The following is a 128,308-nucleotide window of genomic DNA, read 5'->3' on the forward strand; positions in this document are numbered from 1 at the left end:
AACCCTGACACCACAAAAACTAAACGTAATGATTTACCATTTGCTGAGTAAATAATGCAAAAATATTCAACTTCAGACTTTACTTTTACATCTCAAGTGATTTAAACTTATGTGATTGATATAATTGACTGAAATCAATTGACAAAACTGAGGTAATTTAGAAGTTTTAAACACTAAATAAAAGTAATTTTAGTTAAACATTGCCACCCAAGTATCAAAATCACAACAAAACGTTCCACTGTTGGAAAATTCAGGACGCAGTTGGCCCGTCCCTCCATGTCGCTCTGAAGCAGATGATTTGATGTTTGTGCACCTGTTCAGCAGATCACAAGTCACTAATGATCACACAGAAGTCACTTGATTTTAATACTGTTTGTTTTTGAAATGAGATCCAACAAGCTCATGGTAAGGTGTCCAAATAATTTTGGCCACATAGTGTATCATTATTATTGCTAAGGAGTTAATATGTGTGTCTACATCACCTCATGTATAACATACGTATCTATTCTATTAATATTCATTAGCATGCACACACACACACACACAATACACACATGCTTCCACATTCACATGTTTTGCTGTATGTGTTATGTAGATAATATTTAGGTGATTTGATGTATTTTTGACATTTTATTATTATTTAAGTGAAGCTTTTTACAAGTTTAAGGGTTTTTGTGTTTTGCTTCACTGTATGTATGGTGCATCATTAAACTGTTATACATTATTTATTCTATTTTGTATTAGATGAGATGGTTTGTCTCTGTATTGACCCGCGATTCATTTGTAAATGACAGCTAACGATAGTGATCCGACTCTTTTAAGTATTTTGTATAACATATAAAATGTTAAAAAAAGAATCGACTCCTTCAGCTTCCAACGGCTCATTGCTGAGTACTATCACTATTAGTGAATTGACTTTTTCTAATCTATTCCTGTCGTTTGATTTAAAGAACCGGGTTAAAGAATCGACTCATTTGAACGCGCAGACTCACTCGCTCTCCCGCTGTGAGCTTCCCAAACTGAACTACGTCTTTCTGCACATGAGGAAGAATCTATGTAGAGATCTCAAATAACATGAACCTGAAGGTATGAACTTACATTGTAGAAAAGAAAAACAAGCCAGTCCTACAAGCACAAATATCCACCTGATAAGTCACCTGAGACCGGTTAAAGTAATAGTAATAGTACTTTTACTTGAGTACAATATTTTAGTACTCTTTCCACCTCTGTATTTTAGCAATATAGAGACTTCTTGTTTAAATGTACCAACATACCTGAGTAAAATGTTAATGTTCCCAATACATCTGAATACAGAATATCAACAAACTATCAATGTCCAAAGTGTAATTAGCGATATATTATCAACATGGAGACTTTTTTAATGAATGTACCAACAGAACTGAGGAAAATGAGTCCAGTTCACCACCACCCGCCCACCACTTAGATTTGATACTTGATGGACTTGATACTTGATACATAAGCATATAACCATTACTTTTGGACAGTTACTGCAATCACACCACACACCCAACATTGCAATGAAAATAAACTATAGTACAAGAGGTATAGCCCATGGAAACTCATTCCACCTGAGAATTTTGTCAGAAATAAAAGTAAACTGAAGACATTCTTTGTAAAAAAAATAATAAAAACATTAAAATTGTAGGAATACAGGGAAAGGTGATGGTTACAATTGCAACACATACTGAATAGATGAACCTTGTAACCTTGACGACTGGTTAACAACACCGTCGGGTTAATTTTGGGCTAACTCAACGTCTTAATTTGACCTTTTCAATGTTATCGGCTCAACAGGCAAAAGGGGATTACCATTTGAACAACATATTTTACATCATTTTGATAAAATCTGATAAAAACCTCATGAACAGTTTGTAGCGTGTTTCTCAATAATGCACAAAAAACGCGATTTTTCGACTTGTTATGGCTACTGCGCCTGCGCACAACTACACAGCGAGGGGGGGGGGGCGTCACTACTAGCACGCTGACCCCCCTCCGCTCTCGGCACAAGCAGCAAGCTGATTGGCTCTTTTTGTTGAAGGGCGGGACTTTATCCTTGTACGGACGCCATGATTCGCGTTGTGAGAAATCCCATTCATACTGCAGTCCGCGGCGGGTCTCATCATTAATAAGGTCGCTGACTGAAGCGCGAGGCGGGGCGGGGTGGCTGGGTGAAAATGAAGCGCTCTGATTGGCCGAAAGCACTCCGCTTACGCGCAGATCTCTGTGGCTCAGCGGCGGAATCAACTTCAGTGACAACCTGGTGACAACTTGACTGAAACTGGCAAAATGCGAGATCAAACGATATGCGTACTTTAGAACATGGAATCGTACAAGCGTACTAGGAGGTCAAAATGCGTGCCCGTTACGCAAAATGCGTACATGTTGGCAGGTCTGGTTAAGGGCCTTGCTCAGGGACCCAACAGTGGCAACTTGGGCTTGAACCAGCAACCTTCTGTTTACTAGTCCAGTACCTAAATCACTCAGCTATCACTGGACTTGTATTATGATATCACTACTAGCTGAACCCAGAATTCCAGTACAACACAATGCTAAGTGTAGTTATTGTTATCTTAGCAAAAAATGGATGCTTTTTGTTAAAATGTAACAACATGCCTGAGGAAAATGTTGATATCCTCAATTTAGCTGAACACAGAACTGCACTTAGCAATCAGAGCTAAGTGTAATTAGTGATATAATATCTATATGGAGACTTTTTTAACCAATGAACCAACAAAACCTCGAAAAATGTTGATGTTCTTATTATACCAAACATCTTTTACCTCAGTGCCATACGTGAGCTGAACAATGTCAGTTTACTCACTCCTATGTGGACTTTGTGGTACTCAGACCACACCTCTGTTATGTTGATTCCAGCGTACAGACCGCTCACCAGTCGCTACAGACCAGAACTAAAACAGGTAAAGACCTGGCTAGCGGTAGCCTTCTTTGCTCTTCAGTACACTGACTGGGACATGTTTTAATTTATCTAAAAACAGGACAGAAGCTTTCAGGAATCAACAATGAGACCGAGGATTAAGGTTCAATATGTAGATATTTTATTAGCAAACAAGCAATAACAAGCAAAATACATAAATGACACATAAATGACCATAACAATACTAATTCTAGACTGGATAGGTGGCCATTTGCCCAGACTGTAGCAACTGCTCAAGTACAGTGGGGCCAAAAAGTATTTAGTCAGCCACTGATTGTGCAGGTTCTCCTACTTAGAAAGATGAGAGAGGTCTGTAATTTTCATCATAGGTACACTTCAACTATGAGAGACAAAATGAGAAAAAAAAATCCAGGAAATCACATTGTAGGATTTTTAAAGAATTTATTTGTAAATTATGGTGGAAAATAAGTATTTGGTCACCCACAAACAAGCAAGATTTCTGGCTCTCACAGACCTGTAACTTCTTCTTTAAGACACTCTTCTGTCCTCCACTCGTTACCTGTATTAATGGCACCTGTTTGACCTCATTATCTGTATAAAAGACACCTGTCCACAGCCTCAAACAGTCAGACTCCAAACTCAACTTTGGCCAAGACCAAAGAGCTGTCAAAGGACACCAGGAAGAAAATTGTAGACCTGCATTAGGCTGGGAAGAGTGAATCTACAATAGGCAAGCAGGTTGGTGTGAATAAATCAACTGTGAGAGCAATTGTAAGAAAATGGAATACATACAAGACCATTGAGGGTCAAGATCTCATCCCGTGGGGTCAAAATGATCATGAGAACGGTGAGCAAAAATCCCAGAACTACACGGAGGGACCTGATAAATGACCTGCAGAGAGCTGGGACCAAAGTAACAAAGGCTACCATCAGTAACACACTACGCAGAGAGGGACTCAAATCCTGCAGTGCCAGGCGTGTCCCCCTGCTTAAGCCAGTACATGTCCAGTCCCGTCTGAAGTTTGCCAGAGAGCATATGGATGATCCAGAAGAGGATTGGGAGAATATCATGTGGTCAGATGAAACCAAAATGGAACTTTTTGGTAAAAACTCATCGTGTTTGGAGGAGGAAGAATGCTGAGTTGCACACCATACCTACTGTGAAGCATGGGGGTGGAAACATCATGCTTTGGGGCTGTTTTTCTGCAAAGGGGACAGGACGACTGATCCGTGTTAAGGAAAGAATGAACGGGGCCATGTATCGTGAGATTTTAAGCCAAAACCTCCTTCCATCAGTGACAGCATTGAAGATGGAACGTGGCTGGGTCTTCCAGCATGACAATGATCTCAAACACACCGCTCGGGCAACGAAGGAGTGGCTCTGTAAAAAGCATTTCAATGTCCTGGAGTGGCCTAGCCAGTCTCCAGACCTCAACCCCATAGAAAATTTGTGGAGTCCGTGTTGCCCAGCGACAGCCCCAAAACATCACTGCTCTAGAGGAGATCTGCATGGAGGAATGGGCCAAAATACCAGCTACAGTGTGTGCAAACCTGGTGAAGACTTACAGGAAACGTTTCACCTCTGTCATTGCCAACAAAGGTTATGTTACAAAGTATTGAGTTGAACTTTTGTTATTGACCAAATACTTATTTTCCACCATAATTTACAAATAAATTCTTTAAAAATCCTACAATGTGATTTCCTGGATTTTTTTTCTCATTTTGTCTCTCAAAATTACAGACCTCTCTCATCTTTTTAAGTAGGAGAACTTGCACAATCAGTGGCTGACTAAATACTTTTTGGCCCCACTGTATATTAAAACTCTTTCCACACTGTGAGCACCCATATGGTTTCTCTCCAGTGTAAATGCGCTTGTGTGTTTTGACTCTGTTGATTAAAACTCTTTCCACACTGTAAACACTGATACAGTTTCTCCCCACTGTGAATGTGCTGGTGTATTTTAAGCTCACTCATTGTATTAAAACTCTTCCCACACAGTGAGCACTGATACGGTTTCTCTTCACTTTGAATGCGCTGGTGTATTTTAAGCTCACTCTTTATATTAAAACTCTTTCCACACTGTAAGCACTGAAACGGTTTATCTCCAGTGTGAATGCGCTGGTGAATTATGAAAGCACTCTGTTGATTAAAACTGTTACCCCTTTTCCACCGGTTCCGGTCCGTTCCGGTTCCTGAACTTGATTTGGAACCGGTTCAATTTTTTTTCAATCTGGCCCCACAGAATACTTGGTTTTTCAGCCTGAACCGTGACGTCACATGTGGGTGTGTCATGTTGTACAGAATAGCGACAGCAACAGTGGCGTCTGCTGGTGTCTCGTATGGAGCTTAATGCTGCATTTTTATCTTTTAAAATCCACCTGATTGGATTTTGTTGCTGATATTTTCAAAGCGCCTTTAAAAAGATGAAGTGTGTGATATGACGCGGTAAAAGTGACCCGGACAGAACGAACAACGCTTAACGTGAAAAATAAACCATAACGTGGCTTATTATACTAAAACACTAAGCGATGAATTTGGGCAGTACAGCGCACTTATAACGTGTAATCGTGTTTCTATGTCGTATTTTAGTACATTCAGCCACTTTACACTTAATTTTTTACGTGAAGCTTTTTTGACTCTCCCGAGAACCTCGAGCTGCATAAACACCACACATGAAGTAAATCCAGCTAAACACAGATATATGTGGAGCCTTTAGGCTGGATTTGATGGTTATTTGACACAGATGGATGTTCGTGTTGTGGAACTTTAGTGATGTTTTATAGCAGTGCTGATCAAATCGGCTATTTGCACTGAGAGTTGCGGTGAAAGCGAAGCGCAAAACGCTTCTCACGTCAATGAACTAAAGAAAACAACAAGTGAGACAAAAACAAACATCTGTAACAGCACAAATGCTCACAGATAATCTACAAGCTCCGCCATGATGGTACGACTCTTTAACTTTCGTTAAGTAACGCCCACTGATGATGACGTAAGCTTGGTTCTCAAAAACTGGTGGAAACGCATGTCGGTTCTCTACAGAACACCAAGGTTCTGAGAAACCTGAACAGAACCGGTTCAAGAACCATGGTGCTTTTGGTGGAAAAGTGGTAACTGTGAGCACTGATATGGTTTCTCTCCAGTGTGAATGCGATGGTGTAATTTGAGATTACTCTTTACATTAAAACTAGAGATGCATGAGTACCGATGCTGGTATCGGGTATTTGCCAGATACCGCGCTCATTAACTTGTACTCGTACTCGCAAACGAGGCTCTGATACTAAACATCCGATACCGTGTGCTTAAAACTCGGCTCTCGATCACCAAGTGTGAACTATTCAGCAACTCGAGCCGACCGGCTCGTCGAGCGCTCGGCTGGGAATGAGTGACATGTCGAACAGCCAATGAGAACGCAGGATACGGTGTGAGGGGAAACGCAGGAGAGAGGAGTGTAAACAGGTGGGACAGGGGGATAATATAGTTTATATCAGAATACACCAGCACACACACACATTTTACAGTATTTCTGACCTGATCGTTCTCTACAAAACATAACAACAAATCACCAACATTGCAAAAATATTTATTAACCTCTAACTCACTACAGAACAATCCATGCTATTCGTGTTGCCAAATCCACTCAGATTCATTTATTTTTCTTCCTTGATTTCATCGCATCAGCGCACAAACACTTTGATCACTCGCTATTTGTTGACGTGCATTTTTGGACGTGGTATCATTAAACTTCTCGTCACTTCTCACGTGTGTTTTTGTTTTTAAAAAACTGTTTTTGTGAGACTGTTGATTTCTGTTCAGTGCGTGTACTCAAAGGAACAAATAAACTTTTCCATTGCACTATTCCATAATGCTCCAGATTGCATCATTCTAAAAAGGTAACGGTATCGGCAAGTACAAAAATACATGTACTTGTACTCGGTTGGGAAAAAAATGGTATTGATGCATCCCTAATTCAAACTCTTTCCACACTGTGACCACTGGTATGGTTTCTCTCCAGTGTGAATGCGCTGGTGTCTTTTCAGACCACTCTGCCCATTAAAACAAAGATCCAAAGAGCCATGAGACACAATACCAGCCATGAGTTAAATTAAGAAACAAAAAATGTAATCTTTTTGACACTTTAATCCAATTAGCATAATAATTTGAAATGCAGTCTACTTTAAGTTTACATTATATCATATCGTATATCACTACTTCTCTAAAGCATATGAGCATATGAGTTTTTTTGCCATATCACCCAGCCCTACTGGAAGTGATGCTTAATTTAATGGACATTTAATAACATTTGTACCTTAAATTTCCTGAGTGTCTGCAAAACAAAAGTGTTCTTATGTATCGCGAGTGAATATCATTATCTCAAAGATATCGTGATATTTTTTAAAGGCCATATCGCCCACCCCTAGTGTTGTGTGCATACTGCACACTTCTGTACTGAAAGCGCCGCATACTTCCTCCAATGTAGTACAGACTCTGTTAGTATGCGATTCTGGATGCAGCTAATGTTTCTCTCCAGTGTGAATGCGTTGGTGTGTTTTGAGATTACAATGTTGATTAAAACCCTTCCCACACTGTGAGCACTGATACGGTTTCTCTCCAGTGTGAACGCGCTGGTGTATTTTGAGATTACTCTTAATATTAAAACTCTTTCCACACTGTAAGCACTGATACGGTTTCTCTCCAGTGTGAACGCGCTGGTGTATTTTAAAATGACTCTGTGTATTAAAACTCTTTCCACACTGTGAGCACTGATAAGGTTTCTCTCCAGTGTGAACGCGCTGGTGTATTTTAAAATGACTCTGTGTATTAAAACTCTTTCCACACTGTGAGCACTGATAAGGTTTCTCTCCAGTGTGAATGCACTGGTGTAATTTGAGATTACTCTTTATATTAAAACTCTTTCCACACTGTGAGCACTGATACGGTTTCTCTCCAGTGTGAATGCGCTGGTGTCTTTTCAACTCATTCTGTTGATTAAAACTCTTTCCACACTGTAAGCACTGATACGGTTTCTCTCCAGTGTGAATGCGCTTGTGTGTTTTGAGAGCACTCTGTTGATTAAAACTCTTCTCACACTGTGAGCACTGATAGGGTTTCTCTCCAGTGTGAATGCGCTGGTGTGTTTTCAAATCACTCTGTTGATTAAAACTCTTTCCACACTGTGAACACTGATACGGTTTCTCTCCAGTGTGAATGCGCTTGTGTGTTTTGAGAGCACTCTGTTGATTAAAACTCTTCTCACACTGTGAGCACTGATAGGGTTTCTCTCCAGTGTGAATGCGCTGGTGTCTTTTCAAATCACTCTGTTGATTAAAACTCTTTCCACACTGTGAACACTGATACGGTTTCTCTCCAGTGTGAATGTGCTGGTGTTTTTTGAGATTACCCTGTGTAATAAAACTCTTTTCACACTGTGCACACTGATACGGTTTCTCTCCAGTGTGAATGCGCTGGTGGATTTTGAGACTAGACTGTGTAAAAAAACTCTTCCCACACTGTGAGCACTGATACGGTTTCTCTCCAGTGTGAATGCGCTGGTGTTTTTTGAGATCACTCTGTGTATTAAAACTCTTTCCACACTGTGAGCATTGATATGGTTTCTCTCCTGTGTGAATGCGCTGGTGTATTTTGAGATGACTCAGGAACCTGAAGCTCTTCCCACACTGTGAGCAGACGTTTCCTTCTTCCTGTGTGGGACTGAGAGAGGTGTTAATGCTGACAGTACCAGAGGACGTTTGCTGATGACTGGAGCTTCTGGTGGGCGTCAGATCCTCATGTTCAGTCTTAATCTTCACCAGAGTCTCATATTTATCATGGTTGCAGCTCTTGATGTGATTGTGGAGCTGATTTTGGGTTGTAGAGGAACGTGGACACGAGGAGCAGCAGAAATCCTTGTTCAGTTCTGAAGCAGAAAATAATCAAATACATTTATAACATTATAAATAATCAAATACATTTATAACATTATAAATAATCAAAAACATTTATAACATTATAAATAATCAAATACATTTATAACATAAATAATCAAACACATTTACAACATTATAAATAATCAAATACATTTATAACATTATAAATAATCAAAAACATTTAGAACATTATAAATAATCAAATACATTTATAACATTATAAATAATCATATACATTTATAACATTATAAATAATCAAATACATTTATAACATTATAAATAATAAATACATTTATAACATTATAAATAATAAATACTGTTAGTAATTGTTAAACTGAGATCTGATGCTAAAGTCCTGTAACGTGATTCATCCTGCATTCATCATTTCCTGCTCACACTGATCTGCATGAGCACAATACAAGCTTTCACTGTATGATGCTTCATCCCAGGTTCCTCTGATTCTATTCAATCCAAATCTTATTTTAATCAAGATAAAAAATATCTTACTGAGTTCATCTTTATCTTCAGGTTCTTCCTTCTTCACAGGCTTCATCTGGAAACCTCCACACTGTTGGTCCTCTGGGGTGAGGTGTTCCTCAGAGGTGACGTGTTCCACAGGGATCGAGGTTCCTTCACCTGAAATCTCTTTGTTTTGTGAAAGAAAAAAAAAAAGTTTGTTATTGTTGGTAGTAACGACCAACTTCTTTATTAAGCACTTAAGTTAGAACTAACAGACACGTACTTCTATACTATCTGTCAAAAACACGACCTATAAACCTTTGTTCACACAGGGTTTCAGCAGATTTAATAATAATAATAATAATAATAATAATAATAACAATACAACCCCAAATCAGAAAAAGTTGGGACAGTATGGGAAAAGCAAATAATAATATAAACACAGACTTTGACTTTTATTTGATGTCAGACAGGATGAAGCTGAGATGTTTCATCTTTTATCTGCTCAACTTCATTTCATTTATTAATAAACATCCATTCCTGCATTTCAGGCCTGAAACACTTTCTAAAAAAAGGAGGAGAGTTAAGATCTGGATGGAAGGTGCAGACTCATCTCTCCAGGACCATCAGCACAAACAGTCACGTATATATTGAATATATCAGCTTATATACTCGACTTTATTTCTTCTCATTCATTACCCAATCATTCAGCCACTTGTATTCACCTGGCATTACTCTGTAATTATATACTAGTGTAAACACGGTACAGTCAGCATGATCTGTTTAATCTTCTTTATCTTCTGTCTCCTCATTTCAGTCACCTGCTCACTTCTGCACTAAAATACTAAAATATTACAAGAAATTCAGACACGACCAAATAAGGACAAATGATTTTGCTCAAGTCTTACTGAGTTCATCTTTATCTTCAGGTTCTTCTTTCTTCACAGGCTTCATCTGGAAACCTCCACACTGTTGGTCCTCTGAGAAGAGCAGTTCCACAGAAGCCACAAGTTCTGCAGGGATTAAAGTGACTTCACCTGAAATTCATCAATATGAGAAGAAGAAACTCAACAACTGGAGGAAACTGAAGGTTGTGGGTTTGGTTCCTAATAGGGATGTCCCGATCCGATCTCACAGATCGGGATCAGGGCCGATCAAGGCATTTTTAACTTTAAATTGGAAAGTAAAACGAGTCCAACAGCGGTGTAATGTCTGTAATGCGAGCGTTTCACGAGGCGGTGGGAGCAGAGCTGCGTTCATTACTGTAGAATTTTACTGTTTATATGGTGTGTGAGTCGAGGATCACTCCGGTTTACAAAACAATAACTTTTAATCCGAGTATGAAAACTTCAGGACCATAACATACAGCTTTTATGAGTTTACGTGTTACAAGACTGAACGACATCTCAGTATCAAGCACTCTGATTGGCTTAGTTATGTAACCGAGCGTCGTAGTGATGCACTCGTTTAATAAAGAAATAAAATACACGGTATATTCACTAATTGTCGGGAGCAAAACACTTTGTTAACTTATTCTGTTCCGAATAGCGGACAGCCAGAGCCGAGCATGCTATCCCATGCACTATGGAAGCCCCAAAGGGTCAAAACACACTCACTTTGCGTAGAAACGTCCATCAATCCATTGTCACAATACAAGCACTTTAAGAACTGGCTTTCCTTCATTAGAAAAGAGTGACTTTCCATTTTATTTTGGTATTCAGGTTTTACTGTAATGCTGTTAAGTAACTTATTTGTTTTTTATATTCAAGTTAAGCTGCTACACCACTTGTGAGTGGAGATTTTTGTTCATGTTTAGTGTATCACTGCATTAAACAGAATTATGTTCTTTGAATATAAAGTTCAAAGTGAAACTGTAATTATCTCACTTCATTTTTACTACAATGCTGCACTAGGTTTGTTTACTTTTATTTTGTAAAAGAACATTAAGCAATAGTTTGGATGCAGGCAATTTTTTTCCTACAGCACTGCAGAGCTATTCAGTTGTTAAACATATACACTGGATTAATTTGAATAACTGTAATGTACTTGAAGTGTGCACTGTGTAAACAGTGTTATCTAGTTCTTATCTAGACAATATCTAGAAAATACAAGTATCGGTTTGAGAATCGGTATCGGATCGGGATCAAAATTAAAGATCGGGATCGGGATCAAGAACAAAAAAACGTGATCGGGACATCCCTAGTTCCTAATCATAAATAAATCCTAGTTACATTAAAACTTAAATCCAGACTGGAGTGTAGCAGCTGTACTGTACTACTGTACTGTACTACACTAAACTGTACCATACTGTACTGTATAATACTGTACTGTACCACACTGTCTGGTGAAAAAGTGGCATCATGCTCTATATTTACTTACAGAAAAAATCATCATCATCATCATCATCCTCCTTTTGTATTATTTTATTCTGGAATTCTTCATGTTGTAGATCCACAGGAGTGACGTCTCCCTCTTCTGCTGACTGCATTATTAAAGATCTAATAGACAGACAGACAGACTATTCAACTATAAACAAAGTTCACCTGTAAACAAAGTTCAACTATAAACAAAGTTCACCTGTAAACAAAGTTCAACTATAAACAAAGTTCAACTATAAACAAAGTTCACCTGTAAACAAAGTTCAACTATAAACAAAGTTCAACTATAAACAAAGTTTAAAAATATCACGTGTTTATATAAAACTGTGAGATTTAATCATGAAGAAACTCAATCAGTTCCGCTCAATTGATTCATTTTGCTGGATCGGTTCAATAAATCGGTTCATCAGTACTGAATCATGTGTGATGCTAACAGTTAGCGGAGCAGCTAATAGTTTGTGTGTTTAAATAAAACTGAAGTTAAATCTCCTCAAATCCTCACAGTGATGTTTTATTATGAACTCTAGTTTTATTATTAATTAGAATGTGGTTATAATTAAATATAAGGGTTATAATTAAATACATATTTTACTTACAGATGAGGCTCTACAGTACAAACACAGCAGCTTCTTGTTCTTCTTATGATGTTTAATGGCGGTTGGCAGAACTTAAGACGCACCAGCGTCACCAACTGGACTGGAGTTGAACAGCAGCTTAGCAGTAAAACATCTCCATTAGCACATCTGTATTAGTGGTGTGCGATACTGCTAAATTTGATATCGATCCGATACCAAGTAAATACAGGGTCAGTATCGCCGATATCGAGCCGATACTGATACTTTGTACTTACTTTCATGTAGGGAAGAGCAGTGTATCATGATTTATGAGGTGAATGTATCATCAATTTGCTTTGACTAATAAATGATTTTGTGTTAATTAGTTCATCATGTGCAGTAAAAACCCACTACAGTTTGTAGGTGAATAAAAAGTAATTTTATTAATGTAATAAACTAATGAAGTCTGGGGTTTTTGTTAAGAAACAATTATATAATAAGAAACATAATTCCCCCTCTCATTGTACACTCTGGCTTTTTGTAAAATAAAGTACAGAAAAAGTTTCGGGAGTCTCCCGCATATACATAGCGGCTCCCTGATTCCTGCAAGTCAGATAAAATCTCCCGGAATCTACAACGAGCGGCCAAGAGCGCACACACACACATGAAGGAGACACAGACTTTTTTACTACGACTGCGTAAATCCGTTATCTGATATACAATCTAGGGCACTGTGTAGGGAACATAAATCAATTGTCTAATATCCTGTCTAGTGCAATAAGAAGGGAACATAAATCTATGATCAAAAATACAATCTAGTGCACTCTGTAGGGAACATAATTAATTATGTAATACAGTATCTAGTGCACTGTGTAGGGAAAATAAACCAATTGTCTAATTCACTATCTAGTGCACTACGTAGTCCACTATGTAAGGAACATAAATCCGTTATCTGATATACAATTTAGTGCACTATGTAGGGAACATAAATTCATATCTAAAATACTATCTACGTAGTGCACTATGTAGGGAAGCGACTCATTCAGCTTCCAACTGCTTGGATTGCTGAGTACTATCAACTTAGTGAATCGACTCTTTCGAGTCTATTCCTGTCCTTCGACTTAAAGAACCGAATTAAAGAATCGACTCAAAGAATCATTTGATTCATTTGAACGCGCAGACTCACTCGCTCTCCCGCTGTGAGCTTCTCAAACTAGAGGTGGGTGATACCGGGAATTTTGGTATCGATTCGATACCAAGTAAATGCAGGGCCAGTATCGCCGATATCGATACCGATACTTTTTTATATTTAAGCTTCATAGATCCAAAGGATCCAAAAGACCTAGGATAGAATTTCGCCAAACATTGTACGTGACAACAAAATACTTTATTATCACAATCAACATTTTTGTTTAGAAACAATGGAACAGTAACAAAACAAGGTTTGCCTTAACATTAGGAAAATAAATCTTTTTTGAGGTAGAAAAGGATAAACCACAATACAAAAATAAAATAAAAATTCTCCCCTCACTAGACATCTTTTCTAGTTCTTTCTTTCTTTGTTTCTTTTTTCAAATAGAATTGTTCTTAGGAAAAACAATAAAAAATAAGGAATTTTCTTCCTTTCAGTGCAATTCTGTTTTTTCTTAAATAAACAGAGTGTAAAAAAATATCACTCAACACAACTTAAAACAAAATCTCCTGAGGTAGAGGGCTGACAAACCACAATACAACAAAATTAACACACCACAACAAATACTGTAAACAGTTTCAAACTTATTCTGTTTTTCAAGTCGAACAATACAATAAAATAATAAAAAAAATAAGGAATTTCTTCCCTTCAGTGCACTTCTCTACGTTTTTTCTTTAATAAAGAGTGTAAAAAAATATAACTTAAAGCTAATTAAAACAATCTTCTGAGGTTAGAGAGCTGACAAACCTTAATACAGAAAAATTAACACACCACAACAAATACTGTAAACAGTTTCAAACTTGTTCTTTTTTTCAAGTCGAACAATACAAGAAAATAATACAAAGAATAAGGAATTTCTTCCCTTCAGTGCACTTCTGGCTTTAAACTAAATAAAAACAATAAGTGAAAATTAAATAAAGAAAGTATAAATAAAGAAAGAATACAGCTACACAGAATACAGCTACACTGTGGGCCCTCCCCCCCGTTGAGAACAAAGGATTAGAGGTTTTTATTTAAGAACAGTATCATGTCTCTCTCCGTACTGTGACGTGTGGACTCAAGGAGAGCGCTGAGTGGGCGGGCCAGGCTGAGCTTACCTGCATGGCTGTTTGGCTGGCGCCGCTGAGCCACGTGACGGTGCAACAACAAAAGACGAGAGGGGGGAGGGGGGAGGGGGCGCTGCTCCATGCTGTGTGACACAGCGCAGCGCTACTCTTACAGACAGAGAGACTGTGATGAATCGACTGCTTGAGTATCGATCTTTTTACACGAGTATTGCTCAATATCAATTCCAGCGTTGGTATCGATATTATCGATATTTGGATCGATCCGCCCACCTCTATCTCAAACTAAACTGCGTCTTTCTGTACATGAGGAAGAAATCTATGTAGAGATCTCAAATAACATGAACCTGAAGGTATGAACTTACATTGTAGAAAAGAAAAACAAGCCAGTAGCAGCACTGTGCATAATAAACCATTTACAGAAGGGTCATTAAGTTTGGCTAATTGAAATAATGGCATGTTTCTGACCTGAATGAGAGGGGCAGTAAAAAGATCTCACACTTGTCAGCGACAACGTTTGAAGCCCAGATCAATAGGACCTGCTAGTTAGAGAAGGATCACTTGTTTGTTAGATTATGTCCAAAAGCAGGTGTGGCCCGTACGGGGATCGAACCCGCGACCTTGGCGTTATTAGCACCACGCTCTAACCAACTGAGCTAACCAGCCAGCTCATCTGTATTTTCTTTAGATCTTTGTACATAATTCTACACTAACCCCATTCAAGCAGCTGAAGCGGACTTTAATAATACACATCTAAGAGGTTTTGTGGGTTCTTATATGTGTGAACTATCTAAATTATATATTTCTTAAAGTTCTTGACTGAGCTTAATGTCACCAACCAGTGACTGGAGCAGATACGACTCAGGTCCTGCACACAGTAAGTAGTGCTGATACACAGTACCAACCTGCACACCAGAGGGGCTCCAAACATCAAGTTTTCACCAGGGCCGGAGTTGGGCCCCTTTTTCAGCCCGGGAGTTTCATGACCAAACCCGGCCCACTTTTTCCACGGAGGAAAAATTTGAATAAATAAAACAGCAGCTAGCTCTTACAATGACTTTTTATTTGGTATAAGTTCAGGTATATGATGGTAAGTTAACAGAAAACACTTCACATAAACAAGTTTAATTCAAATTTAAATCAGATAAAGATTTAAAAGGTAAAAATGTGATAAAGATGAAACAAGTATTTACATTTGTACAGGAGCAATAAGTTGAAATAAAAATAAAAATTGCATTTGTCTTTTCAACAGAGAGGTGCTCTATTGTTAGGTTTACACTAAACTCTTAAGTAGCTTCACTATTTAGTAGGCTACCTACAGCATCAAAAGCCTCCTAAGCAGTGCACTTTATTAATAACGGTGTCATTGTCTATAGACATGAGACATGGCTTATCTGCTGCTCTGAGGCTAAAAAACATTTCATTAAGGGTTAGCCTGTTTTGCTGAATAACATAACATGCTTGAAGTTTTTTTTTTCTTTCTTTTTTTTTTTTTTTAACAATTTAGCCTATAATATGATGGTGTAAAATTGTAATTTAGATAGTGATTGTAAGATAGTGATTTAGGCTATTTGTCTTCATTTGTTAAAATAAATTAGGCTATCGTGCTGACATCTTTCTGAATGTCTGATTAATTTAACATATATCATGTATATTCTCTACGTTATATTTTACATTACAAATAACTATCTTAGTTTAAATAAATCTGTTAGACTGTCCTCTACCTGTCCCTTCAGTAGTCATGGCCTCCTCTGGATCATCAGTACAGTAGCGTCTGAACAAAAACATTCCATTAATGAGTTAGGCTGTTTAATATATTACACATCAAATTATGTTTATTATTTTCAGCTTGAAACTGGATATTTGTGATTAATGGTGTGTACTGGGTTCTACAAAATAAACTACGCTAAGTTGACTTGGCTATGTTGCGCAATACCGGCTGCATGGGGTCTGTCCTCTGGAAAAACATGTCTGTTAATTTGGCACATTTGGAAGCATCTTCTTCCATTGCTTTTCTTTTTTTTTAACCTGGTCTTTTCGGCTCCACTTGGCCTCTTCCTGCCCACCACCGACTGATGGTTTGCGCTATTCTGTTGCTATTGCTAAATATTTACTTTTACCGGCGCTCCAGAAAAGACGCCTCATGGGCCAAACCAACTAAAACATGTGGGAGGGCAGGATTCCCTCAGATGGTAGAACCCATCTAATCTACTGCGATGTGGGGGCTGCGTTGTCAGATGAATGAAGAATGAATGCAAGAAGATTAGATAAGTGACAGATAAATGTCAAAATTATTTTTCCCAACCGGCCCAAACTCGAGATTGACATGAGCCGGCCCATCGGGAATCCTCTCGAATCTCCCGATTAGCCACTCCGGGCTTGGATCAGACCATCAAAGAGATGTAGGTTTAATTCACTAACATCAGACCAGATTAAGAACTAATTCACAGTTTACACACAAACACAATTCAGAATAAGCAACAGAAACAGACACAGACTTAGGCTGCGTCCGAAATCGCACACTTACTGAGTACGTACTAGATTGGAGGAAGTATGTACTTTCAGTACAGAAGTGTGCAGTATGCACACAACACCCGTACGTACTATGTCCGCCATCTTACCAGCTTCAAGTGACCATAGTTACAGACCGCATGCCCATTTCAAGCTCCACTCGCCAACATTTTGGGTATTTATCGTCTTTATTTGCACCACTTACTGATTAATCTATAGTCATGTATCCCGACTCCACACTGAGACGGCAGAGAGTAGTAAATCACAGAAGAGAACTAAGAAAGTTATTGATTTTTTACCTCAGAAATAATGTAAGTACTGCTAACCTCTTTAGCAACAGTATACTACATTACCATGATTAATTAATACAATGAAAATAAATGACAAAATGATAGATCTGACACATATTAATAATTACAGTAGAATCATTTTTTAAAAATCGTCTGTGCACGACATTGTGCACAAAATGAGTAGGGCTGTCAGAGGGCTCGTCAGGAGGATCATCACCCTACCAACTGGTGATTAACTAGAGTGTGTAGGAGCTGGGTTTGCCCACTTGGCCGGATCGGAATGTTTTAGAGTGGCAGTTGGTGCTACTGATGGGTGCCACATTCAAATAAAACCCCCATCTGCCAACGCACAGTGCTACTTTTTGTACTGTGAGATATTTTTGTTGGTTACCCTGGGTCGGTTGATGATGCAAGGGTACTAAAGAACAGCCCTGTGTATAAAGAGGGATAATACCCACCTGCAGGACGATACATTCTTGGGGATGGGGGTTATCCCTGCATTAATACAACCATCCGGCTCCTGACCCCCTATCGAGAGCCTGTGCAGAACCCTGTACAGGCTCGTTTTAACAGCAAACTGTCCAAGGCCAGGAATGTGGTGGAAAGAGCTTTTGGAATGATGAAGACCAGATGGCGTTCCATTTTCTTTAAAGCCCTTGAGGTGAGCCCTGTCTTCGCCCCGGAGGTTGTTGCATGCGGTGCGGTGCTCCACAACCTCTGTATCACTCATGGAGACATCATTGAGCCAGAATTAACAGAGGTACATGTTGACCAACCAGAGCCTGTAATAAATGACATAACATCAGGTGAAGATGCAAAGCATCTGGCTGCAGCTGTCTCAGCACCACAGCACAGCATACCAGCTCTTTATGAGCATGATTATATTTAGAAAAATGTTTTGTTAATAGGTTCATGTTGTTTGTTTTTACGTTTTGTAAAATTAAGATTAAATGAAAAAGAAAATTCTTTATTTCCATTATTTGCCAACACATTTTCTTTCTCACAACATGTAATAATACTACAACACTTTTTGATTTTCAACTATTTATTTTTTCATTAGAATCTGTAGGACTTTAATAAACCTTTCCTCTCTCTCTCTTGCCTCCTGGTCTCTCCTCTCCTCTCTCTCTCGCGTCTCTTGCTCTCGCTTTTCCTCTATCTGGTGCGCCTCTTGCTCTCTCTTCTCCTCTCGTTCTATTCTTTCCCTTTCTATTCTTTCCTCCCTCTCCTCAGCCTCTCTCCATCTTCTCTCCTCGTTCTCTGCTGCTTCTATCTCCCTCTCATTTTCCCTTTCTTCCATCTCCCTCAGATACGCAACTAAATCTTTCTCCCCTCGTCTCTTTTTGGCTGGGGTTTCCATGCTTCTTGAGGATGGTGAAGCTTCAGCAGCATCCTGGCCAGATGAGGAAATAAGGGTCGGTGGGCTAATTGATGGTCTCCTACCTATTGCCTCATCCATATCCGCATACCATTTCCAGGATGCTGCTGTTGCTTCACCACCCTCTGTACTTACCCCAGTAGGTGGACACTTAAGTTCCTACAAGATTCATAAACACAGTACAAGGACCTTAACTTGTATTACAAATCTTTTCTGATATTTTTACTGAAGATCTTACCAACAAACGAAGCTTACTTTGTATTTTTGTTTGAGGTTCTCCCACTTCTTCTTCACATAAGTGGGAGTCACTGTCCCCTGCATTTGGTTCTCCAACACAAAGGCTCTACAATATAATGCACATAACAGTTATTAATGTATATAGCATACACTGCTTCAAAAAAAGTTTAGTCATTAAAAGTTTTTAATGCTTTGAAAAAGTTTGCAAAACTTGAATACTAAAACTTGTCTTTATACCACCCTTTGTAATTAATATTATGCATAAGATGTAACACAAATTTTGTTACGTCAAACAAACAGTTACTTACTCAAACCCTTGAACCGCTGCTTTCTGTTTTCCGGTGAAGAGAGCCTGGTTGGCCACTCTCCACCAGATAAGATTTTTAGTGTCTTCATCAGACCCTGAAATATCAAACATTAGTTTTAAAAGGGATTTCTAATGTGACTGTGCAGCAACATTACAACAATCATGAATATTTAGCCTCAACAACCCCAAAGCTAGATATATCTACCTTCCTAAAGATAGTTTAGGATAGCCCATCACTAGCATTACAGATAAAATTAAATGAATCTATAGATAGATCATTTATTACAGCAGCTCAATATATATTAATGCAAAGTATTATAGTAAGCAAGTATTAAAGTATGCAAGTATTCAAATTTGCAAGTAGTAGTAGTAGTAGTAGTAGAACTTTATTGTCACTATAAATTGCAACAAGTACAATTACAGCGAAATTAGCCATCCACCCGTCCAACATTCAGTACAAGGGGGTGGGGGGGGGGTGGGGGGGGACAGGACGGGAAGACAGGATAAGAAACAAAAAATAATAAACACATTGGGAGAATAGGAGATAAAAAAAAAACAGCAACCAGATTGTGCTCCCTGAGGAGCACACTGTGGTAACACGAAAAAAAAGCTCCTTAAGCACACAAGCACATGTAAACAAAACATAACATAGTCACACGACCAGCCACTGGTAGGGATGAGGGGATGAAGAGTAACCAACTGCGACAAGCAGCCATCTGGTGATTCGCAGCCAACCAGCGCGCACTACAGACCTGTCCTGCCGTGTTGGTGGAATTAAGCTAAGAGTGGAAAACGTTGGGTTGGGGGTTGGGGAAATAATCTGTCAGTCCTTCATTCCCGTAGCAAAAAGTCTGTACAAAGTTCGCGATAAGATGGCGTTTGCAGCAGTTGCTAACCAGAATGAAAAACTGTCCGGGAGCAGGAAGGGATAGGTATGAGGTAACCATAGCAACAGGTCTTCTGGAGGGATTTCATATCAGCAAGGCCGAAGCTGATAACAGGAGAAGCCGAATAGCAGATAATGAGTAGTTGTTTTGTCTGAAAAATTTTAATACAGACTCTCTGAATTAATCCGTCTCTGATTCGACTCATTTCGCAAATCCGTCAGTTTCTCCATGATCGATTCCATAGTGCGATTAATATGCGCAGTCTGAGTTCCAACGGCTCTGCCCACCGTATCAATCAAATCAAATTGGGCAGTTTCTGGGGACCTTTGACAACTGACCCAACTCTTTTAATTTCCCGATACAGCAGGATAACGCCTAATCCAATCAGCAGAAACCCCACAATCAAAGTTCCAAATATGTAGACATCCTCTGCGTCCTCCAACGAAAGAGGTGCCAGGCACACGACTCCCCACTTCCCCCACGAGTCCATCGCGTATCCTACCAACTGCGTTTCGTCGGGGCATGTGGGTTCCCCCGAACCCGAACTTCTCGATGAGAAGATGGTGTCAATAGCATTCAGAGACCATTTAACCAATTCCATAATTTGTTCTTTGAAGAGCAGTGCTAAGAGAAACCCTGTAGAGTAGAGTAGACGAGACAGGACGATACAGGAGAAGCGCCAAGCAGGGAAGATAAGGGAGGAGAGAGAAGTGCGACCGCCTTCCACGAGAGCAAGAGCAAAGAAAAACACAAAAGTATTAAGTACACATGTAATGTTGTACAACACTATGTAGTTAAATACATTGAATAAAAAGTAGTATATTGATTTTATTGTCCTACCAGAATGACAACGTTTGAAGTCCAGGTCAATAGGACCTGGTACTTAGAGAAGGCTCACTTGTTTATTAGTTGAAGTCCAAAGTGGGTGAGGCCCGTACGGGGATCGAACCCGCGACCTTGGCGTTATTAGCGCCACGCTCTAACCAACTGAGCTAACCAGCCAGCTAACCTGTTTTTCTCTTTAGATCTTTGTATATAATTCTACACTAACCCCCATTCAACCAGCTGTATGGCAGCACAAAAACCATTTGAGATTCTGCACACTTACAGTGAAGATCTGCAGAAATGAGCAGCTCCTAAACTGAATTTGGTTGTTATTGTTCCAGAAATGCAGCAGTTTCATGTTATTGTAATGATCCGAGATCTCAGTCCTACTTCAGACATCACTGTCTAGTCATTTCTTATGTTCAGACTTTCTTAATCCACATCTAAGAGTTTTTGTGGGTTCTTATATGTGTGAACTATCTAAACTATACTGTATTGTGGTACATTCATTCAGCCTTCATCAGTTTAGACCCGCCCACTTAACCACCAATTTGCCTCCACAGTGAGCCTGTATAGAAAGAGATTTGATTTTTTGTGTGTACCGTCCAATGAAACAGCTGTGCTGTTGGCTGTGCGCATGTCTCTGTGGTGCAATCGGTTAGCATGTTCGGCTGTTAACCGAAAGGTTGGTGGTTTGAGCCCACCCAGGGACGAGTGTCTTTTATTACACAACCTGCCTGATGATCAAACGAATAAACCTCAGTGTATATTATCTGGAAACAGATGCTCTTCATATAGAAATATGCTTTACATTTGCTTGATGATAATAACTCTTAGTGTAGTCTTAATGAACAATTAAAACATCAATTCAGGTTGTGTATTCAGTTCAATTGGGGAAAAATAAGGAAGTTGAACAGTAGCTCAACTTCCTAAAACCCAGGATCTACACGAACAAATCCTACATTCATTCCACAGAGTTCACAAACTACATGATGTAATGAGTGAAAACTTGATGTTTGGAGCTCCTCTGGTGTGCAGGCTGGTACTGTGTATGAGCACTATTTACTGTGTGCAGGACCTGAGTCGTATCTGCTCCAGTCACTGGTTGGCGGCATTAAGCTCAGTCAAAAACTTTAAGAAATATATAGTTTAGATAGTTCACACATATAAGAACCCAAAAACCTCTGTATTATTATGTATTGTATATTATTATGTGTGTATTATTAAAGTCAGTTTCAGCTGCTTGAATGGAGTTAGTTTAGAATTATGTACAAAGATCTAAAGAACATACATGAGAACTGGCCGGTTAGCTCAGTTGGTTAGAGCGTGGTGCTAATAACGCCAAGGTCGCAGGGTTCGGTTCCCATATGGGCCACAGCCACTTTTGGACTTAAACTAACAAACAAGTGAACCTTCTCTAACTAGCAGGTCCTATTGACCTGGGCTTCAAACATTGTCTCTGACTTTTTAATGCCCCTCTCATTCTAGTCAGAAACATGCCATTATTTAAATTGACCAAACTTAATGACCCTTCTGTAAATGGTTTAATGTGCACACTGCTGCTACTGGCTTGATTTTCTTTTCTACAATGTAAGTTTATACCTTCAGGTTCATGTTATTTGAGATCTCTCCATAGATTTCTTCCTCATGTACAGAAAGACGCAGTTCAGTTTTACCCCTTTTCCACCAAAATAAACATGGTTCTTGAACCAGTTCTATTCAGGTTTCTCTGAACCTCGGTGTTCTGTAGAGAACCGACGCACGTTTCCACCAGTTTTTGAAAACCAAGCAGCGTCATCATGGGTGGGCATTACTGAACGAAAGTTAAGAGCAGTAATATCATGGCGGAGTGTGTAGATTATGTGCGAGCATTTGTGCTGTTGTTACAGATGTTCGTTCTTATGTAAAAAGCATTGATCTAACAATCGGTGATAAAAAGACACGATGTGTTTGTCTCAGTTGTTGTTTTTTTTAGTTCGTTAACGTGAGAAGCGTTTTGCGCTTCGGTTTCACCGCGACTCTCGGTCCACAGACGGACGTCACGGTTCGGGCTGAAAAACCAAGTATTCTGTGGTGCCAGATTGGCCCGCTAGTTCTCTGTCTGGAACCTCTTTTTTTCGGTGGAAACACACATTTGTTTGTGAAGTGCAGTGTGTTAGAAAACAGCTGTGCATTTATTTGAAAGTCACATATGCATTTGCAACAGCGGCGTTTTGTATTTGTAAATCACAATGTGTGCGTTAAATAGTCGTGTTTTTATTTGTACTTCGTGTTGTGTTTGTTTATAAATCATATCATATTTACAGAATACGTTCTGTTTATTTGCGAAGTTTTGGCACTAAATTAGCTCCATATATGATTACTTCAATGAATTTTTACTTAAGTACGAGTAAAGTTACTAGCCTAAAAATCTACTCAAGTAAAAAGTAACTCATTTAAAATGTACTCACAGTAAACGTTACTTTGTTGCTTTTTTAACAGGAGGGCGTGTCTCTTCTGTGTAATGCAAACATAACAAGTGGATATAAATCTCACAATAGTTGTTTTTAATTAAAATAGAATAGAATAAACATGTTGATACAACATTTACAACATTTAGGGATGTGTAATGTGTCATTTTAGTTCCATAAAACATTTTAAACTGTATAACCACCAGTGATGTGTCGTAGAATGATTCGATTCTATTGAACGGCCCTTTAAACTGAAAGGAACCGATTTGCACTGCTGGGAGTCATTATATACACGGCTCTTGAAAATGAACCGAGTAAAAGATCCGACTCCCCATCTCAGAATTCACTGCAGCAGTTTCCCAGACATTTTTGTTTTTTTTGAGTACGCTACTTTGAGTAAAACTCTTTCCACACTCTGAACACTGATACGGCTTCTCTCCTGTGTGAATACGCTGGTGTTGTTGAAGTGTAGTCTGATGAGAAAAACTCTTCCCACACTCTGAGCAGTGATATGGCTTCTCTCCTGTATGAATGCGCTGGTGTCGTTGGAGATTACTCTGCTTAGTAAAACTCTTCCCACACTCTGAGCAGTGATGAAAGTTCTTCATGTTTATGCTTTGATAAGACTGTAGAAACTGTTTCCTTGGAAAGCAACAGAAACAAAGAAACAAGTCGATTAATTAGAATTACTTTTACTACATTAATACCACAATAATATTAAACTCATCACCTAGTAATAAAAACATTAAATTCACTTCACGTCTAAGTGAGAATCTGAATTCAAAGAACATCAGGGTAAAATACTTATAAATACTGCAGATATTAATAATTAAATAACTATAAATAACTTGATATAAATAAAGATATAAGAGATCTGACTTTCTCAACATCAGTCCTGCACCAAGCAAATCTAATCCAGTTCATGACAGGACTAATAATTAGTTCACAAGTGTAAATCTTTGGTGTGCTGGGAGTAAAAAAGGCTTCATAAAACACCACAATTATGAGCATAAAGCTATTTTAAACAGTCTTAATATATTAACCTGATAAAATTAAATAACATAATAAAATAAAAACAACAACAAATGCAACATAAATGTAAAAGAAACAAACAAGAAAACCCTTTACCTTCCTGTTAGAATCCTGGCAGCCACTTTAACAAAGCTGGTGTCTCCAGCAGGTCGTTTCTAATGAAGAACGTGCAGAAGATCCTTCTTACCAAGTGACTCAGCTACAAGTCTAGAGTTTAGTCCTTAAATAGAGCTGACGACAAAGACCCAAGATGAGTTCAAAACTCTGCATTGGTCAATCATCAGACAACTATTCACACCTTCTTGTGTGAAGTACTAGCTCATTATCTATGGAACATGTGCAAATGAAGTAGATGAAGCCACAAAGCATGATGGGTGAAGTCAAACTACACCTATTTATCTCAGCAGAGAAGTGATTTACATTTAATCCTAAACACAAACAAGGAATTGAAAGGCTATTCTGTAAAGTGAAATGACATGAACTTAGATAAAGCTTTTATGATAAGAATCTAAGTCATGTAAAATGCTGTATGTATATTTGTGTGAATTAGTTTCTACTGTATATGAGGAACAATAGGAAAAATATAACAGGAAACAGATTTTATCTGTATTTATGATGTAGAAATATTAAGTATTATATATATATATATATATACAGTGTATCACAAAAGTGAGTACACCCCTCACATTTCTGCAAATATTTTATTATATCTTTTCATGGGACAACACTATAGACATGAAACTTGGATATAAGTTAGAGTAGTCAGCGTACAACTTGTATAGCAGTGTAGATTTACTGTCTTCTGAAAATAACTCAACACACAGCCATTAATGTCTAAATGGCTGGCAACATAAGTGAGTACACCCCACAGTGAACATGTCCAAATTGTGCCCAAAGTGTCAATATTTTGTGTGACCACCATTATTATCCAGCACTGCCTTAACCCTCCTGGGCATGGAATTCACCAGAGCTGCACAGGTTGCTACTGGAATCCTCTTCCACTCCTCCATGATGACATCACAGAGCTGGTGGATGTTAGACACCTTGAACTCCTCCACCTTCCACTTGAGGATGCGCCACAGGTGCTCAATTGGGTTTAGTCCATCACCTTTACCTTCAGCTTCCTCAGCAAGGCAGTTGTCATCTTGGAGGTTGTGTTTGGGGTCGTTATCCTGTTGGAAAACTGCCATGAGGCCCAGTTTTCGAAGGGAGGGGATCATGCTCTGTTTCAGAATGTCACAGTACATGTTGGAATTCATGTTTCCCTCAATGAACTGCAGCTCCCCAGTGCCAGCAACACTCATGCAGCCCAAGACCATGATGCTACCACCACCATGCTTGACTGTAGGCAAGATACAGTTGTCTTGGTACTTCTCACCAGGGCGCCACCACACATGCTGGACACCATCTGAGCCAAACAAGTTTATCTTGGTCTCGTCAGACCACAGGGCATTCCAGTAATCCATGTTCTTGGACTGCTTGTCTTCAGCAAACTGTTTGCGGGCTTTCTTGTGCGTCAGCTTTCTTTCTGGGATGACGACCATGCAGACCGAGTTGATGCAGTGTGCGGCGTATGGTCTGAGCACTGACAGGCTGACCTCCCACGTCTTCAACCTCTGCAGCAATGCTGGCAGCACTCATGTGTCTATTTTTTAAAGCCAACCTCTGGATATGACGCCGAACACGTGGACTCAACTTCTTTGGTCGATCCTGGCAAAGCCTGTTCCGAGTGGAACCTGTCCTGGAAAACCGCTGTATGACCTTGGCCACCATGCTGTAGCTCAGTTTCAGGGTGTTAGCAATCTTCTTATAGCCTAGGCCATCTTTGTGGAGAGCAACAATTCTATTTCTCACATCCTCAGAGAGTTCTTTGCCATGAGGTGCCATGTTGAATATCCAGTGGCCAGTATGAGAGAATTGTACCCAAAACACCAAATTTAACAGCCCTGCTCCCCATTTACACCTGGGACCTTGACACATGACACCAGGGAGGGACAACGACACATTTGGGCACAATTTGGACATGTTCACTGTGGGGTGTACTCACTTATGTTGCCAGCTATTTAGACATTAATGGCTGTGTGTTGAGTTATTTTCAGAAGACAGTAAATCTACACTGCTATACAAGCTGTACACTGACTACTCTAAGTTATATCCAAGTTTCATGTCTATAGTGTTGGCCCATGAAAAGATATAATGAAATATTTGCAGAAATGTGAGGGGTGTACTCACTTTTGTGATACACTGTATATATATTAGGGCTGTCAAACGATTAAAATTTTTAATCGCGATTAATCTCAGAATTTCATATAGTTAATCGCGATTAATCGCATTAAAAAAAATCTGTGTAAATGTTATAGAAAACAAGGATTTTTAAGTGAAATGTTACAATTACAATGGTGAACACATTTTATGCTAAATGTACTGATGTTAAAAACTGCTGGGACAAGAGAAAACTGTAAGGGAGTTTATTCACTCACATACTAGGCAGTAAATGTCAGATTGTAGGTTAGAATTTCTCCATCAGCAAACATTGTAGATCAGCGGTGCTTTAGGTGGGATAAGGCGTAGTTATTGTATCAGACTTGTCTGTGGTTGTATCGTGACGATGGTTTGATGGACGTTTCTACACGAAGTGAGTGTGTTTTGACCCTTTGGGGCTTCCATAGTTCATGAACTAACGTGCTCGACTCAGCTTTCCGGTATTCGGTACAGAAGAAGAAGTTAATTAAGTGTAATAAAGTGTTCTGCTCCCGACAACTTGTGAATATAGCGTGTATTTATTTCTTTATTATGCAAGTGCATCACTACCACGATCGGTTACATTATGTTAACAAACCGCAAATGAAAAACGGTGGCAAGTCCGACATTAAAACGTTTGTTCTACCAGTCAAGTGTCAACATGAACTAGAATTTGCGTTAATGGCACTAATTTTTTTAATCGCGTTAAATTGAGAATGCGTTAATGCGTTATTATCGCGTTAACTTCGACAGCCCTAATATATATATATATATATATATATGTAGATATATATATAGACAGATTTTAAACACTTTCTACATTCTGAGCAGTGATACGAGCTCACTGAGGAAACAAAGATTAACAAGGAGAAGGTAATAAAAACCTAAAAATAAGAGCTTTACCTTTCGTTCAAATCCTGTTAAAACAGCTGAGAATTAGAGCAGTTCATTACTAAAATAACACGAACTGTACTTGTACTCGGTCTGTTTACCTCCAGCAACGACTGCCCCAACCTTATATGCAGTTGATTTGCATAACGACCGATCACCCGCCAGTATTAGTAGAAAAATTTGTGGTAGAGGTAGTGAGTAGAGGAAGCAGAGGGGGGCAGGATCCTCCAGTTATCCAGATGGTGTTGGCTGATTTGTCTAAATATCATATAGATGATGAGGTGGAGGATACCCTTGAAGGTGGGCCGGAAGACCCACTTCGAGCGGCATAAGTGCTACTAACTCTGCTTACTTAAAGGTAAAACCATCCAGAGAAAATGAGGAGAGAGGACCAGCACTACGGATCATACACCGAGAGGAAGGAAGGAGACGTGGAAGGACTGGCAGAGGCAGACTTCGTGGGAATTGGAAGACCCACTCCGAGGGACAGAAGTGACACCAACTGGACCTGCCTACAGGGAACAAACCACAGCAGAAAGCCCGACAAAACCGACTATGTGGAAGAAGAGTCCAGTGGAGTCAACGGAACGGAACAAGAAGATGGGGGAGGATTTAGTTAGACTAGGAGAGAAAAACATAAACATATAGTTCGCAGACACATAGACCATCTTTGAAAACACTAGTTAAGTGCAACACACATAGTTTAGCTACAAAACGCAAGGGGTTAGTTCAGGATTGTTTACGATGTATATATGTTTGGTACTCTGCTATTTTTAGGAAGGATATTCTCTGTGTTTCATCGGATAAATGTTTGTGCCGCTGCGGAAACAGGTAAGACCGACAGGGGAGAATCCATGAGACAGTAGAAGCTATGCAGAGAAACAGGAGCTATGGGCCCCTTCTGAATATCTGCAGCTCCGTCCGGTGGAGGACAACCTGAACGGACTTCCTGTGGAAGCTACGCACCCATTGTTTTTATTTTTTCTTCTCTTTTTGATTTCCTATTTGTTAAATTACTTTATTTTGATTTCCTGTTTTTATTATTTTTTGTTGTTTGTTTGTTTTAGGGTTAGGAGCTGTTGCGATAGGTACGGTTCCTTTAGTTTAACTGGTAGCCTTTTATTTTTAGATACCTTTTATTGTAAGAATTCAGCCCAGTGGCCATGTAAGTCAGAAGGGGTTAAATTGGGGGGGTTGCTGACAGCTATCCTTTTCTCCTGGAATCTAGAAACACCTAACCTAAAGTTAAAAGTTAATGTGAAAGCATTAAGATGCTTTCAAGGGGGGAGGTTAGGTTTTTCGGAACATAAAAACGTAAATTCAATATGGGAAGTTTTCCGGCATTCACCCACGTGGTCTTTTGTTCAAAATGGCGCCGGCCATGTCCCCTTTGTTCAAAATGGCGCCGGCCATGCTCCCTTCCTGACTCCTACCGAGGGGGGGGGGGGGGGGGGGTAGGCGGAGCCCTGGGCTTGTTTAGCACATTTCATTGGCTCCACCAGCAGTGAAGGAGGAGGAGCCTAGCTTAGTTTAAAAAACTGCGCGCTCAGACGCAAGAGTCTCTTTTTTCGGTGATCACCCAGATTACAGGAGAAAGGAGCGCCGAGAGGCTTAGCTCTGACATATATTCACAGATCATTTTGTACACTTAATAAAGTGTTTTGAAGAGTACTTTCTGGATTATCCGACTGCTTCTTCAGGGCCTCTCGACCAAAAGATTCGTCGTAACACAGTCATTACATTGTGGTCAGAATATAGCCAGTATATCAGTGCTGTGGATAGATGTGTTGTAGACTCTCAGTACTCATTTATAAAGCCAATCACTGTACATACGTTCATTTAATTTTTACTGCAGCTTATACCATGATCTGTGGTAAACTGCATGGATGGGAACCAGTTGAGAAAGCCAAACTGAAGAAAGCCATTATCAACAAATGTCGTATCAGGTCCACGTCAATGGCTTTATAAAAGAAGGGAAGAAAAGGACTTGAAGTGCTGTTTTTGGATACAGAAAGCCCTTTGTCTTTACTACCCACCCTGTTTTGTGTCCCTGATCCATCCAGCATTTGTTTATTTTGAGTTAAATTAAGACAAAGTTCTACAGTTTGTCTCAAATTAATCCAGTAGTTGTGAAATCTTCTTAAATTCAAAACTTTTGACATTAGATGTGTAGCGGAAACGTGATTGAAAGACTTATTACTGGATTAAAACTGGACATTGTCTTCAATTTCTCTGCATATTGAGATCTCCAGTGACGGTTTATCTCCAGAGACTGTTTGTGACGTTCCCCCTGGGAATGTCTCCGAGTTTACAACCCCGGAGGGAACCATAAAAGGCCTTTGTGACCTGGACCGTTACTCCCCAGGGGATCTTTTATCACTGATCAGAGCTCTATAATTGCCAAGGTAATCTGTGGCCTTAAGCAGACCGGGGCATTAAGGTCAGCTTTCGGGTGCCGGCAAGTCTGGCCAAATGCCACCATTAAACCCTGATTGTTTACACTTAAAGGATGCTAAAGACATAAAGCCACTTTTACGAGTCCAGAGGCCCGAGACAATGTGTGTCCACACACACACACACACACCCACACACACTGGAATTCAGAGACTGGAACAATATGGAAAATGAACTAAAATAAGTTCATTCTAACCAAAGGACCTTCTTACAATTACTTTGACAAATTTGTATGTGTTATGATACAAGTGACGTGTGGCTTCGTTTGTTCTATTTACTCTTCATGGACCTCATACCAGTGTTAAAGATGTGAAGACCCATACTGTATGCTTTGATTCAATGTGTGTGATTTTTTTTGTATGTGGTACTGGCATAATCCATGAATGACTTAAGATTTTCTTGTATAATTTTAGGTACTATTAAGAGTTGAGTTAGAAAACTTCCACAAAGATCTAACTTTTACAAACTTAATTTGTAAACTTAATCAACTCATGTATTGTTGTATCTTAGCGCCACCTGCTGGTTGTCAGTAGTTAAAAGTACATGGTGGGAGGAGCCCTGTCGCCACATGACCTCAAAGAGAAATTTAAACTTATTGGCTCTGCCTTAGGTAACTCCGCCCTTCTTTGAGAGGTTTAAAAACCCAAGGCGGGCCTTTGTTAAAAAAAAGGAAGAGAGAAAGTTTTCCAAGAACAAGGAGAAGATGGAGTAATTGGAGAAAGAGGTCAACCAGGCCTCAGAGAAAACTGCATGGTAGCATGCCTGCTAATCATTAGCATTCGCAAGTTTGGGTTAAACAAAGTTTCGCGCTTGGACAAACAAAGTCCTTATTTGACCGCGTGTAGGAATCCAACCTTTTTGAGCGAATAACACAACTCGTGGTGACCGGAAGAGCCGTACCTGTGGAGAGACTCAGCAAGGAGCATCATTTGGCCCCAACGGACACCTTCTGTACGCGTGTGTGTGTTCGAGATTCGTCGGTGGAGAGACGTTAGGACCGCAAGTGTTCTACGGATCCAAGGCCGAAATAGAATCAACCAAGACGACCGGCGGCGAGGTGATCTAAACTGGGGTATTCCGTTTCTTCCTCCTATGGCTTATGGCTCCAGGTGACACGGTTTATGTGCTCTTGGTAAAAGTTGGGTTTCACTACAAATGTTTTATTCGTTTCACTATTCTCGTATACTCTTTAATTAGATCTTAGAAGGGTTTCCTTCCATCATTCCATCGTAAATCTCAAACTAATTTTATATAGTAGTCCATCTAACAATGTATGCATGAATCTTTAGGTATTTAGGTAGTAAGCATTGTATTCTTAGTTTTATTGTTCTTTTAATAAACATTATCGTTTTATGCAACTTGGCACAGTGTTTTTAATTGCTTTGAGGCGAGGAATAGTCCATTTGAAAGAACTTACAATCAGAGGAAAGAGACTTGTTTATGTATGATATATTAAAACTTAGGTTCCCAGCGGTCAACCTTTAAATCCAAAATCGCTGGTGGTGCTCCGTTATAAAGGCTATCAATTATATAATTAATTAATTATATAATTAATTAATCGATCATTATTTTAATCCAATTAATACTACAGATGTATTAGATTAACTTCTTATTAGACGTGTTGTACTTGTATTAGGTCATTTTTTCGAGAGAAAGTTTTATTCCTTTGAACAAAATTGCATTATCCAAGAAATAATGCTTGAATCAAGCACGACTATCTTTCATAGGAACCACTTTTATTAGGTAAAATTACTTAAAACTAGTTAAAACAATAATAAAATGATAAGACATGTACTGACTAGATTTAAGATGATTTCACTTGTGAAGATGTGATGACATAAAATTAAATTGATATTAGCTAAACATTTTGGACTGTTTTCTGAGATGTTTATATGGTGTCAATAACTCAGTTGCTTTAGATTCTATCTGATTTATTATTGTAAGTTGTTTTGCTGGGAATATTGTGTTACTACTACTGTCAGCTGTATAACCCATTTATCTGTTGTATAATGATTGCAGTCCCACACTACATACTGCATTCTTAAATATTTGCTTCTGTTCAGTTGTATTCAGTTGTACATTGAAGTTTCAGCACCTGAAATTGTACTTCAGCTGTTATTTCTGTAATATGTTATTTTTACTATGCAAATTAATTTCTGTTCAAAAATAAAAGGTAAAACTGATTGGAACTTTAAAAGGTGGCACTTGTAGAATTGTTAAATAAAAATAATATGATATAGATAAGAACTTTATTAATCCCGATGGAAATTGTTTCATTACAGCAGCAAAACACAGAACTCTACACAGAACTCTACACATATTGCACAACCATAGAATAAAGAACAAAACAGTAAGGGAGGAATATACAGGGGCACGGCTATATACAAATATGGAGTAAAAAACATTAAACTGTATCAATAAAGTATCAATATACACATTTATTATTACCATTATAATTACCACTACCATTATCACCACTGTTATCAACATTATTACCATTACTATCACTAGATTATTAATAACAATAATAATAATGACAATAACAAAATGTGACAGCAAATTGGGGGTCCAGAAAATAAAGTGACTTCGGTGAATAAGTGGTTTACGATCAAGGAAAAACAGCCCTAATCAGTCCAGCAACATTAGATCTGGCTGCCTCGACTGTGAAGAGACTCGTTGTAGAGTCTGATGGTGGTGGGTAAAAAAGATTTTATGGATTTTACTGTTTTTAAATTTAAAAAAAGGAACCAGATCCTGAACCAACCCCTATTTCTGAACCCAGCCTTAAGATTAGAATTTACAAGGGCAAATATCAACAGCTAAAAGACGTTTTATATGAATTTACACCCAGATTTTTACCCACACAGGCATACACTGACTTAATGAAAGAAAAAGCAGAGCAGAAATAAACTGATGAAGGCTGAACGAACGTATCACAATACAAACAACCATTTCTGTGAAAGAATCAAATCCCCTCTGAAACCATCCACACGTATCTAAGTTCTGCTGCATTATTCCTCACCATGTGCTGGTTTCACTTTTAAACTTGTGTTTTACAGCTCAGGAGAAATCAGGTGAGAATCAGCTTCTCCAGGAGAGTCTAGAACACCTCATGTGGCTTAATGTACTAAACAGCCTAGAAACACCAAACGTCTCTCAGTTATTATTGGTCATAAGCGCTCGCTACTGCTGAAATGACAAACCTGTGGTTCAAAAGGAAAATGATCATTTATATAATAAGATTTTGCTTATAATAGACTTGGGAAGAAAGAAGTTTAAGGTGAAAATAATCACATTTACCATTTTGTAATGTACACAAATTTTCTCTTTTATGTTTTTAAATATTTAGTTTGTCTTTTATTTAATTTAGTTTTAATATCTGAATCCATTCAGATGATAAATATTTAAGAAAAGAAGAAATCAGGGGGTAATACACTTCAAAATTTGATGACTATCATCACTGAGAATTTGTTAGATTTAGAGAGAGGAGATTTTCTACCTATAAGAAGAATTTCAGTTTTATCAGCATTTAATTTGAGAAAATTGTAATTGTTCTTAATTCTATTAGACAATCAGAGAGAGATGGAGGAGGAAGAGTAGTCGTGAGCACAGTGGACAGGTATAGTTCGGTGTCATCCGCATCACAATGAAATTGAATGTTGTATTTCCTAAAGATACGTCCAATGGGAAGCAGGTAAATTATAAATAGTAGAGGCCCCAAGACAGAGCCCTGAGGGACACCACTAGTAACAGGAGTTACTGTGAACATACTGTACACGTCTAGAAATGTATGAAGAAAACCAATCAAGCACAGCATCACTAAGACCAATATATGCTAGCCGATTCAATACCTTTTTTTTTTTTTCAATTCACTTCCACTATTAACTGATAGCATTCACTTACATCAGGCTCTAAACCTCCTGGTTCTACCCACCATTCACTCCACTATAGATAATCACATTCTTTCCCAGTAATAGTTTAACCTAAAGATTTATACTTTTATTATTACTATTTACTTATTAATGTTTACTGTGTAATTAATTACCTATTAATTACACAGTATAATTCATTCATTGCTAACCATTTCTCCTCAACACTCACTCACTATATTTTATGTTTTTATATTTTAGCTTGTTTGGTGAGTCTGATGAGTCACACTTGTGTCTAAGTGCTGATAAATGAGCAAAGCAGCTCCAACACTGTAAGCATCATTTCTGTAAAATGTGAATGCGCTGGTGTGTTTAAAGATTACTCTGTCCATTAAAACTCTTTCCACACTGTGAGCACTGATACGGTTTCTCTCCAGTGTGAATGCGCTGGTGTATTTTAAGATTACTCTGTGTAATAAAACTCTTTCCACACTGTGAGCACTGATACGATTTCTCTCCAGTGTGAATGCGCTGGTGTAATTTGAGATTACTCTGTTGAGTAAAACTCTTTCCACACTTTGAGCACTGATATGGTTTCTCTCCAGTGTGAATGCGCTGGTGTTCTTTGAGATAACGTTGACAACTAAAACTCTTTCCACACTGTGAGCACTGATACGGTTTCTCTCCGGTGTGAATGCGCTGGTGTATTTTAAAATCACTCTGTCTATTAAAACTCTTTCCACACTGTGAGCATTGATACGGTTTCTCTCCAGTGTGAATGCGCTGGTGTTTTTTGACATCAGTCTGTCTATTAAAACTCTTTCCACACTGTAAGCACTGATATGGTTTCTCTTCAGTGTGAATGCGCTGGTGTATTTTAAGATTACTCTGTCTATTAAAACTCTTTCCACACTGTGAGCACTGATACGGTTTTTCTCCAGTGTGAATGCGCTGGTGTATTTTAAGATCACTCTGTCTATTAAAACTCTTTCCACACTGTAAGCATTGATATGGTTTCTCTCCAGTGTGAATGCGCTGGTGTATTTTAAGATTACTCTGTCTATTAAAACTCTTCCCACACTGTGAGCACTGATACGGTTTCTCTCCAGTGTGAATGCACTGGTGTTCTTTAAGATTACTCTGTGTAATAAAACTCTTCCCACACTGTGAGCACTGATACGGTTTTTGTCCAGTGTGAATGTGCTGGTGTTCTTTAAGATTACTCTGTGTAATAAAACTCTTCCCACATTGTGAGCATTGATACAGCTTCACTTCAGTGTGAATGCGCTGGTGTATCTTGAGAGCACTCAGGCACCTGAAGCTCTTCCCACACTGTGAGCAGACGTTTTCTTCCTGTGTGGGACTGAGAGAGGTGTTAATGCTGACAGTACCAGAGGACGTTTGCTGATTACTGGAGCTTCTGGTGGGCGTCAGATCCTCATGTTCAGTCTTAATCTTCACCAGAGTCTCATATTTATCATGGTTGCAGCTCTTGATGTGATTGTGGAGCTGATTTTGGGTTGTAGAGGAACGTGGACACAAGGAGCAGCAGAAATCCTTGTTCAGTTCTGAAGCAGAAAATAATCAAATACATTTATAACATTATAAATAATCAAATACATTCATAACATTATAAATAATCAAATACATTCATAACATTATAAATAATCAAATACATTTATAACATTATAAATAATCAAATACATTTATAACATTATAAATAATCAAATACATTTATAACATTATAAATAATCAAATACATTTATAACATTATAAATAATAATATACATTTATACATTATAAATAATCAAATACATTTATAACATTATAAATAATAAATACATTTATAACATTATAAATAATCAAATACATTTATAACATTATAAATAATCAAATACATTTATAACATTATAAATAATCAAATACATTTATAACATTATAAATAATCAAATACATTTATAACATTATAAATAATCAAATACATTTATAACATTATAAATAATAAATACATTTATAACATTATAAATAATCAAATACATTTATAACATTATAAATAATCAAATACATTTATAACATTATAAATAATCAAATACATTTATAACATTATAAATAATAAATACATTTATAACATTATAAATAATCAAATACATTTATAACATTATAAATAATCAAATACATTTATAACATTATAAATAATCAAATACATTTATAACATTATAAATAATCAAATACATTTATAACATTATAAATAATCAAATACATTTATAACATTATAAATAATCAAATACATTTATAACATTATAAATAATCAAATACATTTATAACATTATTAATAATCAAATACATTTATAACATTATAAATAATAATATACATTTATACATTATAAATAATCAAATACATTTATAACATTATAAATAATAAATACATTTATAACATTATAAATAATCAAATACATTTATAACATTATAAATAATAAATACATTTATAACATTATAAATAATCAAATACATTTATAACATTATAAATAATCAAATACATTTATAACATTATAAATAATCAAAAACATTTATAACATTATAAATAATCAAATACATTTATAACATTATAAATAATCAAAAACATTTATAACATATAAATAATAAATACTGTTAGTAATTGTTAAACTGAGATCTGATGCTAAAGTCCTGTAACGTGATTCATCCTGCATTCATCATTTCCTGCTCACACTGATCTGCATGAGCACAATACAAGCTTTCACTGTATGATGCTTCATCCCAGGTTCCTCTGATTCTATTCAATCCAAATCTTATTTTACTCAAGATAAAAAATATCTTACTGAGTTCATCTTTATCTTCAGATTCTTCCTTCTTCACAGGCTTCATCTGGAAACCTCCACACTGTTGGTCCTCTGGGGTGAGGTGTTCCTCAGAGGTGACGTGTTCCACAGGGATTAAAGTTCCTTCACCTGAAATCCATCAATATGTGAAGAAGAAACTCAACAACTGGAGGAAACTGAAGGTTGTGGGTTTAGTTACCACAAATAAATACTTAGATTTAATCCAGACTGGAAGTATCAGCACTTCTACACAGGACAGTACGGTACAGTACAGGTTCTAATCCCACTATCCACATTCTCTTATTATTTTTACTGTACTAACCACACTGTACTGTACTAACATGGCAAATTGCTCCACATTTACTTACAGAAGTAACTTCCATCTTCTTCCTCCTCCTTTTTTATTAGTTTCTCTTGGAATCCTTCATTTTGTAGATCTATGGGGGTGACGTGTCCCTCTTCTGCTGACTGCATTATTAAAAGATCTGACAGGCAGACAGACAGATAGACAAATGTACTTTATTCCCTATTAAAGAGAAATCCAGGAATACTCTTTCAGACTGTTTTAACTGTTTATTTTTAATGCTGTGAGGCTGTAAACAGAGTGAAAATGTTGAAACTATTATGGGACTGAGCAGCATCAGACAGAAAAGACTTCTAATAGAACTTTTTGGGTTGGTTTCACAGACAGGGATTAAGCCTAGTCCTAGACTACACAGCATTTTGAATGGAGATTCTCTATTTAAAGCAACATGTAGTCCCGGACTATAAGCCTTAATCCCTGTCTGGGAAACAACCCTTTGAGTTTGGTGGAAGTGGTTTTGTGGCCCAAAGTGAAATGATTAAGTCTGATGTTCTTTACATCTAGTTTCTCATCCACTCCCAATAACAGTGCTGTACTAATACTTTTAACTTTTACTATAAACCTGTAAAACAACCTGTAAACAAAGCTACAAGAACTCGCTGTTTCTATCAAACATTAAAAACTGTAAACAAAGCTGAAAATGTGACGCGTTTATATCAAAATGTTAGATTTAATAATGAATAAACTCTGAATCCGTTACAATCCACTGATTCATCGGTTCAATGAATCGGTTCATCAGTACTGAATCATGTGTGATGCTAACAGTTAGCGGAGCAGCTAATAGTTTGTTTGTTTAAATAAAACTGGAGTTAAAGCTCCTCAAATCCTCACAGTGATGTTTTATTATGAACTCTAGTTTTATTATTAATTAGAATGTGGTTATAATTAAATATAAGGGTTATAATTAAATACATATTTTACTTACAGATGAGGCTCTACAGCACAAACACAGCAGCTTCTTGTTCTTCTTATGATGTTTAATGGCGGTTGGCAGAACAACTTAAGACGCACCAGCGCCACCAACTGGACTGGAGTTGAACAGCAGCTTAGCAGTAAAACATCTCCATTAGCCCTGTATCTCTCAGCTACAGTGTTGGGGGGAACGCGGTACAGTCACGTGATTACTTTTTATCTGTAACGAAGTCATGTAACGCGTTACAGTTACATATTTGTAATGACATTACAGTTACTGTGATGAGGGATGAGTCGTTCACAAACGAACCGATTCTATTGAACGACTCTTTGAAATGAACTAAAGGAACCGAGTCGCTCCTCTAGTATAAGGACAAATAATTAAGAAATAAACTTGTTTAATGATGTTAAATCTGATTGGTTCATGGCGTGTATGTTTTAAATCAGAAACAAACACAGACACATCTCTGCACAAGAGAGGATTTTTAAAACTAAATAAATAAAGTAAATAAATGGAATTTGTTTGTAGATGTGATTCCAGTATACAGTATTTGTTTGGGTTTAGAATGTAACGTGAAAGTAAAGTAATGAGGAACGAGATTATATTTTCCAGGATGTAATGAGTAAAGTAATCCCATTACAATTTTAGTTAAGTAATAAGTAATGAGTAATGGATTACTTTTTTGAGTAATTACCCCAACACTGCTCAGGTAGCTTTAGAGAGGACTACAGTCAGTAGTAGACGTTCTTCCATGCAGTTTCTCTAATGTCATGTTTTGTTTTCCAACTCACACATTCACACCAGTAGAAGCTTAAAAATAACACTACAAACCAACAAGAGGATTCATCTTTATAGATGGTGCTGTTTATGCTTTTACACTTAAAACATGAAGAGTTTATTTTTATTACAACAAACATAAAGTAACAATTAATAATTATAAAAATAAAATAATAATAATAATAAAGTCACAAATCTGTACCCAAGCAACAAGCTGTAATTTATTTCTAGCACCACTAGATGGAGACGATGTCTGTACAACATTTTGAACTTCACTTTAAAAGTCAGTTGAATGTGTTCTACTGTAGTAAGAATAAAAGTATGAGCTGATCTTTGTCTCATTGTGTAGCTTTGATGAAGAAAAAGCCGCTGGGTCAGTGTGTAACAGGAGGTTTGGAGTGAAGGTGGGTGTGTGTGGATAAAAGCTTATTGCATTTAGTACAAAAACAACAACAACAAATCATCTGTATTTAACCTTTTCTTAACCATGTACCAGAAAAGTCGCTCACTGCTGCCTACAAAACCACACAAAACACTTTATACAGCAGAACCTTTAACTCTCTCTTACTTTTATTTTTATTTTATAAATAAATAAATAAATAAGTAATTAACAATTAAAAGCAAGTGTTTAGGTTCATTCATCATCTTAACACATATTACAAACTAATCAAGCTCGTCAAATTTCAGACATTGTTCACGTAAACAAAAATCTCAAGTGGAAGCACAAGATTCATTTATTTATAGACGGTGCTTATTATGCTTTTACACTTTAATTAAGTCAGTGCCTGTGTGAACAATGGTCACAAGAGGTGCCAAACAATAATACAAGTCAAGTCACATTTATTTATATAGCGCTTTTTACACTGAACATGGTCTCAAAGCAACTTTACAGAATCCAGGACCAACAGACCAAAAACCCCTGTTAAGCACACCGAGGGTGACAGTAAGAAGAAAAAACTTCTTTTAAATTACAGAAAAAACCTTGAGAGGAACCAGACTCAGCAGGGACCTCCATCCTCCTTGGGTGGCCTAGAGGATAATTTAAATAAATAAAATGAACACAAATCATACATACAAAAATGGACGTCTATAAGAAGCAACTTGTTCACAGCGTCTCTCGCTACACCACCCTGAGAATGCCCGGTCTTGGAATCTAAGCAAGATCGGGCCTGGTTATTACTTGGATGGGAGACCGCCTGGTGCTGGAAGCTTTTATCCACACACACCCACCTTCACTCCAAACCTCCTGTTACACACTGACCCAGCGGCTTTTTCTTCATCAAAGCTACACAATGAGACAAAGATCAGCTCATACTTTCATTCTTACTACAGTAAAACACATTCAACTGACTTTTAAAGTGAAGTTCAAAATGTTGTACAGACATCGTCGCCATCTAGTGGTGCTAGAAATAAATTACAGTTTGTTGCTCGGGTACAGATTTTATAATTTATAAGAAATAGAGTGTTTATGGCTCTTTTGTCCCAAGTGTTTTTGTAACGTGTTGTAGACCTGCAATGGCGACTGTTTTGGGTATACAGGAAAGAAAAGGCCGAAAGGTGAAAATGTGTTATTTGGCAACCCGGCACTGTGTAAATATTGGACAGAACACATGATGGGTTATTTTAACTTGTTGGGTTGTGCAGTTTAACCATTGTGCTGAGTTGTTACAACAACCCAATGCTGTGTTCATTTTACCATGAATGTTGTTTACTCCAGTGCTGATATGTGAATACTACTTACATTTTTCTGTAACAAGACTCTTGATGGTGGACGCTGGTGCATCTGGCTGCCGCTACCGTTATCGTATTTTATCATATTTTATCATATTTTATTGTATTTTTATCGTATTTTTCTTTTCATTTTTATCTTTTTACACACTCATGTTATTACTACCGCTGCTGTTGCTCTATTTCTTTTTCATCGGATAATCTCAGCGCCTGTTGGATACTAAAAGACTATGGTGTGTGTGTTGGATCATTTTAAAAGACGCGGACGCTGGTACGTCTTCTTCACATCCTAAAACGGTCTGGATTACAATTTACAGCTACGTGGTGAACGGTTGGGTGAGTTTTCCTGCGATCGGCACAATGTTGAACTATTCTGCTGACCAGCTGATGAAGTTCAACAGTTACACTACTCCATCGTGTATTCTAGTCATCAAACAGCTTGGACTCCTTTGCCGGCCTCGTTATATATTCACAGGGGCTCCCGGAGAAAGCTTGTCCCAGTGAGAGTAAAGAACTGCTCGGATGGTAAAGTGGGGTTTTCTAGGCATGCGCCATATACTCCCAATGGCCAGAACTCCCGAGCAGTATCTCCGTGTAGTCTCGAACCGCGTTACACCTGGCTGGTACCTGTGGTTCCTGATCAGCCCGCTACACACCTCCAGCCACGGCAGAGACTCCGAGTCAGAAACAGAGGAGTTAATACTGTCAATCTCAGAGCACTGGAACACACAGCGTTACTGCAGTCTCACTCTGTGTCAGTCCATATGGCACTGATAAATGCGCGCTCTGTCCACAATAAGACGTTTATTTTAAATGACTTTTTCACTTCTCATGGTTTGGACCTGTTGTTTTTAACTGAGACATGGGCTACAGGTGGTGAATCGGCTAGCGACACCACCCCCTTCTTGGAACTTTGCCCAATAGACTGCGGTTTCTTCAGTTTACCTCGGAATACGGGTAGAGGCGGAGGAGTTGCGGTGGTTTTTAAACAGCGTCTGAGATGCCAAATGCTGAATATTGGGACTTTTAAAGTTTTGAAGCACTGGTTTTTAAATCTCACTCTGTTCTTCCATTACTCTGTGCAGTAGTATACAGACCTCCAAAACCAAACAGCGACTTTATCACTGAGTTTGTTGAATTCCTTGCTATGATTGTACCTGTGTCTGACAGCATTCTGCTTCTTGGTGATTTTAATATTCATGTCTGCTGCCCTGATAAATATCAGGTGAATGATTTTAATCAACTACTGGACTCTTTTAGTTTTATTCAACATATTCATAAGCCCACCCATATGCAAGGTCACACACTTGATTTGGTGTTTTCATCTGGTTTTGATATTGACAAACTAGATATGGAGGAGGCTAGTTTCTCTGATCATATGCCAGTAGTCTTTAGCTCAACTTTAACTGCGCATTTCCCTGCTCCTGTTTTAGGGCACTGGTCAAGGATTATCACTTCGTCTACATCTAACGATTTTTCCAGAGCCTTTTCTGACATGTTAAAATTGCCCATCTATGGTCAGACTCATGCTAATGTGGATGAGTTAGTTACTTCTTTTAATTATAACTGTTCAACTGTTCTGGATTCTCTTGCCCCTATGAAATTTAAACACTTAAAACCAAAAGTTCAGCCCTGGTTAAATGCAGCCACACAGGAAATTAGACAGGCTTGTAAAAGAGCGGAACGGAAATGGAGAAAGGACAGATTGCAAGTAAGTTTGGATATTTTTAAAGGTTGCCTGAAGACTATCAGCTAGCTGTTAAGTCTGCTAGAGAGGCATACTTTTCAAGCATAATCTAGGTTCCTTCTCCTAGAGTATGTGAAGAGTTTTTTAACTTTTTTGTGGAAAAAACTGAAACAATTAGGTCTGGCATTACTTACTTGGGTATAGATTCTCCACTTCCACCGCCGTGCCCAGGTGTGTTTAAAGAGTTTGAGGCTGTTTCAATCTCTGAATTAACAGATTTGGTGCTGAAAACAAAGCCAACAACCTCCCCACTTGATGTGATGCCCCCACAGATAGTTAGGGAGACATTTGATATATTAGGACCTTTTGTCCTGGATATCATTAATACTTCCCTAGCCACTGGTACTGTTCCAGCATGCTTTAAACATGCTGTAGTTACACCTCTGCTCAAAAAGCATAATCTTGATGTTACAGTGCTTAGTAATTTCTAAATTACCATTCTTGGCTAAATTGCTGGAAAAGGTTGTATATTCTCAGCTTTTACCATTTTTGAGTAAAGATGGTATTTTTGAGATTTTTCAATCTGGTTTTAAGTCTATGCACAGCACTGAATCTGCTCTTCTGAAGGTGACAAATGACTTGCTACTTACTGTTGATGAGGGAAATTGTGCCATCCTCATTTTATTGGACCTTAGTTCCGCTTTTGATACTGTTGACCATGACATACTTGTTGGTCGCCTGGAAAAGTGGGTGGGGTTACAGGGAGAGGCCCGAATTGGTTCATATCTTATTTTAAGAATAGAACCTTTTCAGTGAATATTAGCAGCTATTTCTCTTCTTCTGCTGTCTCTTGTGGTGTTCCACAAGGGTCCATACTAGGGCCCCTCCTTTTTTCTCTATATATGCTGCCATTGGGTCAAATAATTAGGAAGCACAATGTCAGCTTTCACCTGTATGCTGATGACATACAGCTTTATCTTCCCATTAGACCGAATGACAATGGCTCGTTAGCATCTCTTAGCAGTTGTCTTGAGGACATAGAGAGGTGGATGGCTGATAATTTTCTTCAGCTGAATAAAAGCAAGTCAGAGGTTATAATTTTTGGGGGTCCTCATCACATCAATAGTGTCTCCAATAACCTTGGTCACTTGTCTACATGTGTCAAAACATCTGTGAGAAATCTTGGTGTTATCTTTGATTCTGACCTCCGATTTGATAAACAAATCAACTCTGTGGTAAGGAATAGCTTCTTCCAGCTCAGAAATATTGCGAAGATTAAGCCTTTTCTCTGCTATTCTGACCTGGAAAAAGTTATTCATGCATTCATTTCTGCAAGAATTGACTACTGTAATTCTCTGTATATTGGGATTAGTCAGTCTCTGTTGCGGCGCTTGCAGGTAGTCCAGAATGCAGCAGCAAGGTTACTGACTAATACCAAGAAAAGAAACCATATTACACCTGTCCTTGCCTCACTACATTGGCTGCCTGTTCAGCACAGGATTCAGTTTAAAGTGCTTTTATTTGTTTTTGAAGCGCTTAATGGTCAAGCCCCGGCTTATCTCAGTGGTATGCTTTCTCTCACAACCGCACAGTGATCTTTAAGATCAGCCACTCAGAACTTGTTGACTGTTCCTAGGGCTCGTTTGAAGCTAAAAGGTGATCGTGCATTTGCAGTTTATGCTCCGAGGCTATGGAACACTGTACCTCCTAATATTCGACAAGCACCTTCGGCCGCTGTTTTTAAATCACTCCTAAAAACATACCTTTATAAGCTGGCATTTAGCCGTGGTAATTATAATTGTTTAATCTATTTTTATCTGTTTTATTTTGTCCCTTACTCTGTATTTTTATTTGGTTTTACTCTTGTTGTCTTATGTATGCTTGTTTAATGTACAGCACTTTGGTCAACGTAAGTTGTTTTAAGAGTGCTTTATAAATAAAATTTACTTACTTACTTACTTTTCTTCACTAGGATTTATATGAACTGGGTTTTATGCACTAGAAGATGGTGGGATAATTAAATGTAAATATGAGTATTTCTTTTAACAAAGGAGTTTAGCTACCACTAATTTGGTCTATAGATAAACACAAAGAACAAAGACTCATGATGATAGAACAATGCAACACTGTTCAGTCCACAGCCCTCCATTCACACCTTCTCATGTACATTCTGGTTGAGGACGGTTCATTATATGCTAAGTGGAAATCATCTAAAGATTAGAATTTTGGAGTGTAGACCTAGAAGTGTTAAAGTAAGAGGCTATTCATTTATGAAAACTTAGCATTCATAATATGAATAATTTATGCAAACACCATAAAGACCAGGGTAAAATTCTTCCACTTGAAAGTAAAAGTTGTTCTGTGTTTATTAAAGTAGATTAAACTTGAATAAAGAACAAAAACAGATTCAGATCTGAGGTTGGTACATTACACCACATTACATTTGATGATTAATGATAATATTCATACCATCATGTACATTTGATAATTGAAGTAGAACAGTTCTAGTGGATATCAGTAGAAAAAGAAAGTACACATAGCTTTTTTTGTACATGCAGTAGAGGAGTATCATTTTATTTTCTCCTCTAAATGCGCTGGTGTTTTTCAAGACGGTGTCAGTCACAAAAACGTAACTTCTGTGTGACCGTACTGGTGTCTATTAAAAATACTGCTTCCAGTAAAACTTCATCCGCACTATAAGCAGCAATATGGGTCATCCTCTTATGTGAATGCGCTGGTGTGGTGTATTTAAAGAATATTCCTTTCACTAAAGTTCTTTTCAGACAGTGAACGGTGATACGACCTCTCTCCTGTGTGAATGCGCTGGTGTTGTTGGAGAACATAATATGCAATAAAATACTTCCCACACTCTTAACAGTGATGTAGTTTTTCTATGTGAATACGCTGGTGTATTTGAAGTTTAACCTGTTGAGCAAAACTCTTTCCACACTCTGAGCAGTGATGCGGCTTTTCTCCAGTGTGAATATGCTGGTGTACTTTAAGAGCATTACTGTAAGTAAAACTCTTCCCACACTCTGAGCAGTGATACTGTTTCTCTCCTGTGTGAATGTGCTGGTGTGGTTTAAGCGTACTCTGACGAGAAAAACTGTTTCCACACTCTAAGCCAGACCTGGGCATTGTACGGCCTGCGGGCCACATTCGGCCCGCGAGACATCCCCAACCGGCCCGCATGAGGTTCGTGGCAATTAAAAATGAGATGTAAATAAATGTACATCAAACATGCAATACAACAGGATTGATTTTGACGAGAGCGCCGTGTCTTTAAATATCCGTACGTTTCGATTTGCGTATGCGCGTGTGTGAGCGAGTGTATCAGCTTCACTGTAATGCGAACAGAACTGAGTGTGATTGACGGTGGAGTTTTTAACAAGACACAAACTTCTGAATTGTTTATTTACTATTTTTACTACTTAAGTCAGATGTAACGCTGGTTAAGGATCAGAATTTAGGCTCTAAATCGCTGTTGCGGTACTAAACAGAAATACAAGCATATGAATGATGTGGAGCGTCACACCTGAAGCTTCTCTAACTAAACTGCAAAAGCAACAAAGACTGTTTTATAAAGTTTAACACGTCCAGAACTGAAGCAGTCAGGACCAGCTCTGTGATTTTAAAAATAATATTAAACAATAACAAAGGACTGAAAAACAAATGAGGTGATTACACTCAAAACAAAATACTGTAAAGTTTAAAAACCTGCACATTTTGTTCACATTTGTTTTTGCATTTGTTTGTTTAAATAGTAAAATCATGTTGATGTTTTTACTCTGCATACTTCTAATTTTCTAAATGTAACATCAAAACATTAACAGCTTATTAGAACTGTACAATTCACTGCTTTTCATAAAGAGTGGACAAAAATGTAACGCGTTAATCGCGATTACGAGAGCCCTAATAATAATATAAACTAATTCATGAGACACACATCAGGGAGCTCAATCTGAGAAAAACATAAGCTTAACTTTTGCTGGTGTTATTTTGCAGGATAGCGTCCCAGCTAGCAAGATAGATCTGGGCCGATTCCGGCTCCGGTTCGGCAGTGTCGGCTGTCTGTCGGCTCGGCACCCCGCATCTGGCCCGATTATGGCTGCATGTCGGCACTGTCGGCTGACTGAGACTCGGCGGAATTGCGGCACCCCGCATCTGGCCCGATTATGGCTGCATGTCGGCACTGTCGGCTGACTGAGACTCGGCGGAATTGCGGCACCCCGCATCTGGCCCGATTATGGCTGCATGTCGGCACTGTCGGCTGACTGAGACTCGGCGGAATTGCGGCACCCCGCATCTGGCCCGATTATGGCTGCATGTCGGCACTATCGGCTGACTGAGACTCAAAGCAACTTTTTTTTAAACCAATATAATAGTTGTATATGTATGTATACCATTATTTTACAGTCGCTTGATAAGCTTGTTTGACTTGAACCAGATGTCCGTAAGCAATGATAACTGACAAGTGATTTTTAACTATTACCTTAATGTTAATACGTACATGGTGGTGAGAGATCAGTTCACTACTTCAACATGAAAGGTTCCCTGTACGCATGCGTGAGGAGCCTCGCGCACTTAGTTCAGTTTAAATAAGAAAACCGTTATTTTTTACACTGACACTGAGGATTTCAAGGTAACGTTAACTGCTGCTCTTTAGGACTAAAAACTTACTAAAACATTATATTAAAAATACTGATATATTGTAGTAACAGAACAATATATATAATCAAATAATTTCGTATTTTTGATAATTAATTTATTATAGCTATGTTTTAACGTTAGCCAAAAATGCTAGCTTGGCAGGTACGGTAAACTAACTATCTAGCCAGCTATACATAAATATGGCAGCAAAGGCTATCAATATTAATTTAAAACATACACCTAAAGGAAACTTACACTGATATTATAAATACGATATAAACCATCTAACAATATAGCCAAGTTATATTACACACATAATATTTTAAAACGATTACATTAGTTACCTATACCTACAGCTGTATGCTTTTCGTGATGCCACTCCTGCTGCCTGAGTGAATCAATAAACCATTTCTAACCAGGTAAACATATTTAAACTACAGTTACTTTTTTTCTTATTCAAATTTTTCAGTTCCACTTAATGATGGAAAAGAAATGTTGAATAAGATCCACATTGATCTGTGAAAAATAGTTTTTGTTTTCATTCCAGAATTACAGACCAGTGTCAGGAGGCAGGAGATCAGCAGTCAATTATGGCAGGACAAAACATTTTTATAATAAATAAAAATACTTGAATAAAATATTGAAAAATGTGTTTTGGTGTACATTTGTTTTTTTCTGTTACTGTTTTAATTGTACTCTATTATTATTATTACATATAATTATAATAAAGTATATATATATTACAGAGTATTTTCATAGCAATAAGAAGCAAGAACAGTTGTAGTAGTCCCAGTGACCATTAAATGTTACATATGGCTGGGGAAAGCCTATTAAAAATCTACTGCAGGCCAGAGCTGGGCCATTATTGGCCCGATAATGATTGTTCTGGCTAGCAGGTGGTTAAGTGCTGGCATATTGCTGGCAGTCATGGCTGGGATCCGGGCAGCCGTATACGGGCCACAATCTAACCGTCATTCATTTTGACACCGGGCCAGATCCGGCTGCCGGATGTGGGCCGACACAAAAAGTTCCGGCATGCCGGATATGGCCCAGAACTGGGCCATACATTTTTTGCTAGCTGGGGTGGTGAGCAGAAACAGAAACAGTCTTTTTGTAAACATGAAGTGCCGTCAGGGAGCATCTCCTTAATCTCAATCCGCTCCCTACTCACTCCCCCTCTCCACTCCGCCTCCGTTTGCGCGTTCACGTGGAGTGTCCCTCTGTAGTGGAGTGTTAGTGAGGAGGGAGCGGATTGGGAAAGACCGCATGAGGTGCCGGTAACTAACGTAACTGCTCGAGTGGAAATAATCGATTTCATATCAGTTCACAAAGCTCATAAATAGACAAACACGAACACGAAGGCTATTCTAGCTATAATTTTAGTACGTTTTAGTTAGTTTTGTAAACGCAAAATACAGTTTTAGTTAGTTATCGTTTTTTCTTTTAATTACCGTTTTTATTTATTTCAGTTAACGAAAATGTTTTTTCAATTTCAGTTTTCGTTATTTCATTCGTTTTCGTTAACGATAATAACAGGGTTCTTGCACCATTTTAAAAGTAAAATTTAAGGCTTTTTAAGACATTTTAAGACCTCAATACATATAATTTAAGACCCAAAAATGTCTTTGGACCCAAAATTATTTGGTAGAAAATATTCAATTTATTGTCTCCCACATTGGAAATCAAAACTTAACTTAATTGTTATCAACAATCTTTTCAATTTTGTTCCATTTCAGGGCCGGCGCTAGGGGGGGGCTGAGGGGGGCATTGCCCCCCCAAATTGTGTCTTTGCCCCCCCAAGCACAATGCAAGCAACGGCTATTTTTAAAATGATCTCTGAACCAATCACAAAAATGCATTTTGTTTTACAGTGTGAAGATATTTCCTTGCTTATTCCTGATTGGCTCTTTGAGTCATATAAAAATCGTCAGACTGCCCCAAACAGTTCAGTTCGGCAGTATATGTTCTGTTAGTGTGAGCGAGAGGCAGGTATACTGGTAAACACTCTTCTGAGTTTAAACTGACTTCCACATGGTAATATTTGCTTAACTGTGGTTTTTCGTTGCTTTAATGTTACTTACCTCTTACATAGGTGTTGCTTAAATTATTTTATTAGCCGTTAGCGGTTAGGCTAATGAACTAATGGCAATTTAATTAAGGGGGCGTATTAAAATGAAATACAATTAGATAATCTTTTTTCTCCATTTACATAATCAACATGTATTTTTTAATCATTGGGTTTTAAGTTTAAGTTCGAAAACATGCATTTTTATTTCTTTACCTCATACATCACTTTAAGCCAGTATCAATAGCTTGGCTGTCATCATTCATGCACAAATCAAGCCTTGAATATATTTCTGGCTTCAAAAACATGACTATCAACATGCCCCCTCATTAGGTTTTACTGCCCCCCCAAGCAAAGCAGTCCAGAACCGGGGCTGATTGTGATGCAGAACAGAGCCAGCATAAGATACATAAGCTGCATTACATTAAACAACACACTGACTTGCATGTAGAAACCATACAGAATTATAAAATAACACGTAAAGCATACTGCGTTGTAAATATAAGCTAAAAAAAGTCCTCAAAACAGCTTGTTTGCAAAACAACACAAAATGTTATCACATGAATCTTAGAGAGAAACCAATGAACAGGTCAAATTCAAGAGGTCAAAATTCTCTTCAAGACATGTAGCGTAGCTCTGCCACTCTCTTCTCAATTTCATGGTCTAGGTCCATCAACTCCCCTCTCTTGTCCTTGCATCTTTTTCTCATGGAGTTGGATTTAGTGATGAGCTCTGCCATCTTGGTCCCAGCTGTATTCTCAGCCTTCTCTGCAAGGCTATCTGCCTCCTTCTCTAGAGTGTCACACACAGTTAAGATTGTTCTTCTTTTCTTGCGTAGCTGTTCAAGCTCATTTTCAGCCCCTTTTCTCTTGTTCATCTGTTTTGCCTTTTCCTTTTTCTTCCTCTCATCTTCCAAGAAGATCCTATACCGGTTGCGTGAAGTTGCACATTCATTTAGCAGCTCTTTAGTTAGTGGCACTTTGACCACTCCACCACACATCCTCACATAGTCGCAGATCAGTCTCTGTGAGACTATAGTGTCCTCGTTCATATTGCACATCTCCACCTCCTTGTTTATGGAGAATCCACGCTCCACAGTGGCTTGTCCATGGGACAGAAGCAGTAGCTTTTCCACAAAGCTCCAAAGTTCTGCATATCCATTCATGGCCTTATGCAGGAAGCTGTCAACTCGCAATGTCCCATCCAATGCACTGAAGATGAATTCCTCTCCTCTGGCCTCATTAAACAGGAACTTCTGAAACTGTTGTGCAATCTTATCACCTGCATTTACATAAAGACAAACACATTTGTATATTTTCCAGTTAAAATTATATTTTGTGGAAATCACAAGAGATTTATATTCAATGTACTCTGGAAATTGAATCTCAGATTTCCAACTATATTTGAACTAAGTCCAAGAACATGTATTAGGCCTACAGACATGTGTTACAACTCCTACTAGGCTATATTTCCAATAAAATAAAATACAACTAAAAAGATGCAAGTAATAGGCTAGTATAACTTGACATCTAAAATATGGCTATTTACTGAAATAAGATATTGTCTTAGTCAACGACATTGAGGGGAGAGATGCAATAACATTTAGAGCAGTGGTTCTCAAGCTTTCTCATGTCAAGGACCCCGAAACTGGCACAAATTAGACCACAAATCCCCATCTTTTAAGATTTTTGCTTTTAGAGGTCTTATTACAAAAAGTGTATGAATCCTATGACCAAAATTGTCATACATTCTGTCACTGTGTGATTTATTGATGGAATTATAGTGAGAATAAATGATTCCCCTGGAGTTCACTTTTAAAACCACTGGTTTAAAGAAGGTGCCTAAAGACTCCCTTTGCTAAACCATAGGTAACTGTTCTTATTTCTAATATGTCTACAGATGTTACCCGCTGTGACTCCTCCTGACAACTTCTTGTCCTGCACAAATTTCATGACGAGGGCCTTCATTTTTTTCAAGCACATGTCTGGTTCAGTGTGCATCTTTTGGGGGTCCAGGCACAGCATATTTCGGACAGTGGGGTACTTCAGTGGGCACTTCAATAGAATGTTCTGACAAATTTTTGACAGAGCACTCTGGCTGTCTCGCATGAACTGTAACACATCACGCTCACTTCCACCCTGACTGCCTGACATGCCCTGACAAATGCACAAAAGTCATGTGTCACCTGAAACATCAAATAAACTCTCCCTATGTGTAACTTACACTACACAACATTTTACAAATCCTGTGAATAAGTCAACTGCTTGATGTCTAATCTTAATCTAATCTATTGGTTGTTTTAGAATAAATACTTAAGTAGTCAAATTACTTGCAGCTGATGTAGCACATTGTTGAAGTCATCCAAGATAATAAATGGTACCTTGAGGGCAGCTGTGGCTCCCAAGCCAATGTCCACTTGCTTTGGACTGACCCAAAATTTTTGGTCTGTCACATCAAGCTTGACCAGATTTACTGGGGAAACATCAACCTGAACATCTCGCTTTATAAACCGCCTGAGAAGGCTCTGAAAACAGAATAGCACAGGCATAGTAATTATTATTATAATCAAAATCTGAATAAGTATTACTGTATTTACAATATATTCTACAAACATCAACATGCTGAAAATGCATTACTTTGTTTTATCTTTCATATCCTCTGTAAGTAACGATGCTTAAATGACTAAACCTTTAATACATTTTCAGCTGTCATTAGGCCTACCCTCATTAGATCCTCCAAATCTCTGCCTAAGAAGGGAATCATCGGGGCATCTGTCTGGTACTTGGTGAGAAATGGCTGAAAAGTTCTTGAGATACTCATGAAGAAGTGCAACTTTGCCAGGATAATGGGATCCATCCGTGCTTCTGCGATGGTGTCATACGATGATGACCTTGGATTGGGGAGCTTCTTGGCTTTGACCTGATCCACATAGGAGACAATATATGGCCAAATTTCAATGGCTCTCTCAACTGCTGGAAGGTTTTCCAGCCAGCGATGTCCACAAAATGGCAGAGGAAATCTATCACACTTGGTCAATAACACAAAGTCTTCCTTCCTTGCGGGTGCATAATGAAACAGGTAGTGCAGGGCTTTCAGAACTTTTTCAACTTGCCAAACCGTGAAGCCGTTCTTGAATGAGTTGTGCATTGTGTGAAGGCCACAACTTCCAATTATTTGTAGTTGGGCTCCACCACACTGCTCTCTGTGTTCCTCTTGTAAGAGTTCAACAAACCTCCAATTAACACTGGGCCCATCCATCGAGAGTGAGAGCATGTTGTTCAGATTCAGCTCTTTTGTACCTTCCTGCACATATAAGGGGTGGAAGGGGTTATAAATTCAATGTGCCAGGTAATCCACATTAGATTAAAAAATGGTTCCATTAGTGTAAGGATGATACTACTACTACTACTACTACTACTAATAATAATAATAATAATAATAATAATAAAAATAACAGCTTATATAGCAGAGATCAAAAAACATCCATCAAAACACCTGACATCTTAATTGTGATAATCACAAGTATTCTTTTGCTACTATTTGTTATTTTAACGATTTCTTGCTTATATATACATACACTCATACATCATACACATTAAAATAATTGTGTGTGTATTATTATTTCTACAGGTTCACTAACTGGTAAAATCATGTATTCTGTGCTAAAATACAACAATTCTAATCTGTATTTACAACATGGCTTGATTCTGCATCTTAAAGAGTTAATTTGCAAAACAGATAAAATCCATTTGTTATTGATGAAAAAGCTTGCTTTTTATTGTGCTTTGCAGATTCGCAAAAAAACAAGGTTTTTCAAATTCAATTTAATTCATAAGTCATGTGTTATTGTGCATTGAATGCACTATCAATAAAAAAATACATATTTAATAATAAAAATGGAGATAGGTTTTTGCAAATGAACTCTTTATAGCTCTTAGGTGAATGTTTACAGTTGCTATAGCAACAAGTGACAGCCGACGTTACCAGCTGTCAGCTAGATTTGCCCAACAGTCTGAACAACCCAAAAAAAATCATAAAACGCCATATTTCAACAAAATCTACCAACAGTTACACCCCTTAAACTCTGAGCTAACGTGTTGTGAATAGAACAATGGTATACAATTTCAAACACAGTCGTAAAGTTACTTACACTGAAATGTCCCAACATGTCCTCGGCTCTCGAGTGACCCATAAACTCCGACCCATAGTAGCGGGAGATGACATGGTGTGTGCCCGTCTCATCATCAGTAGTCCAGAACCGCAAATGAAGGTCCATTTGTTTATTCTTTGTCGTTTTATTCATGCTTTCGTCAAACATGATAACATACGGCTTCTCACTAACGCTGCGCGATAGCTCCTTCTTGATGAACGAAGCAATGCCATATTTGGCGATATATGCAGTTTTATTTTCACCACAGCTGAATGACTTTGCAAGCTGGGAATCGGGGAACATGGCAGCAAAGACTTCACTTATCTCCTCATTAGATTTAAATGAATTGTGCCTCATTACGGTATGGAGAACCCACATTACCTCTGCCTTCTGGGTCTCTGGCGGTGAAACAAAGCTTTTAATAGTCGACTGAGAGGTGGCGTCTGAACTTGCAACATTAGGTGGAGCTGCAAACAATGCAGGGATTAGCCCTGGCTTGCTATTAGCTGCGGCCATATACCGCAGGTGCTTTCCTCCCTTCATGTGCGACTCGACGGCTTTGACCCCCATGGTCCCTAAAGAAAACGTTTTTTTGCAGAATTTGCACATTGCCTCATTTTTGTTTTTGGCTGGTGCCAGCCACATCCTAAATACATCCTCTTCCATTCATTTGTCGTTAAATTTGCACTTTCCCATCCTTACATGCAACACCGCTCACCTCGACAACCGCGAAATGTCACGCCGCCCGACGTCAGGCGTCTGTCGCAAACGTACCGTAAAACGATTATGCGCGGGGGCTCTCATTTTCTACACCTTCTTTGTACAAAGTTAATCAATCAAATACACACTATTAGATGCTTTACCACTGTGTTTTTCCCATCGGCATTAAACTCACCATCCGAAAATTTAATACCTACAGCAAATTTACGGTAAATTTAAGACAATATAAGACCTTAATTAATGATATTTAAATTTAAGACATTTTAAGACTTTTTAAGGACCCGCGGGAACCCTGAACAGGGTGCAAACTGTACACTTTGCTGTTTATACCAGGGTGCACACAGCATCAGCCTAATTTAAAATAGTTCTTCATGTAACCTGAAATTCTATTCATAAATCATTAGTTAATAATGAAGATTGTAGAGGAAAGAACAGAAAAAAGTAGAAGTGAAATTCAGAGCTTTTAGTATTTAAAGTCTTATTATTAGATGTTCTTTTATGAGATCTAAAACAATTATAAAAAAATTCAATAAAATGACTAATACTTTAATGATAAAATATTACTAGCTGTAATACCAATGTAAACAAAATACATCACAAAAAATATTAATCGGAATGTAAAATGAAACTATATTATTATTAATAATAAAAGATTCACTAGTAGTACTGATCGATCATTTGCCATTTCACCAATATCTGTGACACCCTGGATTCTGGGCTAGTTTCAGCTTCAGGGTTTATTGTAGACCAGACATTAGGCTGGATAATTTTGCTGAACCTGGCAACTCTCGTGATTTTCCCGCCTAATTGGGCTTGTTTACAAATCCAGTCATGGTTGAAAATTGGGCTACTTTCAAAATGTGTCACGGCTGTCTAAAAGCTTTCATTGCAAACCGTACAAAATGTTTTTAATGAGGATTTGCGCTCACATACCTATGAACAAGGTCTGCTGGTTTTAGCATGTGAACAAAGTCACACACAAATATACATACAGCATTTTACATGACTTAGATTCTTATCATAAAAGCTTTATCTAAGTTCATGTCATTTCACTTTACAGAATAGCCTTTCAATTCCTTGTTTGTGTTTAGGATTAAATGTAAATAACTTCTCTGCTGAGATAAGTAGGTGTAGTCTGACTTCACCCATCATGCTTTGTGGCTCCATCTACTTCATTTGCACACGTTCCATAGATAATGAGCTAGTACTTCACACAAGAAGGTGTGAATGGTTGGCTGATGATTGACCAATGCAGAGTTTTGAACTGGTCTTGAGTCTTTGTCCTCAGCTCTATTTAAGGACTAAACTCTAGACTTGTAGCTGAGTCACTTGGTAAGAAGGATCTTTTGCACGTTCTTCATTAGAAACGACCTGCTGGAGACACCAGCTTTGTTAAAGTGGCTGCCAGGATTCTAACAGGAAGGTAAAGGGTTTTCTTGTTTGTTTCTTTTACATTTATGTTGCATTTGTTGTTCTTTTTATTTTATGATGTTATTTAATATTATTAGGTTAATATATTCAGACAGTTTAAAATAGCTTTATGCTCATAATTGTGGTGATTTATGAAGCCTTTTTTACTCCCAGCACACCAAATATTTACACTTGTGAGCTAATTATTAGTCCTGTCATGAACTGGATTAGATTTGCTTGGTGCAGGACTGATGTTGAGAAAGTCAGATCTCTTATATCTTTATTTATATCAAGTTATTTATAGTTATTTAATTATTAATATCTGCAGTATTTATAAGTATTTTATTCTGATGTTCTTTGAATTCAGATTCTCACTTAGACGTGAAGTGAATTTAATGTTTTTATTACTAGGTGAAGAGTTTAATATTATTGTGGTATTAATGTAGTAAAAGTAATTCTAATTAATCGACTTGTTTCTTTGTTTCTGTTGCTTTTCCAAGGAAACAGTTTCTACAGTCTTATCAAAGCATAAACATGAAGAACTTTCATCACTGCTCAGAGTGTGGGAAGAGTTTTACTACGCAGAGTAATCTCCAACGACACCAGCGCATTCATAAAGGAGAGATGCCATATCACTGCTCAGAGTGTGGGAAGAGTTTTACTACGCAGAGTAATCTCCAACGACACCAGCGTATTCACACAGGAGAGAAGCCATATCACTGCTCAGAGTGTGGAAACAGTTTTTCTCAACAGAATACGCTCCAAAAACACCAGCGCATTCACACAGGAGAGAAGCCATATCAGTGTTCAGAGTGTGGAAAGAGTTTCACTCAAAGTGGTGACCTTAAAGGACACCAGCGTGTTCACACAGGAGAGAAACCATATTACTGCTCAGAGTGTGGAAAGAGTTTTGCTTCCAGTAATGCCCTTAAAGTACACCAGCGTATTCACACAGGAGAGAAACCATATTTTTGCTCAGAGTGTGGAAAGAGTTTTGCTGAACATGGTACCCTTCAAAAACACCAGCGTATTCACACAGGGGAGAAACCGTATAACTGCAGTGATTGTGGAAAAAGTTTTACTCAAAGTAGTGCCCTTAAAGTACACCAGCGTATTCACACAAGAGAGAAGTAATATCACAGTTCACTGTCTGAAAAGAACTTTAGTGAAAGGAATATCTTTTAAGTACACCACACCAGCGCATTCACATAAGAGGATGACCCATATTGCTGCTTATAGTGCGGATGAAGTTTTACTGGAAGCAGCATTTTTAATAGACACCAGTACGGTCACACAGAAGTTACGGTTTTGTGACTAAAGCCGTGTTTCATTTTCAAATATACACTTCAACTGTTCTACTTCAATTATCAAATGTACATGATGGTATGAATATGATTATTAATAATAAAATGTAATGTGGTGTAATGTACCAACCTCAGATCTGAATCTGTTTTTATTCTTTATTCAAGTTTAATCTACTTTAATAAACACAGAACAACTTTTACTTTCAAGTGGAAGAATTTTACCCTGGTCTTTATGGTGTTTGCATAAATTCTTTATATTATGAATGCTAAGTTTTCATAAATGAATAGCCTCTTACTTTAACACTTCTAGGTCTACACTCCAAAATTCTAGTCTTTAGATGATTTCCACTTAGCAAATAATGAACCGTCCTCCACCAGAATGTACATGAGAAGGTGTGAATGGAGGGCTGTGGACTGAACAGTGTTGCATTGTTCTATCATCATGAGTCTTTGTTCTTTGTGTTTATCTATAGACCAGATTAGTGGTAGCTAAACTCCTTTGTTAAAAGAAATACTCATATTTACATTTAATTATCCCACCATCTTCTAGTGCATAAAACCCAGTTCATATAAATCCTAATACAGACTGAACTGACATGTTTTAAAATTACATTTAAAAATAAATAAATACTATTGTGGTAGTTCAGTTGTTTTCTTATCATGGAGGTGACCAAGTGTTTCTTTATTGATGAATAAATGTATTTGTTAAACTGTAAATTCCACCCGAGTCCTCTGTGTGATGAGAGTTTGGTTTTGAATCTGATGTCAGCAAATGTGTCCACGGCAAGGTTATAATAGTTTTGGATTTTTCATTATAGTTTAGTTTTATTTCGTTTTGATTTTTGTTTCTTTAATTCAGTTAGTTTTAATTAGTTTTGCTAGTTTTTATTATTTTTTATTATTTTTTTAATGCTTAGTTTTAGTTTAGTTTTTAATAGTTTTAGTATTAGTTTTAGTTTTTTCATACTTTGGGTTATTTTTCAGGTGCAGGATTCAAAAAGGTCAGAGTAAGTATTGTGTAATAAAAACTCAACAAAAGATACCATTTAAAAAATGTATTCAATTACTGTTGAACAACCAACTGTCCACAAAAACTGTAACAGTCCACAAGATAGCAGCCTTACAGTGGGGCCAAAAAGTATTTAGTCAGCCACTGATTGTGCAGGTTCTCCTACTTAGAAAGATGAGAGAGGTCTGTAATTTTCATCATAGATACACTTCAACTATGAGAGACAAAATGAGAAAAAAAAAATCCAGGAAATCACATTGTAGGATTTTTAAAGAATTTATTTGTAAATTATGGTGGAAAATAAGTATTTGGTCACCCACAAACAAGCAAGATTTCTGGCTCTCACAGACCTGTAACTTCTTCTTTAAGAAGCTCTTCTGTCCTCCACTCGTTACCTGTATTAATGGCACCTGTTTGACCTCGTTATCTGTATAAAAGACACCTGTCCACAGCCTCAAACAGTCAGACTCCAAACTCAACCATGGCCAAGACCAAAGAGCTGTCGAAGGACACCAGGAAGAAAATTGTAGACCTGCACCAGGCTGGGAAGAGTGAATCTACAATAGGCAAGCAGGTTGGTGTGAATAAATCAACTGTGGGAGCAATTGTAAGAAAATGGAAGACATACAAGACCATTGATAATCTCCCTCGATCTGGGGCCCCACGCAAGATCTCATCCCGTGGGGTCAAAATGATCATGAGAACAGTGAGCAAAAATCCCAGAACTACACAGAGGGACCTGATGAATGACCTGCAGAGAGCTGGGACCAAAGTAACAAAGGCTACCATCAGTAACACACTACGTCGAGAGGGACTCAAATCCTGCAGTGCCAGGCGTGTCCCCCTGCTTAAGCCAGTACATGTCCAGGCCCATCTGAAGTTTGCCAGAGAGCATATGGATGATCCAGAAGAGGATTGGGAGAATATCGTGTGGTCAGATGAAACCAAAATGGAACTTTTTGGTAAAAACTCAACTCGTCGTGTTTGGAGGAAGAAGAATGCTGAGTTGCATCCCAAGAACACCATACCTACTGTGAAGCATGGGGGTGGAAACATCATGCTTTGGGGCTGTTTTTCTGCAAAGGGGACAGGACGACTGATCCGTGTTAAGGGAAGAATGAACGGGGCCATGTATCGTGAGATTTTAAGCCAAAACCTCCTTCCATCAGTGAGAGCATTGAAGATGGAACGTGGCTGGGTCTTCCAGCATGACAATGATCCCAAACACACCGCTCGGGCAACGAAGGAGTGGCTCCGTAAAAAGCATTTCAAGGTCCTGGAGTGGCCTAGCCAGTCTCCAGACCTCAACCCCATAGAAAATTTGTGGAGGGAGTTGAAAGTCCGTGTTGCCCAGCGACAGCCCCAAAACATCACTGCTCTAGAGGAGATCTGCATGGAGGAATCTGCTTATGACAACAAACACATACAACCAAAATGTTGAATTAATACACACAAATGCATCATTCTGCACTAGTTTAGATTTTTGAAGATATTTTATCTATTATTTTAAAACATGATTCAATGTTTTTTTTTCTATTTTTGAAATGCAATAAATAATATAAACATTTTATAATATGCCTAATGAAATATAATAAGGGCGGCACGGTGGCTCGGTGGGTAGCACTGTCGCCTCACGGCAAGAAGGTCCTGGGTTCGATCCCTAGACGGGCGGTCCAGGTCCTTTATAGAGTGGGGAGTTTGCATGTTCTCCGGGAGCTCCAGTTTCCTCCCACAGTCCAAACACATGCAGTCAGGTTAATTGGAGACAATGAATTGCCCTATAGGTGAATGTGTGTGTGGGTTTGTGGGTGTGTGTGTGTCTGCCCTGTGATGGACTGGCTAATGTTTTTTGTGCTGCCATGCAGCTGGTTGAATGGGGTTTAGTGTAGAATTATGTACAAAGATCTAAAGAGTGAACTAGCTGAACTGGCCGGTTAGCTCAGTTGGTTAGAGCGTGGTGCTAATAATGCCAAGGTCGTGGGTTTGATCCCCGTACGGGCCACACCCACCTTAACCATTAAAGGTAGCGTGGTTGAGAGAGAGTCAGGTGAGCATGTGCTGTGTATCAGGACTTTCTAACCTGAGTAATTTGATCACTGTAAGTAAGAATACCACCCTGTTCTTCTGCCATCTTTAATTCTGGCTTCATTTCACCTAATGAACGTGGCATGATCTTTATAAATGCTTACGATCAATTTTGTCAATGGCAAAAATAAAAAGAGAACTGCTGTGTAATTTAGTGAATTTTAGCACTGCACATGGCAGAAGACTAAAAGAAATTTAGACCGTGTAGAATAAAAGTATTAGTGAAGTATGAGGTTAAAAGCATCAACTTTTATTTATTCTTAAAAGAAAAATACATGAACCTCAGTCAGAAGATCTGTTCTGCTCAACAACAGTAAAGCTCTCCATCGTTTCTGTGTGGCAGCTCCATAACTGAAGGGCTGTCAGTGTAGAATCAGGTATGTGGGTATATGCCCTGCCCTGGCACATCAGCCGGTTAGCTCAGTTGGTTAAAGCGTGGTGTTAATAACGCCAAGGTCGCGGGTTTGATCCCTGTATAGGCCACACACACTTTTGGACTTAAATCAACAAACAAGTGAGTCTTCTCTAACTAGCAGGTCCTATTGATCTGGGCTTCAAACGTTGTCTCTGACAAGTGTGAGATCTTTTTAATGCCCCTCTCATTCAGGTCAGAAACATGCCATTATTTCAATTTGCCAAACTTAATTACCCTTCTGTAAACGTTAGCAAGTCATGTGACTCGTGTGTCCAATGAAGATGTCTCTGTGGTGCAATCGGTTAGCGTGTTCGGCTGTTAACCGAAAGGTTGGTGGTTCGAGCCCACCAAGGGACGAGGGCCTTTTATTGCACAACCTGCCTGTTGATCAAACGGATATGAGACACAACAACAATGTGTAGCTCCACAGAATAGTGGAAATAAGTAACTGAAAAACATTCAGTAAACAACAGTCCTACAAGCACAAATATACACCTGATAAGTCACCTGAGACCGACTGTACAAAGTGGAAGAACGTCCTTTTGGTTTCTGTAGATGTTAAGTGAAGATACTCGCCCAACGTGGGGCTCGAACCCACGACACTGAGATTAAGAGTCTCATGCTCTACCGACTGAGCTAGCCGGGCTTAAGCAGCATGTCAGAACTTCACTAACAAATTCACAGTTTACAAACAAACACAATTCAGAATATAGCAACAAGAACTAAATGTAAAAGTGTAAGTTAGTCGCGTCTTTCTGCTCATACTGAGTATTACTGTGGTATTACTGCATGTAGGAGACACATGGAGCGCAGTATGGTAGGTGAACTATAGGGCACTAGGACCCAGCAGCACTACAATGAACAGAGTGACAGTGGGATCTAGCGGTATTGGGACTCTTATTACAGGACGCTGTTTCTGCTGCTTGTTATTAAACTCACCTGTGGCTCATTTGAGTGGAGAAAACGTGCTGAGTTCTTGTTGTGTTCTTTGTTTTATTGAGTTTTCTTGCTGGAAAAGGGATTTATGAAGCTTTTTGAGGTTGAAACTGGTTGCTGCATTTGTTTTAGATCTTCTGGACTTGCTCGGTCGCGCTATTCCTACTTAATAAAGTTTTAGTGCGCATTTATACCCTGTTTTACGGTACTGATCACATTGTCTACACTAAAAGTTTTAGTGCGCATTAAACCCTGTTTTACGGTACGATGCTCTGACTTTTAGTACAGAGATTAAAACAGAAAGAAGTTTTACAGTTTAATAAACTTATCGAGTCCTGATGCACACAGATGTAGCAGAAATAAAGTCTGTTCTAGTCTAAATGTAGAACAATCTACATGTTCCAAATTCAGACCTTCTTTGGTATTAAAAATAAAGAAACCTGCTTTCAGTTAAATCCACTATATTTAAATAACTGTCCTACTTACTCATAATACCACATCTACTGTTTTTACCTTGATGATTTTCAGAAATGAGATGGCAAAATGATGCAAATAGCTACATTTAAATATCCACAAAATAAGCAAATCAAACTATCAAATATAAACATATCAAACTTATGTTTTTGAAGCGTTTAAGTATTTTTACTGTAGGAATGTGGAGTAATGGGATGGTAAACTTTTGTGTGTATTTTCAGTTCTGTACAGACCAATATATGAAGTCTAATAAAATATCAAATTTAATTATGAAGTCACATGATTATATTTTAAAAGAACATTTACTCTTGTATTACTTACATGAGTTTAAGACATTTGTACTGTAGAAATTCAGAGTAATGTGATGACAAACTTGTGTAAAGCGTCGTTTCGGTTCTGTATACATTACATTTTAAAGTCCTGTTATACAAGCAAATCAATTTGTTATGAAATTACACTATTTTGTACTCCTATGAGTTTCTGAATGAATTTTTACTGTAGGAATGTGGAATAATGGGATGGCAAACTAATATAAAGTGTCTTTGATTCTGTATAGACCACTTTTTAAAGTCTAATAAAATAACCAAATCACTATATTCTTTAGGATCACTTACTCTTGTACTCATTAAATGGCTTTTATAAATTTTTATTGTAGGATTATGAAGTAATGGGATGGCAAACATATATAAAGAATTGTGCATTTCCAGTGAGAGTCTACCACAGGTGAGCACACCAGCAGTGCTAAAATACAGAATTGATAACATTGATGACAGTCTTCATACTGGAAAGGTAAAGCGCATGCTGTCTGGAGAGAAAAGACTGCAGGTCTTGAAGAACTCTGGGAGGGTAAAAAACTGTGGTGAGCCACAGAGGTTACAAGATAATGGCACTCGGTGACCCAGAGCCTACCCACCTACCAAGCCTGAGTACATTATGAAAAGCCAAACGAGAGAGATGGGATAAGGAGGTAGGACACAAAGACCCTATTCTTTCCCTTCATCTGATAAGACCATTTTTTTTGCTATTATTGGACCCCCTCTCAACTACTAGTCTACAAAACACTAGTAAAGACTCAAGGTTCAAGTGTAAGTTTTGATTCTACACTGAGACAGCAGAGAGTAGTAAATCGCAGAAGAGAACTAAGAAAATTATTGATTTTTTACCTCATAAATAATGTAAGTACTGCTAACCTCTTTAGCAACAGTATACTACATTACCATGATTAGACTAATACAATGAAAATAAATGACAAAATGATAGATCTGACACAATAATAATTACAGTAGAATAATTTTTCGAAAAAGGACAAGAAGAATAATTGCTTATGAGTGAAGATTGTAGGAACAAAAACTAAACTATGTACATTTATTTTACAGCATGTGAACCCGAGATCATACTGCAACCTAAACACAGCTGTGCCTGTCTTGCAGCTGTATTTCAGCGGTGCAGATCTCAGGGCTGACCTTCGTCTCTCCCGGGACACCATCACCTCACTCATCACTTCATTAAAAACTGAAGCTGATCATGGGTGGAGCAGGGACATTGAAGTGTTGGTGTTCCTCTATTGGCTGGCACATGCAGCATCTTATCGTGTTGTCTCACAAGCCTTCGCCATACCCAAATCGTCTGTGCACGACATTGTGCACAAAATGAGTAGGGCTGTCAGAGGGCTCGTCAGGAGGATCATCACCCTACCAACTGGTGATGAACTAGAGTGTGTAGGAGCTGGGTTTGCCCACTTGGCCGGATCCAAATGTTTTAGAGTGGCAGTTGGTGCTACTGATGGGTGCCACATTCGAATAAAACCCCCATCTGCCAATGCAGATTGAGAAACCATTGAGGTGAGCCCTGTCTTCGCCCCGGAGGTTGTTGCATGCTGTGCGGTGCTCCACAACCTCTGTATCACTCATGGAGACATCATTGAGCCAGAATTAACAGAGGTACATGTTGACCAACCAGAGCCTGTAATTAATGACATTACATCAGGTGAAGATGGAAGAAAGCATCTGGCTGCAGCTGTCTCAGTACCACAGCACAGCATACCAGCTCTTTATGAGCATGATTATATTTAGAAAAATGTTTTGTTCTACAGTTCTTGATTGTCTCTTGACATTAACAGTTTATGCATTAATTAAAAGTAAAACTTGAATATTTTTTTAATTACAATTTCAAATTTTTACATTTTTTCTATTTTTAATTAAGGTTAAATGAAAAAGAAAATCCTTTATTTCCATTATTTGCCAACACATTTTCTTTCTCACAACATACAATAATACTACAACACTTTTTCATTTTCAATTATTTATTTTTTCGTTAGAATCTGTAGGATTTTAATAAACCTTTCCTCTCTCTCTCTCTCGCCTCCCTATCTCTCCTTTCCTTCCTCATTCTTGCTTCCTGGTCTCTCCTCTCCTCTCTCTCTCGCGTCTCTCGCTCTCGCTTTTCCTCTCTCTGATGTGTCTCTTCTTTCCTCCCTCTCCTCAGCCTCTCTCCATCTTCTCTCCTCGTTCTCTGCTGCTTCTATCTCCCTCTCATTTTCCCTTTCTTCCATCTCCCTCAGATACGCAACTAAATCTTTCTCCCCTCGTCTCTTTTTGGCTGGGGTTTCCATGCTTCTCGAGGATGGTGAAGCTATAGCAGCATCCTGGCCAGATGAGGAAATAAGGGTTGGTGGGCTAATTGATGATCTCCCACCTATTGCCTCATCCATATCCGTGTACCATTTCCAGGATGCTGCTGTTGCTTCACCACCCTCTGTACTTACCCCAGTAGGTGGACACTTAAGTTCCTACAAGATTCATAACCACAGTAGAAGGACCTTAACTTGTATTACAAATCTTTTCTGATATTTTTACTGAAGATCTTACCAACAAATGAAGCTTACTTTGTCATTTTGTTTGAGGTTCTCCCACTTCTTCTTCACATAAGTGGGAGTCACCTTCCCCTGCAGTTGGTTCTCCAACACAAAGCCTCTACAATATAATGCACATAACAGTTATTAATGTATATAGCATACACTGCTTCAAAAAAAGTTTGGTCATTAAATGTTTTTAATGCTTTGAAAAACTTGAATACTAAAACTTGTCTTTATACCACCCTTTGTAATTATTATTATGCATAAGATGTAACACAAATTTTGTTTTACGTCAAACAAACAGTTACTTACTCAAACCCTCGAACCGCTGCATTCTGTTTTCCAGTGAAGAGGGCCTGGTTGGCCACTCCCCACCAGATAAGATTTTTAGTGTCTTCATCAGACCCTGCAATATCAAACATTAGTTTTAAAAGGGATTTCTAATGTGACTGTGTAGCAACATTACAACAATCATGAATATTTAGCCTCAACAACCCCAAAGCTAGATATATCTACCTTCCTAAAGATAGTTTAGGATAGCCCATCACTAGCATTACAGATCAAATTAAATTAATCTATAGATAGATCATTTATTACAGCAGCTCAATATATATTATTGCAAAGTATTATAGTAAGCAAGTATTAAAGTATGCAAGTATTCAAATTTGCAAGTATTAAAATACAAAAGTATTAAGTACACATGTAATGTTGTACAACACTATGTAGTTAAATACATTGAATAAAAAGTAGTATATCGCTTTTATTGTCCTACCAGAATGACAACATTTGAAGCCCAGGTCAATAGGACCTGCTAGTTAGAGAAGGCTCACTTGTTTGTTAGTTTAAGTCCAAAAGGGGGTGTGGCTCGTATGGGGATCGAACCCACGACCTTGGCGTTATTAGCACCACGCTCTAACCAACTGAGCTAACCGGCCGATGTCAGGTCATATACCCACATACCCGATTCTACACTGACAGCCCTTCAGTTATGGAGCTGCCACACAGAAATGATGGAGAGCTTTACTGTTGTTGAGCAGAACAGATCTTCGTGTGAGATGTGAAATGAAGCCAGAATTAAAGATGGTAGAAGAACAGGGTGATATTCTTACTTTCAGTTATTAAATTACTCAGGTTAGAAAGTCCTGATACACAGCACATGCTCACCTGACTCTCTCTCAGCCATGCTACCTTTAATCATTAAAGAGGGTGTGGCCCATACGGGGATCGAACCCGCAACCTTGGCGTTAGCCTGAGCTAACCGGCCAGTTCATCTGTTCTCTGTTTAGATCTTTGTACATAATTCTACACTAACCCCATTCAACCAGCAGCACAAAAACCATTTGAGATTCTGCACACTTTCAGTGAAGATCTGCAGAAATTAGCTGAAATAAACTGAATTTGTTTGTTATTGTACCAGAAATGCAGCAGTTTCATGTTATTTAATGATCTGAGATCTCAGTCCTACTTCAGACATCACTGTCTAGTCATTTCTTATGTTCAGACTTTCTTAATACACATCTAAGAGGTTTTGTGGGTTCTTATATGTGTGAACTATCTAAACTATACTGTATTGTGGTACATTCATTCAGCCTTCATCAGTTTATCTCTGCTCATTCAGCCTACAGCAGTTTAGACCCGCCCACTTAACCACCAATTTGCCTCCACAGTGAGCCTGTATAGAGAGAGAGATTTTATTTTTAAAATTACATTTTATTACAACATGCAAATAAACAAATTACTTTAAAAAAAACAAAAACAATTTTGTACAGGAAACAAATATAACAGTAACATAAAAAAAGTAAAGTGCAAATCATTCCCGATTAAAGTGTGTAATGCTTTTCTACAACACCATGTTTTTACATTATTTTACCATGTTATGTCCTTATGTTGTCAAAATATAAACAAAGTCTACTTTTTTTGCTGAACAAAAACTGTAATAATGCATTGAAAACAAAACAAGACAGTAAAGATAAAGTCATATATCCACCATAAACCAAATATTTACAAATATCTTCTTCCCAAGATGATGCAAAATAAATCCAAAAAAAGTTGACCAAAGTAGACTTTGTAGGGTTCAAAGCTTATACGTCCACTTCAACTGAATCAGAGTTATTCCGTATAATGCAGTCCTTATCCATACCCTTAGTTAGTCCTTATTAAAGTTGAATGTCCTTTTTCAAAATCCATCAGTTAATAATGTGTAGTTGATTCCCGAATAAACTCCTTTTCTACAGAAGTAGCAATATTAATGCATTAGCAATGTAAATATACAAAGGAAATTAGCATATAGCATTAGCATCTACCTTCCATAATATTTCCAAAAAGAGAAATTATCCCAAGAATAATGATAATCAAAACGCAGTTTGCAGTACAGTAATCCCTCGCTATATCGCGCTTCGACTTTTGCGGCTTCACTATCGCAGATTTTATTTGCAAGCATGTCTAAATATAAATCACGGATTCTTCGCTGGTTTGTGGATTTCTGCAGACAAGGGGTGTGTTCGAAAAACTAGTGAGCTCTCTACATAGACGCATTTTACGTCATCCTGTGCGCGCTCCCGATTAGGTGGCTGTTCCAAATCCTAGATGCCTTAATATCCTCACTTCTTAACATTTCAACGTTATTTTCACTCAAGAATGAGTGAGCATCCGACGCTGCCTTAGTGATCAAGGCAATCCCAGAATTCATTGCGGGTCAGGCGCTCTTCTCTCACAGAAAAATAAACATGGCTGACTGTGCGGACAAACGAATGGAGTTCTTTTCAAACGTAAATAAAATATTACTGATTTTTAACTTGTATAAACTTGTACCGAGTGTTTTTATTTGCAAGTTCGGGCTTGTCAGGAAATGTAACTGTTATCGTTACATGAAGGGAGATGTTATATTGATGTTAGCATGCTGTGCTACCTCAATCCATTGGTTTTAATGACAAGATGCTAAATGCTAAACCCGATGGAATCGGGTTATAAAAATAACCATATAAACACATGGTTTTTACTTCGCGGATTTTCACCTTTCGCGGAGGGTTCTGGAACGCAACCCCCGCAATCGAGGAGGGATTACTGTACTTACATCTAGGCATAAAACATCAAAGTTTCCTAGTAAAGGAGTCTTTAAATCTTCAAAAAGATAAAAAATGCAAAGCAGCACACCAAGTAGCAAACCGCTTTTGCTTCCATTAGGAAAATGCTGTGTCTACTTCTTTTCACAAAAGAAAACATGGGTAATTCCCTCTCTATTGCCCCCTAAGGGAGACCATGGGAACTGACCAAATGTAACTCTATGGTGTTAGCCACCATGCCTGTTACAGTATTATACTGTTTATTAGCCTGACTTAAGCATGTCATGTGACCCTGACAGCTGGGCATGTGTCTCTGTGGCGCAATTGGTTAGCGCGTTCGGCTGTTAACCGAAAGGTTGGTGGTTCGAGCCCACCCAGGGACGAGTGTCTTTTATTGCACAACCATGTCTGATGATCAGACGATTAAACCTTAGTGTATATTATCTCATATAGAAATATGCTTTACATATGCTTTGCTTGATGGCAATAACTCTTAGTGAAGTCTTAATGAACAGTTAAAACTAAAATTCAGGTTTAGTTCAATTGGGGAAAAATATTAACAGTAGCTCAACACGTACAAATCCTACAATCATTCCACAAAGTTCACAAACATGATTCAATGAGTGAAAACTTGATGTTTGGAGCCCCTCTGGTGTGCAGGCTGGTACTGTGTATCAGCACTACTTACTGTGTGCAGGACCTGAGTCGTATCTGCTCCAGTCACTGGTTGGCGGCATTTAGCTCAGTCAAGAACTTTAAGAAATATATAGTTTAGATAGTTCACACATATAAGAACCCACAAAACCTCTTAGATGTGTATTAATAAAGTCAGTTTCAGCTGCTTAAATGGGGACAGTGTAGATTTATGTACAAAGATCTAAAGAGCATTGATGAACTGGCTGGTTAGCTCAGTTGTTTAGAGTGTGGTGCTAATAATGCCAAGGTCATGGGTTTGATCCCTGTACGAGCCACACCCTCTTTTGGACATAAACTAACAAACAAGTAATCCTTCTCTAACTAGCAGGTCCTATTGACCTGGACTTCAAACGTTGTCTCTGACAAGTGTGAGATCTTTTTAATGCCCCTCTCATTCAGGTCAGAAACATGCCATTATTTCAATCTGCCAAACTTAATGACCCTTCTGTAAATGGTTTAATGTGCTCACTGCTGCTACTGGCTTGTTCTTCTTTTCTACAATGTAAGTTCATACCTTCAAGTTCATGTTATTTGAGATCTCTACATAGATTTCTTCCTCATGTGCAGAAAGACGCAGTTCAGTTTGAGTCGATTCACTAAGTTGATAGTACTCAGTAATGAGCCGTTTGAAGCTGAAGGAGTCGATTCTTTTTGATGAAGTCAACATTTTATATGTTATACAAAATACTTAAAAGAGTCGGATCACTATCGTTAGCTGTCATTTAAAAATTAATCGCAGGTCAATACAGAGACAAACCATCTCATCTAATACAAAATAGAATAAATAATGTATAACAGTTTAATGATGCACCATACATACAGTGAAGCAAAACACAAAACCTCTAAACTTGTAGAAAGCTTCACTTAAATAATAATAAAATGTCAAAAATACATCAAATCACCTAAATAATTATCTACATAACACATACAGCAAAAACATGTGAATGTGGAAGCATGTGTGTGTATTGTGTATGTGTGTGTATTGTGTGTGTGTATGCTTATGAATATTAATATAATAGATACGTATGTTAGACATGCATAGATACGTGAAGTGATGTAGACACACATAACTCCTCAGCAATAATAATGATACACTATGTGGCCAAAATTATTTGGACACCTTACCATGAGCTTGTTGGATCTCATTTCAAAAACAAACAGTATTAAAATCAAGTGACTTCTGTGTGATCATTAGTGACTTGTGATCTGCTGAACAGGTGCACAAACATCAAATCATCTGCTTCAGAGCGACATGGAGGGACGGGCCAACTGCGTCCTGAATTTTCCAACAGTGGAACGTTTTGTTGTGATTTTGATACTTGGGTGGCAATGTTTAACTAAAATTACTTTTATTTAGTGTTTAAAACTTCTAAATTACCTCAGTTTTGTCAATTGATTTCAGTCAATTATATCAATCACATAAGTTTAAATCACTTGAGATGTAAAAGTAAAGTCTGAAGTTGAATATTTACTCAGCAAATGGTAAATCATTACGTTTAGTTTTTGTGGTGTCAGGGTTCCATGGTGTAATGGTTAGCACTCTGGACTCTCGGTGGGACCTTACTGCTTTTATTTGGGGCCCGGTGTGAGGTCCAAGATTGAGAAACATTAGCAGTTTCAGGATGGTAGCACTCAGCACATGTGCAGTACAACAGAGCATCACAATTGCTTGTGCTAGTTTAGAGTCACCTTAAATTACATGTTAATTTCCATCCATTCATCCAGCTTGAATATCATAATAGCACTAGTAGTGTTATAGTGTTCCACATGTGACTGCTCCATCCCAAAATATAATCGCAAATCATTGTTTACAGCGCCATCTAACAGCCAACTTGCTCTTAAATGACTAATTATTAACGTTTTGGCTTTATTTACTCAGCAAATGGCAAGTTTCATTTGGGAGCCGGTGTGAGTTCCAAGGTTTAGAAACTTTAGCAGTTTCAGGATGGTAGCGTTCAGCTCATGTGCAGTACAACAGAGCGCTTGTGGGGTGTAGACCGCGATTACTTGTGCTAGTTGTGTCGACCAAGCAGATCACCATTCAGGAAGGTATATCAGTGCCAAAATATGAGCCAGTTTGTTCAGTAAAACTTTATAAGCCAACAGCAGCGAATAAATTTAAGAGTCACCTTAGATTACATGTTAACTTCTATCTACCCATCCAGCTTAAATACCATAAACACTACGTACAAAACATGTGGAGCTATTCTTACTACAGTAAAACACACTGAACTGACTTTTAAAGTGAAGTTCAAATTGTTGTACAGAGATCGTTCCGTCTAGTGGTGCTAGATAAATTACAGCTTGTTGCTTGGGTCATTGTTATTACATTGTGGTTGTTGTTATTTTTTAACTGTTCATGTTTTTAAATGTAAAACCATAAACAGCACCGTCTATAAATAAATGAATCTTGTGCTTCCACTTGAGATTTTCGTTTACGTGAACAATGTCTGAAATTTTAAGTTTTTATTTATTTATTTCAGTTTCAATACAACGTGACACCGGCAAGATAAAGAAAGCAAAAATAAAGTGTCCCAAGTGTTTTTGTAACGTGTTGTAGACCTGCAATGGCGACTCTTTTTGGTATACGGGAAAGAAAAGGCCGAATGCAGGTGAAAATGTGTTATTTGGCAACCAGCACTGTGTAAATATTAGACAGAACACATGATGGGTTATTTTAACTTGTTGGGTTGTGCAGTTTAACCATTGTGCTGGATTAAATACATTTAAGAAAATACAGCATTAAAGCATAATCTCATTAAAATACGCTACAATTTAACACTATAATACAATACAATACAGTGACAGTAAGTCTGTTTCTGTTTCTGTTACTTATTCAGAATTGTGTTTGTTTGTAAACTGTGAATTAGTTCTTAATCTGGTCGTGATGTTAGTGAATTAAACCTACATCTCTCTGATGGTCTGATCGATGAGCTGTCTGTTCTGACATGCTGCAATTGCGCCAGAGACAAGAGTTACAGTTGTTTTATTGGACGGTACACACGGGTCACATGACTTGCTAACTTTTACAGAAGGGCAATTAAGTTTGGCAGATTGAAATAATGGCATGTTTCTGACCTGAATGAGAGCAGCATTAAAAAGATCTCACACTTGTCAGAGACAACGTTTGAAGTCCAGGTCAATAGGACCTGCTAGTTAGAGAAGGATCACTTGTTCGTTAGTTTAAGTCCTAAAGTGGGTTTGGCTCATACAGGGGTTGAACCAACGACCTTGGCGTTATTAGCTCCACGCTCTAAACAACTGAGCTAACCGACCGATGTGCAAAGACAGGGCATATACCCCCATACCCGATTCGACACTGACAGCCCTTCAGTTATGGAGCCGCCACACAGAAACGATGGAGAGCTTTACTGTTGTTGAGCAGAACAGATCTTTGTGTGAGATGAATGAGGTTCATGTAATTTTCTTTTAAGAATAAATAAAAGCTGATGCTTTTAACCTCATACATTCCTAATACTTTTATTCTACATGGTCTAAATTTATTGTAGTACACAGGTCAGATAGCAGCTTCAAAAAATTGTGTTATCACCCATATCCTTTGCTGTGTGCGAGAGGTTTTTAGCTTTTTTTTCCCTGAAATGAGTTTTTGCAACTTGGGATATCTAACATGTTAACTTTCATCTATTCATCCAGCTTAAATACCATAAACACTACATAAAAACATGTGGAGTTATTGGTGTAATTATTAACTTTTGTGCTCAATTCTTTAAACAAAAACCATGTCTTCTGTGGTTCCTTGGTGTAATGGTTAGCACTCTGGACTCTGAATCCAGTGATCTGAGTTCAAATCTCGGTGGAACCTGCCTTGGTTTAGGTAAAAACACTGTTATCAATGCTGAGTAGAAAATAGTCTTCCACATATGAAATTAGAACGAACACAAAGCAGCAAGTCATTGTTTACAGCGCCATCTACCGGGCCAACTGCGTCCTGACCTTAGTGCAGTTTTCCATCAGTGGAACGTTTTGTTGTTTGTTTGTTTTGATACTTGGGTGGCAATGTTTAACTAGAATTACTTTTATTTAGTGTTTAAAACTTCTTAATTACCTCAGTTTTGTCAATTGATTTCAGTCAATTATGTCAATCACATGTAAAGTCTGAAGTTGTGTATTTTTGCTGTATTTACTTAGCAAATGGTGAATCATTACGTTTAGTATTTGTGGTGTCAGGGTTCCATGGTGTAAAGGTTAGCACTCTGGACTCTGAGTCCAGTGGTCTGAGTTCAAATCTCCGTGGGATCTTACTGCTTTTATTTGGGGCCCGGTGTGAGGTCCAATATTAAGAAACATTAGCAGTTTCAGGATAGTAGCATTCAGCGCATGTGCAGTACAACAGAGCATCACAATTGCTTGTGCTAGTTTAGAGTCACCTTAAATTACATGTTAATTTCCATCCATTCATCCAGCTTGAATATCATAATAGCACTAGTAGTGTTATAGTGTTCCACATGTGACTGCTCCATCCCAAAATATAATCGCTAATCATTGTTTACAGCATCATCTAACAGCCAACTTGCTCTTAAATGACTAATTATTAACTTTTGGGCTTAAGTAAGACCTCACTGTGTGGCTCCATGGTGTAATGGTTAGCACTCTGGACTTTGAATCCAGTGATCGGAGTTTAAATCAAGGTGGAACCTGGTTTTATTTAGGTAAAAACACTGTTATCAATGCTGAGTAGAGAATAGTGTTTCACATATGACTGCTCTATGCCAAATTGTAACACCAAAGGGCAAATCATTGTTTACAGCGCCATCTACCTAAAGGTTTAGAAACGTTAGCAGTTTCAGGATGGTAGGGTTCAGCGCATGTGCAGTACAATAGAGCGCTTGTGGGGTGTAGACCACGATTACTTGTGCTAGTTGTGTCGACCAAGCAGATCACCATTCAGGAAGGTATATCAGTGCCAAAATACGAGCCAGTTTGTTCAGTAAAACTTTATAAGCCAACAGCAGCGAATAAACTTAAGAGCCACCTTAGATTACATGTTAACTTTCATCTATCCATCCAGCTTAAATACCATAAACACTACGTACAAAACATGTGGAGCTATTCTTACTACAGTAAAACACACTGAACTGACTTTTAAAGTGAAGTTCAAAATGTTGTACAGAGATCATTCCCATCTAGTGGTGCTAGATAAATTACAGCTTGTTGCTTGGGTACAGATTTGTGACATTATTATTAAATTGTTGTTGTTGTTGTGTTTGTTGTTATTTTTTAACTGTTCATGTTTTTAAATGTAAAACCATAAACAGCACCGTCTATAAATAAATGAATCTTGTGCTTCCACTTGAGATTTTTGTTTACGTGAACAATGTCTGAAATCTGACGAGCCTGATTAGTTTGTAATATTTAAGATGATGAATGAACCTAAATACTTGCTTTAAATTTTAAGTTTTTATTTATTTATTTTAGTTTCAATTCAACGTGACACCGGCAAGATAAAGAAAGCAAAAATAAAGTGTCCCAATCTTATCAGGTGGATATTTGTGCTTGTAGGACTGTTGTTTACTGGATGTTTTCAGTTACTTACTTCCACTATTCTGTGGGACTACACATTGTTGTTGTGTCTCATATCCATTTGATCAACAGGCAGGTTGTGCAATAAAAGAACCACCAACCTTTTCGGGAAAACAGCCAAACATGCTAACCGATTGCGCCACAGAGACACACAAAAAGAGACATTTCATTGGATGGTACACACAAGTCACATGACTTGCTAACTTTTACAGCAGGGCATTTAATTTTGGCAAATTAAAATAATCACATGTTTGTGACCTGAATGAGAGGGGCATTAAAAAGATCCCAGGTCAATAGGGCCTGCTAGTTAGAAAAGGCTCACTTGTTTGTTAGTTTAAACACAAAGGTGGGTGTGGCCAGTATAAGGACCGAACCTGCGACCTTGGCGTTATTAGCACCAAGCTCTAACCAACTGAGCTAACTGGCCTATGTACAAAGGCAGGGCATATACCCACATACCTGATTCTACACTGACAGCCCTTCAGTTAAGGAGCCGCCACACAGAAACGATGGAGAGCTTTACTGTTGTTGAGCAGTCATGGTATGGGGGTGTGTCAATACGAGGGTGTGTCATGGTATGGGGGTGTGTCAATACGAGGGTGTGTCATGGTATGGGGTGTGTCAGTACCAGTACCAGGGTGTGTCATGGTATGGGGTGTGTCAGTACAAGTACCAGGGTGTGTCATGATATGGGGGTGTGTCAGTACCAGTACCAGGGTGTGTCATGGTATGGGGGTGTGTCAATACGAGGGTGTGTCATGGTATGGGGTGTGTCAGTACCAGTACCAGGGTGTGTCATGGTATGGGGTGTGTCAGTACAAGTACCAGGGTGTGTCATGATATGGGGGTGTGTCAGTACCAGTACCAGAGTGTGTCATGATATGGGGGTGTGTCAGTACCAGTACCAGGGTGTGTCATGGTATGGGGTGTGTCAGTACCAGTACCAGGGTGTGTCATGGTATGGGTGTGTGTCAGTAACAGTACCAGGGTGTGTCATGGTATGGGGTGTGTCAGTACCAGGGTGTGTCATGGTATGGGGGTGTGTCAGTACCAGGGTGTGTCATGGTATGGGGGTGTGTCAATACGAGGGTGTGTCATGGTATGGGGGTGTGTCAGTACCAGGGTGTATCATGGTATGGGGGTGTGTCAGTACCAGGGTGTGTCATGGTATGGGGGTGTGTCAATACGAGGGTGTGTCATGGTATGGGGGTGTGTCAGTACCAGGGTGTATCATGGTATGGGGGTGTGTCAGTACCAGGGTGTGTCATGGTATGGGGGTGTGTCAGTACCAGGGTGTGTCATGGTATGGGGTGTGTCAATACGAGGGTGTGTCATGGTATGAGGGTGTGTCAGTACCAGGGTGTGTCATGGTATGGGGGTGTGTCAGTACCAGTACCAGGGTGTGTCATGGTATGGGGGTGTGTCAATACGAGGGTGTGTCATGGTATGGGGTGTGTCAGTACCAGTACCAGGGTGTGTCATGGTATGGGGTGTGTCAGTACAAGTACCAGGGTGTGTCATGATATGGGGGTGTGTCAGTACCAGTACCAGGGTGTGTCATGATATGGGGGTGTGTCAGTACCAGTACCAGGGTGTGTCATGGTATGGGGTGTGTCAGTACCAGTACCAGGGTGTGTCATGGTATGGGTGTGTGTCAGTAACAGTACCAGGGTGTGTCATGGTATGGGGTGTGTCAGTACCAGGGTGTGTCATGGTATGGGGGTGTGTCAGTACCAGGGTGTGTCATGGTATGGGGGTGTGTCAATACGAGGGTGTGTCATGGTATGGGGGTGTGTCAGTACCAGGGTGTATCATGGTATGGGGGTGTGTCAGTACCAGGGTGTGTCATGGTATGGGGGTGTGTCAATACGAGGGTGTGTCATGGTATGGGGGTGTGTCAGTACCAGGGTGTATCATGGTATGGGGGTGTGTCAGTACCAGGGTGTGTCATGGTATGGGGGTGTGTCAGTACCAGGGTTTGTCATGGTATGGGGGTGTGTCAATACGAGGGTGTGTCATGGTATGAGGGTGTGTCAGTACCAGGGTGTATCATGGTATGGGGGTGTGTCAGTACCAGGGTGTGTCATGGTATGGGGGTGTGTCAGTACCAGGGTGTGTCATGGTATGGGGGTGTGTCAATACGAGGGTGTGTCATGGTATGGGGGTGTGTCAATACGAGGGTGTGTCATGGTATGGGGTGTGTCAGTACCAGTACCAGGGTGTGTCATGATATGGGGGTGTGTCAGTACCAGTACCAGGGTGTGTCATGGTATGGGGTGTGTCAGTACCAGTACCAGGGTGTGTCATGGTATGGGTGTGTGTCAGTAACAGTACCAGGGTGTGTCATGGTATGGGGTGTGTCAGTACCAGGGTGTGTCATGGTATGGGGGTGTGTCAGTACCAGGGTGTGTCATGGTATGGGGGTGTGTCAATACGAGGGTGTGTCATGGTATGGGGGTGTGTCAGTACCAGGGTGTATCATGGTATGGGGGTGTGTCAGTACCAGGGTGTGTCATGGTATGGGGGTGTGTCAGTACCAGGATGTGTCATGGTATGGGGGTGTGTCAGTACCAGGGTGTGTCATGGTATGGGGGTGTGTCAATACGAGGGTGTGTCATGGTATGAGGGTGTGTCAGTACCAGGGTGTATCATGGTATGGGGGTGTGTCAGTACCAGGGTGTGTCATGGTATGGGGGTGTGTCAGTACCAGGGTGTGTCATGGTATGGGGGTGTGTCAGTACCAGGGTGTGTCATGGTATGGGGGGGTGTCAATACGAGGGTGTGTCATGGTATGAGGGTGTGTCAGTACCAGGGTGTGTCATGGTATGGGGGTGTGTCAGTACCAGGGTGTGTCATGGTATGGGGGTGTGTCAGTACCAGGGTGTTTCATGGTATGGGGGTGTTTCAATACGACGGTGTGTCATGGTTTGGGGGTGTGTCAGTACCAGTACCAAGGTGTGTCATGGTATGGGGGTGTGTCAATACGAGGGTGTGTCATGGTATGGGGGTGTGTCAGTACCAGTACCAGGGTGTGTCATGGTATGGGGTGTGTCAGTACCAGTACCAGGGTGTGTCATGGTATGAGGTGTGTCAGTACCAGGGTGTGTCACACACACACTTATACCTAGGGTACCCCATTATCCCCAGGACATGGGGAGAACATGCAAACTTCACCCGGGAATCGAACCCAGGACCCTCCAGAAGCCGTCCCACAGTGGAAAACAAGTCAGTATATGTGCAGTGACATGAATCCAGTCATGCCCATATATGGTAAAGGTAAATTCACTCTGCTCCCTCGGAACGCTGTGACATCACAATGTGGACCTGTGCTCTTCAGCAGCAGCATTTTGATTTTCTCCTCATTTACGATGGCTGCTTCTCTGAGACAGAGGTTTCTGCGTGTGCTGTGTTGCGGGGCGCCTCCCCGGGTGTCCTCCGGGGGCGACCCGGGTCACGGGGGTGGCACAGGGGCCCAGGAAGCGCTCCTGATGGAGGGGTTTTTGTTTAAGAGGACCAGGAGTGTGTTTAAAACCTGGAACAGGTCTGTACACTGATGCTTATGTATCTATTAGGAATTCTATATATATATTAGGAATAATTATCAATATTATGTATACACAATATTATATATATACACTCAATATTATATATATATATACACTCAATATTATATATATATACACTCAATATTATATATACTGTATATACACATATATATGATGTGTTTGATCTCTGCAGGCGGTGGTTCATCATACAAAACGATCAGCTTCTATACAAGAAGAGGTTTAAGGTAGGTCACATGACTTTACATGATCTAAATCAGCTCTCTCCTGGACTCTGTGAAATACCCATAATGCACCGCAGTCTTACGCCCCCCATAATTCAGGTGCATCACAGCAGAGGTCGACTTCTGTGCCGGGATGCGCCCCTAACCGCCCCCGTCGCGTTTAAGTCTGGGACGATTTCACCGGCGTTTATATCATCGACTGTATAAATAAGAAGGTTTTATGTTCTATTCCCCCAGCGTGACTTCACGGTGCTGGCGGAAGACCTGCAGCGCTGTTCGGTCCAGAGCTGCGAGGACGCCGGGCGACGCTTCTGCTTCCGGGTGGACACGCCCACAAGGTAAGTCCAGATCTATAATCATCAGAGATAGACAGACAGACACACAGACAGATGATCAATAGACAGACAGACATGGTCAATAGACAGATAGATAGGCAGACGGACAGATAGACAGACAGATAGATGATCAGTAGACAGACACACATATTAGACAAATAGATAGTCAGACAGACAGATAGAAAGACAGAGAGGCAGATAGATAGATGATCAATAGACAGACAATAGATAGATAGATAGACAAGATTATTGATAGACAGACAGACAGATAGATGATCAATACACAGATAGACAGATGATCACGAAGCAGACAGACATGCTAGATAGACATATGGATAGACAGACAAACAAATATTAGACAGACAAATGGATAGTCAGACAGAAAGATAGATGATCAATAGACAGACATACAGATTATCAATAAACAGACAGACAGATGCTAGATAGACAGATAGACAAGAAGACAGATTATAGATGAATAGATAATCAATAGACAGACAATTGATAGACAGGATGATTGAAAGTAAAATAGATAGACAGACTGCAAGATAGATGATCAATAGACATACAGACAGATGATCAATAAGCAGACAGACAGATAGATGCTAGATAGACAGAAAGATAGATTATAGATAAATAGATAACTGATAGACAGACAGATAGATGATCAATAGACAGATCAATAGACATACTATTTATTTATGTGTCTATCCATCTGTCTGTCTGAATGTCTGTCTATCTATCTGTTTATCTATCTACTCAATCTGTCTATCTGCATCCTATATAATCTGTATCTATCACCGTGTGTGTACAGGAGCTGTACGTTCCAGGCCGACTGTGAGGCAGGTAGACGGGCGTGGATCAGCGCCATTCAGAACCTGACTGAGAGAGAAGAAGGAACAGTCGAGAGCGAGGTGAATTATCATCACCACTATACTCCGGGAGGGGAGGGGTTCGGTTCCCGTCTCTGTAACACCAGTTTAATGTGTCTGAATCAGAAGGGGTACGAGGACGATTCGAAATCAGACTCCAGTGAGACGTTATTGGACAGGGAGATTCAGTTGGAGGACTCACAGGAACCGCGGGCGTCTTCTGAAGCTCCAGGTAACCTTAACACCTCCACATTCAAGTCCGACACTATTGAACTCTAGTGACTATATATTTAACCCTTGGGGTTCGTAGGTGGGATCAGTTCTAGAGAAATCGTCTGTGATGCTCCCAATAACAAGGGTGAGTACGCCGAACCTTTATTTGGACCCTTATTTTTGGTCCACATGACACATGAAGCATCATTGGTGATACTTGGGTTAAAGATGCTGAAGAAGAACCCACTGAAGGAGACCCCGGTAAAGGAGAAACTGATAAAGGAGAAACCACTAAAGGAGAACCCACTGAAGGAGACCCAGCTAAAGAAGAAACTGCTAAAGGAGAACCCACTGAAGGAGACCCCGCTAAAGAAGAAACTGCTAAAGGACAACCCACTGAAGGAGAACCCGCTAAAGAAGAAACTGCTAAAGGAGAACCCACGGAAGGAGACCCCGCTGAAGAAGAAACTGCTAAAGGACAACCCGCTGAAGGAGAACCCACTGAAAGAGAACACGGTGAAGGAGAAACCGCTAAAGGACAAACCGCCGATGGAGGACGTGAAGAGGAGAAGACGACTGACACGAACCCGGACAGCTTTGAGAGCCGATACACCGTTGGAGAGCTGCTGGGAAAGGGAGGCTGTGGTTCGGTCTACGAAGGCGTCCGTAAGGTGGACGGGAACCAGGTAAGTGTCAGTTTGTTGTGTTGATCCTCCCCTGGGTCCTCCTATGGCTCCAGATACCTGTGATGACCTTCCAGGACCTTATAGGTTCACGGAGACTTCCGAGTAACACCCTGGCCCCCTGAATTCCCTTTGTTCCCAATCTATGGATCCTCCCCAGGATCCTCCCTACAACCTACCGGGACATTATTGAGACAAACCCGGGATGCACACTAAGAAGGTCTGAGTCCCTGGTGATACCGGATACCACAGGATGCTTTCGGATGTCTCGTGGAGTCCACGTGTCGGCGGTCCGAGTTACTCCTGAAGAAGGTCTTGTTTTGTGATCTGGCTTCCCAGACTTGAACCCTGTGGAGCGCCTCGAGCAAGTGCAGTCAGCACGGCTCCAGACACCCGTGGAGACCTACCCGGACCTTATCGAGTCTCTCCCAACCCTTGTATTAAAAATCTACTAATGATCGTTTACTTCTGTGTTTAGGTTGCCATCAAATACGTGGTGAAGGATGAGCACCTCAGATTTACCAGGATTGTAAGTGACTTTACCTTTCAGATGAAGTAAATACCGTATAGACTGGATACACATTAAATCATTTGACCTTGTCTCTTCTACTATCAGCCCGGCGAGACAGAGTTGCTCCCCGTCGAGGTGGCCCTGATGCGCATGGTGTCCAGGCCACCCATCAGCCCGTACGTGCTGAAGCTCCTGGAGTGGTTCGACACGCCCGAGCGCTGCGTCCTGATTCTGGAGCGCCCCGTCCCCTGCGTAGACCTCTACCAGCTGATGCTCGAGAAGGGCAGGCTGAGGATGCCATTCGCCCGGCACGTTATGCGGCGGGTTGTCCTGGCGGTGCTCCACTGCCGCGACCGCGGGGTCCTGCACAGGGACATTAAGCTCCAGAACATCCTTCTGAACACAGAGACGCTGGAGGTGAAGCTGATCGACTTCGGATGCGGCGACCTGTTGAAGGATACTCCGTACTACACGTATTCAGGTAACTGTGCACCAACGGGGGGGTGGGTACTTTGGTTTGGACTTTGGGTACGAGTTTGTCTTCTTTGTTCATGTAGGCACGTGGGTATACTCACCACCCGAGTGGATAACCAAGAAGAAGTACTATGGCTGCCCTGCGACAGTCTGGAGTCTGGGCGTACTGCTGTTTTTCTTGGTTTGTGGACGCCTGCCATTTCGGTCTAAGAAGGAGATCACCAAAGGACAGCTAGTGTACAAACCTGGTGTGTCTCATGGTAAGGAAATATATACATTAAGACCTGCACATACGCTGACCAGGCATAACATTATGACCACTTACAGGTGAAGTGACTCAAGGAGTGAATCGTGATGGATAGATGACTGGGTCAGAGCATCTCCAAATCTGCAGCTCTTGTGGGGTGGTCCAGGGAGGGTAGAGTGGTAAACCAGTGACAGGGTCATGGGCAGCCAAGGCTCGCTGATGCATCTGTGGCCCCCGATCCGGCAGAAGAGCTCCTGTAGCTCAAAGGTAGCAGCAGACCAGTCAGGATGCCCATGGTGACCCCTGTCCACGTCGCTTACCTGGGGGAACACATGGCATCAGGATGCACTATGGGAAGAAGTTCTGCCAACATTCTGCGGGGAAACTTTGGGTTGGGTCACTCTGACACGTAGCTCCTACCTAAGCATTTGAGGACCACATCCATCCTTCCATGGATTCTCCAGATCTCGATTCAACCGAGCGTCCGTGAGATGTGCTGGACAAACAAGTCCATGGAGGCCACATTATCAGGAAGGTGGTCATAATGTTATGCCTGATCAGTGTATCTTCTTCAGATCTAAACACCGTATAATTTGAATCTGCATTGTCGCACTCGCCAGCCTGCTGCCATCTGACCGAACAATGCCTCAAGAAGAAGCCCAGCAAGCGCCTCACCCTCGGGCAGATCCTCCTGCATGGGTGGTTCCATGAGTAACCCGAAGACTAGGTCCAGACGGTGTAGATCTTTACACCCGTACTGGCGGCTGCAAAAAAGAGGGTAACATGACAGAAAAACACGTATCAAATATCGGGGTGAGTTTGACTCAGTCTGAACCTGGCACTATATTTACTACTATATGTGTCGACTGCCGGATGCCACCCATGCGGTTACCCATAGCGACTACGCCATCAGTCAGAACCACAGTCCTACCATTCTAATAGACAATCTACTTTTCTTCTACTCACAGATCCAACATGTCAACTTTATGGACATCGTCTTTGAACTGATGCTGCTGGGAATTCTGGGAAGAGCGAGGGTGCATCAGATCATTTCAGTAAGAGAGTCTGTGCACTATAGAGTCTAGAATTAATCCGTTCTGCACTACAAGTGTAGTTAAACACACCTACAGTGTATCACAAAAGTGAGTACACCCCTCACATGTCTGCAAATATTTTATTATATCTTTTCATGGGACAACACTATAGAAATAAAACTTGGATATAACTTAGAGTAGTCAGTGTACAACTTGTATAGCAGTGTAGATTTACTGTCTTCTGAAAATAACTCAACACACAGCCATTAATGTCTAAATGGCTGGCAACATAAGTGAGTACACCCCACAGTGAACATGTCCAAATTGTGCCCAAAGTGTCAATATTTTGTGTGACCACCATTATTATCCAGCACTGCCTTAACCCTCCTGGGCATGGAGTTCACCAGAGCTGCACAGGTTGCTACTGGAATCCTCTTCCACTCCTCCATGATGACATCACGGAGCTGGTGGATGTTAGACACCTTGAACTCCTCCACCTTCCACTTGAGGATGCGCCACAGGTGCTCAATTGGGTTTAGTCCATCACCTTTACCTTCAGCTTCCTCAGCAAGGCAGTTGTCATCTTGGAGGTTGTGTTTGGGGTCGTTATCCTGTTGGAAAACTGCCATGAGGCCCAGTTTTCGAAGGGAGGGGATCATGCTCTGTTTCAGAATGTCACAGTACATGTTGGAATTCATGTTTCCCTCAATGAACTGCAGCTCCCCAGTGCCAGCAACACTCATGCAGCCCAAGACCATGATGCTACCACCACCATGCTTGACTGTAGGCAAGATCCGGTTTCTTGGTACTTCTCACCAGGGCGCCGCCACACATGCTGGACACCATCTGAGCCAAACAAGTTTATCTTGGTCTCGTCAGACCACAGGGCATTCCAGTAATCCATGTTCTTGGACTGCTTGTCTTCAGCAAACTGTTTGCTGGCTTTCTTGTGCGTCAGCTTCCTTCTGGGATGACGACCATGCAGACCGAGTTGATGCAGTGTGCGGCGTATGGTCTGAGCACTGACAGGCTGACCTCCCACGTCTTCAACCTCTGCAGCAATGCTGGCAGCACTCATGTGTCTATTTTTTAAAGCCAACCTCCGGATTTGACGCCGAACACGTGGACTCAACTTCTTTGGTCGACTCTGGCGAAGCCTGTTCTGAGTGGAACCTGTCCTGGAAAACCGCTGTATGACCTTGGCCACCATGCTGTAGCTCAGTTTCAGGGTGTTAGCAATCTTCTTATAGCCCAGGCCATCTTTGTGGAGAGCAACAATTCTATTTCTCACATCCTCAGAGAGTTCTTTGCCATGAGGTGCCATGTTGAATATCCAGTGGCCAGTATGAGAAAATTGTACCCAAAACACCAAATTTAACAGCCCTGCTCCCCATTTACACCTGGGACCTTGACACATGACACCAGGGAGGGACAACAACACATTTGGGCACAATTTGGACGTGTTCACTGTGGGGTGTACTCACTTATGTTGCCAGCTATTTAGACATTAATGGCTGTGTGTTGAGTTATTTTCAGAAGACAGTAAATCTACACTGCTATACAAGCTGTACACTGACTACTCTAAGTTATATCCAAGTTTCATGTCTATAGTGTTGTCCCATGAAAAGATATAATGAAATATTTGCAGAAATGTGAGGGGTGTACTCACTTTTGTGATACACTGTATGTGGCTTTTCTTACATTGTTTAGTTGACGCAGTACCAGAGACGAAGGCTCTTTCTGGACCGGCTGATTGCTCTCATCTATTCATGTGTTACGCCCAGAAGGACTGAACGGCAGTACACGGAGCGTTATTTATTCCATCTTCAGGTGCGTGTTCTTTACACCACAAATGATCTCGAAAAAAACTGTCTGCTAGTAATCTGTTATTTATTCTTTTCTCTCTCTCAGACTGAGATGCTGAGCTTCCTGGATGAAATCTTCACTCTGGACGAGTCTTTGTACGCAGAACCTGAAGCCCTGGCTGCTGCACTGGAGACGCTTTTATGGCGCAGCCTCCGACGGTTTCATGAAAGGCTGGAAACAGAGGATATCTAAAGGCCAACCTTGATTAGAACCTTTATTTAACTGTCAGGGATGCATGTCTGGTGGTTGACGTGTTTTTCATGTGTGTTCACAGTTTGTGTACCTGTGGAGGTGCGTCAGGACCCAAGACATGGGAGACGTGTGAAGATACTACCGATGTGGAAGCGTGTATTGGATTTCTGATAGACGCGCTGCCATTAGGACAACGTCTTTACATCAGGACAACGCCCATATGACTTTGTGGACCAGATCCAGATGTGTAAAAAGCTGATGTTCTGTAAAAATTTAATAAAAAAAGAAGGAACTGTGATTCATTCATTCTCTGGCGTCTTTATTCTCTAAAAGAAAAGATTTCCAATTATTTCACTGATTGCTATAAAAAGTTGGGACGGAGGCAGAATAAGAGTGGAAGGTTTATAGAAGATTACAGTTACAGTTGCTCTCCATGCTGCTCTTTATTTTGAGGGAATCTGAGTTGTGAGATGTGGGAACAAACTGGGAACTGGAATGTGGACACAATACAGAGGAAGTAAAGGTGTCCAGATATTTGAGGAAAAGAGGCTCTACATGGCAAAGGAACCAATTTACTGCTCCTATTTTATACTTACACTTACCACAGTTCTAGTAATTGAGAGTTAAGGGCCTCACTCAGGGACCCAACAGAGACAATCCACCAATGGTGTGGCTTGAACCTGCAACCTTTTGATTGCTAGCTCAGTACCTTAACCACTAATACCAAGTTCACACTACACCACTGTGTTCTGATCTCTGTTCAGTTAACACTACACAGTGGACAGTGAGTGTATAGAAACAAGGAGGTGGTTTTATTGTTATGAATGATCAGTGTGGTCTATTTAGTTCTACAATTACTGACTGTAGTCCACCTGGTCAATGGTCACATTAAAAAACAAAGCAAGTATTATTTAGGTGGTGGATCATTCTCAGCACTGCAGTGACACTGACATGGTGGTGGTGTGTTAGTGTGGAACAATTTACAATAGTGTGAAAGAATAAAGAAAATGAAGTAATTTAAAGTGAGTGAGGTAAAACTGTAATCAGGTAGTATAGAGAAGTCTGTACCGTTTACCTCAGCTGCCTCAGGACACGTCTCAATTTGTTCATGCTCGAGTTATTTCTCCTGCTAAAAAATTTAAATTGAATTAAAGTTTAGTGTAGAATTATGTACAAAGATCTACAAAAAATAGCTGAGCTGGCTGGTTAGCTTAGTTGGTTAGAGTGTGGTGCTAGTAACGCCAAGGACAAGCACAAGCACAAACATCCACCTGATAAGTCACTGGAGACCGACTGCACAAAGTGGAAGAACGTCCTTTTGGTTTCCGTAGATGTTAAATGAAAACACTCGCCCAATGTGGGGCTCGAACCCACGACCCTGAGATTAAGAGTCTCATGCTCTACCGACTGAGCTAGCCAGGCTTAAGCAGCAGGGCAGAATGGACAGCTCATCGGTCAGACCATCAGAGAGATGTAGGTTAAATTCACTAACATCACGACCAGATTAAGAACTAATTCACACTTTACAAACAAACACAATTCAGAATAAGTAACAGAAACAGACACAGACTTACTGTCGCTGTATTGTATTATAGTGTTAAATTGTAGTGTATTTTAATGAGATTAAGCTTTAATGCTGTATTTTCTTAAATGTATTTAATCCAGCACAATGGTTAAACTGCACAACCCAACAAGTTAAAATAACCCATCATGTGTTCTGTCCAAAATTTACACAGTGCTGGTTGCCAAATAACACATTTTATTGCAACGCCATTGCAGGTCTACAACATGTTACAAAAACACTTGGGACACATTTTTGCTTTCTTTATCTTGCCAGTGTCACGTTGTATTGAAACTAAAATAAATAAATAAAAACTTAAAATTTAAAAGCAAGTGTTTAGGTTCATTCATCATCTTAAATATTACAAACTAATCAAGCTCATCAAATTTCAGACATTGTTCATGTAAACAAAAATCTCAGTTGGAAGCACAAGGTGATTCATTTATTTATAGACGGTGCTGTTTATGGTTTTACATTTAAAAACATGAACAGTTAAAAAATATCAACAAACACAACAACAATTTAATAACAATGTCACAAATCTGTACCCAAGCAACAAGCTGTAATTTATCTAGTACCACTAGATGGGAACGATCTCTGTACAACATTTTAAACTTCACTTTAAAAGTCAGTTCAGTGTGTTTTACTGTAGTAAGAATAGCTCCACATGTTTTGTACGTAGTGTTTATGGTATTTAAGCTGGATGGATAGATAGAAGTTAACATGTAATCTAAGGTGACTCTTAAATTTATTAGCTGCTGTTGGCTTATAAAGTTTTACTGAACAAACTGGCTCGTATTTTGGCACTGATATACCTTCCTGAATGGTGATCTGCTTGGTTGACACAACTAGCACAAGTAATCGCGGTCTACACCCCACAAGCGCTCTGTTGTACTGCACATGCGCTGAACGCTACCATCCTGAAACTGAAACTGCTAATGTTTCTAAACTTGAAACTTGCCATTTGCTGAGTAAATAAAGCCAAAAAGAGAAACACACACACACACACACAACTTCAGACTTTAACATCTCAGATCCCACTGAGATTTGAACTCGGACCGCTGGATTCCAGAGTGCTAACCATTAACACCATGGAACCATCTCACTGCAAAACTAAATGGCGTAAAGATTCATCATTTGCTGAGTAAATAAAGCAAAAAAGAAAAATACACACACACACACAACTTCAGACTTTACTTTTACATCTCAGATTTTTTAAACTTACGTGATTGATATAATTCTGAGGTAATTTAGAAGTTTTAGGCAGTAAATAAAAGTAATTTTAGTTAAACATTGCCACCCAAGTATCAAAATAATAAACTATTCCACTGTTGGAAAACTGCACTGAGTTAAGTTTAGGACCCAGTTGGCCGGTAGATGACGCTGTAAAAATGATTTGCCTTTTGGTGTTACAATTTGGTATAGAGCAGTCACATGTGGAACACTATTCTCTACTCAGCATTGATAACAGTGTTTTTACCTAAATAAAACCAGGTTCCACCGAGATTTAAACTCAGATCACTGACACCACAAGAACTAAACGTAATGATTCGCCATTTGCTGATTAAATAAAGTCAAAATACACAACTTCAGACTTTACTTTTACATCTCAAGTTATTTAAACTTATGTGATTGATATAATTGACTGAAATTAGTTGACAAAACTGAGGTAATTTAGAAGTGTTAAACACTAAATAAAAGTAATTTTAGTTAAACATTGCCACTGTTAGGATTTTTGGAACATAACATCATTATTAAACATAAATTCAATGTGAGAAGTTGTACGGCATTTCCCCACGTGGCTCTTTGTCTGGTAGGTGCACTCAAAATGGCGCCTACCATGATCCCTCGTTAGGGACCCTCCAGATGTCTGCCATGGGGGGGGAGGGGCGGAGCCCTGGGCTTTTTTAGCACATTTCATTGGCTCCACCAGCAGTGAAGGAGGAGGAGCCTAGCTTAGTTTAAAAAACCGCGCGCTCAGACGCACGGGACTTCTTTTTTTTGGCTGGCGATCATCTGGATTGCAGGAGAAAAGGAGCGCCGATCGGCTTAGCTCTGACATATATTCACAGATCATTTCTTACACTTAATAAAGTGTTTTTGAAGAGTACTTTCTGGATTCTCCGACTGCTTCTTCAAGGCTTCTCGACAAAAAGATTCGTCGTAACACCACCCAGGTATCAAAATCACAACAAAACGTTCCACTGTTGGAAAACTGAGAAGGCTCAGTTGCTTGTTAATTATTAAGTCCAAAGGTGGGTGTGGCCCGTACGGGGATCTAACCTGCGACCTTTGTGTTATTAGCACCACACTCTAACCAACTGAGCTAACCAGCCAGTTCATCTGTATTTTCTTTAGATCTTTGTACATAATTCTACACTAACTCCATTCAAGCATCTGAAACAGACTTTCTTAATACACATCTAAGAGGTTTTGTGGGTTCTTATATGTGTGAACTATCTAAACTATATATTTCTTAAAGTTCCTGACTGAGCTTAATGCCACGAACCAGCGACTGGAGCAGATACGACTCAGGTCCTGCACACAGTAAGTAGTGCTGATACACAGTACCAGCCTGCACACCAAAGGAGCTCCAAACATCAAGTTTTCACTCATTAAATCATGTTGTAAACTTTGTGGAATGAATGTAGGATTTGTATGTGTAGATTCTGGGTTTTAGGAAGTTCAGCTACTGTTAATATTTTCCCCAATTGAACTAAAAACGATGTTTTAATTGTTATTGTCATTAAGACTTCACTAAGAGTTATTACCATCAAGCAAATGTAAAGCATATTTCTATATGAAGAGCATCTGTTTCCAGATAATATACACTGAGGTTTAATCGTTTGATCATCAGACATGGTTGTGCAGTAAAAGGCACACATCCCTGGGTGGGCTCAAACCATCAACCTTTCAGTTAACAGCCGAACGCGCTAACCGATTGCACCAGAGAGACAGGTGCACAATCAACAGCACAGCTGTTTCATTGGACGGTACACACAAAAAAATCAAATCTCTCACTGTGGAGGCAAATTGGTGGTTAAGTGGGCGGGTCTAAACTGCTGTAGGCTGAATGAGCAGAGATAAACTGCTGTAGGCTGAATGAATGTACCACAATACAGTATAGTTTAGATAGTTCACACATATAAGAACCCACAAAACCTCTTAGATGTGTATTACAGTTTTTTCAACTGCTTACACACTAAATATTTGCTTGTCACACAACTTTCTAAACATGTCCTTCAAACACCATAACCCCACACCAAATCTGCAAAACCATACACTAATGCTCAGTGTCTGACTCAGTTTTCAATTTCCTAAAACACATTTTGCAAAACTCCACACACAATTTTCTACCTAATACACAAAAATCAAACAGGAAGTAACTTGATTTCCTTTTTCAAACACAACCTATCAAAATGCCACACTAAATCACCAGTGCTTCACTCTCACTCCTCACATGTGCAAACACTCATTACTTTATTGAACACCAAAGAATCATTAGCATAGGTCACATATTGACATAGGTCAAGATGTCTGTTTTGAACAATGAATGACAATGCAGAGAGAGCCAGGAGAGTTGGAGGTAGAGGAAGGGGAGGAAGAGGACAGGGAAGAGGACGAGGGCAAAGAAGGGAAGCAAAGAGAGCGATTGAGGAATTTTTCTCCACATGGCGCTGGCAATATGATCGTCGTCCCTGTGCCCGCATTCCACTACTCCAGGCAATAGAGGAGGCATGTGGCGACATTGACGCTGCCTCTTTTCAAGGTTCAACACACACACACACAATTAATTTTTTGGTAAAAAATAAAATTATTTGTTTGAAATTAGCTTTTTCATAGATGTTTGGTTTCTGTCCAACTACATGTGGTGGTTGGATTTTTTTCTTCTTATGTGCTGTACAAACATTGTATTTAGAGCAGCAAATGATTTGGAAAAAATAAATATTTTTGGTTTCAATACTGCTTCTGTGTGTTGTGAGTATATTCCACCTTCTCTCTGCACGTTTGTATGGAAATAAACATAGAATCCCATGAAAGACAAGAGCTTTATGTTTTAAACATCAGTGTGTACATGATGTATCCAAAATGTCATATTATGACAAAAGTGTTTGCAATGTGAGGTCAATGCTTGCTTTTGAATGCGTGTTTATGACATTTTGAATGTTGTGTGTCATTTTGCTGGAGATTTGAGGCATTTTGCATTTTGCGTGAGCAATTGTGGGTTTTGTGTGTAGAGTTTTGAAAAATAGACACAGAATTTTGAAAATATGTGTAAACAGTTGTTAAAAACTGTAAGAAAGTCTGAACATAAGAAATTACTAGAAAGCGATGAGATCTCGGATCATTAAAATAACATGAAACTGCTGCATTTCTGGTGCAATAACAACCAAATTCAGTTTAGGAGCCGCTCACTTCTGCAGATCTTCACTGAAAGTGTGCAGAATCTCAAATGGTTTTTGTGCTGCCATGCAGCTGGTTGAATGGGGGTTAGTGTAGAATTATGTACAAAGATCTAAAGAGAAAACAGTTTAACTGGCCGGTTAGCTCAGTTGGTTAGAGCGTGGTGCTAATAACGCCAAGGTCGCGGGTTCGATCCCCGTACGGGCCACACCCACTTTTGGACTTAAACTAACAAACAAGTGATCCTTTTTTAACTAGCAGGTCCTATTGACCTGGGCTTCAAACGTTGTTATTCTGGTAGGACAATAAAAGCGATATACTACTTTTTATTCAATGTATTTAACTACATAATGTTGTACAATATTACATGTGTACTTAATACTTTTGTATTTTAATACTTGCAAATTTGAATACTTGCATACTTTAATACTTGCTTACTATAAAACTTTGCATTAATATATATTGAGCTGCTGTAATAAATTATTCATTTAATTTTATCTGTAATGCTAATGATGGGCCAAACTATCTTTAGGCTTTGGGGTTGTTGAGGCTAAATATTCATGATTGTTGTAATGTCGCAACACAGTCACATTAGAAATCCCTTTTAAAACTAATGTTTGATATTGCAGGGTCTGATGAAGACACTAAAAATCTTATCCGGTGGAGAGTGGCCAACCAGGCTCTCTTTCACTGGAGTTTTGAGTAAGTAACTGTTTGTTTGACGTAACAAAATTTGTGTTACTTCATATGCATAATATTAATTACAAAGGGTGGTATAAAGACAAGTTTTAGTATTTAAGTTTTGCTAACTTTTTCAAAGCATTAAAAACTTTTAATGACTAAACTTTTTTTGAAGCAGTGTATGCTATATACATTAATAACTGTTATGTGCATTATATTGTAGAGCCTTTGTGTTGGAGAACCAAATGCAGGGGAAGGTGACTCCCACTTATGTGAAGAAGAAGTGGGAGAACCTCAAACAAAAATACAAAGTAAGCTTCATTTGTTGGTAAGATCTTCAGTAAAATATCAGAAAAGATTTGTAATACAAGTTAATGTCCTTGTACTGTGTCTATGAATCTTGTAGGAACTTAAGTGTCCACCTACTGGGGTAAGTACAGAGGGTGGTGAAGCAACAGCAGCATCCTGGAAATGGTACCCGGATATGGATGAGGCAATAGGTGGGAGACCATCAATTAGCCCAGCGATCCTTATTTCCTCATCTGGCTAGGCCACTCCAGGACCTTGAAATGCTTTTTACGGAGCCACTCCTTCGTTGCCCGAGCGGTGTGTTTGAGATCATTGTCATGCTGGAAGACCCAGCCACGTTCCATCTTCAATGCTCTCACTGATGGATGGAGGTTTTGGCTTAAAATCTCACAATACATGGCCCCGTTCATTCTTCCCTTAACACGGATCAGTCGTCTTGTTCCCTTTGCAGAAAAACAGCCCCAAAGCATGATGTTTCCACCCCCATGCTTCACAGTATGGTGTTCTTGGGTTCTTCTTCTTCCTCCAAACACGACGAGTTGAGTTTTTACCAAAAAGTTCCATTTTGGTTTTATCTGACCACATGATATTCTCCCAATCCTCTTCTGGATCATCCATATGCTCTCTGGCAAACTTCAGACGGGCCTGGACATGTACTGGCTTAAGCAGGGGGACACGCCTGGCACTGCAGGATTTGAGTCCCTCTCGGCGTAGTGTGTTACTGATGGTAGCCTTTGTTACTTTGGTCCCAGCTCTCTGCAGGTCATTCATCAGGTCCCTCCGTGTAGTTCTGGGATTTTTGCTCACCGTTCTCATGATCATTTTGACCCCACGGGATGAGATCTTGACCCCAAGGGAGATTATCAATGGTCTTGTATGTCTTCCATTTTCTTACAATTGCTCCTACAGTTGATTTATTCACACCAACCTGCTTGCCTATTGTAGATTCACTCTTCCCAGCCTGGTGCAGGTCTACAATTTTCTTCCTGGTGTCCTTCGACAGCTCTTTGGTCTTGGCCATGGTTGAGTTTGGAGTCTGACTGTTTGAGGCTGTGGACAGGTGTCTTTTATACAGATAACGAGGTCAAACAGGTGCCATTAATACAGGTAACGAGTGGAGGACAGAAGAGCTTCTTAAAGAAGAAGTTACAGGTCTGTGAGAGCCAGAAATCTTGCTTGTTTGTGGGTGACCAAATACTTATTTTCCACCATAATTTACAAATAAATTCTTTAAAAATCCTACAATGTGATTTCCTGGATTTTTTTTCTCATTTTGTCTTTCATAGTTGAAGTGTACCTATGATGAAAATTACAGACCTCTCTCATCTTTCTAAGTAGGAGAACCTGCACAATCAGTGGCTGACTAAATACTTTTTGGCCCCACTGTATCTGAGGGAGATGGAAGAAAGGGAAAATGAGAGGGAGATAGAAGCAGCAGAGAACGAGGAGAGAAGATGGAGAGAGGCTGAGGAGAGGGAGGAAAGAAGAGAAAGGGAAAGAATAGAACGAGAGGAGAAGAGAGAGCAAGAGGCGCGCCAGAGAGAGGAAAAGCGAGAGCGGGCGACGTGAGAGAGAGAGGAGAGGAGAGTCCAGGAAGCAAGAATGAGGGAGGAAAGAAGAGCAAAGGGTGACTATTTTGAAGAAACTAGAATATAAAACATGTTTTCAGTTATTTCACCTTTTTTTGTTAAGTACATAACTCCACATGTGTTCATTCATAGTTTTGATGCCTTCAGTGAGAATCTACAATGTAAATAGTCATGAAAATACAGAAAACGCATTGAATGAGAAGGTGTGTCCAAACTTTTGGCCTGTACTGTATGTATAATATATACAGTGTATCACAAAAGTGAGTACACCCCTCACATTTCTGCAAATATTTCATTATATCTTTTCATGGGACAACACTATAGACATGAAACTTGGATATAACTTAGAGTAGTCAGTGTACAGCTTGTATAGCAGTGTAGATTTACTGTCTTCTGAAAATAACTCAACACACAGCCATTAATGTCTAAATAGCTGGCAACATAAGTGAGTACACCCCACAGTGAACATGTCCAAATTGTGCCCAAATGTGTCGTTGTCCCTCCCTGGTGTCATGTGTCAAGGTCCCAGGTGTAAATGAGGAGCAGGGCTGTTAAATTTGGTGTTTTGGGTACAATTCTCTCATACCGGCCACTGGATATTCAACATGGCACCTCATGGCAAAAAACTCTCTGAGGATGTGAGAAATAGAATTGTTGCTCTCCACAAAGATGGCCTGGGCTATAAGAAGATTGCTAACACCCTGAAACTGAGCTACAGCATGGTGGCCAAGGTCATACAGCGGTTTTCCAGGACAGGTTCCACTTGGAACAGGCTTCGCCAGGGTCGACCAAAGAAGTTGAGTCCACGTGTTCGGCGTCATATCCAGAGGTTGGCTTTAAAAAATAGACACATGAGTGCTGCCAGCATTGCTGCAGAGGTTGAACACGTGGGAGGTCAGCCTGTCAGTGCTCAGACCATACGCCACACACTGCATCAACTCGGTCTGCATGGTCGTCATCCCAGAAGGAAGCTGACGCATAAGAAAGCCCGCAAACAGTTTGCTGAAGACAAGCAGTCCAAGAACATGGATTACTGGAATGCCCTGTGGTCCGACGAGACCAAGATAAACTTGTTTGGCTCAGATGGTGTCCAGCATGTGTGGCGGCGCCCTGGTGAGAAGTACCAAGACAACTGTATCTTGCCTACAGTCAAGCATGGTGGTGGTAGCATCATGGTCTTGGGCTGCATGAGTGTTGCTGGCACTGGGGAGCTGCAGTTCATTGAGGGAAACATGAAATCCAACATGTCCTGTGACATTCTGAAACAGAGCATGATCCCCTCCCTTCGAAAACTCCCTTTTCCAACAGGATAACGACCCCAAACACAACCTCCAAGATGACAACTGCCTTGCTGAGGAAGCTGAAGGTAAAGGTGATGGACTAAACCCAATTGAGCACCTGTGGCGCATCCTCAAGTGGAAGGTGGAGGAGTTCAAGGTGTCTAACATCCACCAGCTCCGTGATGTCATCATGGAGGAGTGGAAGAGGATTCCAGTAGCAACCTGTGCAGCTCTGGTGAATTCCATGCCCAGGAGGGTTAAGGCAGTGCTGGATAATAATGGTGGTCACACAAAATATTGACACTTTGGGCACAATTGATGACATGTTCACTGTGGGGTGTACTCACTTATGTTGCCAGCCATTTAGACATTAATGGCTGTGTGATACACTGTACAGTGTATCACAAAAGTGAGTACACCCCTCACATTTCTGCAAATATTTCATTATATCTTTTCATGGGACAACACTATAGACATGAAACTTGGATATAACTTAGAGTAGTCAGTGTACAGCTTGTATAGCAGTGTAGATTTACTGTCTTCTGAAAATAACTCAACACACAGCCATTAATGTCTAAATAGCTGGCAACATAAGTGAGTACACCCCACAGTGAACATGTCCAAATTGTGCCCAAATGTGTCGTTGTCCCTCCCTGGTGTCATGTGTCAAGGTCCCAGGTGTAAATGGGGAGCAGGGCTGTTAAATTTGGTGTTTTGGGTACAATTCTCTCATACTGGCCACTGGATATTCAACATGGCACCTCATGGCAAAGAACTCTCTGAGGATGTGAGAAATAGAATTGTTGCTCTCCACAAAGATGGCCTGGGCTTATAGCCCAGGGCTAACACCCTGAAACTGAGCTACAGCATGGTGGCCAAGGTCATACAGCGGTTTTCCAGGACAGGTTCCACTCGGAACAGGCTTCGCCAGGGTCGACCAAAGAAGTTGAGTCCACGTGTTCGGCGTCATATCCAGAGATTGGCTTTAAAAAATAGACACATGAGTGCTGCCAGCATTGCTGCAGAGGTTGAAGACGTGGGAGGTCAGCCTGTCAGTGCTCAGACCATACGCCGCACACTGCATCAACTCGGTCTGCATGGTCGTCATCCCAGAAGGAAGCTGACGCACAAGAAAGCCAGCAAACAATTTGCTGAAGACAAGCAGTCCAAGAACAGGGATTACTGGAATGCCCTGTGGTCTGACGAGACCAAGATAAACTTGTTTGGCTCAGATGGTGTCCAGCATGTGTGGCGGCGCCCTGGTGAGAAGTACCAAGACAACTGCATCTTGCCTACAGTCAAGCATGGTGGTGGTAGCATCATGGTCTTGGGCTGCATGAGTGTTGCTGGCACTGGGGAGCTGCAGTTCATTGAGGGAAACATGAAATCCAACATGTCCTGTGACATTCTGAAACAGAGCATGATCCCCTCCCTTCGAAAACTCCCTTTTCCAACAGGATAACGACCCCAAACACAACCTCCAAGATGACAACTGCCTTGCTGAGGAAGCTGAAGGTAAAGGTGATGGACTAAACCCAATTGAGCACCTGTGGCGCATCCTCAAGTGGAAGGTGGAGGAGTTCAAGGTGTCTAACATCCACCAGCTCCGTGATGTCATCATGGAGGAGTGGAAGAGGATTCCAGTAGCAACCTGTGCAGCTCTGGTGAATTCCATGCCCAGGAGGGTTAAGGCAGTGCTGGATAATAATGGTGGTCACACAAAATATTGACACTTTGGGCACAATTTGGACATGTTCACTGTGGGGTGTACTCACTTATGTTGCCAGCCATTTAGACATTAATGGCTGTGTGATACACTGTACAGTGTATCACAAAAGTGAGTACACCCCTCACATTTCTGCAAATATTTCATTATATCTTTTCATGGGACAACACTATAGACATGAAACTTGGATATAACTTAGAGTAGTCAGTGTACAGCTTGTATAGCAGTGTAGATTTACTGTCTTCTGAAAATAACTCAACACACAGCCATTAATGTCTAAATAGCTGGCAACATAAGTGAGTACACCCCACAGTGAACATGTCCAAATTGTGCCCAAATGTGTCGTTGTCCCTCCCTGGTGTCATGTGTCAAGGTCCCAGGTGTAAATGGGGAGCAGGGCTGTTAAATTTGGTGTTTTGGGTACAATTCTCTCATACTGGCCACTGGATATTCAACATGGCACCTCATGGCAAAGAACTCTCTGAGGATGTGAGAAATAGAATTGTTGCTCTCCACAAAGATGGCCTGGGCTTATAGCCCAGGGCTAACACCCTGAAACTGAGCTACAGCATGGTGGCCAAGGTCATACAGCGGTTTTCCAGGACAGGTTCCACTCGGAACAGGCTTCGCCAGGGTCGACCAAAGAAGTTGAGTCCACGTGTTCGGCGTCATATCCAGAGATTGGCTTTAAAAAATAGACACATGAGTGCTGCCAGCATTGCTGCAGAGGTTGAAGATGTGGGAGGTCAGCCTGTCAGTGCTCAGACCATACGCCGCACACTGCATCAACTCGGTCTGCATGGTCGTCATCCCAGAAGGAAGCTGACGCACAAGAAAGCCAGCAAACAATTTGCTGAAGACAAGCAGTCCAAGAACAGGGATTACTGGAATGCCCTGTGGTCTGACGAGACCAAGATAAACTTGTTTGGCTCAGATGGTGTCCAGCATGTGTGGCGGCGCCCTGGTGAGAAGTACCAAGACAACTGCATCTTGCCTACAGTCAAGCATGGTGGTGGTAGCATCATGGTCTTGGGCTGCATGAGTGTTGCTGGCACTGGGGAGCTGCAGTTCATTGAGGGAAACATGAATTCCAACATGTACTGTTACATTCTGAAACAGAGCATGATCCCCTCCCTTCGAAAACTGTTGGCAGTTTTCCAACAGGATAACGACCCCAAACACAACCTCCAAGATGACAACTGCCTTGCTGAGGAAGCTGAAGGTAAAGGTGATGGACTAAACCCAATTGAGCACCTGTGGCGCATCCTCAAGTGGAAGGTGGAGGAGTTCAAGGTGTCTAACATCCACCAGCTCCGTGATGTCATCATGGAGGAGTGGAAGAGGATTCCAGTAGCAACCTGTGCAGCTCTGGTGAATTCCATGCCCAGGAGGGTTAAGGCAGTGCTGGATAATAATGGTGGTCACACAAAATATTGACACTTTGGGCACAATTTGGACATGTTCACTGTGGGGTGTACTCACTTATGTTGCCAGCCATTTAGACATTAATGGCTGTGTGTTGAGTTGTTTTCAGAAGACAGTAAATCTACACTGCTATACAAGTTGTACACTGACTACTCTAAGTTATATCCAAGTTTTATTTCTATAGTGTTGTCCCATGAAAAGATATAATAAAATATTTGCAGAAATGTGAGGGGTGTACTCACTTTTGTGATACACTGTATATATATATATATATATATATATATATATATATATATATATATATATATATAGGGGTTCAAACGTGTGTGTATTTTTCTTACCTGCTAAGAACGTTTCTGCCTGTGACAGATGGTCCTTCTGTCGTTTTCCTGCAATAGTTATGTACTTTTCCTTTTTCTTCGTTGGGCAATCACTTGTTGAGGTACTACAGGATGGCACAGACTCATCTTCCACATTACTATCTTGATTTTTATACAATGTTTATATGTTTCTGCTATCCTCTGGCTCTCACCCTCCAATCCAAGCCAGCGTTTAACGCTGTTTCTAAATGAATCCCACCGCGTGCGAGTAAAATCCTTTGCGTCTTCTTTCTTTATGAAAGTGAGATACATGTAACATTGTTTGTAACCCTGTTGGGGCGATTTGGAAGGTTTTCTGGTTCTATAATCCTCGTCTTCACTGCTCGATGTTTACGACAAGGGCGCAGACATTTTGGATTGCGGTTCCAAAGAGCGGCGACCTGATTGGTCCAGCGGGAAGCAAGTGACGATTACTCCGCAAATCCTTATCGCTCATGATCAAAATATGACTACGCGAGGAAGGAACTATTGCCGACTTTAAACACTAATTTAAAAAAAAACTGCTGGAAAGTAAATGGAGAACTTTTAGTTTCTCGTTCTAAACCAATGGATGTTTTTAATAAAGTAAAAATCATTTAGTGCCCATATATGGGAACGGGATGAAACGAAAAACGTGTTCACCTTATGGCCTATTACCTAATAATTACACAGTAAACATTAATAAGTAAATAGTAATAATAAAAGTATAAATCTTTAGGTTAAACTATTACTGGGAAATAATGTGATTATCTATAGTGGAGTGAATGGTGGGTAGAACCAGGAGGTTTAGAGCCTGATGTGATGATCTGATCTGCTTATTTCCATTTACGTAACATAAATCGTCTACGTCCATTCCTTTCTCCTAGAAGTGCTGATGTTTTGTTCATGGCCTGGTCACATCTCGAATTGATTATTGTAACTCTCTCCTTTTTGGTCTACCTCATATGGGAGCTAGAGCTTTTAGCTACTCTGCCCCACATCTCTGGAACTCTCTCCCTCCTGACATTCACACCATTGATTCAATCCCTGGTTTCAAAACATACCTTAAAACGTATTTTTCTTTAAACTCGCCTACCCTTAATCTGTGTAATGAATTATGTACTGATGTTTTGTATTGTAAGGTGTCCTTGAGTGTTTTCAAAGGCGCCTATAGATAAAATGTATTATTATTTTTATATGTTGGCACAGATGTTACTTATATAACTTGTGTTTCACACATTTTCATTGTTTGGCTTATAAAACTTGGTACAATCAGTTTTTTTACAATCTGATGTTTTCGTTTACTTGAGCAGTTGCTACATTCTTGGCAAATGGCCACCTATCCAGTCTAGAATTAGTATTGTTATGGTCATTTATGTATTTTGCTTGTTATTGCTTGTTTGCTAATAAAATATCTACATATTGAACCTTAATCCTCTGTCTCATTACTGATTCCTAAAAGCTTCTGTCCTGTTTTCAGATGAATAAAAACACATCCCAGTCAGTGTACTGAAGAGCAGAAAAGGCTATTGCTAGCCAGGTCTTTACCTGTTTTAGTTCTGGTTTGTAGCGACTGGTGAGTGGTCTGTACGCTGGAATCAACATAACAGAGGCGTGGTCTGAGTAGCCAAAAAGACCACATAGGAGTGAGTAAACTGACATTGTTCAGCTCACGTATGGCACTGAGGTAAAAGATATTTGGTATAATAAGAACATCAACTATTTTCAAGGCTGTTGGTTTATTGGTTAAAAAAGTTTCCATATAGATTTTATATCACTAATTACACTTAGCACTGATTGCTAAGTGAAGTTCTGTGCTCAGCTGTACTGAGGACATCGACATTTTCCTCAGGCATGTTGTTACATTTTAACAAAAAGCATCCATTTTTTGCTAAGATAACAGTAACTACACTTAGCATTGTTATTGTACTGGAATTCTGGGTTCAGCTATTAGTGATATCATAATATATCAATTATTACACTTAGCATTGATTGATAAGTGGAATTCTGTGTTCAGCTCTATTGAGGATATCAACATTTTCCTCAGTTCTGTTGGTACATTCGTTAAAAAAGTCTCCATATTAATAATATATCGCTAACTACACTTTGAACATTGATAGTTTGTTGATATTCTGTATTCAGATGTATTGGGAACATTAACATTTTACTCAGGTATGTTGGTACATCTAAACAAAAAGTCTCCATATTGCTACAATACAGAGGTGGAAAGAGTACTAAAATATTGTACTCAAGTAAAATTACTAGTCTAAAAATCTAATCAAGTAAAAAGTAAGAAGTAACTGATTTAAAATGTACTCATAGTAAACGTTACTTATTACTTTTTTAACGGGGGTTCTCTCCTGTGTAATGCAACAGGACAAGTGGATATAAATCTCACAATAGTTGTTTTTAATTAAAATATAATAAAAAAAACATGTTGATAGAACATTTAAAACATTTAGGGATGTGTAATGTGTTTTTTTAGTACAGACCATCCCATAATACTTTTTCAAACTGTATAACCACTGAAGTTGGCATTAATTGTGGGTTCTATAGACCAGCCTTCTTTTCATCACCAACAAACATCAAACAACATCATACTGCAAATCTCATAACTCAACACAAGTCAAGGTAGTAGTTTAAAAGTGACAGCAAGTCTGTGTCTGTTTCTGTTGTTTATTCTGAATTATGTTTGATTGTAAACTGTAAATTAGTTCTTAATCTGGTTGTGATGTTAGTGAAGTAAACCTACATCTCTCTGATGGTCTGACCGATGAACTGTCTGTTCAGCCCGACTAGCTTAGTTGGTAGAGCATGAGGCTCTTAATCTCAGGGTTGTGGGTTCGAGCCCCATGTTGGGCGACTGTCTTCATTTAACATCTACTGAAACCAAAAGGACGTTCTTCCACTTTGGACAGCCGGTCTCTGGTAGGGTGGCCAGACGTCAGTTTTTAGGGCGGACAGTCCGGCTTTTCAGCTGCCAGTCCTCCATTCACGCAACGCTAGGACGTACACTTAAAATCCTCCTTTTGGAGTGAACTGGTTTCATTTTTGATTAATATTATCTGTCATTGGCTCAGGTACATGTCAAAACAAATGCTTTGTATTTCATTGATTTAACAGCCTTATTTCACTGCTTACAGTGCTACCACTGGCCATTCACAGAAGGTCCGCCCTCTAAATGCTAGTCTGTGATGTGGTGGTTGAATTTCGCCTGCCCACTCTGTTCTGTAAACACCTCTACCTGAGTCAATCACTCAGCTCTCATGATCAGGAACGCGGTGAAAATGCCAAATAGTAAACTTTTGGAGGCAGCGAGGAACAGACTTAAATATGAAAAGTAGACACAACATTTAGTGAGTAAAACAGTAGTTTGTTATAGAATTCTTGCTTAAATTGGTCAAAAGCTCTGTTATATGGGTTCTGGGTTCATTCTGTATGTTGCAGTATCATGTTCCCCAGTTCCTAATGTAGAATAAAAGTATTAGGAAAGTATGAGGTTAAAAGCATCAGCTTTTATTTATTCTTAAAAGAAAAATACATGAACCTCAGTCATCTCACACGAAGATCTGTTCTGCTCAACAACAGTAAAGCTCTCCATCGTTTCCGTGTGGCAGCTCCATAACTGAAGGGCTGTCAATGTAGAATTGGGTATGTGGGTATATGACCTGCCCTAGGACATCAGCCGGTTAGCTCAGTTGGTTAGCTTAATTAAAGCAAATAAAGACACATTTAAAATGTTCAGGTTTAAAGTTGCATAAAACAAATGTTTGCACAAATAATATAAAACCAAAGTACAAAATAAACATTTCACTTATTTTAATTTATTTTTATTTTTTGCACCACTAGATGGCGACGATGTCTGGACTTTACTTTAAAAGACAGCTGAATGTGTTTTACTGTAGTAAGAATGAAAGTATGAGCTGTGTAGCTTTGATTAAGAAAAAGCCGCTGGGTCAGTGTGTAACAGGAGGTTTGGAGTGAAGGTGGGTGTGTGTGGATAAAAGCTTCCAGCACCTGGTATTCCCAGGCGGTCTCCCATTTAAGTATTAACCAGGCCTGACCCTGCTTAGCTTCCAAGATTGGTTGTTCTCAGGGTGGTGTGGCCATAAGTGAGAGATACTGTATACAAGCTGCTTCTTATAGACATCCGTCGTTCAGCCTTTCACTCCGCTGTGTGTCGTCTTTTACTTTCTCTGTTCTACACGCAGCTTTTCAAATAAAAGATCCTGAAACAGTGACAAAACACACAGAGAACCACACACACCGCTCAGCTGCTGTTGCTGATCCTCTTTCACCTGCATTTAGTACAAAAACACCACAACAAATCATCTGGATTCAACCTTTTCTTCACCAGCAGCACTGTGATTAACAGAGTGACAGTGGGACCTGGTAGCGGTATTGGTCGTTCTTATTACATTTAATAGTAACACTTTAATTACTAAAAGCTCTGAATTTCACTTCTACTCTTTTCTGTTCTTTACGCTCCTGTTTTTTTCTCCTCACCAATCTTCTTTATTAATGATTTAGTTTTTATCCTGTTATGGTTTATGAATAGAATTTCAGGTTACATGAAGAACTATTTTGAATTATTACCCACCCAGTTCTTTACATCTATCTTCTATTGTCACTCCAGCTCAAGCCTACGTACAAATACATGGACCGTGAGTTTAGTCCCATTTAACAACCGTGGACACATTTGCTGACATCAGATTTAAATCCAAACTCTCATCACACAGAGGACTCGGGTGGAATTTACAGTTTAACAAATACATTTATTCATCAATAAAGAAACACTTGGTCACCTCCATGATAAGAAAACACCTGAACTACCACAATAGTATTTATTTATTTTTAAATGTCATTTCAAAACATGTCAGTGCAGTCTGTATTAGGATTTATATGAACTGGGTTTTATGCACTAGAAGATGGTGGGGTAATTAAATGTAAATATGAGTATTTCTTTTAACAAAGGAGTTTAGCTACCACTAATCTGGTCTATAGATAAACACAAAGAACAAAGACTCATGATAATAGAACAATGCAACACTGTTCAGTCCACAGCCCTCCATTCACACCTTCTCATGTACATTCTGGTGGAGGACGGTTTATTATTTGCTAAGTGGAAGTGTAGACCTAAAAGTGTTAAAGTAAGAGGCTATTCATTTATGAAAACTTAGCATTCATAATATGAAGAATTTATGCAAACACCATAAAGACCAGGGTAAAATTCTTCCACTTGAAAGTAAAAGTTGTTCTGTGTTTATTAAAGTAGATTAAACTTGAATAAAGAACAAAAACAGATTCAGATCTGAGGTTGGTACATTACACCACATTACATTTAAAGATTAGTGATCATATTCATACCATCATGTACATTTGATAATTAAAGTAGAACAGTTCTAATGGATATTTGAAAATGAAACACGGCTTCAGTCACAAAAACTTAACTTCTGTGTGACCGTACTGGTGTCTATTAAAAATGCTGCTTCCAGTAAAACTTCATCTGCACTATAAGCAGCAGTATGAGTCATCCTCTTATGTGAATGTGCTGGTGTGGTGTACTTAAAGGATATTCCTTTTACTAAAGTTCTTTTCAGACAGTGAACGGTGATACAACCTTTCTCCTATGTGAATGCGCTGGTGGTGTTGGAGAACATAATATGCAATAAAATACTTCCCACACTCTTAACAGTGGTGTTGTTTTTCTATGTGAATAAACTGATGCTGTTTGAGATTCTTTTCATGAGCAAAAATCTTTCCACACACTGAGCAGTAATACGGCTTTTCTCCTGTGTGAATACGCTGGTGTACTTTACGGGCACTACTTTGAGTAAAACTCTTTCCACACTCTGTGCAGTTATACGGTTTCTCTCCTGTGTGAATACGCTGGTGTTTTTGAAGGGTACCATAATCAGCAAAACTGTTTCCACACTTTGAGCAGTAATATGGTTTCTCTCCTGTGTGAATACGCTGGTGTTTTTGAAGGGTACTGTGTTCAGCAAACTATAAGAAAACTATAAGAGGAAACACCCACCTATAGATTCATCTGTATTTATGGTGTAGAAATATGTGAACTGTTGGATGTTGGCCCAATTTTTAACCATGACAGATTTTTTAAACAAGCCCAATTTGGTGGGAAAATCGTGAGAGTTGACAGGTTCAGCAAAATTAACCAGCCTAATGTCTGGTCTAAAATCAATCCTGAAGCTGAAACTAGCCCAGAATCCAGGGTGTCACAGATATTGGTGAAATGGCAAATAAACGATCAGTGTACAACTAGTGAATCTTTTATTATTAATAATAATATAGTTTCATTTTACATTTCCATTGATACTTTTTTATGATGTATTTTGATTACATTGGTATTACAGCTAGTAATATTTTATCATTAAACTATTAGTCATTTTATTGATTTGTTATAATCGTTTTAGATCTCATAAAAGAACATTTAATAATAACACTTTAAATACTAAAAGCTCTGAATTTCACTTCTACTCTTTTCTGTTCTTTCCTCTCCAATCTTCATTATTAACTAATGATTTATGAATAAAATTTCAGGTTACATGAAGAACTATTTTAAATTAGGCAGATGCTATCTTCACCCTCACTGGACATTTCAAAGGGTTTTTACAGTAACTTACTGGCAACAGTGTAATTACTGTAATTCAAATTTACAGTACCATAACTGTATTTTATTTTACAGTAACTTAATGTTACTGTAATTGTATTTTACAGTAACACCACAGTAAAAACTTAGGTTAACTGTACAATACTGTAATTATTTGTTAAATTTAATTTAAAATTTTAAAAAACTCTGTAAATTGTACTTATTTGACTTATAACTTACACAATACTGCTATTTAATCCACACAGACAATTATTGCAACATATCAAATTCTTTATTTAAATCACTGCAAATGCTTAAAGCACTTTCAACAAAAACGTGTACAAGTACATAATTTCCTTAAAAACATTCTTACTTTAATCCATGCAACTTTCAAAATACATTTAAAACAACACATTTAAAATAACACAATGTGCATTAACTTAACATGTACAAAATTCATGTTAATTCATATTACAGAAAAACACTTTTACTGTTAAATAATTCAGTATTGAATGCAAAGTACAACAATGAACAATGAATCTAGATAAAGTTACATTAGAAATAACACAAGAGCTTCAGAAATGCAGGGTTACAGAAACACAGTAGTTTTGGTATAAAACTCCACTCAACACTGTCGACTCACATACTCGACTTAACATGAAATGAACCGTGTTCCTAGGTAGACCCTGGGTAGCAAACGCAGCGAGGTAAACCACTTCTCAACCTGCAACCTGCTTTGTTCTTTTCTCTTAACAATCCATTCAGCATTGTTCACCTGTAATCACAGAAAGATCATCTTTAACAGTTCTATGCAATTCAATACAGTATCCTCAAAATAAATCCAATGTTTTGTAAGGATCCTGTGGCGACTGTTAAACGATGTCACAGTTTACAGCGTCGCAGGAGATTAGCTACTATGCTAGCGCTGTCGTGTCATAAATTTCACCTAACCTGACTAACTTAGCTTTTAAACATGAAACTCACAGTCATTTGTAAAATGGAACGTTTACTTGTTTTACTTTGGAAAAAAGTTGCCGACAAGTAATGCTAACGCTCCTATAGTGCACAACAGTCCCGACAACCGTGACTAGTGTTAATTTATTGTCCTAACTGTCGTAGACTCTTTACCTTTATTTTTTGCTGGTTCCCAGTTTTGGTGTAAAAAATCCTCTTCAAGGGTCAGCACCTCTGCTGCTCTACTGCGGCTCCATCCATCATAGCCGAACTGTTTCTGTGTGCGCGCCTCTCCTGAACTCCTTCCCGCAAAACCTGAGATAATGTGGTGGTTCCGAAGCTGAACCGTTAGGCAGACAATGTCAGTTTAAAACTCTCACAGCTGAAAATTAGGTTGAATCTTGTCAATAAAATCGTTTGGCGCCAAAGGTAATTACAGTAATTTACCTCAATGTAAAAAATACAGTAAATCTCTGTATTCAGTATTTGGCATCAGGCAAAATTGTCATGATGCAGTGGAAAATACTGTTATGTACTGTAAAAACTATTTACAGTATTGTGGCGCCGGCGAGCAGGAAGGCGAGCGTCGGGACCTCGAGTGAGCTGCCCTTGGCAGTTCTCTCAGTGGTTTAGGACGTACACTCATTCATTCACACATACATTCATACAACAGACAAACATATAAGCTACCTATCCAGCTCTCACCGCAGCCACCCAGTCTGCCACACTGGGATACACGCTGACGGTAAGCCTGGATACCACGGCTCCTCCCACTGACGCTACAGTATTTTACTGTGTGGTATGTGGTTAATAACTGTAGAAATTACAGAAATGTCTAACAGTGTACACTGAAGCACTGTTCTCATCTAAGAAACGTTCATATTGAACCAGCGAATGTTAATGTTGGTTATACTAGTGGGAATGTTGCCTACTCGAACACGAACATAAATTAATTTGACTTACTTTTTCGATTAGTGTTGATGACAACGTGTCGCCACCTAATCATTCACAGTTCTGGCGGTAAACGACTTGTTATTTGACGAAAGTGAAAATCCAGTTAATCTGTGCAGTACCGCCACTTTCTGCTCCGGAGTGCAGAATGACACTGACCGGCGTCTTCAAACATATTTAGTTCCGGTTGTGTCCAAACGCAATTAAATTGATTTCACTTTTCAATGTAATTATTTAAACCATCGTGAAATAAATGTCTACATTAAGTATTCACCATAATATGTAGTCTACGTGATTAAATCATGTTCACCAAACGGAATATTATCTAATTGTTGCATGTACGTGTTTTATTATTTTAAATCTAAAAACCTTCTCTTTTTCAGTTATAACTGGACCTACGGTTTAAATTTAAATTACACAATGTTACAACAGGACTTAAGACGCGACTAAAATGGTTTAAAATGAAGTTTTATATCGAATACTAAGTCCAAACTAAAAACGTAATGCTGTTATTCATTTAAAATTACCAGAATCACTTACCAAAAAGACCGACATCACATGAAACTAAATTTTGAAAATATAATATATTTTGAAAATACACATGAAAATATTTTGAATAAAACAGCTATTACAGCTCAAAATGTAACAAAATGTTAAAACTAAATACTCACCGGATTGATTTCTGAAGAGGAAAAATGGCGCTGCTGAAGTGGAAAAAGTTCAGACAGCCTCGAATGTCCCGGATGAAGAAAGTGGACGCACGTTGAGATAACTCAGAAATATTGCATTGACCGAAAATGAATTTATTAAGTAAATCGGTGATTCAGCTGTATTTCATTAACTCAACTTAATTAAATCAAGTTTTACGCACTTACACGAATATGTTAAGTAACTGTAATGAAAGAAACATGAGTAAAATCAACAACAGCCTTAAATCATTTTTTTCAGTGTAGTTTTATAAGTCTCTCACAGCTTTGGGGTTTAAGCTTAATGCCTGCAAATGATCATGTAACCCAAGTTCAGTGTGTGACCCCCACAGAGCAGGTTTTATTTAGGTGGTGCTGGTGTGTTAGTGTGCGTTGTGCTGGTATGAGTGGAGTTTTTAAATACCGTGTCCACCCACTGTCCACTCTATTAGACACTCCTACCTAGTCGATCCACCTTGTAGATGTAAAGTCAGAGATGATCGCTCATCTATTGCTGCTGTTTGAGTCGATCATCTTCTAGACCTTCATCAGTGGTCACAGGATGCTGCCCACGGGGCGCTGTTGGCTGGATATTTTTGGTTGGTGAACGATTCTCCAGCAGTGACAGTGAGGTGTTTGAAAACTCAACTCATACCAGCACAACACACACTAACACACCAGCACCACCTAAATAAAACCTGCTCTGTGGGGGTCCTGACCATTGAAGAACAGGGTGAAAGGGGTAACAAAGCATGTAAAGAAACAGATGGACTATAGTCAGTTATTGTAAAACTACAAAGTGCTTCCATATATGGTAAGTGGAGCTGATAACATGGACAAAAAGGTCCAAAATCAATCAACTGGAACTTTAACAAACTTGCCTGGACGAGGAGCCAAGATTGTTTTGCCCTCACACACAATGCAGTGGATGGTAATTCTGGAAAAAACCTTCAAGGATCACTGTTGGAGGGTTACAAAAACAATGCATCATTTTAATGGAATTTGCTAGATCTAACTGACTGTATGCTGGGAGTTTTTCCTAAAAATTAATTCACTACAATAAAGTTTATTGAAGTAAATTGTGGTAAATGTACGTGCTTATTCTAAATTTCATTACTGCAACACGTTTTTGAAAAGTTGGGACATGGGTATGTCTTATAACAGCATTCTGTAATGATTTGGGAACAGAGGACACCAACTACAGTGATTGTGAAGGTGGATTTTCTCCTGTATTATTAAACACCACTGGTTTAAGGGATGATCTGGTTTAGTTTATTGGTTTTGTGTGTATAAGAGATGAATATGTTATTGATGGGGATAATACATTGTGTAAATGATTGTGAGTGTTATTACATCCTAAATTCTGATACTGTTGGCATGTCTTTGTAAAACAGTTTATGATTGAACCCTCATCCTCACATTCTGTAAGGTGCTGGGTGGATGTACACAGTGGGTGGGGGGTGGGGGTGGGGGGTTGTACTGTTGTGCAGAGGTTGGGGTTACTGTGTTTTATGATCATGGTTGATGGTTTTTGTTTGTTTCCTTTTTCTTACAGCATCACCAGTTTTACTTAATATGTAAATACTGAAGCAATGAGGCGTTCCAGTGGTTACTACGAGATCCAATCATCCTTTACTACACACGATTATTAAGACTGAACAAAATTTTGCAAAACTCGACTGTCTTTCTAAACCAGCCTAAACCAAACCATCAGGAATTTGTTGTTAGACTGCTCCCCCTTTTCCAGCTCCTATGTCATTATTTATTATTACCTGTTATTTATTATTTATAAAGTATTTATTAGTTTTCAATACAACATCACAACGGCAAGAATAAGGTGTTTTGTAAGGTGTTGCAGGCAGCAATGACGACTTTTCTGATACATGGTTGAGAAAAGGTTGAATCCAGATGATTTGTTGTGGTGTTTTTGTACCAAATGCAGGTGAAAGAGGATCAGCAGCAGCAGCTGAATAGAACAGAGAAAGTAAAAGACGACACACAGCGGAGTGAAAGGCTGAACGACAGTTGTCTATAAGAAGCAGCTTACTTGCAGCGTCTCTTGCTTACGGCCACACCACCCTGAGAACGTCCAATCTCAGAAGCTAAGCAGGATCGGGCCTGGTTAGTACTTTGATGGGAGACTGCCTAGGAATACCAGCTGCTGGAAGCTTTTATCCACACACACCCACCTTCACTCCAAACCTCCTGTTACACACTGACCCAGCGGCTTTTTCTTCATCAAAGCTACACAATGAGACAAAGATCAGCTCATACTTTCATTCTTACTACAGTAAAACACATTCAACTGACTTTTAAAGTGAAGTTCAAAATGTTGTACAGACATCGTCTCCATCTAGTGCTGCTAGAAATAAATTACAGCTTGTTGCTTGGGTACAGATTTGTGACTATTATTATTTTATTTTAATAATTATTAATTGTTGATGTTGTGTTTTAAAGTGTAAAAGCATAAACAGCACCGTCTATAAAGATGAATCCTCTTGTGCTTATAGACTAGTTGGTTTGTAGTGTTATTTTTAAGCTTCTACTGGTGTGAATGTGTGAGTTGGAAAACAAAACATGACATTAGAGAAACTGCTTGGAAGAACGTCTAGGACTGACTGTAGTCCTCTCTAAAGCTACCTGAGCAGTGTTGGGGTAATTACTCAAAAAAGTAATCCATTACTCATTACTTATTACTTAACTAAAATTGTAATGGGATTACTTTACTCATTACTTCCTGGAACATGTAATCTCGTTCCTCATTACTTTACTTTCACGTTACATTCTAAACCCAAACAAATACTGTATACTGGAATCACATCTACAAACAAATTCCATCTATTTACTTTATTTATTTATTTTCAGAAAAATCCTCTCTTGTGCAGAGATGTGTTTGTGTTTGTTTCTGCTTTAAAACATACACGCCATGAACCAATCAGATTTAACATCATTAAACGAGTTTATTCCTTAATTATTTGTCCTTATACTAGAGGAGCGACTCGGTTCCTTTAGTTCATTTCAAAGAGTCGTTCAATAGAATCGGTTCGTTCGGTAACGACTCATCCCTCATCACAGTACCTGTAATGTCATTACAAATATTTAACTGTAACGCGTTACATGACTTCGTTACAGATGAAAAGTAATCACGTGACTGTACCGCGTTCCCCCCAACACTGTAGCTGAGAGATACACGGCTAATGGAGATGTTTTACTGCTAAGCTGCTGTTCAACTCCAGTCCAGTTGGTGACGCTGGTGCGTCTTAAGTTGTTCTGCCAACCGCCATTAAACATCATAAGAAGAACAAGAAGCTGCTGTGTTTGTACTGTAGAGCCTCATCTGTAAGTAAAATATGTATTTAATTATAACCCTTATATTTCATTATAACCACATTCTAATTAATAATAAAACTAGAGTTCATAATAAAACATCACTGTGAGGATTTGAGGAGCTTTAACTCCAGTTTTATTTAAACACACAAACTATTAGCTGCTCCGCTAACTGTTAGCATCACACATGATTCAGTAATGATGAACCGATTCATTGAACCGATGAATCAGTGGATTGTAACGGATTCAGAGTTTATTCATTATTAAATGTAACATTTTGATATAAACGCGTCACATTTTCAGCTTTGTTTACAGTTTTTAATGTTTGATAGAAACAGCGAGTTCTTGTAGCTTTGTTTACAGGTTGTTTTACAGGTTTATAGTAAAAGTTAAAAGTATTAGTACAGCACTGTTATTGGGAGTGGATGAGAAACTAGATGTAAAGAACATCAGACTTAATCATTTCACTTTGGGCCACAAAACCACTTCCACCAAACTCAAAGGGTTGTTTCCCAGACAGGGATTAAGGCTTATAGTCCAGGACTATATGTTGCTTTAAATAGAGAATCTCCATTCAAAATGCTGTGTAGTCTAGGACTAGGCTTAATCCCTGTCTGTGAAACCAACCCAAAAAGTTCTATTAGAAGTCTTTTCTGTCTGATGCTGCTCAGTCCCACAATAGTTTCAACATTTTCACTCTGTTTACAGCCTCACAGCATTAAAAATAAACAGTTAAAACAGTCTGAAAGAATTTTCCTGGATTTCTCTTTAATAGGGAATAAAGTACATTTGTCTATCTGTCTGTCTGCCTGTCAGATCTTTTAATAATGCAGTCAGCAGAAGAAGGACACGTCACCCCCATAGATCTACAAAATGAAGGATTCCAAGAGAAACTAATAAAAAAGGAGGAGGAAGAAGATGGAAGTTACTTCTGTAAGTAAATGTGGAGCAATTTGCCATGTTAGTACAGTACAGTGTGGTTAGTATAGTAGAAATAATAAGAGAATGTGGATAGTGGGATTAGAACCTGTACTGTACCGTACTGTCCTGTGTAGAAGTGCTGATACTTCCAGTCTGGATTAAATCTAAGTAGTATTTATTTGTGGTAACTAAACCCACAACCTTCAGTTTCCTCCAGTTGTTGAGTTTCTTCTTCACATATTGATGAATTTCAGGTGAAGGAACTTTAATCCCTGTGGAACACGTCACCTCTGAGGAACACCTCACCCCAGAGGACCAACAGTGTGGAGCTTTCCAGATGAAGCCTGTGAAGAAGGAAGAACCTGAAGATAAAGATGAACTCGGTAAGATATTTTTTATCTTGAGTAAAATAAGATTTGGATTGAATAGAATCAGAGGAACCTGGGATGAAGCATCATACAGTGAAAGCTTGTATTGTGCTCATGCAGATCAGTGTGAGCAGGAAATGATGAATGCAGGATGAATCACGTTACAGGACTTTAGCATCAGATCTCAGTTTAACAATTACTAACAGTATTTATTATTTATAATGTTATAAATGTTTTTGATTATTTATAATGTTATAAATGTATTTATTATTTATAATGTTATAAATGTATTTGATTATTTATAATGTTATAAATGTATTTATTATTTATAATGTTATAAATGTATTTATTATTTATAATGTTATAAATGTTTTTTTATTATTTATAATGTTATAAATATATTTGATTATTTATAATGTTATAAATGTATTTATTATTTATAATGTTTTAAATGTATTTGATTATTTATAATGTTATAAATGTGTTTGATGATCTATAATGTTATAAATGTATTTGATTATTTATAATGTTATAAATGTATTTGATTATTTATAATGTTATAAATGTATTTATTATTTATAATGTTATAAATGTATTTGATTATTTTCTGCTTCAGAACTGAACAAGGATTTCTGCTGCTCCTCGTGTCCACGTTCCTCTACAACCCAAAATCAGCTCCACAATCACATCAAGAGCTGCAACCATGATAAATATGAGACTCTGGTGAAGATTAAGACTGAACATGAGGATCTGACGCCCACCAGAAGCTCCAGTAATCAGGAAACGTCCTCTGGTACTGTCAGCATTAACACCTCTCTCAGTCCCACACAGGAAGAAGGAAACGTCTGCTCACAGTGTGGGAGGAGCTTCAGGTTCCAGTGTCATCTCAAAATACACCAGCGCATTCACACTGGAGAGAAACCGTATCAGTGCTCACAGTGTGGAAAGAGATTTAATAGACAGAGTGATCTCAAAATACACCAGCGCATTCACACTGGAGAGAAACCATATCAGTGCTCACAATGTGGAAAGAGTTTTAATAGACAGAGTGAGCTCAAAATACACCAGCGCATTCACAGTGGAGAGAAACCGTATCAGTGCTCACAGTGTGGAAAGAGTTTTAATAGACAGAGTCATCTCAAAAGACACCAGCGCGTTCACAATGGAGAGAAACCATATCAGTGCTCACAGTGTGAGAAGAGTTTTAATACAAAGAGTGAGCTTAAAATACACCAGCGCATTCACAGTGGAGAGAAACCGTATCAGTGCTCACAGTGTGAGAAGAGTTTTAATAGACAGAGTGATCTCAAAATACACCAGCGCATTCACACTGGAGAGAAACCGTATCAGTGCTCACAGTGTGGGAAAAGTTTTAATAGACAAAGTGATCTCAAAATACACCAGCGCATTCACACTGGAGAGAAACCGTATCAGTGCTCACAGTGTGGAAAGAGATTTAATAGACAGAGTGATCTCAAAATACACCAGCGCATTCACACTGGAGAGAAACCATATCAGTGCTCACAATGTGGAAAGAGTTTTAATAGACAGAGTGAGCTCAAAATACACCAGCGCATTCACAGTGGAGAGAAACCGTATCAGTGCTCACAGTGTGGAAAGAGTTTTAATAGACAGAGTCATCTCAAAAGACACCAGCGCGTTCACAATGGAGAGAAACCATATCAGTGCTCACAGTGTGAGAAGAGTTTTAATACAAAGAGTGAGCTTAAAATACACCAGCGCATTCACAGTGGAGAGAAACCGTATCAGTGCTCACAGTGTGAGAAGAGTTTTAATAGACAGAGTGATCTCAAAATACACCAGCGCATTCACACTGGAGAGAAACCGTATCAGTGCTCACAGTGTGGGAAAAGTTTTAATAGACAAAGTGATCTCAAAATACACCAGCGCATTCACACTGGAGAGAAACCGTATCAGTGCTCACAGTGTGGAAAGAGATTTAATAGACAGAGTGATCTCAAAATACACCAGCGCATTCACACTGGAGAGAAACCATATCAGTGCTCACAATGTGGAAAGAGTTTTAATAGACAGAGTGAGCTCAAAATACACCAGCGCATTCACAGTGGAGAGAAACCGTATCAGTGCTCACAGTGTGGAAAGAGTTTTAATAGACAGAGTCATCTCAAAAGACACCAGCGCGTTCACAATGGAGAGAAACCATATCAGTGCTCACAGTGTGGAAAGAGTTTTAATACAAAGAGTGAGCTTAAAATACACCAGCGCATTCACAGTGGAGAGAAACTGTATCAGTGCTCACAGTGTGAGAAGAGTTTTAATAGACAGAGTGAGCTCAAAATACACCAGCGCATTCACAGTGGAGAGAAACCGTATCAGTGCTCACAGTGTGGGAAGAGTTTTAATAGACAAAGTGATCTCAAAATACACCAGCGCATTCACACTGGAGAGAAACCGTATCAGTGCTCACAGTGTGGGAAGAGTTTTAATAGACAGAGTGATCTCAAAATACACCAGCGCATTCACACTGGAGAGAAACCATATCAGTGCTCACAATGTGGAAAGAGTTTTAATAGAAAGAGTGAGCTCAAAATACACCAGCGCATTCACAGTGGAGAGAAACCGTATCAGTGCTCACAGTGTGGAAAGAGTTTTAATAGACAGAGTCATCTCAAAAGACACCAGCGCGTTCACAATGGAGAGAAACCATATCAGTGCTCACAGTGTGGGAAGAGTTTTAATACAAAGAGTGAGCTTAAAATACACCAGCGCATTCACAATGGAGAGAAACTGTATCAGTGCTCACAGTGTGAGAAGAGTTTTAATCAACAGGGTAATCTAAAAAAACACCAGCGCATTCACAGTGGAGAGAAACCGTATTAGTGCTCACAGTGTGGAAGGAGTTTTAATGGACAGAATGCTCTTAAAATACACCAGCGCATTTACACTGGAGAGAAACCGTATCAGTGCTTACAGTGTGGAAAGAGTTTTAATACACAGAGTCATCTCAAAAAACACCAGCGCATTCACACTGGAAAGAAACCATATCAGTGCTTACAGTGTGAAAAGAGTTTTAATCAACAGGGTAATCTCAAAAAACACCAGCGCATTCACACTGGAGAGAAACCGTATCAGTGCTCACAGTGTGAGAAGAGTTTTAATACACAGACTAATCTAAAAATACACCAGCGCATTCACACTGGAGAGAAACCGTATCAGTGCTCACAGTGTGGAAAAGGCTTTAATGGACTGAGTGATCTGAAAAAACACCAGAGCATTCACACTGGAGAGAAACCTTATCAGTGTTCACAGTGTGAGAAAAGTTTTACTGAACAGAGTGCTCTCAAAGTACACCAGCGCATTCACACTGGGGAGAAACCGTATCAGTGCTCACAGTGTGAGAAGAGTTTTAATTGTCAGAGTCATCTCAAAAAACACCAGCGCATTCACACTGGAGAGAAACCGTATCAGTGTTCACAGTGTGAGAAAAGTTTTACTGAACAGAGTGCTCTCAAAGTACACCAGCGCATTCACACTGGGGAGAAACCGTATCAGTGCTCACAGTGTAAGAAGAGTTTTAATACACAGAGTGCTCTCAAAGTACACCAGCGCATTCACACTGGGGAGAAACCGTATCAGTGCTCACAGTGTGAGAAGAGTTTTAATTGTCAATGTCATCTCAAAAAACACCAGCGCATTCACACTGGAGAGAAACCGTATCAGTGCTCACAGTGTGAGAAGAATTTTAATTGTCAGAGTCATCTCAAAAAACACCAGCGCATTCACACTGGAGAGAAACCGTATCAGTGCTCACAGTGTGGAAAGAGTTTTAATATACAGAGTAATCTTAAAGTACACCAGCGCATTCACACTGGAGAGACACCATATCAGTGCTCACAGTGTGGAAAGAGTTTTAATCAACAGAGTGCCTATAAAATCCACCAGCGCATTCACACTGGAAATAAACCATATCAGTGCTCACAGAGTGGAAAGTGTTTTAATCAACAGAGTGCTCTCAAAAAACACCAGCGCATTCACACTGAAGAGAAACCTTAATAATGATCTCAGTGTGTGAAGAGTTTTATTACACAGAGTCACTCAAAACCCAGCAGCGCATTCACACTTGAGACGAACTGTATCAATGCTTACAGTGTTGAAAGAGATGTTTTGTATAAAAGTGTCGGCTAAATGCTACAAATGTGTGTAAATGAGTCTATGAAAGTGAGTGAGCTAAATGAGTGGGACGGTTAGTGAGTGACGTCTTCAGATTAATTGGTGCTTCATCCAGCTAAACATGGTGGTAATGAACTGAAGTTAAGTAACTGGTTTTTTTTTTATTTCCAGGTTTATGAGTTTTCATCGTTTTCACTGTTAACATATATTTGAATTTTAGTTCATCCCTAATCTAAAACAATTTTTTTCTTGTTAATAATGTAGAATATTTTGTGGTCACATTGATTTTTGTTTGTATTAAATTTTCATTAGGAATGTTGTTGTGTTTATAATGAATGAATATGATTGTAATGGTAATAAATCAATGATATTTCTGTTTTTAACAAATTCTTATTCGATTTAATAACTAGATTGTTTAACAAAATCTTGGAATGTGAGAGAATGAACGATGCTTTTGTGTGTGCTAAAGTGAGAGGAGAAGAGTCTACATGACGGTAGTCTGCTATGTTGTAAGGCTTGGAGGCCATGACACTGAGCTGGAGGTGGCAGAGATGAGGATGCTGTGATTCTCATTGTTAGTGACGAGGATGGAGGAGATCAGGAGGGAGTTTATTATAAGGATAGTGCAGGTGGGATGTTTTGAAGTTAGTGAGGTGAGATTGAGATGGTTTGAGCATGTGCAGAGGAGGTATAAGAGTTATATAGGGAGAGGGATATAAAGGATGGAACCGTCAGGCTGGAGGAGAGGAAGGCCACAGAGGAGATTTATGGATGTTGTGAGGGAGAACATGCAGGTTGTTGGTGTGACTGAGGAGAATGTTCAGAACAAGATGAAGATGAACGTTAACCAACCAGAACCAGCATATTGTTTTTTATTATTGATTATTATTTTTGTAAAAACCACCACACATGATGTTGGTAAATTATTTTGTGCTTTTTGGAGCAATTAAACTTATTTTGCATTTGCTTGATGTTTTAATGTCAAACAGTTTTCTCCATAAAACTTCTTATTCCTAATACCTAAGAGCAGAACTAACATCCATAGAATTTGTGTCAGCCATGTTCCAGCAGCTTCTAACTCAAGACAGATCTGTTTTTGGTGCATCCCCCAGACCAAATATTCCCTCGACATAAAGTAACAGTTTGGGGTAATTTTTAAACTTTAAAAAGAGACCACTGTTTCATTACCTTTTAATGGTACCTTTCAAATGCTCCGCCTCTGACACAGACACATCTCTTTGGTATACAATGTTATGACAGGTGACCATTTGCTCAGACTGTAGCAACCGCTCAGGTATGTGAAGAACACGTTTTATAAGTAACATCTGAGTCAACATGTGAAAAACTGTTTTCATAAGTGGGTCAGGATGAACGTGACTTCTTAAATGAGCAGAAAAACTAGTTTCCTGAGCGGGTTGGGGGATGAGGTGACAGTCACTACAGTCACATCAGCACCGGATTCAAACATTACACAGAATAGGGAATCACCCCACTGGACTCTGTAAACACTGTAATACACAGAAAACAGTCAAACTCAGATTCATAGATTACAAAAGGTATAAGAAAGAACAGAGAGAAGCATTAGAGAAACTGCTTGGAAGAACGTCTAGGACAGAGTGTCAGGCATCTCAAGTTGCAAAAACTAATTTCAGGGAGGTACCCCCGGACCAGATAATCCCCCCCACCCCAAAAATAATAAAAATAAAACATCTCGCACACACCAACGGATTTGGGTGATAACAGAACTTTTAGGAGCTGCTAACTGAGCTACTTAGCTAATTGTTCGCGTCACAAACACATTAATGTGTACTACATAGTGCACTAAATAGTGTGAAAGATAATAGATTTATGTTCCCTACATAGTGCACTAGATTGTATATTAGAGAAGAATTTATGTTTTTTACTTAGTGAACTAGATAGTGTACTAGATCAGCCTTTCTCAACCGGGGTGCCGTCTGGCTTCGTCAGGGGTGCCATCAAAAATATTCTGACGTTACTGATATTAAAAATGAAATAAATTTAAAATACAAAAAAGTCAACTTATCATGAAAATGTAGACCATTAGCCGCCTAAAACATCAACATTTTTCTCACACGCCCCTTTCCCCATGCTACAACGTCAACGCGGGTTGCGTCCGTTGCCTATAGTGATGAGTCGTTCGCGAACGATCCGATTCTGTTGAACGGCTCTTTAAAATGAACAAAAGAAACCGAGTCGCACCTCTGGGAGTCGTTATAATATATATTTATATTTCAGTGCAGTTCTTATCGGCTGTAATTCAACCATTCCGCTTCCATCAGTAGAGGGAATTAATCAGTCATAATAAGAGCTGTTTATTGTCAAAATTCAAATCACTTTCAGTATCGCGGAGAGAGCAAGCGACACACACACACACACACAGAGAGAGAGAGAGAGAGAGAGAGAGCTCATTACCTCATTAATGTAAATATTATAATTTTTATTGTTATTATTTTGCACTGTTTTTATTAATATTTTATTCTATTTTATATTTTTGCACATGTAACTGTTTTGTATATATTTGTTCTTTTTTATTGTTCTTTTTATTATTTCTCTCTAACTTGCTTTGGCAATACGAATGTCCTTATTAGTCATGCCAATAAAGCTTCTTTTGAGTTTAAGTTTGAGAGCCGTAACCGAGCTACAGAAAAAACATGCAGACAATGAGCAGTGCTAGTGGTATAATGACAAATAATAATAATAATAATAATAATAATAATTGAGAAACAAACTATAAACTTGTTTAATGATGTTAAATCTGATTGGTTCATGGCGCGTATATATATATCAGGATTTTCAGATAGAGAGCAGAATTTATGGTTCTGTAATATCACTCAGGCCCTGAAGCTGCAAAGCATCCACATCTTTACACTACCACCACCACGTTTCACTGTTGCTGCTGTGAGTTTATTATTTACCTCAGTTTGAAGTAAAATGAAACATTGGTGCTTTTTGCTAATTCAGTGTCACTGTGTGGAAGATTGAAATCCCAGAGAAACACAGATTGATATTTTAAGAATGAATAAAGTTTTATAACAGTCTCTGCGCACCTTCATTGTTTGCGTAGTTGTTGTGTAGTGAGCGGATCTATAGGACGACTTACTCTGAAGGACACGTGAGATGTTCGGTCTCTTCGCCCCCTCTCGGGTTCGCTCTGCCCTTTCCTCTCTCTCTCTCGGCTTCACAACATCACTGAGCTGCACTGCGACACTGGAGGAACGTCTCAGCGGCTTTCACACAGACTGGAGACCATGGAAACATGCAAACAAGAAAAAGCAGAAAGAGCATGGCCGAGAGGTTAAGGCGTTGGCCTTGAAATCCAATGGGGTCTCCCCGCGTAGGTTCGAACCCTGCTCACAGCGGCCTGGACTTTTAATTAAAGAGCCACACCCTGAAACAGAGGATTGTGGATTTAACACTGATAAAAATTTATAATTGTGTTCAGATTATAATAATGAATGTAACATATTTATATCAGAAAATAAAGTGAACCTTCCTCTTTGTGTCCCACAAGAATCCTACTGAATCTTCTCCCTGTTTAGGGTCAAATCCTGTTCAGAATAAAATCACATTACGCAACGCTTTACCTCAGAATTTTCTGGTAGAGAGCAGAATTTGTGATTCTGTCCTTTTTTCCAACTCTACTGAACCACAGTGAGAGTCATAAACACCACCAGCACCACCAACAACCCCACAAACACCATCAATGCCCGAACACCATCTACCAGATCTATAAACGGAACCTAAACTAATTAAACTAGTCAGACTTTTCCGCTTCAGTGACACCATCATCATCTCCTCCCTCTCTCTTTCTCTCAGGCTGTGGGTCAGAAGTGTGTAGGCGCTGTTTTACACTCTGGTACTGACGGGCAGACACTGGCACAGGTAGGAAGCAGCGCTGATCTCCACATCATCAAGCCACGCCTTTCATTCTCACCAATACTGAACTGCTGCCTGGTCAGGTGGATCATCAAAAGTACAACAGCACAGAGTACAGGTACACACATGCACACAAATGAGTGTACATTTATTTTGAGTAAACTACTCAACATGTTCCAGCTAATCTGTTTAGAAGCTGGGGTCAGAGCTTTGAGAGATAAAGCCATGCTCAAGGGTCCAACAATTTCTGCTATACACAACTGGGAATTGACAGCCCAGAGCTCTGCCTACTGAGCTACAGACAAAACACTCGCAACAGAAATAAACTAATCCTGCTACAGAAATCTAACTAGTCCTGAATAATCAAGCCTTTAATATTAAATCAGATAATCAGACAAAATATGATAAATATTTTGAAGCACTTCTATTAACCACTGTTTCAGATCAGGATCCAAACCTGATGTACACAATTATGTTTCTATACTCACCAGTCTGTGTTATACATGATGAGCTTTATTTATCTGTATTATTAAATACATTTCATTAAAAGTATATTTAATGAACGTACAGCTAACCTACACTACTGTGCATGCACATATAGCGTATTTACTATCTATGGAATTATCTATTTTTATCAGTGCACAGAAGTTGGCTAAAACACAAGAAGTTTTGTTAATGCAGATCTGTAATTTTAATGTTTGTATTGTTAATGTAGATGGAAAACTGTAACCTGGAAGCCTCTAAGAGTGGTAAAATATATACATAGAACGTAACTGGAGGTATTATTGTTACTGAACATTTTAAACTAGTTCACATTTAGTTAAACCAGTTTGTATCTTGTGCCAGTGTCTCCATGAATGAATAGGAATTAGGAAGCTGAGGGAACTTCATGACAGCGGGGCTGAAATGGTAGATGTTTAGAGCAGCTCTACAGATTTCATCTCATTTAACTTTTTTATTTAAAAGTTCTTGTGAACATTATTTACTGATTTGTAGCATTGTTAGCTGTTTATTTCAGGTGCAGTGTGACAGTAGATGATTTAACAAATCACACCCAAACTACATAAACATGTAGACACTCATCCTCCAGAGACTCAGAATGTGTTATTATTATTATTATTATTGATGTTGTTAATAAATGAGTTTAAAAATGACACCATTATTTGAGCTGTATGGGCCACATGGTGGATCAGTGGGTAACACTGTGACCCAAACTCAGAGGTGGAAAGTAAGGAATGACATTTACTCGCGTTACTGTAATTGAGGAGTTTTTTGTGTACTTGTACTTTTTTTTTGTAGATTTTACAACCTGTAAAGAAGTGGACATGAAACCGGCCCGTTAGGCTGTTCGATCCTGCGGAGCATTTACGCATTTGTGGCTGCGAACTGAATCACGAGTTAACGAGTCAGAAACGACTCACTCTGTTTCATTATGATGTTGTGCATAAACAACTCCATGAATCGGTTCATTTGGTGAAGAGATTCAGATGTATAAAGCAATCAGAGCTTCAGAATTCACATTCTGGGCGGAATTTCAATCTCTTTCTTTATTGGTTGTTGTATAAATGACAGTTTAGTGAATAAATCACCAATTTAAGCTTTTTACCTGGAAAGCCGAGAGCAGTGTTGCCAACTTAGCGACTTTGTCGCTATATTTAGCGACTTTTCAGACCCCTTTAGCGACTTTTTTTCAAAAAAGCGACTAGCGACAAATCTAGCGACTTTTTCTGGTGTTACTGGAGACTTGGAGACTCGAATGTGAAAACACATATTGTTCTGCAGTTACTGTCCTCACCGAGCAGCGGGTGCTGCTGTGAACGCCCCCCCCCCCCCCTCCCCCCCAAAAGCACTCACGGGCGGTCAGTATCACAGTCAGAGTTGCCAGATTGGGCTGTTTTCCACCAGAATAGCGGGTTTTGTTGGAAATTGTTTTAAAGACATGCAAGCAAAAATAATTTGTTCTTTATATGTATAATTACTGATCTGTACATTTTAAGATATTAATTTGTACGTCATGATGGTTTAACTGGTTTATTATTTGTGAAATGCTAAACATCATCTGCTTATCCTGTGTGTTGGGCATTTTTTCATGCATTTTGGCTGAATCTGGTCGCAATCTGGTAACCCTGCCCAGAGTAGCTCAATGTTGTCTTAAAAAACAAAAACAAACCACAAATCAACAGAAGAATGTTCATTTGTAGTTCTAAACATATTTAGGTTGTTTTTACCCACTTTTTGTCTCTCCCACGATGTTATTCCTTTCTTCTACAGCGTCAATTACATGCAAATTGACCTTATGCAAATTAGGTGATGACGTCATTTAGCGACTTTTAGGACAGCCAATAGCTACTTTCCTTACTGAGGAGTTGGCAACACTGGCCGAGAGAATAAATGATCTACAATAGTTTACATACATTAGTTAGGAGGATAAAACAGTTGGGGATGGATTTATATAATCTGGAAACATACAGGATGGTCTTGTGGATTATATCCCTAATGGAACAACACATGGATATAGATCAGGTAAGCACATAAGTGCTTATGATTTTCTGTTGCTGTGTGACTGATCTGGGTCGCGGTTCTGCTGTTTACGGTTGGCTTTCATTTTGCAACGATAGCAAAGCATTATGAAATATTGTGATTTTTTTATGTTCATTATTGTTTGAGTAATTATTGAAGTAAAACGGACAGCATAAATGTGATTGTGAGATGTAACTGGTTTGTTCCTATATGACGGTGTAAGACCCGTTATATTTTTGCTAGGTGCGACTTTACCAGCCTAACCCTGTTACTGAGGATACACAGAAATGATGCTGTATTGAACTGATAAGAGCAGTTACAGGGTGTTCGGTGCAAACCGGGTCTGAGGAGGGGAGCAAGGTGGAACAGGCACCGGTACAAACCGGGTCTGAGGAGGGGAGCAAGGTGGAACAGACGCCGGTACAAACCGGGTCTGAGGACGGGAGCAAGGTGGAACAGACGCCGGTACAAACCGGGTCTGAGGACGGGAGCATGGTGGAACAGACGCCGGTACAAACCGGGTCTGAGGAGGGGAGCAAGGTGGAACAGACGCCGGTACAAACCGGGTCTGAGGACGGGAGCAAGGTGGAACAGACGCCGGTACAAACCGGGTCTGAGGAGGGGAGCATAGTGGAACAGACGCCGGTACAAACCGGGTCTGAGGACGGGAGAAAGGTGGAACAGACGCCGGTACAAACCGGGTCTGAGGAGGGGAGCATAGTGGAACAGACGCCGGTACAAACCGGGTCTGAGGAGGGGAGCAAGGTGGAACAGACGCCGGTACAAACCGGGTCTGAGGAGGGGAGCATAGTGGAACAGACGCCGGTACAAACCGGGTCTGAGGACGGGAGAAAGGTGGAACAGACGCCGGTACAAACCGGGTCTGAGGAGGGGAGCATAGTGGAACAGACGCCGGTACAAACCGGGTCTGAGGACGGGAGCATAGTGGAACAGACGCCGGTACAAACCGGGTCTGAGGAGGGGAGCATAGTGGAACAGACGCCGGTACAAACCGGGTCTGAGGAGGGGAGCAAGGTGGAACAGACGCCGGTACAAACCGGGTCTGAGGAGGGGAGCATAGTGGAACAGACGCCGGTACAAACCGGGTCTGAGGACGGGAGCATGGTGGAACAGACGCCGGTACAAACCGGGTCTGAGGACGGGAGCATAGTGGAACAGACGCCGGTACAAACCGGGTCTGAGGAGGGGAGCAAGGTGGAACAGACGCCGGTACAAACCGGGTCTGAGGACGGGAGCAAGGTGGAACAGACGCCGGTACAAACCGGGTCTGAGGACGGGAGAAAGGTGGAACAGACGCCGGTACAAACCGGGTCTGAGGAGGGGAGCATAGTGGAACAGACGCCGGTACAAACCGGGTCTGAGGAGGGGAGCAAGGTGGAACAGACGCCGGTACAAACCGGGTCTGAGGAGGGGAGCATAGTGGAACAGACGCCGGTACAAACCGGGTCTGAGGACGGGAGAAAGGTGGAACAGACGCCGGTACAAACCGGGTCTGAGGAGGGGAGCATAGTGGAACAGACGCCGGTACAAACCGGGTCTGAGGAGGGGAGCAAGGTGGAACAGACGCTGGTACAAACCGGGTCTGAGGAGGGGAGCATAGTGGAACAGACGCCGGTACAAACCGGGTCTGAGGAGGGGAGCATAGTGTAACAGACGCCGGTACAAACCGTGTCTGAGGACGGGAGCATAGTGGAACAGACACCGGTACAAACCGTGTCTGAGGAGGGGAGCATAGTGGAACAGACGCCGGTACAAACCGGGTCTGAGGACGGGAGCATAGTGGAACAGACGCCGGTACAAACCGTGTCTGAGGAGGGGAGCATAGTGGAACAGACGCCGGTACAAACCGGGTCTGAGGACGGGAGCATAGTGGAACAGACGCCGGTACAAACCCTGGGTCAGAGTAAGTGTGTGTGGAGAGTAAATGTATATATGATATATAGTGACTATAGAAAGTGATGATAATAATACTAATAATGGTTCTGCTTTTTTTTTAGGGCCCCACGGAGCGTACACCTTATTTGAGCTCAGTTTTGAGTTCAGTAATGAAAACAACAGACCACAGTACTGGACTCGTACTAAAATTACAGCTGGTCTCATGATCACATTTGATCCGTTTGTACGACTTTTCAAGTTTGTAGGCCGGGCAGGACCAGCTTTAGTTAGCCTGGGTCACAACATGATACACCGGTACCTGACCGGTACCAGTGATACACTGGCTGTTACCGATAACGTCACCGGTCAGTGAAACAAAAGAAATTCAGTTCAAAAGAAATGTGTGTTCAAGTCCTTGCTCAGGGGCCAAAATCTGGCAACTTTGCAGCAACGGGGCTTGAACCAACAACCTTCTGATTACTTCAGTTAAAGAAGTTTAATTCAAAAGAAATGTGTGTTCAAGTCCTTGCTCAGGGGCCAAAATCTGGCAACTTTGCAGCAACGGGGCTTGAACCAACAACCTTCTGATTACTAATCCTTAAATAAAATTGACTAAAGCTAAAGTGCAGCTTTTGTTGTATTTTTATATTTCAGTGTTTTATATAAACTTATTAAACTACAAGCTTGGTATTTCATTAGTGCTGTTGTTGGGAAAAATAGCATCATTTGTTTGCTCAGTAAAGTTATTTTAATATTCAGATCAGATCTATATTAGTGCGGGACAAAACACAAAACACATACGACTTCTTTTACAAATTCTTACACAAGATCTACTCAATCCATACATTCACAAGGGCCAAATCCACAAAATGGAAAAAAATGGAAATGACGTATCTCTAAAACTAACAGAAAAACGTAGGAAACATTTATTGTGCATTTATTCAGACAAATCAACCTATTAAAGTCTGCTACAGTTTGATGCATTAATGTCAAACAAAAAAAAACTTTTTACCCCCTACAAAGAAGTTTGTATTTATTAACATTGTTTTAAATAAGGATCAATGTCTCGAAAAATGACATTATTTATTTTTATATACAATCAATCTATGGTCCTCACCTACTACAAACCTTATTTTGGTAAATATTCATTTATTTATTACAGATTAATAATTAAACATTTGGAATGAAGAAAAAATTAACTTATTTTTATTACCATTATTACATTATATAGCATATACTAGTTTACACAAGTTAAAATTGTACTGTTTCAATTTTTAAAACTCAAACTTTAAAAATTAAACTCAAACTTTTGAATTAAAACATTTAGCTGTGTTTTTATAAACAAACTTTCTTTTTATAGATATATTTTAAAAAACAAGGAACAAAAATCTGAATATTTAGTTTGTCAATACGGGTTTTAAACTATCCACAAACCTTTCTTTCATTTCAATATTTTAAAAATAAATTATATCTAAATTATTCAAATTAAATGATTTAAAGTGGAGCTGCAACCTCAGCATCACTGTTTCTGACCCACTGAAAACCAAACATTCCCAACATAAACACACAAATCCAACAAAGTGTTTACAATCCCAGATCTGCTCAATCCACGCATTCACAAGGGCCAAATCCACAAAATAAAAAAAAATGGAAATGGAAATGACTTGGCTCCCCGTCACTCCTCTCACTATCCTGTTGATATTTATCCTCGCTACTCAACACTGCAGTCACCATCATCTAGTAATGTACACACCTCATCTACTGTCAGCCAAACCAGACTGGACATGGGGACCTAGGGACTGGGACATTGGGACACCCCTTCCAACATTTCAAACTGCAGTTAGAAACTAAACTACCAAAATAAAATAAAATAGAATGTTCCCCTGCCCCTGCATGGGAGCTCTGCTTATTGCTTATCTGACCCCCTGCAGTGCTCAGTCAGTCTGCTGGGGATCATCCTCACAGGACAAGGTGATTGTGATTGCGTGATTGTGATTGCGGAATATGATCAAAAGATGGCGCTAAAGTTATTTATACATAAACATGAGCAACGTTTAACAGTGTTACACAATGACTAACTGTACAACAAGTCTGTTTTATGCTGTAATGTATATGTACAGTATGTATACACACATATTAGGTGATCCATTGTTCTTCAAATAGGCTAGTGACCCCTGTTCTTAAAAAGACAAAGATACACGTTTCATTTGAGTACATGATCTAATAATGCTGTGTGTTAAGGTTTTATTTAACCTGGTTTATACCTGCCTTCATCCAGCTAAAGATGCCAATCATTTTTAAATAACCATCTGCGACCTTAACATCACAACAACACAAAATATATTTCATTCTTATATGCAAATATGTACAATAACAGTTGTTTAAAGTTAAAGTTGAGTTTAAAGTTACATACTGAGTGAATATATTGAGCATTTATTACGTTCTGTATGTACTTGGCTAATACACAAGATGTTTTGTTAATAGAGATCTGTACTTTCAATCTTTTTATTGTTAAAGTATACTGTAAAACATTTCACGTTGGTTAAACTCAGAAACTTAAGTTCACCTGCTGCCTTAAAAAGCTGAGTAAACTCAACTTGAAGAAAACTGTTAACAACTCAAGAAGTTAAGTTAAAAAGTTGTTTAACTAATGATTATTCATTGTTTCAACTTGATGCACTGAGTCAAAATAACTTACTATATTTTATTCATTTTAGAAAATGAGCTATCTAGTCAAATAAACATACAATTCCTCACTATTTTAACACACACTTTTAAGTTAATAAAACTTCAGCTATATTCACATAACTTATTGTCTAAAGTTAACAATGCTTATGTTCATCATTTCTAGACTTGACTAATAAATGTTTCCCAGTTTCTTTAAACTTTACAATGAATCAACTTACAACTTCGGTTTATAAATAACATTTATTTAAACAAAAAATATTTCATATGTTTTCACCTTGGCTCTTGGTACATCTTTTAAAAAGGCAATGTGTACCCAAAATAAAAACAATGCCACTTCTGAACACATTTATTGCAAACAGGTTCCATGAATGTTGTTTAGGAATAAATCTGTTTTTTGTAGTGCTGTAGTATTCTTCCTTGACCATTTCCACTTCATGAAAGGGATCTTCAGAACTCTGCAGAGAGAAAAAACAAGAATGCTAAATTGTGTTCTCAAAAATGTATGTGAATAAAATTATTATCTGGATAGTGAGATATTTAGTACTCTTCATTCATCCCTACATAGGTCAATTAAACCCAATTACAACTTTAAAAAGAAAACCAAATTCTTTAACGCTCAGCAGATCAACACAGTGTAAAAACGCACATTATTACAAGTCATTATTTACTTTTGAAAGTGGATGGCTAACGAATTAGCTAGCTAGCTATCAGAATCTTTACCACCATTAGCTTACCCGAGCACGCATGCAGACGTTTTGTTTAAAAGCAAACCATAGTTTATTTCACCACAGTTAACGTTCCGTTATACTCATTACAGCACAAACCTACACAACCATTATTTAAAATATCTGCCATGGACCCAAGTGGTGTAGTAGCTAACTGTTAACCTAATGTTAAGCGTTCATGGCCTCGGTAAACATAACGAAACGAGTAAATCCGTCAGTTCTGTCACATTTAATGGTCGACGTACACAATTTCACTTTTTATCACACAGGTTTTAAACTTTGATAAACTCACCTGCTTCCCGCCATTGATGCTTTCAGTAGTAAACGCTCCAACTTGCCAAACTCCACTCGGTGTATTAATCCGCCTCAAACTGTAGTCCAGAGTCAGGTGTGTCCCTCCGCCGCTAAATGTAGTCCACTATCGTATAACGTGTGTTATTCTTGTTTTTATCAGTATTAATATTAATGGCTTTTCGACTGTGAAAAAAATTGGTTAGCCCCATGCTCCCATGGTTTAAACGTTTTAAAAAATATTATTGTTCTGTCTAACTCAAAAATGGTCCCACCTATAGGAATCGCCCACTCTTTCCCCACCTTTTGTTTAACTGATAACTTACAGACATGAGTTAAATGAACATTGACAACATAGAAAAACTAACAAGTAGTCAAGACAACTGATTATTTTACGTTAGATTTTCTGAAAACTTAATAACCTGAGTTCAAAATCCAAAACTTGTCATGACAATTTGAGTTGAGAGTTCACATAACTTATTGAGGCTGAAATGTTTTACAGTGTATCTTATTATTCTTAGTTACAGTAGCAGTATTAATTTTCATTAATTTTGCAAATGTTGTCGTTTTTGTTTTATTTATTTGCAAATTAATGCATTTGAATGCTTTAGAAAGTGGGACATTACCATTTTTAATATAAGAGCCAGTATTACTGGCTCACTTAGTTTGCCAGTGGTGCCATGTCTTTGCCAGATGTGGCCCAGATCTGTTTTGGGACATGTGGGCCATATAAGCATTTCCTATATGTGGGCCACTTTTGGCTTATATGCTGTTTGCCGATGCCGGCAGTGAGCCGGCAGTGCCGTAACGTTGCCAGAAGTGGCCCACATCCGTATGCTATCTGGGGAACATCATAACTCACGTTATAACTTCCTTATTAGTGTTGCTGTGGGTATTATATTGGATGTTGCCTGCGTGTTGTCTGCTAGTTAATGTGTTAATGCGTTTAACCCTGCTAGTTTTATAGTGGACACACTGTAACAAATTTCTGTAGTTTTTACAGTATTACTACTGTAGAATGATAAAATTCTTACTGTAGAACCTGTACACAGCATTTTACTGTAGATCTGCAAAGGATCATGGTCAAGATTCAGTGGTGGGCGAATTCTACAGTAAGCATATTTCTGCTGTGAATCACAATACAGTAAATTTAAGCGGGATTTTTCTTTTTCTGTCAGTTTAAACAATAATCCGTCTTTGGTAATAGTACAGTTTGCATTATATCTAACACAAATATTAGTTTTTTTTTATCACTCA

At 39.3% G+C, this 128,308-nt stretch overlaps 3 protein-coding genes, 2 long non-coding RNA genes, 9 other non-coding genes and 1 pseudogene across 14 annotated transcripts in view; 7 read left to right on the forward strand and 8 right to left on the reverse strand.

The window, feature by feature from the left end:
- Positions 1–4, reverse strand: part of trnaq-cug (transfer RNA glutamine (anticodon CUG)) — a 72-nt gene extending 68 nt beyond the window's left edge. The window contains exon 1 of the tRNA in view: positions 1–4. This exon is cut by the window's left edge and continues 68 nt beyond it. This is a non-coding gene — a tRNA (tRNA-Gln).
- A 4,721-nt stretch (positions 5–4,725) lies between these two features.
- On the reverse strand, positions 4,726–14,613 carry LOC134326221 (zinc finger protein 271-like). The gene is made up of 3 exons (XM_063008403.1): positions 14,523–14,613; positions 7,480–8,622; positions 4,726–5,059 (listed from the first exon to the last, which is right to left on the reverse strand). The coding sequence occupies exons 1-3, from the start codon at positions 14,611–14,613 to the stop codon at positions 4,734–4,736; spliced, it is 1,560 nt and encodes a 519-aa protein (XP_062864473.1). The 3' UTR covers positions 4,726–4,733.
- Positions 14,614–15,081: 468 nt separating this feature from the next.
- On the reverse strand, positions 15,082–15,155 carry trnai-aau (transfer RNA isoleucine (anticodon AAU)). Its single transcript has one exon. It is a non-coding gene; the product is annotated as a tRNA-Ile (tRNA).
- Positions 15,156–21,027: 5,872 nt separating this feature from the next.
- Positions 21,028–21,101, reverse strand: trnai-aau (transfer RNA isoleucine (anticodon AAU)). The gene has a single exon. It is a non-coding gene; the product is annotated as a tRNA-Ile (tRNA).
- A 13,189-nt stretch (positions 21,102–34,290) lies between these two features.
- Positions 34,291–45,342, reverse strand: LOC134326223 (zinc finger protein 239-like; the record flags this gene model as incomplete). Its single annotated transcript, XM_063008404.1, has 2 exons — positions 45,260–45,342; positions 34,291–35,053 (listed from the first exon to the last, which is right to left on the reverse strand). Coding segments are annotated over exons 1-2 (846 nt in total), but the record flags the coding sequence as incomplete, so codon positions are not given.
- Positions 45,343–46,820: 1,478 nt separating this feature from the next.
- Positions 46,821–47,469, forward strand: LOC134325943 (uncharacterized). The gene is made up of 2 exons (XR_010014418.1): positions 46,821–47,236; positions 47,365–47,469. It is a non-coding gene; the product is annotated as an uncharacterized LOC134325943 (long non-coding RNA).
- Positions 47,470–55,786: 8,317 nt separating this feature from the next.
- On the forward strand, positions 55,787–115,937 carry LOC134326224 (zinc finger protein 585A-like; annotated as a pseudogene).
- Positions 60,549–60,621, reverse strand: trnak-cuu (transfer RNA lysine (anticodon CUU)). The gene has a single exon. It is a non-coding gene; the product is annotated as a tRNA-Lys (tRNA).
- Positions 65,101–65,174, reverse strand: trnai-aau (transfer RNA isoleucine (anticodon AAU)). The gene has a single exon. It is a non-coding gene; the product is annotated as a tRNA-Ile (tRNA).
- On the forward strand, positions 67,611–67,684 carry trnan-guu (transfer RNA asparagine (anticodon GUU)). Its single transcript has one exon. It is a non-coding gene; the product is annotated as a tRNA-Asn (tRNA).
- Positions 71,749–71,820, forward strand: trnaq-cug (transfer RNA glutamine (anticodon CUG)). Its single transcript has one exon. It is a non-coding gene; the product is annotated as a tRNA-Gln (tRNA).
- On the forward strand, positions 78,711–84,050 carry LOC134327019 (serine/threonine-protein kinase pim-1-like). Its single transcript, XM_063009106.1, has 11 exons — positions 78,711–78,764; positions 78,843–78,890; positions 78,974–79,431; positions 79,589–79,718; positions 79,907–79,957; positions 80,045–80,420; positions 80,497–80,673; positions 81,281–81,473; positions 81,629–81,802; positions 83,405–83,524; positions 83,606–84,050. Exons 2-8 carry the CDS (start codon positions 78,873–78,875, stop codon positions 81,373–81,375), a joined length of 1,305 nt encoding a protein of 434 aa, XP_062865176.1. The 5' UTR covers positions 78,711–78,764; positions 78,843–78,872; the 3' UTR covers positions 81,376–81,473; positions 81,629–81,802; positions 83,405–83,524; positions 83,606–84,050.
- Positions 85,102–85,174, reverse strand: trnak-cuu (transfer RNA lysine (anticodon CUU)). The gene has a single exon. It is a non-coding gene; the product is annotated as a tRNA-Lys (tRNA).
- Positions 89,852–89,925, forward strand: trnai-aau (transfer RNA isoleucine (anticodon AAU)). Its single transcript has one exon. It is a non-coding gene; the product is annotated as a tRNA-Ile (tRNA).
- A 3,025-nt stretch (positions 115,938–118,962) lies between the features above and the next one.
- Positions 118,963–119,960, forward strand: LOC134325956 (uncharacterized). Its single transcript, XR_010014432.1, has 3 exons — positions 118,963–119,049; positions 119,778–119,840; positions 119,937–119,960. It is a non-coding gene; the product is annotated as an uncharacterized LOC134325956 (long non-coding RNA).
- Positions 119,961–128,308: the final 8,348 nt, after the last annotated feature.

This window comes from Trichomycterus rosablanca, chromosome 14 (genome assembly GCF_030014385.1).
Source record: "Trichomycterus rosablanca isolate fTriRos1 chromosome 14, fTriRos1.hap1, whole genome shotgun sequence".
In the NCBI taxonomy this organism is placed as follows: domain Eukaryota; kingdom Metazoa; phylum Chordata; class Actinopteri; order Siluriformes; family Trichomycteridae; genus Trichomycterus; species Trichomycterus rosablanca.

Excerpts from the sequence above, each read along its gene's own strand:
- LOC134327019 (XM_063009106.1), top strand. Across the intron at positions 79,432-79,588 it reads GTAAGGTGGACGGGAACCAG|GATCCTCCCTACAACCTACC; the intron begins GTAAGTGTCAGT and ends GATCCTCCCCAG. Across the intron at positions 80,674-81,280 it reads CAAACCTGGTGTGTCTCATG|CCTGCTGCCATCTGACCGAA; the intron begins GTAAGGAAATAT and ends CGCACTCGCCAG.
- LOC134326221 (XM_063008403.1), bottom strand. The coding sequence starts at position 14,613 with ATGGAGCAGCGCCCCCTCCCCCCTCCCCCCTCTCGTCTTTTGTTGTTG. Across the intron at positions 8,623-14,522 it reads CCAGCCAAACAGCCATGCAG|CACAGGAAGAAGGAAACGTC; the intron begins GTAAGCTCAGCC and ends CTCTCAGTCCCA. Across the intron at positions 5,060-7,479 it reads TGGGAAGGGTTTTAATCAAC|AGAGTGCTTTCATAATTCAC; the intron begins ATTGTAATCTCA and ends GTTTTAATCAAC.